Source organism: Xenia sp. Carnegie-2017, unplaced genomic scaffold (assembly GCF_021976095.1).
Source record: "Xenia sp. Carnegie-2017 unplaced genomic scaffold, XeniaSp_v1 HiC_scaffold_6, whole genome shotgun sequence".
NCBI lineage: Eukaryota > Metazoa > Cnidaria > Anthozoa > Malacalcyonacea > Xeniidae > Xenia > Xenia sp. Carnegie-2017.
In genome coordinates this window covers 21,227,269-21,364,476 of record NW_025813526.1, presented here as the reverse complement: position 1 = coordinate 21,364,476, position 137,208 = coordinate 21,227,269, and the positions used below count along the sequence as shown (strand labels likewise).

The window sequence follows — 137,208 nt, the reverse complement described above, 5'->3', positions numbered from 1 at the left end:
AACCCCACGTGACGCATTTCACGTCATTATTGAATAAACGAATCTAAGTACAAGCTAAGAAACACTTTTGGCTGTTATTTCTTATTTTGGTTGAATATTAGGTTTGCATTTTTTCAGATTGGCCAAATTCTTGGTACAACATTAATATTGATTCACGTGATAATACGTAATGATACGTCCTTGGGTAAAACTATTCTTAATGTCATCATTAATGAATCTACACTCATGTCGAGATCGGGGAAAGACAGTGTGTTGCTTCTAGGCGTGCAAAACCCACCCGTATTTCGTAAAGAAGGCGATAATTCCAAGCCTGTCAGTTTTTTAATCAGGGTAAAAAGTGCAGAAAATACCGAAGAACTTCTCACGAAAATGAAGCCGTTGTAAATTTGTGCTGATTACATAAATATGTGGTTGATCATGTCATCAAGTTCAGTAGAGAAGTACTTGACAGAGTAGTTGTGATGATTTTGTCGATTCTTAATGGAGGGATGATTAGAAAAGAAAGATTTGTAGCTACCTGGTAGCTACTTGTTGAAGTTTTGTAGAATACTAAGGCTTTTTAAAAGAGTGATAATATTTTAATGTAAGACTAAATGGCAACATCTCAAAAATGGAACCCTGAGTTGAACAAACAGAGTTTACAAAGTCTGGACGATCACAAATATGGAACTTTTGCTCACTTATATACTTCATATATATATATATATTGCTGAACTCTTGAAAAGCTTTTGTAGCTCTGTTTTACATACCTGTATTAAAACCTATGGTAAATATCCATTCATTCACACTGTGCTAGTGAATTTATTTTGTGACAGTTGTTGTGACTCGCGTTGCTGCTGAAAAAATTATTTATAACATTCAATGAAAACTTCTACATTGCAAGAATCTACAAAAATTACAAGTAAGCACATCCTGATACACGTAATTTACATATAAAGGACGCTACATGGTTGGTTGATAATAATCTATCATGAGATTAAGTTCACAATGGTAGCGTGACATTATTACACAAATTACTACACTTTCCTTGTTTCATTATATAGACGTGGCTTGGCAAACACTTTACATTACACTTATACATACGGCAGTGTCATTTTGGCTACATAGAAAAGGTTGAAAATGACCTAATTTAACTTTACTTGTTGTCTTTGTAAATATATTTACTAAGTTATCTTCGTTGGCAATTAATTAAGTTCCTTGTTCCACGCTACCTGCACTTTGCTTCTAATAGAATAATTTTTAATTTCTATGTGTTTAAACGTTGTTTTTTTTTTGAAAAGCTTGGTTCTTCCTGATATTAATGCTCCCTGGTTGTGTGCTTTGATTTTCGCGCCACTGTTCTTTTCCACTATGCTTAAATCACTGCACCCAAGCTAAAGTTGTACACTCTGTTTTACATGCAGAAAGTAAAACCATTTGCTTTTTCCTATTCTTTGAGGATATAAGAGATCCTTCTTTTGATATTTGAAAACCATTTCTAACACTACCCAATCTAAATGTTTACTCGTTATCTCCTTGTGAAATATTTGGTAAGTTGCCTTTGCTTGCAGAGTAACTTAAGCTCATTAAGCCGCGTCGTATTTCGCTTCTATTAAAAAGATATTTGATTTCCATGTGTGTTTAGACCTTTTTGTGAAAAGTTGCGTCCTTTAAATTGCTAATTTTATCGGTCCCTTGTTATTTGCATTGATTTTTGAGCTTCTGTTTCCTTCCACTATGCCTAAATTGCATCATAATTGTTATAAAAATTTCACTCTGCTTCACAAATAGAAAGTAAAACCATTTAATATTTCAACAAGGCTCCATCTACAAACATAAAGTATACGTAAGGGTCTGAGAGTGATTGCCTAAACCTTTCCACGGTCAAGTAATTATTTAATGTTTCATTCCAGTTTCAGCCGCTTTGTTTGAGACCACACAGGGGCTTACAAGGTATTTAATTTGTGAACAAACTTTTCTCCGTTCTTAATCATATAATATAAATAACCCTCAACTTGCTCAAAATAAACATCCCTGTCAATTAAATATGCCGATAGCAGTATAGATATCTTGACAGAAGGTCCACTCGTGTCGGAACCTTTAATGATCGTGTCCCTCACTTTTATGAAGCAATTTCTAAGAAGACACGCCTTCCAGAAAGATACTTCCGCTAGATCGAAATACAAAATATAGATGTTTTTACAAATATATTGATTTGCACTAAAAAAGCTTGGAACCTTATCTTATTCGAAAGATGATAACTCTTTGTAAACATTGATAACTTATGGTAATTACCAAGACTAACTCGGTTGATCCGCCTCTAAATAAGAATTTGCTACGTTATTTAATCTATAACGTTAATCAACTGCACGCTTACTGGTAATATCAGTTATGCTATGCTGGCTGGCTTATTTTCGACTTTAGATGGGTACCTTCCTGTGTTCTCAACTTGATCGTAAATTTTTCCCTCCAATTTTTTAGTTTCTTGCTCTGAATTGCAACAGGTTTAAAGTACAAAATGATGGACATATTTCATTATCCGTTTTACTTATGTCAATCACAAATTTATCGACTCCATCAAAAATTTTACCTTACTCGCTCTATTTTCGTGGTTTCTTAGTGATATACTAGGTAAGCTGGACTCCTCTTATCACATTCCGCAAAAATGCTTCTTTTACCTCTTGGCTCGAGCTTTCTGGGATTCTGTATCTATTAGCAAAAACACATTGAACCGAACCATGCATTTTAGTAAGAATAGACTTAAGTCTCGTTAAAGCCTCACTTGCAATTATTTCAATTCTATTATTGCTACACCTGTTTGCAATATATGCAGATGCCATTACTGCACAAGTTGACAACAACTTTGGTAATTTTAATTCTACTGGTAACCATCTGGCCATATTGAATAAATTTGACCAGTCTGTCTTTTCCCATTTTGGTAAGGCAAATAACTCTCAATAAACAATGTCTCTTGCATGATTAGACTATTACTTAAAAGAAATTTGAACTCATATCCTGCAAATTCTCCTAAATTATCACTTTTGATAAATTTTAGTTTTCCTTTGGATGCAATTTCAGCAAGAAATTCAATAAGCATTTCTTGACATCATATATTCGAACAAAAGAATATTTAGCTACATAACCCAAGGTTGTTAATTGTCCATTTCACAACTAAATCTGGCCTAGAACTCAAAAGGCCAAAACAAACTGCTATGAAATGAAAACATTGACACAATACAAAAATTACGAAATAATCCGATAAGACCTTCACAAATCAGCTCAAAAAATTAGACGAATCTGATTTTAATACATTACATTCATTTGATTATTTTCCTGTTCTTTTCCAAGTTAATCTTGATGATAAGTATTCAATAGAGGTTGAGAAGAGGCATTAACTTGAAGAAATCTTTTCTTAATGTTAAGACATATCAAAATGTAGATCCAGGTGGTAATGATGCTTCACTGTTTTCAAATAATACATGTCTCGGTACTTGTTGCAAAAAGATCAAAATGATTTGATTTCATAAGACATAAAACAAAACAAAACAAAAAATTTTCTGTGATGTATTTCAGAGTAAATTACACACAATAAAAATTCTCTTCTTTGCATATCCAACGTGTCACGTTGAAATATTTGACATTTTAATGCTTTTATCTCAGGTAACATAAATATTAGGGTATGGTATTTTGAAAAATGAGGTAGAGAATATTTGATTACAAAAACATTTATTTATTGTTTTTTTTGAAAATTTCTAAGATCCCATTTTAAACTTGTACGAAATTTTATCATCAACAAAACGTCACAAAAAGAAGCAAACATACATGTAAGTGCTCTTCCTCAATGTAAGAGAGAACGAAAAAAGATAGAAAAAGAGTTATTACAAATCGACGCAACTTATCATGTAACTTAATGTAGTTTTAGTACGTCCATCAAAAATATTACGGCGAAACAAATTTTGCACTTTGTTTTATTTGACTATTTTTTAGCCTGTGTTCAGGCATATACCATCTAACTCAATATAGGCAAGATAACACTTCCAGGAAGTTATGTAGCTATGTGTGTAACACACCGTCGTTGACGCTAGGTTGTTACTACTCAGCGACATGTTTGCCAGGTTACCAATGGTAGTCGTTATAACACATAGAACTAAAATACATGGAGCGCTACCTAAAGCTAATAATTGAAGCGAAAAGCCCAAATCTTACACCAGATAGGCGAGACTTTACCCCAGACACGCGTGCTTAGTGTTTTGAGACTCTCGCACGGAGTAATAATTGATTGACTTCACAAGCGTGTCTGGTGTAAAATCTCGCGTTTCTGGGGTAAAATCACGGCTTCAAAAAATTATTAAGGTTTTGTATTACAAGTAGCATTCCATGTATTTTAGTTAAATGTTATAACACCATCTGCAATCATGTCGCTATGTCGTTATGTTGTCGAGGTGTAAGGACCTAACGACGAAGATTACAAAGGTTTGATTAAATTATAAGTGTTCTTTCCTAAAAAAATGGGTAAAAAAAGTCGTTAAACTCTTTACTTAGGCATAATGAAATGAAAATGTCTCATGTTTTTGATCTAGGATAGTAAATGTAGTCTATTGTAAACAGATTCTGTGAAAATCATTGACGTTCTAGCATTTCGTAAATATTTACTCTAATAAAGCAAAGATGTTATTTACAAATGAAGTAATTCATAAACAAATTAATAAATAAAAGATGTTTACTACATGTGTTTGCACAGGCTTATGCAATCCGAGGATACCTTTTGTAGAACTCAAGAGCAGATCAGTGTAAGCCCGAGACCGAATGTCTAGGGTTGCACATGCTCAAGAATTTTACCCCAGACACACTTGCATAAGCCAGTGCAAACACAAAAATCATCTTTTATTTTTTTTAAAAAATAACAATAATGCGAAACAAAAAACCGTTATAATATTCTTTTAACATGTAGTCATGATTAATTTGCAAATTCTGTTTGATTGATTGAGTGATTTGATTGGTGGAGCTTAGATCTTTTTCGCAAACTCATGCAAACACAGGTCTAAACCAATCCGCGCACGTGCTTCGTTGTGTTTATTTTATAATATGAAATGATGTCAAGTTAACGATACTTTAACGTTACATAACAGTATATTTTCTGAATTACCAAAACTTTCTGAGAGATACCGTACTCATCTGGTTATGATTCTTCACTGATATATGTCATGAGAAAGATAAACACTTTATTTTAGCTGTAGTCTGTACTAAGAAAAAGTTCAAAAAAATGAAATGTTTTCACTAATAATTTATAATTTGCATTCATTGTACAATCATAAACATTGCAATTGAAGAAATGGTACTCTATGTTGTGCTTGATGTTTGATAAATCATAAATGATTAGAAACATAATAATTCATGAATGCAATATCTGACGTCATTTTCTAAAATCGTCATCCATTTTGAGTGAGACAAAATGATTCTTAATTTTTATTTCGATATCATATTCCAAACATTTCTGATTCCTACAATGCATCAATTTATTGGTAAATCAATCTAAAGGATTAACAAGTCCCAACGGAAAAACTAAATGTCGAGATTTACAATAGATTGATTTTAAGATTTCTTTTAATTACAAAGTCTGTCGAGGTTTGCCTCTCCTTTGGAAACACATCATAAACAGATTTTATTAATTTTATTTTCATGCAATCGCGGTCATCTCTGGTTGGTGGGCAGTACAAGTGGCATGGTAGGTAGCAATTGCCAGCATTGTATTGCGGAATCCACGCAATAACTTTATGTAACTTCAAAAGAAAATCTTACGGCTTGATTTGTCAATTGTCAAAGATAATGTAATTCAGTAAATCATTTGATTTGTCAATAATATTTTATTCTTAGCAGAAATTAAACTTCATCATTTTACATTTTTTTATAGATTATGATAATATGTACATTTACCTTATATGATAATATGGTTGATTACAATTTGTTTACATGTAGTTTTGTGTTACAGATACATTTCAACAATGGATAAAAATGTCAAACACACAGCATTTTCTACATAAACTTTCAAATTTTCCACGACACTTTTTACGATCTTCAATTAGAATTAGGTTTTTAGTGTATTTCTTTAAAATGATTCCCCATCACTAGGATCATTCCTTAGAGCCTATAAAATTTCATAAAATTTAATTCTTAGAAAAGCGCTTTCCTGCTTTCATTCTATATCAAGAAATATAGGAAAACCCTATCCATGATCTGAACGGAAAAAATTTTTGCAAATTTAGCCAGTTTTAAATTTTGTCCTTAAATACTACTTGTGTTTGCCAAGTCTTACCATGATTAAATCAAAACGTTTTATCCATTGGCATAATCATAGTATTTTTCCTTGGTAGCAATAGAAAGATGAAACACGTCATTTTTTGCAATGAAAAGTAAAAGAACAAAATATAATCTTTCTCCCTGAAGTGTTTATGAAGGAAAACTTAATAAACACTTCAGTAGCAAGTCCCAACAAGCTACTCTGGCTGATTTTGCTCGTTTTTCAATAACATCTGGCCATATTGATGTAATGATGAATGCGAAAATGAAGGAAATATTGATGCAAGAGAAAGCAGATGAAGAAAAGAACAAAGAAATTATGTTGATTCTTCTTGATGTGGCTCGCACTCAGGCAAGCAGTCGTTGGCATCCAGAGGAGGCGGCAATGACAAGGACGGAAAATTCATTCAGATTGTAAATCTTTTTCCAATACATTCTCCTGTTCTCAAGCTGTGGCTGGACGATCAGTGCCTAAGGCCATATAGTACAACATATACAAGGTCAGAGGCACAAAATGAGATGCATCATTTGCTGGCTCAATCTGTGAAGGATGAAATTTGTGCTGAATTAAGTCAGCCGGTGTATTTTCTGTGTCTGCAGACACAACACCTAATACTTTGAATCAAGACATGCTTATCGTCGCTGTAAAATATGTCAACCAGATGAGCATCCGATGCGAGAGACGGCTTGAAATGAAAGAGAGCCTTGATAAAACCGATGCTGGAGCGGCTAAAGATGTCATAAAATCTTTAATAGAAAATGAAATCGATATAGATATGCTTGCATTTCAAACATACGATTTCGCAACATCAATATCTGGATAACTAAATGATGCTCAAAAAGTGTTGCAAGAAATTTTAAAACGACAAGTGCCTTACATCCCTTGCCAGAGACATCGCTCTAATACATTCAACGAGCATTGTTGCAATTATAGCTCAATAAGTAGATTAACGTACGGCGCTCTAGATTACGTATATGTGCTCTTTAGCAAAAGCACAAAAAGAAATAAAATTGTAGAAGAAAGTTGCAAAGATGTTGAAAACAATTTAAAGTTTCGAAACTTGTCAAAGACAAGATGGGTTTATAATTCTGAGTCCATTGATGCTGTCTGGAGAAGTTATGAGGTAATACCAAATGCTATTGTGAAAGTTATTAATGCTCAAGAAATAGAATCAAAAGTAAAATCTAAAGGCGATGGAATAAAAAAGAAATTTCTTAGTTTCGACTTTCATTTTTCTCTTATTTTCATGCAAATCATAATGACAAAACCAAACTCCTAATCAAACAACAGCAGGAGGAGGAGCTAAATATAGTAGATGCACTTAACCTGATTGATGCTACAGTAAAAAACCTTAGACAAATTCGAAGTGACGATAACGGATTAGACTCAGAGATAGAGGCAATGGTTGCATTCGTTACCAAAGTAGGAATAGACGTAATGGCAGAATACACACGTCATCATCGATCAAGAAAGTCACCCAAACGAATTGCTGAGCATTCCGAAATAACAACAGAAAAACCTTTAAAGATTTGTACCAAAAGAAATGTACTTGGTTCTAGACTCACTTATTACCGAGTATACCAATATCATTAAAGTTTGCATCGACCAGATAAAACCTTTTGGAGAGAGCTTACAGCTGCCACTAGAAAGGCCGAAGGCTGAAACAGTTCATGAAAAGTGTAGTCTTTTTCCAGGGGCGGATCTAGAGTATGTCAAATCCGTCGCGCGACTGATGTTTGAAATTCAAAAATTACCTATTCATATTAATTAAAAATTCATTAATTATTCTTATTTTCTTATCGCATTTACTTCGTGATAAAAATCCCGCATTATTTATTATTGAAAACTAATGACTAATCCAATGAATATCTCGTTGGTAACCAGATCAGTTGAATTTTAATTGAACTGGAATAACCGACTGATAAGCGGGGTGGCTTGACTGGTTCGACGGATAAAGGAGTCTATGAACGTCAAAAACGCTTATTTTATTGGTCAATAGCCAGATCAGTGGACAGTCTGGAATGGTCTCGACTGATAATAAGGGTGGCCGGACGTATAAGGGAGTCCAATTGCTATCTTACAATTGGTTCATTTGAATTTTTGCTTTATTGTGATTGGTTTGACGGATTTCGACTGATAGCCAACTGAACTAACATAGTCAAGCTCACTGTCTGAATTGAATGTTTGATCGTTTTATAGTAATTTTTATAAGCATGATAGAAACTAAACTACAATCAGATGGAGTTTATGGAAATCTTTTACAAATTCATATATTGACATGAATGCTGCTGTCCAAAATGTGAATTTTTCAAGAGGGTGGAAATTTATGGATAAATTTTAAATGCTTGGCAAAGACAATCTCGCGAGCGACATTTCAGTCATTGATGTTCAAAAGAAAGCCAACATTGTTTTGAGTTTTATCAGCAGAAATTTACATCCAAAATCGTAAGTAAAGGACAAGTGAAGTGTATGCATGAATGTAATATATCAAAGTCAATTATGCGAGTGTGTGATGCGATTTATGTCAATATGGCGTATGGTAAGCAGATCGATGCTTCTAAAATTGTTGTTGACGAAGGACTTTTAGCTATGATTTCTTTAGTGCTTGGGGAATCGTGGCCGTTATACGGCAGCGAAATCCTACATTCCTGCAAATATATTTCAATGGACAAAAAATCTGTAGCCATAAGGCGCCATACTATTATTTACTTTATCATAAACAAATGTTTGGGGTTTTTCAGTTTATGATCATTGATCATTCAATCATTGGACAGTTATACTACATATTGTGTAAGATTTGAGAAAACTAACATTGATTACATGAGAAGCTATTTACTATAACCTGTGATTTTGAGTCTTCTGTTCCATGAAGCTTTTTATTTTGACAATTTGACTGGAATGGTATTAAACCTGAGTATTTCACATACATGAAATGTTGTCCTATGTCACATATTGTCCCCTTTTCTAACTGAACACCTCATGTAGAGATGTAAAGGTGTGTTAGACTACGGCTCATACCAGATTGTTTGCCATAAATTCCAAAGGGTTATTGATGTATGAAAAGCATTTTCTATAAAGTAAAAATGTCTTTCTATGTATGCAGATAAACCTTGAAATTTGGCAAAACAGCAAAGTATTTTTCATGATCACTAGGTAATTTTTCTGATGATCATTATAATTTCTAAACTAAATTATTTCTGATTTACATTTAAACAACTTTGATCATATGAAAAGATATTTATCATAACCAGTAAGCATGACACATGAACCAATTTTAACATTCATGTAATTATATAATTAAAGACATGTTGGTTACATTCTGTTTGTATTTGCAAACACAATGCTACTAGTGATTGCTATATAGCACACCTTGCATATACTTACAGGAGATAATAGTCTAGTGAAATGCCTAATAAACATTTATGGCATTAAACTGTCCTTAACTGCAAATTTTCACTCTGATAATTTTTGCTTAACCTTTGGCAGAAAAAAATTTTGAGTTTTTTCTCAAAAGGTGAATTTGCTGGCACTGATGTGGAGATGGGTAAAGGGTTACAATAAACTTGCATGGTTTGAAGTCTGAGCTTTTCTATATCTATGAACTGTCACTTGTAGTACCAAATTTCTAACTTAACTAAACTCATTACATAGAGGTTTGAATGGGGTCTCTAGGGGGTCTATGCCTGACAACTTGGTAGAAATTTTAAAGACTATATCTGTTTTGAATAGCATTATTGTAAAATAAATTTTACGTTCCTAGACATGCTAATGAGCCATATATTTGGCATGATAATGAGCCTAAATATTTGGCAAAACATTCAAGTATTGTTCACTTCATTTTTTTTTTTTTGAAAAAAACGTAAGCAAAATGTGTTGTTTTTACGCAAAAACGATGCCCACAAAATACATTTTGTATTGCTCTAAAACGCTGAAAATGGCATTTTCAAGGCTCTGAAATTCAAAATTTCTCAGGGGAGAATGCCTCAGACCCCCCCAGGTGCAGAGCGCCTTCGACGTTTTATGACTGATGTTTGAAAAATCCTAGATCCGCCCCTGTCTTTTTCCACCGGCGGTATAAGATGTTGATGCCGAATACTGCTGTCTGAGTTGGAAGTTTTCAATAATATTGTATCGTCACAACTTAAATGAGAACCCAAATCCCTTCAAGACGTTGCGTTATTTGCTTTCAATCAGAAAAACGTCTTTCCAATGGTGTGCAAGGCGTATCAACTATTGCTGACCGCTCCAGTGTCCGTTGCAAAAGATGAAAGGTGTTTCAGGAAGTATATGATTGTCAAACACTGCTTGAGATGCACAAAAATATAGAAACGCGATTAAATGACTTAATCATTCTTGCATGTGAAAAAGACCTTACGGACAATGTTGACTTAAATGTTATTTTAAAAAATTGGGCATCTGCAAGGATGCAAAAAATGACATTAAAGATTTAATAATACGCTAAAGTGCGTTCAGTCACAAGAATACAATATGTATTACAAAAATATATAGCGAAAATCTGTTCAATCATCACAATATTTTATTGTAGAATAAGTACTAATCTATATGATCTGCAGGGCATCTTGTGTCCTTGCAGTGCAATTTCACCCACATTAAAAAGGTGCTAGTTTAACCCCTGTGCATAAGTTCTTAACCGGTTAACTTGCGAACTTTCCCCATTGGTTTCCCATTCAATCATTTCATTTTATTGCAATATGGCAAAACTACCCCATAACTTGTTGATGCAGGCAAAAAAATAAAGAGAAAATAGTTCACTCATACTCTTCGTTTAAAACGTGGGAATCTTTATCGCATTTTTAAAATAACTGTCTTTTTAATTATTGAGAAATATGTTTCTGGTGCTCTCTAGGTATGGCTTTAGCTAAATCTTAACGGTCAGTTAGAAACGAATTTAAAAATGAATTCTTAAGATATACAGCACGCCATTACAAGACATAAAATTACACTGCAGTGTAAATTTGGAGATGCTCCTTATTAATGTGCAAAAAAATTTTAATGGAGCATCATAAGCTACAGCATACAGCTTTAAATAGCTATAATGAATGTAAACAATCGTAACAAAACTGATAATTTAAGGATTATCATATTCCTCCAAGGAAAAGTTGGCCAATGGACTGCCCATTTTCTCTGGTATTGTCGAATCTTTCTCTGGGCAATCATAAAATTGGTTATGTTTAATTATGTACTCGTGGAACGAGTTGTGTTTATTTAGTTAATTTACGTCCGAAGTTGTGTTTATACTTAAGGCATTTGTCAATATCTATTTCAGTATTATAAAATCATATTAAATGTTTCAATTAATCATTGAAGATCCCTCAAATAATTCAGTTTATCATCTTTGTATAAAAATGTAAATAATGTACATACAAACCTGAACATTGTACACCAGCATCTTTATAATCTTCACAATTATGCAATCCCCATTTTCTATGTGAACAACTCGAAATATTACTTTCATTTCCTACACATTGAACGTCGTCTAACCATATTCTTCCACTGTCATAAGGAACATAACTTCCTAGTAAAGCCCTGAAATAATAGTCATAACCAAGTTGTCGACACACAACTTTAGCATCATATCCCAGCTATCATCACAAATTGTTCCCCATTCTCCATTGTAAAATACTTCTACACGACCTTTGCCAATAGAAATTTCTGGTCCCCGAAGTCTAACAGAGTTGATAACTGATAAAAAAAGAAAATCAAGAGATAATGCAAAAGATAGAAGTCTCAACTCCGAAATATTCTAAGTTACATGTATACATATAAAGTATCCTAATATGTTAGATGCCATTGTAAAATCTTCTTAGGCGAAATTAATGAATTAAATTAGTAACAAAAAATTGATAAAAAAACTTACATGAGTACAATATCAAAACGTTTTAGACAAGTAGACACTATTTGACTTTCATGAGTCTAAATATTTTTTTATTTAGATCAGTCCTCATTTCTTATTGTAATATAAATATCTTATTAACACTTTAACTTGCGAATGTTCCCATTAGTTTTCCATTCAATCATTTGATTTTATTGCCATATGGCAACACTGCCCCATAACTTGTTGAAACAAGCAAAAAAATAAAAAGTAAATTGTTCACATAGACTCTTCGCTTACAACGTAGAAAACTATATCGTATTTTTAAAATAACTGTCTTTTTAATTATTCAGAAATACGTTTCTGGTGCTCTCTAGGCATGGCTTTAGCTGAACCTTAACGGTCAGTTAAAAACAAATTAAAAATGAATTCTTAAGATAGACAGCACGACAGTAAAAGACATAAAATTACATTCAGTGTTAATTTGGAGATACTTCTTTTAAATATGCAAAAAAATATTTAATGGACCTTTATAATCTACATAAGTATTGTTACCTTTCCTTTACCCATAAGTATTGTTAACCCGCCTCCTTTACCCATAAGTATTGTCAACTGTTAAGTAAAAGAAAATTAATAAAAGAGCAGTTGTACACATCTTCATGTAACGATGACAATGTTTAAAGTTAAAAAAACATGAAATTTTATGCACTAGAAAACAGCTGCATTGTGGGATATATAAGTCAGAGTCTCATAAATCATAAATACCATGACAATATAAAATACATGAAATGTATTGTGAGCTATACAATGATGTGACATGTACTTTTTTGTATCTTACCTTGTGAAACAGGAAGAGCAACTTGTGAAGATAGTCCAATATCTCGTCTTCGTTGTCTTTAATCTTCCCACATAGCAGTTATACATGGATTATGACCAATACAACCTTCATAAACATAATAAACTCATTAAAGATGTATAAACAGTAAAATGAAGACATAAAGATAAGTAAACTTTACTTTCAACATTTATTTGATTCAAGATGTCTTCAGCAATTACATCAACTTCAAGTCCACAACGACTGACTTTTTTCACAGAAGGATCCAGGCATAAATTTCTTAATAATGACAAATAACAAACATTAAAACGATGAATATCAACTGTAAAGATAGTTATCACAAAGAATCATTCCAAAGTTAAACTAATTTTTAAATGTAAATTCAGTCATCTGAATTGAGCATTGACTCTAAATAAAGTAAATGATTTGAGCCCGGTAGTATCGTTACTTGTTTGTAAATGTAGATCGTCCAGGTTGGTATAGTCCTGATAAGGACTGTTTTTGTTGTTGTTGACTGACGTTTCGACAACCTTAGCGGTAGTCATCTTCAGAGTTAAACAACAAAAACAGTCCTTCTCAGGACTATACGAACCTGGACGATCTACATTTACAAACATGTAATGAACAATATCTACATGAAAAATTTATTAGTGCTTAGTAAGTTTTCTAAACAGCTCAAACACTGGCTTTGCTGTGTAAATATACAAATTTCTGTTCACTGTTGACTGACGTTTCGACAACCTTTACGGTAGTCATCTTCAGAGTCTAATGAGACACCTATATATGCAAATGTCGCATCTTTGATGTCGGTACAAAAGTCAGCCCATTTTTTACTCCTATGTACAATACAAAGATTGCTTTAAACAATTACTTTGAAAAACAATGAATGGGAAAACAAACTTTGCAGGCCTTGCCCCCTAACTGGTGCACAGTTTACAAACTAACCACTCCAGTCTAGGTTAAAACAATCAAAGATGTGTTATTTCCTTATTAATAATAAAAAACAATAAGTACTTGTAGAATATAAGGAGCATGAGATTCGTGTTGTTGAAATGACTTGTTCAATATAGCTCCATTCTGAAGAAGATCAACAAGTCTGAGAAAAATGAAAAATTTTGATGTCGTTTTATGTTAGAACAACATGAAAAATATATCTTACTTGAGAATTATTCTTGGATTGTACAACTCCATCTTAAAAAACTCTTCTTCGTTCTCATGATAACCATAAAATGGTCTAAAAAATACAATCATTTTGAGTGAATAATATTGAAACGTTATTGGGTCGAAAATAGAAGATTTTGTATTGTGATGTAGAGAAGAGAGTCAAAAAGATTTAATAATAGTAAGCTTGGTCAACATGAGGAGAAAACAAGGAAAATAACTAACATTTTTTTAACAATTTCAGTTTTATAAACATATTTCATAGAAGATGATGTTCTACCAAACGCAACTTGAACAGCAAAGTCTACACTTGTCGTAAATTGTTTCAGATATTTATCTGTGGGTTTAGTTCCATCGTAAGGTATGTATAAGTAAGGAAATACTTCATGAATATGAACACAAGTTTTCTGTCCACCAGGAGTTGAGCCAAATATCCTCAAAACTGGAACACGGTTAACATTCGCCTCGCGAAATTTAGAAAACAAAATATCTAAGCCATCTATAAGTTTTCCCACGTAAAATTCTGCATCTACAATCCTAACAGAAAGCATTCTGTTGTTCCAAGTAAGAAAATATATCGTCAATTAAAATTTTTGAAAGACAAAAGACGAGAGTTGAATCCGCCATATTTGTTTTAGACTATAGATTAGCCAATCAAAGATTTTATGAGAAACCCTTAAACCAAATCATCGTAATCACCTTTTTTGGGATTAGATGGGATAAAAGCCTCCCTCTAATCTGTAAGTTAACACTGTCCTCAAACAAACGCTGCAATCAAAAGTCGAGGGGGGAGCTTACAAAGCTAAAGCATGTAGTCCCACAATCTGAACGGCCCACTTTTTGTAGTTATTGTAAAGAAAAATCCGACATTATAAGTGATAAAATTATGCTTTTGGTTAAAACCCAGTTGAACATTTTTTTATTGACATGTCACCAAGGAGAATTAATTTATCATGACAATATCACGACATCCTCACAATTTTGATAGAAGCACTGCTATTTAAGATACTAAATTAACCTCAGTAATGCTGTAATTACTTTGAAAGTCCTCCTTACAACACTAGGTGAAATTTTCTCACAAAGAAATTTTAAAATTAAATCCAAGGATTTGGGCAGTAGCTTTGTTCAAGTAAACAATGAAAATAATGTTTTTACTGTTGCGAATAAGTTTAAATCATTAATCACCGGAAATCGTTACTGAAGAACTCCAGATTTAGAGATTTTCCAAGTGTGAGCATGACTTTAGAGACCTCGTTAGAAAGGTTCACGCGTTTGGCGTTAGAAAATATGCTCCCCAGAAGTTCATGTCTTTCTTCATGTCTAACTACGACACTGCATGTAAAGGATTTCCGCTTTCGTCGAGCAAAATAGTGTCTGCATCTTGATGTTTTTGGTCCAGCACACCCATGTCAATACTGAAAATTAATAATAGTTAAATTTGTACAACATTTATAAGTTGACTGAGTTGAATTGAAATTGAATTTGCAATAAAATTTCTAAATCAATCCCTGTCGTGTGTATTTCAATTATAGCCAAAATATAAATTTGCTCATCTCATTTTATCGTCTCGCTGTTATGAGCAGAATTCAATATTTTACAATAAAAACAGCAGGTGATTAAAATCAAGCACTTATTGAACATTCCAATTTCTTTATTATCAAGAAAAAGCAAAGACATCATGTAGATGGTTGCGTCTCCATTAATCTTTTTAAATTTGTTAAGGTATGTTGATTATAAAGTTTACCTATCATAGTGTCATTGTTCTTATGTCCAGAATTTTGGTAGATTTGTCACAAAAAACCTGAATGTCATTTTCGTGATGGAATTCGCACTTCATATGTTTTATATTGATACATTTGTTGATTTAGGTGGGATTTTCCCAATAACACATTGGATAATTTATCATTTCAAAATACTGACCTTTCTTGCATTATCACCAACAATTAATTTCATTAGTCTTTTCAAATATCATTTGTACGGCAGGGCTAACAATCAACAAGATGAATCAAAGTTTTGACACGTCACAGAATTTATGTAATGGATATCATTATGTGTAATAATTTTAATTTTATCTAACATGACATTCTCAATAAAAATTTCTTTCCTTACTCGTATAGTCATCTATCTTTTATCTTATTCCTAACACAGATGATGACATAAAAACGTTTTGCTAGGTATGTCTTTAGAAATTGCGCCAACTTGGAGTAAAAAACTCATTTCTTCACGTGATAGTACACGTGATTTTTTTTGCTCTATAATTGATCAACTTGTAAGATAGAGTATTTAAAATATTTGTTTGCGACAAAAGCTCACAAAATGACAAAACTTTGCATGATGAACAGTCAAGTCCAAACGCTATCAATTTTGAAGTATCTCTGGTTACTGAGATGTAACAAAATTATTCAAAATTAGAGACTTCGAGAGTAATTACTTTAAAATTCCCTTTTTTAAATAAAGACTGCCCTAAAATCTTGAACCCTTCAACTTTTACTTGCTTCTCACGCTCCTGATCAAAGTATTTGTTTATCCAGATCAAAAGTTTATCAAATGACAAAACTTCATTGACCTCGTTTCAAGTTGGAACGCTGACAATTTCAGAGTAGCTCTATTTATCAATTTTCTAAACTTCCTAAATTATAAATCTTTAATTTTTGAGCTATCTTACTTGTAAAAGGCTGGCTGCTCCGTCTTCCTTTATGATTACTTCAGTTAGTTTGCATGTAAGTCAGGATGTTCAATATTTGAAATATATTGTAGTAAACTATGAAAGGTTTATTGGGATAAAGCTTCCAAGACAATACTTCTTTGTTTTTAATTCAGTAATAGCTAAAATAAGAAATTTGCATTTCATATTTAATTGGGTATGACCAGAACTCAATATTTTACAATAAAAACATCAGGTGATTAAAATCAAGCATTTATTTAACATTCCGATTTCTTTATTATCAAGCAAAAGCAAACACATCATGTAGTTGGTTGTGTCGTTTTTAATCTTTCTAAATTTGTTAAGGTATGTTGATTTTAAAGTTTACTCCCTTTATCTAATGGTGTATTTTAACCTTCTGATTTAATGTTTTGTGTCCATGTATCAATTTTTTTTGTTTTGATGTCACGAACATTGTAGTTAAATAAAACTTATAAGTTAGTGCCACGTATGTTTTATATGGATAAATTTTATTCATTTTGGTGGGATGTTAAAACAGAGATAAATTTTGGATACATTGCACGTGGAAAATACGACTTTTCTCACATCAATACAATTTATTCCAATCGTTTATTTTAAATTATATTAATACAGCAAAGTTAATAAATAAACGTGTTGAGTCAAAATAATGACACGTCAAAGAATGTTAGACATGCATGTCATTATCCGCAATAATTTTACTTTTTCTAACATGGCTTTTATCAAGAAGTGTACAGCATTTTATACAATATAGGAATGGAACATTCACATCGAAAGAAAGTATGAAATTTATTGTCTAAATGTTTATATTTCGCAAATTTTTCGTTAGATATCTATGGAACAATTAGTTGCTACAGATTTGCATGATCACTATTTTTGTATTGTTTCTGTCTCTTTGTTGAAAGGCATTTTTGATATGAATAACATTTGTTGATAATGATGGTTTTTTTTTAGACAATTACAAAGAAATTTTAGATAATTTAACGTTGGAAACACTGAACTTTCCAGCATCCTCGCTAGCAATACGATATAGTTAATCAAATATTCCAATGGTTCATTTCAAATATTATTCATACAACAGGTCTGAAAAATCAACAGGATGTGTCAAAATAATGACAGTCACAGAAGTTCACTTATGCATATCATTATGTGCAATATTTCAAATTTTATGTAACATGGATTTTATCAAGAAGAATTTTTTCCTCATTCATACAGTCATCTACATATTTATCTATTGCTAACACAGATGATGACATAAAAACGTTTTGCTAGGTATGTCTTTTGAAACTGCACCAACTTGGATTAAAAAGCTCATTTCTTCACGTGATAGTACAAGTGATTTTTTTGTGGTCTATAATTGTTCAACTTGTTGTAAGATAGACTATTTAAAATATTTGATCGCGTCAAAAGTTCACAAAATGACAAAACTTTGCATGATGAAGTCTCAAGTTAAAACGCTATCAATTTTGAAGTATCTCTGATTACTGAGATGTAACAAATTTATTCAAAACTAGACACTTCGAGAGTAATTACTTTGAAATTCCCTTTTTTAAGTAAAGAATGCCCCTAAAATCTTGAGCCCTCTAACTTTTACTTGCTTCTCACGCCCCTGATCAAAGTATTTGGTTATCCGGATCAAAAGTTTGCCAAATGACAAAACTTCATTGATCTCGTTTCAAAGTTGGAACGCTGACAATATCAGAGTAGCCCTGTTTATCGATTTTCTTAAATTCCTAAATTATAAATCTTTAATTTTTGAGCTATCTTACTTGTAAAAGGCTGGCTGCTCCGTCTTCCTTTATGATTACTTCAGTCAGTTTGCATGTAAGTCAGGACGCTCAATAATTGAAATATATTGTAGTAAACTATGAAAGGTTTATTGAGATAAAGCTTCCAAGACAAAACTTCTTTGTTTTTACTTCAGTAATAGCTAAAATAAGAAATTTGCATTTCATATTTAATTGGGTATGACCAGAATTCAATATTTTACAATAAAAACAGCAGGTGATTAAAATCAAGCATTTATTTAACATTCTGATTTCTTTATTATCAAGCAGAAGCAAACACATCATGTAGTTGGTTGCGTCGTTTTTAATCTTTCAGAATTTGTGCAGGTATGTTGATTTTAAAGTTTACTCTCTTTATGTAATGGTGTATTTTAACCTTCTGATTTAATGCTTTGTGTCCATGTATCAATTTTTTTGTTTTGAAGAAGTAATAAAACCGTTTTTATTCTTTTATTAGTTTTTATCTAAATCTCACACTTCACACATAACACTTCACACTTCAATCAAAGAGAGAGTCTCTCCTAACACGAGTATCAAATATCACATTCACCTGAACTTGTTATCAAAAAAAGTTAAAAATATATTGGCAAATATTCTTTGCGTTTGTAAGATTGTAAAGATTTAAATGAATCATTGACAGTTTGAGTTAATGTTAAAAAATTTTTTCAAGTCAAAGAAACGTGTTGTGTTTCTTAGTCGTGTACTTAGTTTTTACATGGTACTTAAAATTTTAGTGCACATATAAAATTTTTATTTTTTATACTAGTCTTTTCAATCATCATTGGTACGGCACGGCTAAAAAATCAACAAGATGAATCAAAATTATGAGTTTCAGTTGTGTATATCATCATGTGCAATATTTTTACTTTTTCTAACATGGCTTTTATCAAGACGTGTACAACATTTTACTTTTTTCATTAATTTGTTACGTCTTATACAATTTACAAATCTTTTGTTAAACATATTCTGAATCGTCAACCAAAAACAGTCAACAAGATTTTAAAGATCTTTGATCAATTTAGATTATATGTCAACGTACAACCATTAATAATATAGTGAATATAGGACCAGAATATTTACATTGAAAGAGAGTGTGAAGTTTAATATCTAGATCTTTATATTTTGCAAATTTCGCGTTAGATAACTATGGAACAATTTGTTGCTACGAATTTGCATGATCACTAATTTTGTGTTCTTTCTCTGTCTTTGTTGAAAGGCATTTTTGACAGGAATAACATTTGTTGATTTTGATGGGTTTTTTTAAACAATCACAAATAAATTTTAGATAATTTAACGTTGGGAAACACTGAATATTCCAGCATCATCGCTAGCAATACGATGTAATTAACCAAATATTCCGATGGTTCATTTCAATTATTATTCATACAACAGGTCTAAAAAATTAACAGGATGTGTCAAAATAATAACACGTCACAGAATTTCAGTTATGCATATCATAAATGCGGAATGATTTTAATTTTATCTTACATGGCTTTTATGAAGAAGGACAACATTTTTTTTACTTCTTATTTGAATCTCTTGCAGAGCATCTTATGCATGATCAACTGAAAACAATTAACTTTAATAAATTTTATTTGACGTCAACGTAAAATTCATAAGTATTGACACAAAATTGATGATTCTTAAGCAAAATTGGTCGTTGTCGTTCTTAGTTTAAGGAGTTTCTTTTTCTGTTTGGTTGGTGTGTGCATTTACACTCATGATTCATACATTATGGAAAGTCAAAAAAAATGTAAACTTAGGTAAAAATTGTTTGGGAAAAATTCTGCTGGGTTGTCATATAACACTACGTCACCAACGGTAAAAAGTTATCTTTGTCCACTAAAACAACAAATTAAGTGTTTGCTCGATGCATGATAAGCAATATCTGTGATACTGTGATCATTATAAATTCTTGGTTCAGTTGCATATTTGAAGGAAAAATTTCGTGTCTCTCATAACATTTTGTTTCCTGCTATTTGCCACACACTGTAAAAGTTTTTGTCGTTCTGACAACATTGAAGAGCAAAAAAGTTTCTGTGTGCTGTTTACAAGCACTGATAACATCCATACTGTTACTTTATAAATATGTATATTTATGATATTTCACAATTTTATTTTTAAAAAAACAAAGCAGAATCTAGTTATAAATTCGCTTGCGGTGATGTTTTTGGATCCTTATGTTTTGTTAATTAAACCAACGCTTTGTTAATAATCTTTACTTGTCGAGTAACTGCATTGATGGCTTTGTAACGACACAAACACCTGGTTCACATTAGGATTGAAGTGTGAGCTTTGGTTTGCTGTTACAAATTCCATCACCAAAAACGGTATGTGACTGGTTGCTTTCTTTAAAAAAAGTGTAAATAGATTGAAGTGTACTTTTTTGGAATGGTTCAACATCTGAGAGTGATTTGTCGATTGCTAAATTTAATCTGTGTGCACGGGAGTGTACGTAGATTAGAGGTGAGCTAACGTCCTTTACTTAAGTACGTAGATTGTAGGTGAGCTAACGTCCTTTACTTAAGTATGTAGATTGTAGGTGAGCTAACGTCCTTTACTTAAGTACGTAGATTGTAGGTGAGCTAACGTCCTTTACTTAAGTACGTAGATTGCAGGTGAGCTAACGTCCTTTACTTAAGTACGTAGATTGTAGGTGAGCTAACGTCCTTTACTTAAGTATGTAGATTGCAGGTGAGCTAACGTCCTTTACTTAAGTATGTAGATTGCAGGTGAGCTAACGTCCTTTACTTAAGTATGTAGATTGCAGGTGAGCTAACGTCCTTTACTTAAGCCTTTTCTTTCATGCTCCATCTCTCTCATATAACCTAATTTAGTAGACGTCTTTTTAGTTTTTATTGCCTCAGTAACAACTACGAGTGAACTTAATGATCGAACTGATTTTTGTTATTTTACAGAGCAGTATTTATAATCTTTATTACAAGTAACAAATATTATTATTGGTCAGTATAGTTCCTCTATTTAAGCTATACATTGTACATAAGGAAATTTAACTAACGTCAATAACTGTTCCTTGGCTCTTAGCCGTGTGGGAACGGATACATAGGTAAACCAAACTACGCACATACTATTTCTTTAACATGTTTCTGTGGTTTATGAGCATGACTCAACACCCCCACTTGCTCATTAACTAAATTAACAAATTAATACCTATTTACCAGTTGTAAATGTTTTGAATCTACTTAGTTTAATCTTACTTACAGCTTTCGTAAATATATCAGCCACATTTTCATGTGTTGCTACATACATAATTTCTTTTTTACCAGCCCTTATTTCACTTCTGATAAAGTTATATCTAATATCTATGTGTTTAGAACTTTTGTGGTACATAGGGTTCTTTGCTATGTTAATTGCGCCCTGATTGTCAACATTCAACAAAACACACTCGCCTTCCTTAGAAATACGCAAATCAACACACAACTGTTTCAAAAATTTTTCTTCCTGAATAGCTTCAGTCAATGCCATATACTTGGCCTTACAAGTTGACAAAGCAACTGTAGATTGCTTCTTACTCCTCCAAGAAACCAAACCACCGTTCTCACTCGACCTGAAACCGTAACCTGAAATACTACGCCTGTCACCCGCATCGCCAGCCCAATCAGAATCAGAAAAACCAAACAATTTTAAAACATTTTCACATTTTTTAAATGTAATTGTCTCATCTATTGTATCCTTTAAGTATCTAAGAACATGCTTTCTCTCAATTAGGTTTGCTTGTGTCGGTTTTGCCATCTTTTGAGACAGCTTTGTTACAATAAATCACAGATCAGGTCTAGTTCCTGTCACAACATGTATAAGACTACCGACAATTTGTCAGTAAAGACTCGGATCTTCTAACTAAGGCGATATATCATGCGACATTTTACTTGTATCGGAAGATGATGGAGTGAGTTTGGGTTTACACTCCGACATGCCAAATTTTGTTAGTAACTTAATAATATTTTGCCTTTGACTAATTGTTATTTAAGTTTCTGAGCATTTCAATTCAGTCCCTAAGAACCAGGACCATATTCCTAAATCCTTCATCTTAAAACGGTCGCTTAAGATTTCTTGACACTCTACATTGATGTGTCATTGTTAGCAACTATGATAATATCATCTACCCATACTATTAGAATAGTAACATCTTTTCCTTTAAATCTCGTGTAAACGCATGGGTCGACTAGTGATTGTTTGAAAGTTTTCCCGATTAAGTTTTCATGCAATACGTTATTCCAATTCCTGCCACTTTGTTTTAATCCATACAAAGATTTTTTCAACCTCTATACTAATTTTCTCCATTTTTATCTACTTCCTCATATACTTCGGGTTGATGCATAAAAATTTCGCAGTCTATAGGGGCGTTAAGATAAGCTGTTTTTACATCCATCTGATGCAATAACATGTTGTTTTGAACAGCGTGTTGAAGCATTAACGGATAGAACTCATTCCTGCAGTTGGCGAAAAGGTTTCGTTTTAGACAATACGGGGAGTCTGCGAGTATCGTTTTGCTACATAACGGGCTTTATGGGTCTCTTCTTCATGTTGCCCTATTTTTACGGTGTATACCCATTTCCCCCCACTATGTCTCTATTTGTTGAGGGTGGAACAAGTTCAAACGTATCATTGTCAATTAACGCTTTCATTTCATCATTCATGGCTTTTTGCCATTTTACTTTTTCATTGGAGCTTATTGCTTGGGAATATGTTGTTGGATGTTGGATACTCTATAGCAATAATCTACGGTATATGAGACAGTATCCTCCCCTGAAACTTCTTCTGTCACATACTCGTCAAGATATTTCGGCTTACGTTTTATCCTAGTGGGGTATTTTTGATTCTCTAGAGGTCTCTGGAGTACAAATGTCTTCGTTAGTTGTTTTGGGGTTTCTTTCATGCAATTTTGCTATCTGAGGTGCAAGTTGTTAATCGTCTAGTTCTGGCAGTTCCCTGCTACCCTCCCTGAAGAACTTAACGCACCTTACACGCTCTACCTTGGCAATGTAAGGGTAGCATAGTAGATATGCTGGACTATTTTTATCATACCCTACGAAAATACCTTCTTTCCTTCTAGAGTCTAACTTTTGGAATTTTGTGAATAACCATAACAAACACAATGAAAAACGTGCATTTTGTTCAAGTCTGGTTTTGAGCCTGTAAACGCTTTGAACGGAGTTTTGTTCAACCTCGAATTAAATGATCCTTATCCTTCACGTCTGCTTCAGCGCTCTTTTCTTCATCCTTTGACACGAATAAAAAGACGTGTTTCCGTTCACTGTCACAGCGCTTCTCGTCTTTAGCTGACTTGGACGTTTCTTTCGTCTTTCGGCAATCTTTCGTTTCGTGCTTGGCAGACCCTTTACAACCATTGCAATGAGTAGTGTATCACTTATTATCTCCACGGCTTCTCTTAAGGCTGTTGCCGATCGTTGCGCTCGCAATATATAATCTGTAACAGTCTCGTCGTCACTTTTCTTCCGTGAAGTGAGTTCCGTGTAGACAGCGACGATGCGAGGCTTTCCTCTGCCTTTGTAGTGAAGTCTGAGGATTTCTAAAGCTCTTCGTCCATTGTCTTTTGCCTCCCGAATCACAAAAGACAAACTACTGTCGTCCAAACATTGCACCAACTATGCAAAATCGATAGCCAGTTTTGAAGCTGCTGGTTCTTCTCTCTCACTTACTGATTCGATAAGTACGTTGTAAAATTTTTGAAGACGCATAAAGCCCAAGAATTTTACTTCCCATAACTCGTATTTGCTTTTACTTCCATCGAAAACCATATCCTGGGTCCATAACCTGTTGAGTTCGAGTTACTCGCCATATCTTTTTCGTAATATACTCTATACCTTCAGTAACAACCACGAGTGAACTTAATGATCGAACTGATTTTTATTATTTTACAGAGCAGTATTTATAGTCTTTATTACAAATAACAAATATTATTATTGGTCGGAATAGTTCCTCTATTTAAGCTATACATAGTACATAAGGAAATTTAACTAACGTCAATAACTGTTCCTTGGCTCTTAGCCGTGTGGGAACGGATACATTGGTAAACTAAACTACGCACATACTATTTCCTTAACATATTTCTGTGGCTCAACAAAATGTAAGACAAATTTTTTGAGCTTTTTTCTCATTTTCTAGAGTTTTCAAAACATTTCAAGTGTTAGGAATGTTTTAAGAAACTTTAAATGCATGCAAAGAAACACAATAAGTAAATTGTACATTTTATGGCATTTACATGAAACTTGCAGGTCGATTACATGCAGAATACTATATAAAATGGTAATACCAGAATTTACCACAATATTTTAGAGTGTGTAATTAATTTGTTTTGTAATGTTCGCCTCGACACAGTCTCAATCTGCATTCTACAAAACTAGAATGAATTTTTTTCTATAAAAAATGACTTACATGATTTGTCCTATACTTAACATGATTTTTTCATTTAAAAGGAAGAATACTTGAAAAATTTCTCATGATTCTCCTCACAATTAATTCTCATGGTTCTCTTCACAAAAAATGAGATCTTTTATTAGAAATAGGAATCTTTTTTAAATGCAAAGAACACTAAATTACGGAACACTCTGCTTCATATATATTTCTATTGTACAGCTGACTAAGTAGTCATTGTATTCAAGTAGACTGCCTGCAAAAACTTGGTGTGTCAGTTAGACAAATTGTTAAACACCTTCTTAAGTGATAATATAACTCAGTACCCCATTTATATTCCATTATGCAGTGGCGTCACTAAAGGAGGGTCTGGAAAGGGGCACTGGACAGGGGGCACGCACCCCTCTAAAAATCAGTTGTGCCCCTCTCCCACAAGTGCCCCCATTAGAATTTTAGATAATAGTCTTCATATGCATCATTCGAAATTAAAAAGAAGCACATGGCATTAATTTAGCTCTTAAGAAATTCGCACAACTTTACTTTAAAGGAAAGCATTCTATTAGCTGTGCAGAATAGTTTGCGTTGTATTTACCCTTTCTGGGTTGCTGGCCAAGTTGTGAAGATTTTAATTTCATAAAAAAAAAACAATAATTCTAGAATAATTCAAGTCTTTAGTAGACAATGAAGAACAAGTAATATTGTGATGCATGTCATGAACAACATTACACCATATCATAGAACTTGTATGAGATCGTGGACAAGTATACTCGTAGACTCAAACTTGTAGACACAAAAATACAAATATAGCAATGACTAAGAGGAAGACTCGTGAAAATATTGCAATTCTGGGAGTATTATAATATGAAAACATTTTATTAAAATCAATAATCAATCTACGTAACGTTATAACACGAAGAATGTACAAATCCGCCAAAGTTAAACTGGGAAGTTAAAAAATTGAAACCATTCATGTTGTGATAAACATTTCAAAAATTTTCTTGTGTAGAAGCAATTTTTAGGTCCATTTCGCCAGCGACGGACGTGGTACAAATTCCCCCCCCCCACTTGCAAAATCCTGGCGACGCCACTGCCAAAATGTAGCCAAATGTCTAAATGCAGGAAAACTAAAATATCCAATTGCGTTGTTTTCAGCAGCCATCCTCGATATTCATTCACACGAACAAGTAAAACTGTAACATTACGTAGCTATGTTTGATATAAACTCAAATTAAGGAACCAATTTCTGTTGATATTAATAATTTTATGACCTTTAGATGCAGTCAAGAGAAGAAATTAATAACTTTTACCTTGAGAAAATACTTACAGATGTTGCAAAGAAGCTTGTTCATTTATTTATCCAAGAATGGAACACTCATTACAAAGAATCTCTCGGAGAATGGGAAAATACAAACGTTAGTGGTCAGGAGTTGTTCAAAATTGAAATTTCAAAAAAGAGACCTCCTGAAAAACATATTCTGTCAAATTTTCAAAATGGCGACACTAGTAAGTGGGATTGTACGACGTTATTTGCAGCGATATTGCATTCCAAAGCAATTGGAACAAAAATTGATCCAAAACTTAGAGATTCTGTGAATGAACTTCGTCTTTTTAGAAACAAATTCATTCATGAAAATAAAGGAAAAGTTTCTGATGACAAATTTCATACAATGGTTTGTAATATTGAAAACACGTTTCAAGATCTAGGATTTTCATTTGATGAAATCAAAGAAATAAAAAGTGAACGAAACAGTTTTATATCTTTTCAAGTACTTCCTTGCAAACCGAATCACGATGTGGTTAAACGTACCGAGTTACTAAATCAAATCACAGCCGATCTCAATAACTTGCGCAGTACTAACAATAATGAACTAACATATTACTATATTTCTGGTAATCCTGGCAGTGGTAAATCTCAATTAGCCAGACAAGTTTGTGAAGAAATGTATAACTCGTTTAACTGGGAAAAGAATACAATATTTGTGATGACACTCGAAGGAAAAGATATCGACTCTCTTTTGAAAACTTATGCTGAACTTTGTCAAAGATTAAACAATGATAAAACTGTCATTGAAAATATTCGGAAAGAAGCAAAAAGCAGCGGAGACAAAATTAAAGATTTTCAATTATTGCTGACACAGCAACTGAAATCTTGGCAAACATGGTGGATTGTTGTAGATAACGTGGTTGAACTTCATAAAATTTATCCATTATTACCTCAAGTTGGTGATCATAATTGGAAAAATGGTCAAATTATAGTAACTGTTCAAAATACAGATGCTATACCACCAGATGGAAATCTAAATAAACACATTTCAGTTAGTCATGGTATGAACAATGAAGAATGTCGACAACTTCTATCTGTCTTTTCTGATATTCATAATAAAGATGAAAAATTTTTAAAGGATTTATCAGACAAATTAGATCGTCAACCGTTGTTCCTGGCAAATGCTGCTTCCTACGTAGGTAGAGTAAAAAGTGTAAATCCGACATTCACGTGGGAGAAATATTTTGATAAGTTGAATGAAAGAGAGCGACAGAACATGGATGCCAATTTTCAAAAAATAAACACATCTTACTTAGGAATGAAAACTGTTATGTTAGCAGTACAAAAAAATGCCAAAGAATCCATCTTGTTGGAACATGTTTTTAAATTTTTCTCAATAATATCTTTCGATCCATTACCACAAGATATTATAATACAATTTATTAAAAGCATTGATGCACAAAAATCTGCAGAAGATGTCTGTCTTCAATTAAAGCATTGTTCTTTATTCCTTCAAACGGAAAACAACGACATCCGCCTGCACAGCGTTGTACATGAAGCCATCGTAAATTATTCATCGCAGACCTTTGGCTGTAAACAAAACGAAAATAATTCTAAAAAGTCCGCAGCTGATCTTGCCTGTCAAGTTGCTTGGGCACTAAATCATTTTGAAGGCAAAGAAGATGAAATCAAAATAATTCCACATCTAAATAAATTCATAAAAAACTCATCATTTCAACATTTCCTAAATAAGTTGATCGATATAAAATCATCAAAACAAAAACTTGATGAAAACAATTGGAAATTCGCCAAATATTTTGTTAATGTTTTGGTAAGATTTTGCAACTATAAACTTGCAACTGAAGTTCTTTATGAAATAACAGAAATTCAAACTAAAGTGTTAGGTGTTAATCATATTGATGTTTCATATTCGTACAACGAGCTGGGTGAGTTGCTTCGGAAGAATGGAGAATATAAAAATGCTAAAGGTTTTCTCGAGCGAGCAATGGGTATTCAAGCAAAAACACTTGGACCTGACCATGTTAATATTGCGACAACGTACAACAATCTGGGTTCAGTTTACAGAGATATGGGAGAATACAGAAAAGCAAAAGATTTTTATGAACGAGCCAAAGAAATTCAAAGAATAGCATTTGGACCTGACCATGTTAATATTGCGACAACGTACAGCAATCTCGGTTCGGTTTACGAACATATGGGAAAGTACGCAACAGCAAAAGATTTTCATGAACGAGCGATAGAAATTCAAACAAAAGCATTTGGACCTGACCATGTCAATTTTGCGACAATGTACAACAATCTGGGTTTGGTTTACAGTAAAATGGGAGAGTACGAAAAAGCAAAAGACTTTTATGAACGAGCGATGAAAATAGAAACTAAAGCATTTGGACCTGATCATGTTAACATTGCGACAACGTACAACCATCTGGGTTCAATTTACAGAGATATGGGACCATACGAGAAAGCAAAAGATTTTCATGAACGAGCGATAGAAATTCAAACAAAAACATTTGGACCTGACCATGTTAATTTTGCGACAACATACAACTATCTCGGTTGTGTTTACACAGATATGGGAAAGCACGAAAAAGCCAAAGATTTTTATGAACGAGCGATAGAAATTGAAACGAAAGCATTTGGACCTGACCATGCTAATATTGCAATAAGGTACAGCAATCTGGGTACGGTTTACAGTAAAATGGGAGAGTACGAAAAAGCAAAAGATTTTTATGAACGAGCGATAGAAATTGAAACGAAAGCATTTGGACCTGACCATGTTAATATTGCAATAAGGTACAACAATCTGGGTTCGGTTTACAGTAAAATGGGAGAGTACGAAAAAGCAAAAGATTTTTATGAACGAGCGATAGAAATTGAAACGAAAGCATTTGGACCTGACCATGTTAATATTGCGATAAGGTACAGCAATCTGGGTTCGGTTTACAGTAAAATGGGAGAGTACGAAAAAGCAAAAGAATTTTATGAACGAGCTATAGAAATTCAAACAAAAGCATTTGGACCTGACCATGTTAATATTGCAATAAGGTACAACAATCTGGGTTCGTATTACAATAATATGGGAGAGTACGAAAAAGCAAAAGATTTTTATGAACGAGCGATAGAAATTCAAACGAAAACATTTGGACCTGACCATGTTAATATTGCGACAATGTACAACAATCTGGGTTCGGTTTACTATAGTATGGAAGAGTACGAAAAAGCAAAAGATTTTTATGAACGAGCGATAGAAATTGAAACGAAAACATTTGGACCTGACCATGTTACTATTGCGACAACGTACAACAATCTAGGTTCGGTTTACAATAACATGGGAGAGTACGAAAAAGCAAAAGATTTTTATGAACGAGCGATAGAAATTAAAACGAAAGCATATGGACCTGACCATGTTAATAATGCGACAATGTACAACAATCTGGGTTTGGTTTACGATAATATGAGAGAGTACGAAAAAGCAAAAGATTTTTATAAACGAGCGATAGAAATTAAAACAAAAGCATTTGGACTTGACCATGATAATTTTACGAGAAAGCAATCACGTTGTAATTTACTGTGATAGGAAAAACACGAAAAATCCACTTAATAAATTTTATAAAGAGCGATACAAATTGAAAGTGAAGCATTTGACCTCTATATTTATCCTTTATTTGCCAACAGCTAAAAGTCTTTCGTATTTGAGAAACGTTTCACGAGATAAAGGAAGAAAAAAACGACAAGTTGTGTTTTCAGTTTCTGTACACAAAGGTACAAAAAAGAACAGTTGTAACTAAAATGGTCATATTTAATATACTATTGACAATACATTTATAAGATTACTGTAATGAAAAATTAACAGTGTTTCAAGAATTGATTAAATCCACAACTTTAATCAGGAAGAAAATACAGATTGAAGTAACACTAACTGACCAACTGAACAAACTTCAATTCTTATATAAACTTATTCTTATAAAATAAAACACTTTACTCAGCGAATTCAGAGTTTTTTATGAATGCATCTAAGATAAGTATTTACTCAATTAAACACAACCCCAAAAAAAATAAATATCCTGATTGAACTATAAACTCATTAACACACTGTGGAAATTCCATACAAGTCTCTTAATAAGAATCACTGCCACAGTATTTAAATGATAGTTGAAAACTAGAAAATACAATTGTTTGTATGGAAATGGAATAACATATTTTACATTTATTATGTACAACAGTTTTTATTTGAACCTTTGAGGCTGTCATTGATATATGGAAGTCTATACTACTATTTATCATTATCCTTTAATTGGAGAGATAAGAAAAAAGATCATGGTGAAATTGCTTGAACTGTAATTTAAAGTAACAAATAGAAAGATGATGATGAATAAGATAAAGGCTTTCAATTATAAATGTACATCGAAATGATCATCAAATCATTTGTTAACTATCATATTTGTCATACAAAGAATATAAAATCAGGACAAACTTACTGCCAGCAATGTCATTGTGTATTTTTTCATTAAATTTTTTTATTTTTTTCATTTTCTTTAATATGTTCAAGGATTTTTTGAGCATGATGAAGACCACTAAAATAAGCACCGTGTACATAACCATTATATAACTCATCAGTAGCTTCTTCAGCGAAATACAAACGAGATACATTTGATTGTAGAACTTTGTAATCTTCATCACTAAATCCTATTGGATTATTTGAATAACAACCAGCAAACAAAGGATCAAATCTCCATCTGTAAAAATAAATATCAATAGGATCTGGGATGTCCAAACCATAAACACTATGTAATACAGCCATGATTTCTTCTTGTGTTTTCTGTTTACTTTGATATTGTATTCTTGTTGCCTCTTCACCAGTAACTGTGATAACAAGAATATTAATTCGTTGATCTTGCGCTCCTACATCAATCTCAAGATCCTGCCACATAGGATAATACCCTCGTCTATCACTTGCATAAAATATATATTGTTTTTCATCCCAAAATTTACGTAGAAACTTTAGGAATATTTTTATGTTATCAGCCATTCGATCTTGTACAGTTCGCGTACATATTTACTATTAGAACTAATTAATTACATACTAGATTGTTATTAGAAGGGGGTTATATAAAATTAGAAAAATAAACCCATCAGACTAATAATATTTATATATTATATAGAGTTAAGATTAGTTTAATGTGATATTATGGATACTGTCAGAGAAATTTTACAGCTATATAAGCAAGGTGTTATAAGTGGAAGAGCTTTGAATTTATTTCTTGAAGCTTTTCAACCACTTGCATCTACATCAAGAAAGCGTACTAATGTAGCTTCACCTACACCTCTTCCGGAACAGTGTAAGCGCAGACTTATTAGGCCTAATGATGTAGTCGAAATAAGACCACATGTTAAAACAAATTCTGTAGGTTGGGAAGCTGCGTATGCGACCCATCGTTAATAAACTACAACGCACATCGGTTTCTAAGTGCAGTAAATAAAATGTCTAAAACGTCTGAAAAAGATTCTAAAGAAGCTCCAACACCTTCAGAGGTTGGCTCACCCCCTTTGCCAAATGTGAAGAGTTCTTATTCGGTTCTAGATAATGAACAAAAAAGCGAAGGAAAGCCTTCGGAATCATCTAGCGCTTCCTGTAGCAAATCTTCATCAAACAACCATTGAATGTTCGGGTATTATACTTTCTATAGTGAGTGTGATAATTACTTTAGCAGTTCCCATCTGTTGAACAACTGATGTTGCATCCGCAGGTAAGTCTACATCTATAAAATCACTATAGCTACATTCAGAGTTAATATCATCAATACGATGTGTTTTTGTTTTACTTAAGACAAGTAATCTGCTAGGAGTTTGAAGTACTCGTAGCGCCCCTGCACTTGTAAAACATTTTCCACTTAATGATATTCGGTAGAATCCAGCGGTTTCGATGGTGATTGTAGAAGAATCTGCTTCACCTTTTTCACACATCGCGACATTGGTCAAATCTGAAACTCTTTTCCCAGTGACTGAAGTACCAACTTGAGTATACACATCCACTGGAATTTCTAGTCGTTTTTTTGTTTTTCACTTCCTCTATGATGTTTTACACTACGGGCGTGGTGCTTTTTTGCCGGATGTATTCAAAATTTTTCTCTCTATTTTGTCGTAAGTATACTTCTACTGCTCGGCGAAAGAGATCGTTTGTTGATTTAAATTCATGAACCGAAGTTTCAGCTGCGTTAGACATTTTAATGTTTGTGTGACAAGACACTTCATCCATCTTAAATTGAAGTTCAAGTATGTTCAGGTCAGTTGCATCTATGGAAGAGCGCGAAAAAGTAGTCCAAGAGCTTGTAAAAAACCGCGCGGAACTCAAGCGGCGCCAAGTTGATTTCAAAGTATCTCGACAGCACGAAGGAGAATTCTATGAAAGGGCGTCTGAACCAATTGTTAATGCTGAAAAATCTGTAGCAGAAGCTATTAACAAAAAACAAGACAAAGAAATTGAAGGGTTTCAAGAAGTCAGTCAAGCGGTTGAGGACACTCAACAGCAGCTTGCCCAACGGCTAAATGATCTATTCCTTTTAACAGAAGACAAACCATCTCGGAAGGCTATAGAGAATTCAAATACACTTGATCGGTTGGAGGCTGGTAGGTATATTATGAACGAGGTAGAATTTGAAAATCTTGGAAAATCTATCGGCCCGTCTACAAGAAAAACCGCTTCTCCAGCTAACCAAGAGCTACCGTCTACAAGAAAAACTGCTTCTCCAGCTAACCAAGAGCTACCGTCTACAAGAAAACCGCAAGACGTGATCCACCCTTTGTGCTCTAAGTAAATACTCCCACATCTAAATCTGAGATTACTGTTAAAGGTGATCTTGTAGTTTCCTTTGACACAGATAACAGCTTAGGCCCTATTTTGGGTTTGCTGTGGATGAAGGTGATATTACTAGAGGAAAGACTTTAAGTCAGAATCGAATTAACATTACAGATGTACAAAAGATCCATATTCACTGCTCGCTTATTAATTCAAGTTTAGTAAACGGGAATTCTAGTGATGTTATTAAATCATTTACTCCAAACCAAGGACCAGGACGTTTGTTGGAAATAAGTTCTAGTCCACCGACCTATTTAACAGTAGTAGAAACTAGCCTTATTACTCGAGTGCAAATGAACATCACTCATCAGTCTGGAAATGAGATTGATTTAAATGGTGAGCAAGTAACTTACACTTTAAACATCCGTCCGAAAATGTGATTATACACGCTCATAAGCGGATTCCGATTCAAAGCTGTTGTTATGACAACAGCTTATTTTCTGTGTATAATATACTTAATAATGATAATTGAAGCAAGTAGACGTGGTATAGTGCGTCGGAAATTCGTCGGGGGGGTCATTGATAGGAAATCTCGTGGGCCTTACTGGTAAAGCAAAGGGTGCGCTATTTAGTGCGGGGAAGTCCGCAGCTGCAGCCTTAGACTCTCGCGTAGGTAAGTTTGCTCCAAAAATCAAGAATGTGGCTGTGGCGGCTGGTAAAAAGGCAATTCGTGACACGGCTACAGCAGCCAAAGAGGCTGTTATATCGACTGCAAAAGAGCAGTTCTCGCCTGAAAACGTAAGCAGTCTTGTTGCCGATCTTGCCCGAGGGGACGTTATAGGAGTGGCTAGAAAATTACGTGGATCTGCGTGAAAATTACGTGAACGCTAAATCACAGTGGCAGTGGCTCGTGCTGGGGCTGGAGCTGGTATTAGTAGCGCAAAAAGGCGCGCAAAAAAAGTTCGCAGCGCCTTAACAAAAGAAGCTAGATCTAAACTTAATGAGCTGGTTGGGACTTCAGAAGCTAGAAAAGCGCTAGTATCGCGCGCTGAAAGTCTTTCTAAGCAACAGCTGACTTCTCGAGACTTAGGTATTCTAAGAAACTTAGTTTCTGGTAATGGTATGATGTACGCTTAAAAATGTCTGCTGAATTGATTATTTATGATATAATAGCAGACAAAAAATTTTTGATATATGTATACTGTACGAAGTACAAAACTATAGCAATGAGTACGGACATCATATCTCCTGCACTTCGACTCTTTGACGAGCCTGTTGTCGATCACTCTATTGAGCGTCTTCAGTACGCAAAAATTGCTCCCCGTGATCAAGATTACGACAAGAAACATGTTAATATAAATACCGAAGAGAATGACATGCTTCTGTGGTTTCACAGAGCCGTCCTTGAGGTTAGGGGTCGTGTAGTAACAAACGCTGGCGCTGATTATAATAACGACGACAACGTCGCTCTAGCAAATGGTGGCGGGAGCCTGTTTCAAACGGTTCAGCTCCAAGTTAACAAAAAGACTGTTGAAGAGGTAAATCAGTTTGCTCCAATTGCCAACACTATCATGCAGCTTGTGACTGTATCGGACGATTCTTCCAGGAGCACTGCTGCAAGAATTTTCTGGTACCGCGACACTGGGACTGGTGCAGCTAATCCTAATAAGTTTGTGAACAGAACCAACGCTCAGCTGCTTCCAGCTGCTGGTGTGCCTAATGCTACTGGTGTGACTGGCGCCCTCTATCGCCAACACTTTCACTTAGATCTTAACGCAACAGAAAACGCTAACTTCAACATTATGTTTGCTGCTCGCCGCCAGCTTTGCGCCGGTGCTAAAGACGTCACCATGATGCTTCCTCTTGCCGACATCTTGGGCTTCGTCAAAGATATTGACTCGGCTTTCTTAGGTGTAAAGTTTACTTTGAACCTTACTTGCGACACTGCTGAAAACACACTTCATAGAGCAAATGGGGTTGGGGCTGGAAAATTTACGATAAATCATCTTTCGCTTTGGGTTCCTTACATCAGGCCTTCAATCGAAGTGCAGACTATGATAGAAAGCAGGTTGGTCGCTGGATACACACGTGTGCTGTATTTCGAGCAAAGTCGTATAACCAAAAACGATTTGGCCCTTATAAGGTCATTGCATCGTGGCTTGTAACAACAAACAGTAGTGAAGAGCTACCAAGTCACATCTTTGTGGCTTTCCATGACGCTGGACGCTTTAACAATCAAGAACAAACTATACATGTCTTTGAGCATGCTAATTTAAGTCGAATTTATGTTGAGATCAATAACACTCAAAAGTATCCTGAAAAAGAGCTTGATGTTAGTTACACAGCTGCTAACAGCAATTACAGCAGAGCCTACATGATGTTTCAAGACGCTGCAATGAAGTACAGCGATCCAGATACAGGCTCTCAAGTAAGCTTAGGACACTTCGCAAGCCTGTTTCCTATTTACCATTTCGATGTAAGTCATCATGCGGATGTTTTGAGAAAAAAAAGAGGCAAACATTAGAATTCGTTGGACCTTGAAGCAAGCTTTTCGTAGCGCAATGCTGGTGGCAGCAATGCGTATAACATGTTCTGCTTGGTGCTTAACGAACGATTTATTCGAATTAATGGGATAAACGGTAAAATGGACATAATCGTTTAGACTGTTTGTCTGATGTGATATGTTATTATTTAAAAATAATTTATAAGATTAAAAAAACAAAAAAATTTTCGACTGTTTATATACGCAAATTGTTTTGCATGTGCACAAAAATGTCGGACATTAATAACGCAATATTTGTTGAAGCTCTCAGACCCGCCATGGAGCGAGGAATCACTCAAGAATTTAAAGGCGCTGGTATTTATCTTCCTGGGTAAAGAGTATAGAAGGAAGTAGCTTTATTGGAAATCCTATTGGAAAACTCATACCTACGGTCACTAAACTCATACCAAAAGTGTTACAGTCCCTAGGCCTAGCAGCTATATCAGGTGCTATCACCGGCAGCACGCAAAAAGCAGTTGCTGGTAGTGGTGTAGTTAGGAAAAGTGGCGCAGCTGCTAAAGGTGGTGGACGTAATAACTACACAGTTCACGGTGTTACACTTTCAACGGCTCAGAAAAATAACCTGGCAAAGGCAGTCAGAGAAGGAACCGCACTGACTATACGACTTACCAAAAAAGACCTTGACGGCCCTGACATGCTTATGCTTACTAAGACGCAAATTAAGCGCATAATGGATCTGGGTTGGATTTAAAATTGTCTAAGAGTCAGATTTCAGCCATGGTTTCATTTTATAAAGTACTAGCAATTTTTTCTCGCAATAGTCACCATCTTCTGTAATAAAAATAATCACTATGTGTACTTTACCTTGACAAAATACTAATGTCACTTAAGTTAGGTTCCTTCTCTTTGAGCAAATAATAATGTTCACTATCCTTAGCAACAATTTCTTTTGCAGAATCTAAAGAGAAACAAACAAACCTCAATTTATCATCTTACTAGAGAGGTTACTAAAAATTGACCTCTTTGTTTTTAGAATTAAAATCAATCTATTCAAAAAAATCCTACCAATTTGAGGCTTTTTTGCAATGGGTTGATTTCTTAGATAGCAACTTCTGGTTTGATGTCATTCAGCAAGGCTAAGTGCAACATTAGTGAAGTTTCTAAGGTATGAAGCCAATCTTTTAAAGTAACTGTGCTTTGCTTCATATCGCATGCACCAGCTCCGAATCATTGGCCCAAATTTGAAAAAATCAAGGACTCGTGTTAGCTAGAGGGAAACCTATGATGTAATTTTTACATGCATTTTGAGTTACATACCATATTTTTATTTATAAACTAAGATACAAACCAGCAAAATCATACCTGTAATATGAGCTGGGTAATGAACCAAGTAATGGATCTTGGGTATAATTGAAAGCCCAGGATAAAGCTGGGTGAATTTCCACAAAAATTCCTTCAGGTATCCTTCCAGGATGGCAAGTTCATCAGTGTTTGTGATTGGTGAAAAAACAATGTCAACAATTTTAAGGAGCAACAGAAAATGCATCCACTTTTCTTCATCCTGAGAAATGGCACTGCCGAGAGCTAAAAGAAGGAATTTTCAAAGGCACCACATTTGTCTTGCTATAAAAAGAAAAACCAATCATTTAAATCAAGGGTGATGGTATTAATGCTCGTGACAATCACTACACCCTACCTTTTTGCTTTAAACTATTGTTTTCACTCCTCAAAGTTGTCCGGGTGATTGGTGATGGCTTGTTTTTATCATTAAAATATCCATAATGAAGAATTAATTCTTTCATTAAGTTGCTCCACTGTTAAAAATTTTTCTTTAAATATGAAGTCCTTCAGCAATTCTTTACATACATACTGAAGTACTCCTTCTAGTATATCATGCATTGCATCACCTGGCATGCCATCTGCTACATGAAAATACCTAGAGTTGTGAAGAATTGATCTTCTGCAAAGCCCATATTCTTTACTCAGTTCTGGGTTTTCTTCAATCATTTCATGTTGGCGGTCATGACCAGCACAAGTTCGAAGTGTAAAATGTTTGTCTAAAAACTGAAAGACTTACTTTAAAGTGTATGTTCCTGGTCTGCTAAAAAACATAATAAAACATTTAATCTATGTTGATACAGGTTAATAATGTATTATCATAAACATACATACCTTCTGCTTTATTTGTTCAGTGGTCCCCATGCATTGCCGGCATTTCAAATGTGCACCTGGACCTTCTTTGAATCGACCCATGAGTTGTGATCCAAGATTGTCTCCAGAAACCAACACAATAGTCCCAGAAAATGACATAGGTTCACCTATAACAATGAACTGGTGACCACCATCCTCAAAAAAGAAGTGTGACAGTTAACTTTAAGCAATTTCTATCAAACTACTTACTCTGCACAATTATCAATAACAGGTAATAAGCTAAGAAACAATAAATAGGATCACTTACTTGTTCAAGGTATTCAAGGTCAGTCATGAAAGGCTCCAAAAGAATGTCAATGCCATATTTCTTGATAATTGGAACTGTAGCCATAATGAGTAGGTGAATGTTATCACACTGGGATCGATATCGAGGATCAATATTTCCAGTTGTGTAGTAAACAACTCCTGTCATACAGAAATAATGGCATATGATGTAATAAAAGCTTCTTACAGCCTTTCATTGCTCATACACTTTTTTACATTTGAGTGACTGATTTAGTCACTATGATGTCATTAAACTATTACCTAACTTATGCTTTCCAGTTTTACTACCAAGGGCATTTGCAATTTCCAACTCATCATAGTAAAGCATGATTTGTAAAGCAGTTGAGTCCTTGGAAAACAGAGGATGGGTTTTGAAATACTGGCCATCGCAAACATCCTCAATCACATCATCATGTTTATGTTGCCGAAGATGACCATGGTTTAGCTGAAATTGAAATCGAAGAATGAAAATATTAAATTTATTAATAAATTAAATTTATTATTAACCAGCAATGGAATAGTCTGGTGGTAAGATGGGTGCCTTCCTACCATCAGACATTTCAAATTAAAATCAGGCTATTTTCATATTTTCATGAAATAATTGGAATATATTTTTGGAAATGTGCTTTAATAAATGCATGTCATCATTGTTTTTGCTTTCATGGAAACTAACACAGTAAAACACACATAAAGTTCCTTTGATGGTTATACATAGAACATGTATTAATATTTTGCAACCCTGTTATTGATATGGGTACTTGCAAAGATGTAGTTGTCATAGTTTGATAAACTTGCCAACAAAAAAAACACAACCATGCTATTAACAATCTGACCTGTTCAAGTACTCCTTTTACATTGAGCATTTTTTCCAAGGATTTAAGCAGTGGTATGTACATGATTTCATTATCTTTAATAACCTCTTTGTACACAGTCCTTGAACGTCTTTTCACAACTCTGTGTCCAAGTTTAATTCGTCTGAGTTGCTACAATTAAAATAATGATTATGCATAACAAGCACTAAAGAGCAGCTGGCTCAAATCTGTTAAAAATCTTAAAAAACTTTATCCAAAAACTCTTAACATTCTAAAAACAGTCAAAAACATAGAAATAAAAGTTACAACTAAGCCAAAATGCTCCTCAAAATAAGCATTCTGTTTATACATTGTAGAAATATGTTTGAATGGATTTGAGATAGCATGTCCTTCATCAAATAATTCATCAAGACCTGACACATCATTATAATTTAATCCAGCTTTCTCTAAGCAATTTTGCAAACCTTGTTTAATTGCTTTGACTGTTCCTTGGACAAGTTCAGTGGATTCTTCTACAATGTTATCCACACATTTTTGTGTGAGCAGATTGATTTCTTTTGTTTTTAGAAGAAATTGGGCCTTTTTGTGTTCCATTGCTTGAACAGAGTCATCAAGTTCATTTTCCCTGTTGAATTCATCAATTAAGAGTTCAAGTCCATCCTCATCAGGACAAAAATTGTTGTGAGTGCTACTCGCTGATTCAACGCAACACAGATCACGTAAGTTTAAGTCAACATTGGCGTGCTTTCTTCTAAGATGACTTTTGTAAGAGTTAAACTAAACAACAAATCCGTGAACGCACTGAATAAGTAAATATTTTTAATAAATAACAAACAATGCAGTGTCGTATCAAGAATCAAAAGCTTACCTTAGCGAAGGTTGAATTACATTCCGGCACTTCGCAGAAATATGCAATCTGGCATCGTGTTTATGAACAGCGACCAAATGATGCAACATTCCAGCGACAGACGTTGAAAAAACGTTGCACATACCTGACAACACAATCGTGGCATAATTAATTGAACTTTTACGAATATTCTCGCGTCACTAGTCAAGTGACAACACCGTTACCGTTTGTTAGAGCAATGAATGAGTAAAATCAGATCAATATTAAGTGTCATTAAGTGCATTTCTTTGTCCAATTAGTTGCGAACTTGCGGCGATTGGTCGATTTGGCCACTTGACATCCCATTACGCAAAGCGGCACGTGCCTGACTGCCTGTTGCCGATGTATGTAGTCGCGTGGCGTGTTTCTAAACTTCTTGTGCTTTGTTGAAGTGCATTTAAGCGTTTAAACTCTTGTATTGTGGGCAAAATGGAAATCAACAAACAATCATCCGTCGCTGGCATTATTCTTTTTTTGAAAAACAACAAATTGGATGAAATTGTCGAAGATTTTAAAGGTATTGTCTCATCCTGAAATGTAGGTCGCATGTGTGAGGGTTGTTGTCTCGTGCATAAATCTAGTGTAGAAAATAATTCAAAATTAGATTTATAGATGACTTGCCTTGTTTACGTTTTGCTAGCAGGCAGATTTTGTCGAGCGCTTTTAGAGAATACCAACAGCAATAACGTAATTTCATTGACGTTTTGCTTCTTATATTTTTAAAGCTAATCAAGTCGACGGCGAGGATTTTTTCAATTTAGAACCAAATGATATATATCAGATGATTCCTCGAATAAAACTTCACAAGAAGTTTACGTGTATTTGGAATGACGTCACTCAAAAGGTAAATTGAAGCCTTACAGGTTTTCTACATAAAATATTTCAAAATACTTGGTTTGTTATTGGTTTGTTGATTATATTTTTTACTGCCATGTGCTTTGATTGTGTCGTTATAAAATCACCAGAAGTAAAATTTCAGGCTTCATCTATTAACAGGGGTCATAAGCTTCAACAACACACTCTTGTGTCACTTCCAACAACATCAGAACTATCAACAAGGATGTGAATCCAGACATTCCAAGTAATTCAGCTGATCATCAAGAAAATCATGATGAGGTATCAAGCAACCCAGCTTGACTTGTTTGTCTTGTAATTGTGTGGATCCAGATGAACCATTGCTCCCATTTTGCATGAAATAGCTTAAAAGCATTTAGTCTGCTTGCTATATATTGTTTTGTTTGTTTATGCTTTAGTTATGTTGTATTATGTTTGATGAAGAGTCACTGTATGTAGAATTTATGATTCAATCCTCTATTAACAGGGCTTGTCAGAATCAGCTTGAACAGTGCACTCCCACATCTATTCAAGGCACATAAGAACCATCAACTTGGATGTAAATGAAGACATTGTTCTTAGTACTTCAGCTGATCATCAAAATGATGAAGTATGAAGGCTGAAGCCATTATTTGTATACAATATTTGTTCTAATGCTAGTTCATAAATATACAATGTATGTAAGTTCATAAATATTTTGCTGCGTTATTTCTTTACTTCTTTATGTTGTATGTTAAGGTTGAATTTTACTATTTTTTAAGAGCATTCGACCAGAGAGACATGGCAAGGACAATGTTCCAAGGAGTCCCTTGACAGCTAATGTGAACAATTCCAATTGGTTGTCCAAGTTTTGTTTGCCAACAAGAGTAAGTAGCATTAAAACTTAGTTTTTTACACACTACAAGCTTAATATATGTTAATAAAGATTGCCATATCATATTAAACCATGCTGTTTGTGTGTAGTGGGAACCAGCAGTGGAGGAGGCATTAAAAAGGCAGGAACTAAATCCAAATGAAAAAAATGCATTAAACAGGCAATTAACTTCTTCAATTTTGGCACATACTGAATCGCCAACTGTTCATGAAAGAAAACACATTGCTCTTATGTTAATTCAAAAGTATCCATTCTTAAAGGGATCATTTGGTTCTGGTCATGTAGGTTAAAAAAATCAATTATATTGCTGCATAATTCAGTTTCATAAAGTACTGTCATTGTTTTGTTTTTCCAGCAACTATGGGCAAACAAAATAGCAGACCGAGTCCTTAATATGCAAAGAAGAGCATCCCGAGCTCAAAAGCAAAGTATGCGGTGGCCCAAAGGGAAAACCGGGTAGGAAAAGTAAGAAATCAGCTTGCAATTCTCTTCCAGAAGGTGAAACAGAAGCAGCTATTGTAATTCAACAAAAGCAGTTGGTTGAAATGTTTAATATTGGCTCGCAAGACATGAGCAAGATCAATGTGTTGATGAACAATACCTTTGCTCATCGGCGTAGAGACATTTTGGTGAACAATACAAGGGCTTGGAAGCTTCTGCATGACTACCCTTTTTTCAAACACACCAAGGGAGTTGAAGTAAGGTTTCATTTCTTTTTCTGATTTTTGGCTCAATTGCCAACTTTTGTCGATCATTTTATTTCTTCTATAAAGTAGAAAACTTTTGTAGTGTTAATTAATGGTATGTAGTAGAGATTTTAAGTATTCTGTGTTTGCAAAAAATGTGCTATTTCTAATTGTGTGATTGATTTTCTTTAGCTTAGTTAAAAGGATCCTCTATATTGGTCAAATGGTCATGGATATGCACCTGAAAAAAATGCTTGTTTAATGGTAAAAACAACCAAATAAAATTGGTCAAATAAATTGGTAAATTTAACCATTTTTGTTTTTTGGTATTTTTGACCAATTTAGGAATTGGTTGTTTTGACCTATAAAAATTGTTCTTCTCAGGTGCATTCAAATGACCAATTTTTTTTTGTCATTTTGACCAATCTATTTTTCCACGTATACACGTATCTATTTTTACACTGTATACACGTATATTGAGCTATGGTTAGGCAGTTGGCTCTTTTCTTTTTCGGTGCGATTATGAGCTTCCTATAATGTTGCATTAAATTTTGTAGAATGCAAAAGTGGAAATAAGGAATATTTCAAAACGTATCTTGGTCGTGCAGAACTTCTCGCTGGCTGGCAGGGAAGGTAGGATTCGAAGTTAGATGCACCTGTTGTATATTTTCCCTTTCTAAGGTTTTGACAAATCGGGTCAATTTATTCTTTCCCCATTTGTTGTTATCGTCGTGTATTTAGTATTGTCGTAAATACACAACAAAGATTGCCGAAGGTAGCGAGAATTAACTTTGCCGTTTTTCCGGTTTATGGGTGATTGTTCGTAGCTAAGTAGCTATAATTGTTAAAACATGGTTTGAACATGTTCTGATTTGAAATTTCGATGAAGTATTTGTATTTCAAATATTTCCAAGCTAGATTCTAAGAAACAAAAGTTTGTTTTTTGTGTGCAATATTTATGCATGCTTATTAAATTAAAAATCACTCCAACAACGGTTGGTGATCGGCTCTTTTTTGAGTTTCAATCAAAAGTTCATCGTCAGAATCGTTCACTGCATAAGGGAATAGACCGAAATTGAATTCGACAAAAAAAAATACGTTTACAACAGTAGAGCTCTAACGTCGGTGTTTCAATTCACGATCCAAGCTGTAGATTTAAATAATAAAAGCAAAGCTTGCGGACCAACTGAAAGTGCTGAAGTGATAAGACTATTTTAATATGTCTGTCTTCTTATAAACTGCTTATCTCTCAAAGATGACGATGTGCGCTCCGATTAGCGAAACTCGTTCCTCAACACTTTAATTTGAGTTTTTGTTTCTTTATCTTCCTTTGTATTGGTAAACGTTGGTATTTTTCTTAGAATTGCAATTAATACTTCAAACTTTATTTTTGAATCGTATACAAAGAAATCCAGCTTGTAGAGCTAAAACTTGTCATTTACATCAACAGTTATCAATTGTTTTTGATGAGACATATTAGAAAACCGTGACTCGTCATTAGCCATAAAACACTTTCGTCGCTTTTCCCGTCATATCTTAGCATAATCTGGAGCAAAGTGGGACACTTTTTCATTCATTGCAATGTAGCTGCACAACGAAGAACATTGTTAAGACCAAATTTGGCCAAAACAATCCTTGTCATCTGACAATTATTTGGTAGTAATTTTAAAAACAGAGTCCATCTTAAGGTCATGCTATGATCAAACTTTGCTGTATTAATCATTTCTCACATTCAAGTGTGTGATCCTTAGGTGTCTCACTTTGTTAAAAATTGGAAATTAAACGAGACTTACCTTAAATCGAAGTTTAAATAAAATTCTATTAGTCATTAGCGAGGAGTGCAGGAACTGTAGGAGAGAGAGTACTGCACATGAATTGACCAGTATTTAGAGCACGAGTATTGGTACAAAGGCTAGAGTGGAGGAGAAGGGATGGGGAAAAATATGGGTGGGCCTACACGTCGACGCTTGTATGACAGCTCTAAAATTTACATGCACTAATAAGGTAACGGCATCAAAGAGCGTAGTCGTAATGGCGCGAAAGTCCGGCAAGACTTTGTCTCTCAGCATTTTAATTGGTCATCGACAGTAACTGAAAGAGAACTTGCGACACACACACTAGAATCTTGTAGAACTGCGGTGCGCAAATCTCGCTGACGATGGAAAATTTTTAAGGCTTGACCATATAAGCTCATTGAGTTTGGGCACAGTAAGTTTGTCGCAATTTTGCGGTGGCTTTTCAATTATTTTTCTGCGCTCCTCAAGCCCAATATTTGAAGAAATTTTTTCATTTGTAATCTAAGCTATTTTGGAATGAATCGCTGAGCATCGTGCATCAGAAGGTCTTAACTAACGTCAATTTCTTGCAAAAAATGAACAAACTTAAAAAACGAGTCGTTCAACTTTTGTAAATGTTTATTAATACTTTTACATTCAAATCTGAGCATCTTTACTGTCAATGTTGTGCATCAAACATGACGCCATCGGTACATTGTGATTTGCTGTGCATGTCAGTTCCAGGCTGTAAGTAGTAGATGTTTACGACGAAGAGGTGCGCTTTAACCACAGCTCTAATAATACACTAGATAGTGCAACTGACATAAAAGTTGAAGCCGGGCAAATTTACTCCCGGAGCCCCAAAGTAGTGAGAATCAATATGGCGTTGTATTAGAAAATATGTGGTCCAAGTTAATATCTCGCAATTATTAGCAAATTATGAATACTTGAATTTTCGCATTTCACTTACCTTAGGTATTGGCTTCTTAATCTCATATTGTACTTTATTCAATTTGCAAATAAATCATTATCAGCTGTACCAGAGAACGTTAAAATACACATGCGCGTCTTATTTTAGAAAATATTTTCCAAGAGTCTACTTTTTTGATACACCTGGAATATAGCACGTTGGTTGTTGGCGTCCTAGTGTTTTTTTTTTGACGCAACAGTTTTAAAGATCTTGCGCTGGCCAGCGCTTGCCCTCAAATTGCTTGCAATTAAGATAGCTTGCACAACCTCCTCCATATTTTGACTCAGGATAATTAAATTTTCTTTTAAATGAAAATTTTTCGTGCGCCAGGCCTGTTTTGTAGGACTTTTACAAGCAGATATTTCACTGCTATAACATTTTGCATTTTTTGAAACTTTCTTTTCCAGCTGTACCCCTGTACCGCGCGCGTCTTGTTACAAAGAACTTTTTACCATAATATACTTTTTTGATACATTCTTACTATACACACAATATATAAGCAATACACGTTATATAGGCTATGCACTCTATACACACTATATACACTGTATACACTATATAGGCTATATACACTCTATACACTATATATCCAACACATTGCATGATGAGGTAGTAAAGAAGTTCATTGAAAAACCACTGTGACTTGCTTTCTTATACAAATAGGTATTCATATATGGCTGATAGCAAGCTGATGATAATGCGAAAGGTTTTTCGCGAAAAAAGTGATCTGGAAACTAGAAAAAAATGATTCAAAAGAAAGGATTCCTTTTTTTCTAATTCTTTTGCCATTACACACTTTTCAAGCACAACTGGAAACTAAAACAACAGCAACCCGATCAACAGTTCTTTTTTCTTTGCAATATGTTTTTAGCATTATGAACATAGCTGAACATTGAAAAAACGCAAAAAAGTAAACTTGAAAAACTTAGTTACCGTTTGTAGAGGCAAAGACACTTGATTGCGCAATAGTTGACAATGTTGTCGGTGAGAGGGCCTCAATGGAACCTAGTATAAAAAAATTTGCCTTCATAATATTCATTCTAGAATTATTCTAATTCAGGGGCTGGTTTACGAAGCCTGCATAGCGTTATTCATTGGATAGCGAAAATTTTCAAACTTGTAGAAATGGTGTTTGTATTTTTGTTGCGACAAAAAATTTGGTAATCTTCGAAACAATATTTTATTTAAAGGACATGGGACATATATTTTTTCATGTCGCGATATCATTCATTGCAGTTTAGTATTCCGTAAAACATTATTTTTCCGGTTTGAAAATATATATTTAAAGCGCAATTTAGAATGAAAGTTTGCTTATTTCAAGGGCTGTCCGCCATCTTGAAATGAGCAGCCAAAATAATTAGATTTCATATGTGACGTCACAACAGGGAGACTTTGTCGCTGATGAATATTGTTTATATTGCAAATTGACAAGCATTCTCATTTATTACGCAAAGTTTGGGACTTTACACTGCTGTTACAGCACTCAAAATGGAAAATATTAACAAAGATGCTATGGTTCAGTCATATATGTTTGAGCCAATGCCAGATAAATTTGTAGAGAGTGAGAATTCTGACTCAGAAAGTTCTTCGTCGAGCGAAGTAGATGATCAGATAGACGAGGAGTTTGAAGCTATGTATAGTTGGCGTAAAACTTCACTCAGTTGCTGTAAATGCGGCCATTGTGAGTTTATGGCAAAAACGATTGAATGCTTTTGCTTTCATGAAAAAGCGGTTGAATATGACGAATATGATGGCAAACTTAAATCGGCACAGGATGCAGGCTTGTCTTGCGTGACTGAACTTGCTTTCTTCAATCAAAACATATCGGCAAACGTCCTTGAAATAGATACTTGGCAGTATATTGAAGAAAACAGTCCGTTAAGTGATGACGAACTTGCAGTCATACACAAAATATACCGTCATGTTGCGTATCGAAGATGTTCGAGATGGATTTTCCATATTCTTGGCAAGAAATGTCGAAGGCCATTTCCATCTTGCATGTACAAATGCATACGAGGGAAGTATTGGTCATCTGATGCACTTTACACTCATTTCAAATATGCCAAGTAAATTGAAATTGGATTTGAGGTATTTGAGATTTCAAGGCTTTTAAATCCGAGTCATATTCCCTTTTCCGTTATATCTTATAATCTATAATATGACACAGTCACACACTACACAACATAACATTACAATTTACAACAAAATCTGCTGTCTACAAAAATACAATTCTTAAAACTTTCTTCTATTTGTAATCATCTCTCAGACTTTGGCGAATATGTTTCATGAAGCTTTAGCTGTCATATTTGTTGATGTTTTTCATCGTCTACGATTTCCTACGAGTGGAAATGAACATGGACACGAACAAGCTCCGATACAACCATACAAAATGTATACTGAATATATCAATATATAACTTATTTTTCTTTATTTATTTCATTATGTATATTGCATGTACATGATGTAAAAAAAGTGTGAAAAAACGTTTTTTTAAGAATAATTCACACTGACTTCATCAAAACACATATAAAAGTATATTGTGTTACCAGATATGCCTCCCAGTTGTGACGTCATTGCATAAATCTGCATATCACATTATATTCAAAACAAATCAAAATGGCCGCGGAACTTTTAAATTGGAGTCAGAAAAACCTTTGTTACATGAAGAAAAAAACTTTGGTTGAACTAACAAAGGTATATTATAAGTCTATGCGATATTTCCCGTTAATTAAGCCTAACTTAAAATATACGTCCAATGTCCTTTAAGTGATTGAACAGTTAAAATCGTATAATTTTCTTTCATAAGAGATTTTTTGAAAGTTTAAAAAAATTTGCTATCTAATGCAAAGCTATTCGGCCTTTGTGCAACCGGCCTCTGTTGTTTGCATAATACATCATGATTGCCTTCAAATGAACATCATATTTTTGTTAACTTTAACTTATTAAAAATTTGAATTAGCTTATGCTCTCCTCTTTTAGATTGAAATGATTTATTTTTAATAAGCAACTTTTATAACATCATGTAATGTAGCTACGTTTTAAATATCAGAAAAACCAAACGGACTACGGAAGCAAGCCATTGTTGCCGATATTCTGATTTGGTAAAAATTCTTTAGAAAATGTTCTAGAAAACTTTAAGGTGCGCTTTAACCACAGCTCTAATAATACACTAGATAGTGCAACTGACATAAAAGTTGAAGCCGGGCAAATTTACTCCCGGAGCCCCAAAGTAGTGAGAATCAATATGGCGTTGTATTAGAAAATATGTGATCCAAGTTAATATCTCGCAATTATTAGCAAATTATGAATACTTGAATTTTCGCATTTCACTTACCTTAGGAATTGGCTTCTTAATCTCATATTGTACTTTATTCAATTTGCAAATAAATCATTATCAGCTGTACCAGTGAACGTTAAAATACACATGCGCGTCTTATTTTAGAAAATATTTTCCAAGAGTCTACTTTTTTGATACACCTGGAATATAGCACGTTGGTTGTTGGCGTCCTAGTGTTTTTTTTTTGACGCAACAGTTTTAAAGATCTTGCGCTGGCCAGCGCTTGCCCTCAAATTGCTTGCAATTAAGATAGCTTGCACAACCTCCTCCATATTTTGACTCAGGATAATTAAATTTTCTTTTAAATGAAAATTTTTCGTGCGCCAGGCCTGTTTTGAAGGACTTTTACAAGCAGATATTTCACTGCTATAACATTTTGCATTTTTTGAAACTTTCTTTTCCAGCTGTACCCCTGTACCGCGCGTGTCTTGTTACGAAGAACTTTTTACCATAATATACTTTTTTGATACATTCTTACTATACACACGATATATAAGCAATACACGTTATATAGGCTATTCACACTATACACACTATATACGCTGTATAGGTTATACACACTCTATACACTATATAGCCAACACATTGCATGATGAGGTAGTAAAGAAGTTCATTGAAAAACCACTATGACTTGCTTTCTTATACAATTAGGTATTCATATATGGCTGATAGCAAGCTGATAATGCGAAAGGTTTTTCGCGAAAAAAGTGATCTGGAAACTAGAAAAAAATGATTCAAAAGAAAAAATTCCTTTTTTTCCGAATTCTTTTGCCATTACACTCTTCAAGCACAACTGGAAACTAAAACAACAGCAACTCGATCAACAGTTCTTTTTTCTTCGCAATATGTTTTTAGCATTATGAACATAGCTGAACATTGGAAAAACGCAAAAAAGTAAACTTGAAAAACTTAAAAGTACTGTAGAACAATATCAGTAAGAGTAAGATAATCTATCTGAGTTTAGTGCGTAGGTATAATGTAGGTTTTTATTCTTGAAGAGTTTATAATCGGATTAGGCCAGTGGCTCTCTCAAAGTGGTGTACAGAAGTTACTGCTTGGCCAGATTTATGTTAAAGACTGATCATCTATTTGGACAAACTTGAGCGAGCAAAACATAGTTCGTTTTCAAGTTCGTCTTTGTGTATATACGGGCAAACTGACAGATCATCCGTCAAGATGTGTACGAATTATTTGAATAGTTTGTTTATTTAGACGAATTTGCATGGGTATTTTGACTTGACGCATCATTCTTCAGTGAAAATAAATGTGGAATGAGGACAAACTACGGAAAAAATAATACTTCGTAGTTCATAACTCGCTCCAAAATCTTTCAAAGGCAAAATTGGACTTTGTGTGGTTTATTAATAGAAAGTTCGTCTTGTGTTTATACTTTGACGTATGATCTGTTAGACGGATCATTAGTCCAAACGGATGGATTATTCGCCGTTTAATCACGTAAGGCTTTAGGTGATTATTCTGACATTATTTGCGACAAAATTAAACCAAATAAGATAGAAAGTATATACAATATTTATGAATTGCGACAGCAACTGCAATAAAATGTTACAAGAAATTAAGATGCGTTTTATTATGTCAATGTTTACCTAAATATTAGAGGGGCTATAAAGGCGTATAAAACAGGATGGTGGGGTGGTGAGGTGGTGGAGCTGCTGCGAGGCCTAGAATCATCTTGCTGTCATGTTAAATGCCCACAAATTGTGGGTATGGTACAGGCCATTAAAGTCAGATCGATCGTGTTAAGCTCTTTGTTTTTTTGTTTTTTGTAAAAAATTATCTTGATTGCACTATATATGCTGTTCCATTTTGTTCTCCTTTGCGTGTTAACACAAAGCAGTTATGCGTTTGGCGATTCGTTTTTGGGACTGTATGCTATCCGATTTGTATGTGCAGTCGACACACAATTTGCAATTTTGCTTATAACTCTTCCGATATAACTATTCTACATCACAGATAAACATTTCAAGCTTTTACATTCAAAGCCAGTGACGGAAGATGCCTGACTTTTAACATGTGACAACTAATAAAATTTTTCATAAGTTCATGTTTCCGTTCTTTCATAAGTTTACAGTCTCGAATTACAATTACCCATTATTTTATTATATAAGTTCCGACACTTGCTTGTTGCATTAATTATAGTATGAGTTGTAATGAAGTACAACTAAACAATAAAGATCACTTCTTAACTTGCTACAAGTGCTGCGTTTGTACAGAGTTCAAGAATATTTGAAGACGAAAGAGGCCATCTTATCAAGTCAGCCACTTAATTCATTTTCACCCCTCCAAAATTTGAATCTGTTCCTATAGGCCTATGTTTACGTGTAAGTTTATTTTGCATTTGTGCAGATATTTAGATAATAAAGTAATACTAATGTAAGAGTATCCTCAAGTTCTAATTATTCAGGGTAAGAGTTCCTGCATTTCAAAAATATTACTAATACTATTTGTATCAAAATGCGTCTCTACGTATTATCAATAGATTCTAACAGCTATACGGGTTAATAAATTGCCTAAAGGACTTATCAAACGCCGAGAAATCATTTAACTTAAATTCCTGATAAGGCTAAAGGCTAATTTATACTTCATGCGACAAGTGTCGCGCGCCATGTCGCATGAGGAATATGACGTCATTTCACCAAAACGGAAGTAACATTTGACGTAATTTCACCGTATTGTCGCACACGTGCACCTCGCAAAAAGTTGTAACGTCGCAGACATTTTGTCGGATTGTCGCGCAAGATAATTGGCTATCTAATAACACGTGGTTAGTTATTTGTGTTTGTCTCAGCATATGTTTATCACAAATATGAAAAAATATTAAATCATGGATGGATTCGAAGAAAGATTAGCGGAAGAAGTTAGGAAATACCCTCATATATAAGACTTGTCTAGAAGGGATTGAAAAAACCTACAAAAAACTACAAATTCATGGAAGAAAATCACCGAAAAGCTCGAAACAAATTATGCTGTTTGCAGACAAAAATGGAATAAAATACGGGACCGATTTACGAAAGCCAAAAAGCGTTTGAAATCGAAGAGTGGTAATCATGGAGGAAAAATTATACCTGCTATTGTCATTAGCCTGTCGTGGTTGTCTAGCATTTTAGCAGAAATGAATTCATTTGATTCACAAAGAATATTAACAGTGCTGCCAATGCATTAATTGATGTAAATGTCAACATAATTTTAAATTTGTATGCAGATTTCGCGCGGTTGTCGCATGGGTTGTCGCGTTTACTATAAATGCTTTATTTGACTGTCGGATGGCGCGTGCCCATAGATTGCACAAGCCAGAGTGTCGCGCGACACATGTCGTAAGAAGTATAAATTGGCCTTAACTTACCTAAAGGAAATATCGTCACGCGATTCGAAATCGGTGTGTTTGGAGCCAAAAACAATTGTAGAATTACATGCGTTTTTGTTGATGTTGAACATTTTGATGTGATGTTCAACAAGACATCATTCTTTCCTTGTATTTTTTGGAAAGTTTTTACTGTTTCTACTTTTTTATTGGAGACAGTTGCTATGACTACCGCAGGTCTCTCTTCTCCTGTGTAGAGAACAATCCAAGTTAGAATTGCAGGACTTTTGGATTCTTTACTTGGTCTAGATTTCAATATTATCTTTGAATCTAAAAAATTTCAATTTCAACTTAAATCAATGTGTGTGGTGCATACAAAAATAGGTTTTTTTACAAATGACTAACTTCCATCATATTTAAAGCCTTGCAATGAATGTTATTAAAATAATTAATTGCAACCCACACCTCACATTCTACCGTGGCAACTACTCGTGCAAGCATAGTCACCTATGTAGTTGATATGGGGGGATATTTCAAATTGTTATTTTCCGTGCTCTCGCCTACCGCACATTAACAGAATGAACAAGCTAATGCTGCTTTGATAGAAAAACTCTAATGAATAAAATTTTCTAATAATGCTATCCGATTTGTATGTGCAGTCGACACACACATTTCAATTTTGCTTATAACTCTTCCGATGAAACTATTCTACATCACAGATAAACATTTCAAGGTTTTACATTCAAAGCCAGTGACAAAAGATGGGTGTAGATAAAAAGCGGGCGCGGACGACGGACGCGGACGCAGACGACGAACGCGGTTGGCGGACGCAGATGTAAGACGAACGTCTGTTTGTACGACAAACGTTTGTACGTCTGTTTGTCTGTTTGTTTTTTTTTGTTTTTTTTTATCTACCTGTTTGTTGTGGGCGGGAATTGCAAATGATTTATTGTAGGAGTTTGACAGTAATTTAAAGGGTGTAGATAAAAAGCGGACGCGGACGCAAAACGCGCCAACAAACAGTGCAAACAGCTTTGTTTTTAATGATTGTACGATGATATTTACAGCTAAATTTTGACAGACTTAATTATGCAGAGAAATGAACAGGCAATGAACCCGAAATATGTGAAGAGTTTGAAATTGTATATTTCATGTTATACGTTCATCTTCTTCGACATAATTTACTTGAAACTTAATTTTGAGGTGACCTTTTTGCTTGCACTGCATTTAAGTTAAAATTAAAAAAAAGAGATCAGCAGAATAAATAATTTTTGTTAATACCTAAAGTATATGACAACACCAAAATAGGTTCTCTTGTCTACAAAATTATGCCGAATTCCCGAAGGAATATCTCATGCTCATTCTTCAATCTACATTTAATACTATAAGGCACATGCACAAGTGTTGCCGCAAAATGGGATTGTTTACTTCTTATGCAGCCTGTGTTGACATGGTAATAGACGTTTCCTGGACGTTGTTTTAGCGTTCCTTCGTTATCATAATATCCTCTCAATGTGTTTGATACAATTACTAAATCATAAGGAGAATTTCTTATGAAACCACCTGGTTTAAGTTGCTTACTGCATCCATAGCATGTTTTCACTTGAGGTGGACAATACTGCAGTAAATACAGTAGATACGACCCATAAATTGGGTTAGGATATCCAGGAGAAATGCAGATATCTTCAGATAATGGAAAAGGGTTAATCTGTTGGGAGGGTTGCGATATGAGAGGATGTGTGTTTTCACGTACTAATTGACCTGTTATGTTGAGCCGATCGTAATGCCTGTATGGTGTGGATTCTTGTGGATTGCATAGTTGTTGTGCATGTTCTTGCAAATTTTGATGATGGTGATGGAGATGTTGTAAGTTCTGTGAATGTTTTTGTTGTACTTGCTGTTTTGGCTGCTCGATTTGTGTTTACTGCTGTTGAAAATAATATTGCCCTATAGTTTGTGGCTTATGAAGAAGAACCTGATGTTGCTGTGATTGCAAATTAGTCTGATTTATTCGATCCACAATCATTATCGAATCATTGTCTTTCTTTTTTCTACCTCCCTTTCTTCGCTTGGTAGCTGGCTTATTTCCCTTTTTTCCAACACCTTTACTAGAGTCGAAGGTGACAAGAGTTGTAACGTTAGTGGGATTTTTTGTACGTTCCAGCCATGCAACATATTCTTTTAGGCTGTTTGTTTTTTCTGCTATTGCCACAGCATGTTTGCAAAAGTGTGCAGAGGCCCATCCAGGGCAGTTTTCACACGTAACTTTCCCACTATTTTCAATGAATACATAGTGAGGTCTTCGCGATGTTTTGCTTAAAACGAGAAAAGATTTACTGTTTCCTCCTGGGGCTGAAACTATAGCTCCATCCTGCATTAACAGTTTCTGAGCTTTTCTGAAAACTCTTTCCACGGTTTGGACTGGTACACTCGATAGGTTAGCGTCCTCGGGTGTCATTGATAAGAATAGAGAAAGACATTCGTCTTCTTTAGTTTGCTCATCCTCTACGCAAAAGGTCTGGTCCAGTTTTCTTTCGTGAGCTTTACGTTGGGCAGCGCTCTTAGCAAACCATTGTTGTTTTGTGAGTTGAAGATGAGAATACTTCTCGATTAGCCTGTAGGGACCGCTATTAAGTAAAGCACCTCTTACATCTTCACGTTGTTGCTTGATTAGTTGTCCCATTTTCATCGCAAATGTTGACATCTCATTTTCTTGAAAGTTCACTGCTCTTTTTATGATAGCATTGGCAGATTCAGGTACATTTGTGTAGAATGGTGTGGGTGGGTCTCCCATTCCACAATTCTTTCGAACTTCTGTCAGCATACTTTCTGCGATCATTTGCGTCTATTAGAAAATTTATTTAGATACATTTAGTTGAAATGTAAATTTAACAAGAATAAACATTTCAATCACTATAGACACAAAGGTTTCTTGAAAAGGAAACTTATGGAATATATTGTACAAAATTATATTTTTTAGGATACAGCTACCTTTTCATATATAAATTTGAAGAAAGATGGCTCTTGATTTGCACCCAAAAAAGAACGTTCTCTTTTATCCCATATCTCTTTCAGCGCATTGAGATTGGAGAAAAATTCACTTTCATCGATGGAGTCTAGTAAGCCTAAAAGATAACGTAAAATGCGCAATGTTGTAACAAATGGCTGTTTACTAATAGGTTTTTGCAAGCATACCCTTCTCATAAATTTCCCCTGATTTTTTTCCAAATACGTCATCAAGAAAAGTATTTTGTGCTGTATCCGACACATTTGATTTTCTCAGTTGTAATTTACAGTTTTCGCGGAAGTGCCCAAAGCATCGTAAGTGAATTGCATAGCACATACTGTTCTTCATCGCGCTGATCAAAGCCTCTTCCCCATCTGTCCCAATGGCAAGAACGTTTTTTATGTTTCTATTAAGGGAAGTCAATTTCCCAAAGAAGTAATCATACGATTCGGTTGTTTTGGTTTGGCTAATTAGAAGAGGTCCAATTATTAAAGGATGATGACCTTCTCTTCTTGTTACAACTTTCAAATTGCGATACGTCGTAACAGTTAAATTGTAGTTTCCTAGATTGAATGTGGGATCTGCAGAAAATATTACAAAGTTTTGAGGATCAGTGCAGAATTGCTCGATCTCATTAAGTTGCCAATCGCAACACAGAACACATCTGAGTTCAGGAGCAGCTGATACGTCACGAATAAAGGGATCTTTCCCTTGGCTTAATTGCTGCCTCTTGCACTCCTGGAGAAGAACAGCAAGAGAGTCAACTTTTTTAATACTCGTGATTTGCTTTGTTTTGGCTCGGCAATTTTTGGCTTGCGTTCTGTTTCTGGGAAGATCACTTGCAGCACTGGCACCTAAGTAACCACCACTTTCTTCGCTCACACGATGAAAGATTCCTCTAGGTCCAGATGTTTCAGCAACTTCTTTTACTCTTTTTAATATGCTTGGTTTTGTGCGAATATATCCACCTGCTTGTTTCTGCCGTGAGTTACCATGAGGACTGGGCGTAATTTCGTGTTCTTCTCCATCGAAGATATACTGAACCATTAATAATGCTTTATTTTCTATATGTGGGTTGCAACAAAGGAAGTGAGCATTTACAAGCAACATAAATATAAAATCACAATCTAAGTTCTGTCTTCAATGAAGAATTAAAATTGGTCATCGTCAAAAATCAATGCCAGTAAAATGATTGTGTCCAAAACGTTTAAAAATGCCTGTACCTTCTAGATATGCCACGTACTTCTTGATGTCAGGAGATGTCTTGCTTTTGTAATACATTCTCACCAATGTATAGAAACCTTCATTTTTCTTGGTTTTACATTGACCTACTTCGCTTATCCTTCCCTCAGAAAGACAAAATCGAGTCTTTTTCACCCCATTGTTTTTCCAAGCACCCATATCGTCACATTTCCAATCATCCCATTCTTTAAATTCAGAGGCGTCAATCAAGAATGTAACGTTATTTGATACATTGGTGGGTGTAATCTTACATACTCGCTCAGGAGGATGGGGTACAAGTAAAACTTTGACTCTCTCTTCTGGCGAGAGGACTTCTTTACCACTCTTAAATTGCGAAAGTGATAGATTTTCCTTGTAGTATCCATCAAAAACTCTATACAAATAGTAGGGAAAAAAGCGTAAGAGCATTGAGAAACGTAGGTATTCAAGCAGTATCATTCACACCCTTCATCACTTTCGCTCATTGAACTTCTGTCACTGAAATCTTCGTCATGGACACAAATGACAGCCTCTTCGGAAACGTCCTGTTTAAAATGTAAAAAATATCAAATTTCAGTTTGTACAGCTACGAGTCATAAAAGGCAACAATACATGAAAAGACACGATCATGAGTCAGGAAAGGACAATTTTTCTTGTCAAACGCTACCATGTACGTAGCTTATAAATTTTGCTTTTCCAATTTTAAAAAAAGTCAATCTTATATGACTCAAATCATACGATAAAGAAAATATGTATTAATTGAAACCATAAGTAAGTAAAAGCTTTGCATGCACTTATGCAAAGAATGTCCTACAGGTAATTTCCTTTTTAAAGATAAGATAAGAATATTTGTTGAGGTCCCACTCTCTGGTGGTCCACATTTCTTTAACACAATTCGTTTTAACTTTAATTCACTGAGTTAATTCTATGTGCTAGAAATAGTTACTTGCATCCTTTGATACGAACGGTAGTTATACTGCAAAACATGAGTGAATCCTTCTTTTATAGATGAATCACTAGCGTTATAGTTTCTCACGCATTGCAAAAAGAAAGATTCAATCAAATAAACAAAGATCTTGTATTTAGCTCTTTAGAAATAGTAACGGAAAACTAACCTAGCGACGATATTTCTATTGCTATGACTGAAAGAATGCAGTGTAACAGAATTTTAAATTTGACACGGAAATTACGACGGAAAATATCATAAAGGCTTTTTGAATGCATTTGGCTAATATTCATCAAAATTTGGCATATTGCTACAGCAAACATGAAAAACACATCGTCTGCTCTCGGAAAATACTCAAACTACCATATTTGAAAAACATGCTTTTCGTCATTTAAAGTTGTTGTGCTTCTTACCTCAGTTTTGACTTGTCGGCTAGAACTTGCGTCAGATTTCTGCCGTTTGTCAATATGTTCTTGTATTCGGCTCATGTCAACCGAAGTCTGTATTAAAAACGAAAAGAAATTGAAAAAAAATGAAAATTAGATAGCAGTCGTAGAAGCTAAGACAATGATCTTTCACATTTTGATCCACCTGAAATAGACTGTCGTCACTATCATCGCTCAAAATCACAATTTCTTCCTTTGGATGATTCCTTTCAGCTAATTCTTTATATTTCACTTTAGTCTATAAATATGTCACAAAATATACACAGACTGAAATTTCAGAACAGGTTTGTGAAACGCACTGTTCTTAAATACCTCGGAATCAATTGACATAAATAAAAAGTCAATATGCGTCTATTTGACTTTATATGCTCTATAACAGTTATTATATGCTATACAACAAATTGTATAGTATTACGACAGAATTTCGTAAATGCACTATTGCCAATGCATTATGACAGAAGTAACGCTCGTATGAAAATAAACGAAATCGCTTCAAGGACCATTTTAAGGTAGCGAAGACTTTTTCTACGGCTGCAAGAAAGATTGCTTGACTTTAGCTGCTTTCTGTCTTCATCTGTGGTAGCATTGTTGCTGTCCTAGTATAATATGTTATTATTACTAATTCTTTTTATTACTCTGCCGAAGAAAATTTCGAAATATTTTTTTCAGAAGTAAATGAATTAGTCTATTAAATGCTCTCACTCAACATACATCGCTTTGGCTGGAAATGTTCAAATCTTGCATCATAGATGGACTTTGTTTGTCTGACACATTGCTTTTACAAGGTTTGTTCTTTAAAATGAAAAAAATACAAATAAAAATCTTTTAATGTATTTTCTTACTAAATATCGTTGCTCCTATATTAAATTTAGTTACCTGTGCACGACATCCTATTTCATCTTCGCTGGAATCAGTCGATTCGTAACCAATTTTTACAATGTCCGAGTACAAACGTTTGGACATGATGTACAATCGATATGATTAAAGTATACTTTCAAGCTGTAACTGACGCACTGACTAATTTGCAACTGCTTCTAACCTCAGCTTTCAAAAGGAAGTTCAAGTTGAAAACTGCAATATACGTACTGCTTGCCAAATGACAAGTTGACGGAAATCATTATCAGTGCAGTAAATATGCAAGGCTCACCCACGTAAGGCCAACATGAGTGAAATGCCATTAACAAAACACGAAAAAAATACAATTGCGTTACACTCTATATGACTGACTGAAAATTGAAATATGCATGTTTAATTGCTTTGAATAATGAGGTCAAAAAATATATCCTGAAAGATAAAGCTCGTTTAAATTACTGTCAAACTCCTACAATAAATCATTTGCAATTCCCGCCCGCAAAAAACAGACGTTCGTCTTACATCTGCGTCCGCCATCCGCGTCCGTCGTCTGCGTCCACCGTCCGCGTCCGTCGTCCGCGCCCGCTTTTTATCTACACCCATTCCAATTTCTTTATTATCAAGAAAAAGCAAACACATCATATAGTTGGTTGCGTCGTCCTTAATCTTTCTAAATTTGTAAAGGTATGTTGATTATATAAAGTTCACTTGACATAGTATCATTGTTTGTTCTTATGTCTAGAATTTTGTTATATTTGTCATAAAAAACCTGAATGTCATTTTCGTGGAGGAATTCGCGCTTCATATGTTTTATATTGATACGTCTGTTGACTTAGGCGTGATTTTCTCAATAACACATTGGATAATTATCTTTTCAAAATGCTGACCTTCCTAGCTTTATCACCAACAATTAATTTCACTAGTCTTTTCAAATATCATTGTTACGACAAGGATAAAAATCAACAAGATGAATCAAAGTTATGACACGTCACATTTCAGTCATGCATATCATTATGTCCAATAATTTTAATGTTATCTAACATGGCTTTTATCAAGAAGAGTTTCTTCCTCATTCATACAGTCATCTATCTATTTATCGTATTCCTAACACAGATGTCATAAAAACGTTCCTCTAGGTATGTCTTTAGAAATTGCACCTACTTAGAGTGAAAAGCTCCTTTTTTCACGTGATAGTACACGTAATTTTTTTCTGGTCTATAATTTTAAACTGCTGTAAGATAGACTATTTAAAATATTTGTTTGCGTCAGAAGTTCGCAAAATGACAAAACTTTGCATGATGAACTGTCAAGTCCAAACGCTATCAATTTTGTAGTATCTCTGATTACTGAGATGTGACAAAATTATTCAAAATTAGAGACTTCGAGATTAATTACTTTGAAATTCGAACTTCAATTTTTAAATAAAGACTGCCCCTAAAATCTTGAGCCCCCCAACATTTACTTTCTTTTCACGCCACTGAAATAAATAATAGTAAACTGTGAAAGGTTTATTGGCATAAAGCTTCCAAGTCAAAACGTCTTTGTGTTTACTTCAGTAATAGCTAAAATAAAAAATTTGCATTTCATATTTAATTGGGTATGACCAGAATTCAATATTTTACAATAAAAACAGCAGGTGATTAATATCAAGCATTTATTCAATATTCCTATTTCTTTATTATCAAGCAAAAGCAAACACATGTAATTGGTTGCGTCGTTTTTAATCTTTCTGAATTTGTGAGGTATGTTGATTTTAAAGTTTACTCGCCTTTATGTAATAGTGCATTTTAACCTTCTGATTTAATGTTTCGTGTACATGTATCAATTGTTTTGTTTTGATGTCACGAATATTGTAGTTAAATATAACTTAGAAATTTTTTCCGCGCTACATATGTTTTATATGGATAACATTTCTTAAGTTTTGTGGGATTTTCAAACACAGATAACTTTTGAATGATTTACACTGTGAAAATACCGACCTTTCCCACGTTATTACCAATTAAACAAGATATGTTTACAACATTAATGTTTAGTGCAAATGTTATCGATGTATTTTTGCTTTATATAATTATGGAATGATCAATTGTTAAAGATTTTCATGATAATTTTATGTGCACTCTGCATAGAAATTTCAATTTAACCGAAGATGACTTTCATTCAAAAACTGTAGTTAATCACTCTGCTGTATTTTTGGCAAACAAATTATGCAGTTATTCAAATTGAATAACAACTATCGTTCTTGTCTGTTTAAATGACACGTCGACGCTTGATGGTAAAATTATAAAAGAGGGTCCATCCTATATGTAAAAATTATATTTAAAACTAACAACTTGCACTCCCACTGTCTACAAGACCATGTGCTCTCTAAAATATGTATTAATTTACATATATGAATGACGTATAAACTGAACTATATATATATCTTTCAACTATTGAATATATCTTCTCGCAAACTATCATAATTCTAACACTCCTGCTTAATGGTTGTGCGTGAAATTTCGTCTTTAAACTAAATAAACATTTAATAGATTTCTAAACTTTTTAAATGTTGGCTTGGGCAATGCCTTTGTCATTATGTCAGCAATCATCCTTTCGGTTGGACAATATTGCACTTTAATTTCCTTTGACGAAATCCTTTCACGAATAAACTGATGGCATATATTTATGTGTTTAGTACGGCTGGGGTGGCTTGGGTTTTTGGTTAACTCTAGCGCACCTTGGTTATCTTCAAAAATAATGATGGGCGTCTTCGTGTTTAATCCCAAATCCCTCAATAACATTCTCGACCAAATCGCTTCTTGCGTTGCTATAAACAATGCGAAATATTCCGCCTCATTAAAAGATTTGGCAACAGTAGCTTGCTGCTTACTTGACCAACTCACTGTGTTTCCTCCAAGTTTAAAAACGTAATCTGATGTAGATCTTCTCTAATCTGTATCTCCCGCCCATTCAGAATCTTCAGAATCTGAAAATCCACCTAATTTGGGGTCATCATCAGCGGTATACTTCAGTCCATAATTTAACGTTCCTTTTAGATAACAAAGAGCACGCTTCACCCCGATCCAATGATCATTGCTTGGTTTTGCCATGTATTTAGATAGGACATTTACAGCTGCTACGATATCGGGACGGGTAATTGCTGATAAATATGTTAAGCATCCTGAAGCTTGTTGATATGTCTGCACATCAACAAACCTTTTCGTTTTCTTGCACTACATGAAATTTCTTGCCATTTTTCATCGGTGTGGACATCGGTTTGTACGATTCCATACCAAATCTTGTCAATATCTTTTTCATATAATTTCGTTGATTTATTGTTATTGTCTTCGCCTTGCGATCACGATTGATCAGCATTTCCAATAAGAAGTGAACTTCTCCATGATCATCCATCCTGAATTTTTGGCATAGTGCTTGTTTTTCTGCATTAAGCATCTCGACATCGTCGGACACCGGAAATGTATCGTCGACGTATACTCCTAGAATCACAAAACTAATGTGCCCATTGTCCTTCTTTACTGATTTAACATATATATATTCGTCTGCATCATTCTTTCGATAGCTAATCGATAATAGATATTTATCAAGCATATCATACCAACATCGAGTCGATTGCTGGAGGCCATAAATGCTTTTATTTAATCTGTATACGTGATTAGGTTTCCGTGGATCAACGAATTCATCTTGTTGAGACATAAATTTCGTAATCTATATTGTCGTTTAGAAACGCTGTTTTGACATCCATCTGGTGGATTTCAAAATTCTGAGCATTTCCCATAGATACCAGAGATCTGATTGACGTGTATTTGGCCACAGGAGAAAATATGTCTTCGTAATCTGTTCCTTTCGATTGTGAGTATCCTTGTGTAACCAGTCTGGCTTTACATCTGTCAACGAATAGATTTTCATTCCTTTTTACCTTGAAAACCCATTTGGAACCGATGATGTTCTTCTATTTCGATGGTGCAACCAATTCCCAAGTGTTATTGTACAAAAGAGATGAGTATTCTTCTGTCATGGCATTCTTCCATAATTCTGCATGCTTTCCATTCATTGCTTCATTAAGGCTTTTAGGATCATCTATGTCTGAAATCAGCGATTCAGCAACTTGATATGCGTCTACCGAAATCGATGAGGGATTTTTCTTTCTCTTGTTTGTCCTAAATTTCTTACATCTTCCATAAATGAATCTTCGTATGTCTTACGAATTGGTTGTTCTACATGTTCTCCCACTTGCTCAGTATTTTCTCTGCTTGAGCGTTGTTCATTATTTATAGTCATGTCAACTGTGTCGCTTGCTCTTCTGAATGAGTTGTATCAGCATTTTCGTTGGTTCCTTCATTCTGTTTTTCTTCTGTTGTTACATCTTCTTCGTCCATATGAACGACGGTGTCGCTTAACATATTGACATTCCTCTGATGTGATTGTTCAGCAAAGGAAATTTGTTTTCAAGAAATACTACGTCTCTACTGATTGTAAAACGGTTTTGGTTTAAGTTGAATACCTTGTATCCCTTAGTGCCCGTGGGATAGCCGACAAAGATTGCTTTGTTTGATTTTTGATCAAGTTTCTGACGATTACAGCTTGGGACATGTACAAAACATTTGCATCAAAACACCTTTAGGTTTTAAAGATCAGGCTTCTCACCAAATAAGCATTCAAATGGTGTTTTGTTCTTTAATATAGCTGTGGCACTTTCGTTATGAAGATAAATGGTGGTATTACAAGCTTCTGCCCAAAAGTTCAATGGCAATGCAGCTGTATATATCATTGACCTGGCAGATTCCAGCGTTGTATGGTTGAGACGCGCTGCCATTCCGTTCTCTTCTGGGCAATATGAGCTTGTAAATTCTTGATTTATTCCTTCCTTAGCGCAATAATTGGTGAAATTGTTTGATGTGTATTCCCCACCATTAACACTGCTTAAGATCTTCACATGTCGTTTGTTTGAACTCTGGTTTTTCATATTATTAACAATTCTTTAAACTTTGCGAGTACTTCACTTTTGCGCTTGATGAAATATGCAACTGAAAACCATGAATAGTCGTCAAGAAATGTTACCATATGTCGACTCAACTTGATTCAACTTGCATTAGGCTACATATATCACTGTGGACAACTTCATATGCTTTAGTAGCTCTGTGTTGACTTGCTTTAGGAGAAGGAGTTCTGTGCATCTTTCCGCCGATGCATTATTCACAATTATTTGTAGCTTTCTCGTTTCTTCCATTATCCGTTTCTTTCACCATATTTTTCTTCATCATTTTCTTCATGTAATCATGATTGAGATGGCCTAACCTTTGATGCCATATTTGAGGAGATGTATCAATTGACGATTGAGAATATTCAGCATCCTTCACAGTATTTAACATACCATCTGTTAACTCGCCAATAACATAATCTTTATTATTCTTTGATACGATACAACCATTTTCATCAAATTGGACTTTAGTTTCCATGGCAATCAATGCTGGTATGGAGAGTAGATTCTTTGCAAGCTTTGGCACATACAACACGTTGTCCAAATCAACATTGTATAATAACTTTACCAGAACTTCACCAAGAGCATGTATCACAGTGTTGTCTCCCAAATATATTTCTGTTTGTGTTTGATATTCAACATAGTCCACAAACAAATCCTTGTTGTGTGTCATATGTTTTGTTGCAGCGGAATCGATGAATCATTCATCAGAGGTTTTAATATTATGAATAAGAGCAACATCACTGCCTTCAATAACACATGAACTTCCTTCTTTCTTATTGGTTGTATTAACGGACAATTTCTTGATATGTGTCCCGCCTGGTTACATCTGAAACAGGTAACATTTCTTCCCTTATTGGAATCACACCTTCTTTCATCTTTTTCTATGTTCCATCCTGATTTGCTGTGTTGTGAAATTTCTCCTCTAGGCCTTTCATTGACTTTTCCAAAGTCATACCTTTTTCCTCGATTGTAGTTTTCCTTTTTTCTCATGTATAATAAATTGTTTTCTTTCTTATCTTCTTTTTTCTCTTTATGTTTAAGATGTTCCTCAACGATCCTCTGGTAGACTACCTAAAAGCACCATTGCCAATTTCTTTGACGAAATTTCATCATTCGTTTCACGCAGTTGTTCTGCTAATGTGGTCATATATGTGATATGCTTCAGCAAATCTCCCTTTCTTCCATGCTCTCAGCGTAAAATTTCCGATTCAATCTTACTATTTGTGTGACCGAGATAAATTCCAAGTGATCTTTTAAGTTTTTACATGCGATGAGCGGATCTGTGGTTCCAGAAATATGTATTTGTAAATGTTTTTCTACTTTTAGAGATATAAGAGAGTAGGCCTTATCCGACCTTAATTGAAATGGATTCTCCGTCGCAATCGTCGCCGTATCAAGAAGAGGAATTTCTTTTTCTTCTTGTGTAAAACTCCATAATTCTTTTTCCATTAGAACTAACTTAACATTGTATTTCCAAGTTTGGTATTTCTTTCCTGACAATTTATTAATTTTTGTTATTTCCGCCATGATTGCTTCGTTACATATGACAACACAATTTCTCGTTATGTTAACAAGACAAAATTTTTATCTTCTATATCATTAAATTACTTCCACGTCCTGGGTCCATAACCTGTTTAAATAACACGTCGACGCTTGCTAGTAGAATTATAAAAGAGTATACTTAAAACTAACAACTTGCACTCCTTATGTCTACAAGACCATGTGCTCTCTAAAATATGTATTAATTTACATATATGAATGACGTAATACACTGAACTATATACATATCTTTTAACTATTGAATATCTCTTCTCACAAACTATCATAATTCTGACATTATCAAATATAAACTTATGAAATTTCCTTCTGGATATTTTGAAAAAGTAAAACCCTATTTTTGGGCCTACACCAGCAAGGAGATACAATTTTTTGCATAAATGCTGGGCGTTAGCAAGCATTTTCGAAAGCGACAAAACATCTTTGAATAGCAGCTCGTTGCAGGTGGCAAAGCATTGAATATAAAGTGCATGTTTGCAAACTTCATCTTTTATTAGCACTGTCAAACTTTCATTGCTGAAGCTTCATCAAATGCCATATCAGCCATTCTTTGAGGATTTAAATTACAATGCATCAATGTGTCTTTAACATATTTTAAAAAGGCTTCAGATGATAAGCCCTCGTTACATGGCATGACGCCACTGAAATCTTCTAAAACGTTGCAGTTTTCAGTACGATGGCAAAGAGAAATAGATAATTGTTCAGTTTCAAAATGTCACTTGATTCATCGCAAATGATGGCATAAAATTTACTACTATTTACTTCATTAAATAGACTTCTTCTAGCACTCAGCACCAATCTTTCTTCTTGTTCAACTAAAAAATCGTAAGACATGAATTGATTTTCTTTTAAAAGAAGATTTAATCCCTCTTGATCGATGGCTTTGTCTTTGTTAAATAGAATGATGTTCGAATCTTATTTTGTATGACTCCGACTTCCTACACCCTGTGTAAGAAATGTTTTTGATGTATTAAAATGGGCTACGAAGCCTTGTCGCCTCAGACGTTGCTGCTGTTTTACATGGTTACTTATCTGCAAAATCAACTGTAGGTTGAGTATTTCTTTTCTGTTTAGTAGCATTCTTGTGATTTTCACTTTGGTCGTGATCTGTTAGACGTTCTACGCCCTTCTTCCAGTTACAGAAACCTGTGCCAGGTGGAGTGAAGATGAATGCTGAATATTGTATGCTTGCCTGTATTCTGTACACGTTTCACAAAATGCTGCTTGCTTCTCGTGGTAATATGAGCACCGTTCGCATTTTATTGAGCCGTTTGGACTGGAAAAACCCTCTTTTGATTTTACCTGGAAGCTTCTTGCCATCGTTGAGTCCCTCATACCTTTGATCCATGGACCAACATTCGCCGTTGATGTTTCACGACCCAGGTTACAGTCAGTACTGATAGTTGATGAAGTAGCATCTTCCCTTTTTAATTTCGTTATCGTGTGTTAATTTTACACCAATTTCTTGAGAATGAAAAAATGATGCTATTTTGGTTTGACCACTCGCATCAGCAATTGTCTTGTTCTTTTTATTTCATCTTTCTTTGCTCGTAAATCACGTGGTATTGCTCCAAATTTCTACTTATTGAACGAGCTAATTTTATTGTTTTACAGAGCAATATTTATATAGTTTTCATTACAAATAACAAATATCATCACTTGTCAAATAATTGCTCTATCTAATATCTAATCTATATATGGACGTCATATATGACGTCAATAAGTGTTTCTTCGGAGTTAACCGTATGGGAACGGATACACTTGTAAACCCAACTATGTACATTCTATTTTCCTAAACGTATTTTTGTTCTTTATGAGCATGACTCAATACAAGCGATAAAATTCTGCCAGCAAAATTTGACTGTGTAGGTGCCGTTCCCACAAACGCGAAGTTTTATGTTCTACATAACAAAAACGTTATTAATTTAAAATGTAAATTTTTCAAAGTAAACAGTATTTACACATTACATTCTCTGCCTTCAAAATTAATGTTTATTTCTTCCTTAGAAATTAATCAAAATGTTTTATAAAAAACGCGCTAAATTACAGCTGAATTAAAGACACACTATCTAACAAGACTTCGAATCAGATAAAAGTTGAAGAATCTGTAAGTGGGGAACTTGCATATCGGGAATAAGATATACGTCTCTTATTTGTTCAAAATATGAAAAGGGGCAACCATCTGCTCCCGTGGCTCTGGTGCCTCTGGTAAAGTTCGTTTCCAAAAAATTTCTTTGCAAACGTACGTACGCCAGGAAATGACGTTCACCAAAAAGCATTAAACATTTAGACAAATCTCAAGGTAAAACGTTTTTCTATTTTTCTTCTGGGCCTTCTTCACTAATTTTTTGTTTTTTGATATATTTAAACGTCTTACGATGTCATAGTGTATGTCTGTTGGAAATAAAGCTAAAATAACAATTTTTATGAAAAGGAGGCTCAAAGGCCCTAAATTGCCCGTATGACATCGTTTTTTGAAATCAACGCCCCAATATTGACAAAAAGTCTATTCAAGTAAACTCCCGCGTTGGGGGACGATAACCTTTCTCCACCTGGTCTATTTTTGTATACGCAGGTGTTACCTAGGTTTTAAACTTATATAAACTAAAACTTATAAACTAAACTTGCTTCACTTTTCTTGACGACACGATAGAATGAGCATGGAGGCATACAAGTTATAACTTTTTATGAAGGATTTTAAAAACTTGTCTAACTTCCACAGAAATGCCTAAATGCAGGAAAACTTTAAACACATAGGGTTTGTTTTTAGCTACCACCTTCCTTAACCACTTTCATATACAACTGAAAATTTTCAAAATGATAATATTCAACAAATTTCAGTCTTTTATAATCCGTAGATGGAGTCAAGAGAAGAATGGAATAACTACTACATTCAGAAAATACTTACAGATGTTGTTACGAAGAAACTTGTTGATTTATTTATCCAAGAGTGGAACAATAATTACAAAAAATCCCACGGAGAATGGGAAAATACAAACGTTAGTGGTCAGAAGTTGTTCAATATTGAAAGAACAAAAAAGAAACGTTTAGACAACCATATTTTGTCAAAGTTTCAAGTGGGTGACACCAGTAAGTGGGATTGTACGACACTATTTGCAGCAATACTGTATTCCAACTCAATTGGAACAAAGGTTAACCTAAAAGTTAGATCTGCAGTTGATGCACTTCGTATTGTTAGAAACAAATTAATTCATGACAATCCTGGAAGAGTATCTGATACCGAATTTGACAAAATGTTTTGTGATATTGAAAAGTCATTTAAAGATCTAGCATTTTCATTCATTGAAATTATTGAACTTAAATGTCAACGTAACAGATTTAATTCTTTTCAAGTACTTCCTTGCAAAGCAAATCACGATGTAGTTAAACGTACAGAATTACTTAATCAAATCACAGCAGATCTCAATAACTTACGCAGTACTAACAATAATGAACTAACATATTACTATATTTCTGGTAATCCTGGCAGTGGTAAATCTCAATTAGCCAGACAAATTTGCGAAGAAATGTATAACTCGTTTGACTGGGAAAATCAAACGACGTTTGTTATGACACTCGAAGGAAAAGATGCTGACTCTCTTTTGAAAACTTATGTTGAACTTTGTAAACGATTAATCGATGATAAAACTGTCATTGAAAATATCTCAAAAGAAGCAAAATGCAGCGAAGACAAAATCAAAGATTTTCAATTATTGCTGACACAAAAACTGAAATCATGGCAAACATGGTGGATTGTTGTAGATAACGTGGTTGAACTTCATAAAATTTATCCATTATTACCTCAAGTTGGTGATCATAGCTGGAAAAATGGTCAAATTATAGTAACTGTCCAAAATACAGATGCTATACCACCAGATGGAAATCTAAATAAACACATTTCAGTTAGTCATGGTATGAACAATGAAGAATGTCGAGAACTTCTATCTGTCTTTTCTGATATTTATGATAAAGATGAAAAATTTTTAAAGGATTTATCAGACAAATTAAATCGTCAACCGTTGTTCCTGGCAAATGTTGCTTCCTACGTAGGTAGAGTAAAAAGTGTAAATCCGACATTCACGTGGGAGCAATATTTTGAAAAGTTGAATGAAGAAGAGCGACAGAACATAGATGCTAATTTTCAAAAAATAAACACAGTTTACTTAGGAATGAAAACTGTTATGTTAGCAGTACAAAAAAATGCTGAAGAATCCACCTTGTTAAAACATGTTTTTAAACTTTTCTCAATAATATCTTTCGATCCTTTACCACAAGATGTTATAATACAATTTATTAAAAGCATTGATCCAAAAATATCTGAAGAAGATGTCTGTCTTCAACTAAAGCATTGTTCTTTATTCCTTCAAACGGAAAACAACGACATCCGCCTTCACAGCGTTGTACACGAAGCCATCATAAATTATTCATCGCAGACCTTTGGCTGTAAACAAAACAAAAACAATTCTAAAAAGTCTGGAGCTGATTTTGCCTGTCAAGTTGCTTGGGCACTAAATCATTTTAAAGACAGAGAAGATGAAATCAAAATAATTCCACATCTAAGTAAATTCATACCAAATTCATCATTTCAACATTTCCTAAATAAGTTGATCGATAAAAAATCATTCTGGTTTTTCATTAGAAAACAAAAACTTGATGAAAGAAATTGGGATATTGTCAAATATTTTGTAGATGTTTTGAAAAGATTTTGCAACTATAAACTTGCAACTAAAGTACTTTATGAAATAACAGAAATTCAAACTAAAGTGTTAGGTGTTGATCATATTGATGTTTCATATTCGTACAACCAGTTGGGTTCATTGCTTTTGAAGAATGGAGAATATGCAAATGCTAAAGATTTTCTCGAGCGAGCAATTGAAATTCAAGCAAAAACATTTGGACCTGACCATGTTAATATTGCGTCAACGTACAACAATCTGGGTTCACTTTACAGAGATATGGGAGAGTACGAAAAAGCAAAAGATTTTTATAAACGAGTAATAGAAATTGAAACGAAAGCATTTGGACCTGATCATGTTAATATTGCGACAATGTACAACAATCTCGGTTCAGTTTACAGAGATATGGGAGAGTTTGAAAAAGCAAAAAATTTTTGTGAACGAGCGATGGAAATTGAAACGAAAGCATTTGGACTGGACCATTTTAATATTGCGATAATATACAACAATCTGGGTTGGGATTACAGACATATGGGAGAGTACGAAAAAGCAAAAGATTTTTATGAACGAGCGATAGAAATTCAAACGAAAACATTTGGACTCGAACATGTTAATATTGCGACAGTGTACAGCAATTTGGGTTTGGTTTACGAAGATATGGGAGAGTACGAAAAAGCAAAAGATTTTTATGAACGAGCGAGAGAAATTCAAACGAAAACATTTGGACCTGACCATGTTAATATTGCGACAACGTACAACAATCTGGGTTCAGTTTACGAAAATATGGGAAAATACGAAAAAGCCAAAGAATTTTATGAACGAGTGACAAAAATTCAAACAAAAGCATTTGGACCTAAACATGTTAATATTGCGGCAATGTACAACAATCTGGGTTCGGTTTACAGTAAAATGGGAGAGTACGAAAAATCAAAAGATTTTTATGAACGAGCTATAGAAATTGAAACGAAAACATTTGGACCTGACCATGTTAATGTTGCTACAGCGTACAGCAATTTGTGTTTGGTTTACAGTAAAATGGGAGAGTATGAAAAAGCAAAAAAAATTTGTAAACGAGCGATAGAAATTCAAACAAAAACATTTGGACCAGACCATGTTAATATTGCGACAACGTACAGCAATTTGGGTTTGGTTTACGAAGATATGGGAGAGTACGGAATAGCCAAAGATTTTTATGAACGAGTGATAAAAATTCAAGAAAAAGCATTTGGACCTAAACATGTTAATATTGCGGCAATGTACAACAATCTGGGTTCGGTTTACAGTAAAATGGGAAAGTACGAAAAAGCAAAAGAGTTTTATGAACGAGCGATCGATATTGAAACGAAAGCATTTGGACCTGACCATGTTAATATTGCGACAGCGTACAGCAATCTGGGTTTGGTTCACAATACAATGGGAGAGTACGAAAAAGCAAAAGATTTTTATGAACGAGCGATAGAAATTCAAGAAAAAACATTTGGACCTGACCATGTTAATATTGTGGCAGTGTACAACAATCTGGGTTCGGTTTACAGTAAAATGGGAAAGTACGAAAAAGCAAAAGAGTTTTATGAACGAGCGATCGATATTGAAACGAAAGCATTTGGACCTGACCATGTTAATATTGCGACAGCGTACAGCAATCTGGGTTTGGTTCACAATACAATGGGAGAGTACGAAAAAGCAAAAGATTTTTATGAACGAGCGATAGAAATTCAAGAAAAAACATTTGGACCTGACCATGTTAATATTGCGATAACGTACAGCAATCTGGGTTCGGTTTACATTAATATGGGAGAGTACGAAAAAGCAAAAGATTTTTATGAACGAGCGATGGAAATTCAAACAAAAGCATTTGAACCTGACCATGTTAATATTGCGATAACGTACAGCAATCTGGGTTCAATTTACAGTAAAATGGGAGAGTACGAAAAAGCAAAAGTTTGTTATGAACGAGCGATAGAAATTCAAGCAAAAACATTTGGAACTGACCATGTTAATATTGCGGCAATGTACAACAATCTGGGTTGCGTTTACTTTAATAGGGAAGAATACGGAAAAGCAAAAGATTTTTATCAACAAGCGATAAAAATTCAAACAAAAGCACTTGGACCTGACCATGTTAATATTGCGACAAAGTACAACAATCTGGGTTCGGTTTACAGTAAAATGGGAGAGTACAAAAAAGCAAAAGATTTTTATGAACGAGCGATGAAAATTGAAACGAAAACTTTTGGACCTGACCATGTTAATATTGCGACAACGTACTTTAATTTGGGTTTGGTTTACAATGATATGGGAGAGTACGAAAAAGCAAAAGATTTTTATGAAAGAGTGATGAAAATTGACACAAAAACATTTGGACATAACCATGTTAATATTGCGGCAACGTACATCAATCTGGGTTTGATTTATAATAAAATGGGAGATTACGAAAAAGCAAAAGATTTTTATGATCGAGCGATGGAAATTGAAACAAAAGCATTTGGATCTGAACATGTACTGCAATAATATGCAACAATGGTGATTTGGTTATAAACAAACTATAGATATTGAAACTGAAGCATTTGGACTTCCATTTATCTTTTATTTACTAGAAGCTAAGATACTCTTGTCTTTGAGAAAACTTACAAGGAGATAGAAGAAGAGGAAATGAATTTGTAGCTCATTTTTAATGAAGAAGAACATCAATTTCACTTTTCATTTTAAGTATCTCTTCTTTATAGTAAAGATGATTAGAAACAGTTGTATTTTAGATTTCTTTTAACAAAGGTTCAAATAACAACAGTTGTATATTTATAAAAGGTATAAATATGTTATGACAATATTCAAACATTTGTATTTTCAAGTTTTCAACTGTTATTTGTTTACTGGAGCAGTTTTTATTAAAAAACTTGTATGAATCTATCAACAGGGGCGAAACTAGCACCTTTTTAATGGGGGACTGGGGATGAAATTGCCCTGCAAGGACATAAGATGCCCTGCAGATCATATGGAACAGTACTTACACTATATATTTTTGTAATACATGTTGTATTTTTGCGGTTAATTGCAGTTTTCGCTTCTTTGCAGTTGCCCAATTTCTTTAAATAATATTTAAGTCAACAATGTCCGTAAGATCTTTTTCACATGCAAGAACGATTAAGTCGTTTAATCGCGTATCTTTCATTGTGAATCTCAGGCAGTTTTTGACAACCTTAAGCTTGCTGAAACACCTTTCATCTTTTTCTACGGACACTGGAGCGGTCAGTAATAGTTGATACGCCTTGCACACCGTTGGAAAGACTTTTTTGTGTTTGAAAGCAAATAACGCAACGTCTTGAAGGCATTTGGGTTCTGATTTAAGTTGTGATGACACAATAATATTGAAAATTTCCAACTCAGAGAGCAGTATTTCTGCATCAACATCTTTTACCGCCGGTGGAAAAAGACTACACATTTCATTAACTGTTTCAGCCATCGGCCTTTCTAGCGGCAGCTGTAAGCTCTCTCCAAGAGGTTTCATTTTGTCGATGCAATCTTTAATGTGTTATCAATATACTCGGTAATAAGTGAGTCTAGAACCAACTACATTTCCTTTCGGTAGAAATCTTTAAATGGTATTTCTGTTGCTATTTCGGAATGCTCGCCAATTCGTTTGGGTGGCTTTCTTGATCGATGATGACGAGTGTATTCTGCCATTAGGTCTATTCCTACTTTGGTTCCAAATGCAACAATTGCCTCTATCTCCGAGTCTAATCCGTTCTCGTCACTTCGAATTTGTCTAAGGTTTTTTACTGTAGCATCAATCAGGTTAAGTGCATATATTATATTTAGCTCCTCCTCCTGCTGTTGTTTGGTTAGGATTTTAGATTTTGTCATTACGATTCGCATGAACATAAGAGCAAAAAGAAAGTGGAAACTAAGAAATTTCTTTTTTATTCCATCGCCTTTAGCTTTTACTTTTAATTCTACATCTCGAGCATTAATAATTTTCACAATAGCAGTTGGTATTACCTCATAACTTCTCCAGACAGTATCAATGGATTCAGAATTGTAAACCCATCTCGTCTTTGACAAGTTTTGAAACTTTAAATAGTTTTCAACATCTTTGCAACTTTCTTCTGTAATTTTATTTTTTTTTGTGCTTTTGCTAAAAAACACATATACGTCTTCTAGAGCGTCGTACATTGATGTAATAATTGAGCTATAATTGCAACAATGCTCGTTGAATGTATTAGACCGATGTTTTTGGTAAGGGATGTAAGGCACTTGTCGTTTTCAAATTTCTTGCAACACTTTTTGAGCACCATTTAGTTATCCAGATATTGATGTTGTGAAATCGTATGTTTGTAATGCAAGCATATCTATATCGATTTCATTTTCCATTAAGGATTTAATGACATCTTTAGCCGTTCCACCACCAGTTTTCTCAAGGGTCTCTTTCATTTCAACCAGTCTCTCGCATGGGATGCCAATCTGGTTGACATATCTTACAGCAACGATAAGCTTGTCTTGATTCGATGTATCAGGTGTAGTGTCAGCAGACACAGAAAATACACCGGCTGACTTCAGCACAAATTTCATCCCTCACAGATTGAGCCAGCAAATGATGCATCTCATTTTGTGCCTCTGTCCTTGTATATGTTGTACTATATGGCCTTAGGCGCTGATCGTCCAGCCACAGCTGGAGAACAGGACAATGTCTTGAGAGAAGATTTACAATCTGAATGAATTTTCCGTCCTTGTCATCGCCTCCTCCTCTGAATGCCAATGACTGCCTTGCCAAAGTGCGAGCCACATCAAGTAGAATGAACATAATTTCCTTGTTCTTTTCTTCACCTGCTTTCTCTTGCATCAATATTTCCTTCATTTTCGCATTCATCATCACATCAATATGGACAGATGTTATTGAGAAACGAGCAAAGTCAGCCAGAGCAACTTGATGGGACTTGCTACTGAAGTGTTTATGAAGTTTTCCTTTCTTGTTTGCACCAACGCTCCTCATTTTCTTCCATGATCGTACACCATTTATCTATGCTGGATCACTTTTTTCTCGACCTGGCCCACTTGGAAATAATGAGCATACAAAGCAATATGCTTTATATTCCTTCTGACTGTACTAAAGATGAGGGAAAGAGTCGTACCAGGATGCATTAAATTTGTTAGGTTTATTTTTGGCTTTTGTTTCATTTACAGGAAAAGACTTCAACCTAGGTTGACAGGGTCCTTGTTGCATGAGAAACTTTCTTTGATCGTCATTCATGTCTCGTGGCCTTTCGCTTGGATCACGAGAAGTAATTTTAGGGCTTTCCTCTAAAACTGGGCAACCAATTTCAATTTCATCTCGCTGTGCTTTGTTGATGACAATTGAACAATTTTTTAACAGTTTCACGGACAAATCTTGTATTTTTTTTGCTATGTGCTTCACTTTTTCTGAAAAGCGCTTCGCGTTTACGTGTATCATTATCTATTATCGCTTCATTAAGAATATTCTGACACTGATGAAAAAGTTGTGATAGAACTCTTAACTGTCCTGCACAAGTGATCCATGTAATATCTTCTTGGTTATCTGAATCACAGTTTGATGAGTTTTCACTTTGTGCAGCCTAAACGGATAAAGACATTGTAAAAAAGACACATCCAGTAAATTAAATAGAAAAATCTGTTTTTATCAGATGAATGAATGACAATTGAAAGATTCGCATTAAAAAAGATTCGTATTTTTTATTCTGAACAATCAAAAGACTAATGAAATAAGTATTACATGATTTAATCTTAACGTCTACCTCTTCATTTGAACTATCATCACTCAGCAAACAACTATTTTCTACTGCTCCAAATCTCGCTACGTGACTGTTAACAGAAGTGTCGTCGTCAACAAATAATAGGGAGTTTTAGCAGAGCCTACGAGTACGACTACGAGTACGATTTACGTCATTTTGGCGCGAAAACATCGTTGCGACAACAAAAACACGCAGCCGTCATCAATCTGAGTACGATGCTTTGTAAAAAATTCGTAGTCGCGACTACGATGTCTTTTTTAGCAAAGAAACTAGGTATATGTCTTCATTCTGTAAGAAATTAGTTTATTTCGCACAATCTGCGCGAAGTGCTGGTTCACTGCTCTCGAAACTTCACTCGAACGATGGGACTGTATTTTGACAATTGTATTTAACACTTGATAGGATATTTACAGTGGTTTGTGCACGATTTATGATACGGAGTTCCAAACGTTGGTTCTTTGCGACACAAATATGTTATTGAAACGTTGAGATTACGGCAAACCGTCAATCTTTAAACTTGAAACTTATTCAAACGCTATCGCCTCCTGCGATACGATTTCCAACTTATCACTTTTGTACGTCTAACAACGTCTGTTTTTCCGAATGCCGAACCAACGCTTGCAAGCTCTTATTTATATTATAATTATTAGGATATGATTTTTGGGCGTTTGCATGACTTGCAACACGCCATTCCGTTCATAGAGTACCGTCATTACCTACATCCTACCGCAATGCCACATTGGGTAGAGAAAGTGTTCCTAAGTATTTTAAATTTACGTACAGGATTTCCACTGAAACCACAGTTTAGTAACTATATACGTATTTTCCTATTTGTCTAGTAATATATGACTTAACATTTTACATAAACATAATATCCGTTATATCTTAGTATCAAAAATATGACACAGTCACACTCTACATAACATAACATGACAATTTACAACACACTCCCCACCTTGATTAGTCCCACTAATCAAGCATATTCTGTGTCTTCCAGACAGAATCAAGAGCAGCAGCTCTTTGGGTCTGCCCGTATTTTCTACCTTCCTTCCTTTCAGTCCTTTCTCTCTCTCTCGCTCATTCTCGCCTTCGTCGTGCTTCAACTCGGTAGGAAAGAGTTTTGGACGGGACGATTAAGGTGAACGACTTTACCGTTCCTAACTAACCGAACCTTAGCGCCTCTAACCACACCATCTTTTCCTACAAATAACTCCTCTATTACACCTGTTTTCCAATTTCCCCTTTTCACATTATCCTCATAAACAGTCACGACATCTCCCCTTTGCACTACCCTATTTGTATTGTCTTTGTCCTGCTTATGAAACTCTCTTAAATCAACTAAATACTCCTTTCGCCACCTATTCCAGAAATGTATTTTTTTCTTACTCAAATACTGATACCGTTTTTTACAGTAACCCTCATCAGACTACTCTTCACCAGACACATCGTCTGGCATGGACAACAACCTTCTTCCCGTCACCAAATGCGACGGAGTTAGTGGTTCACTACCCACCTCGTCGTACGTGTAAGTCAATGGCCTAGAATTTAATGTTGCCTCAACTTCTACCAATACTGTCAGTAGTTCGTCAAATGTCAACCTAGCATTTCCTAAGACCTTCTTCAAGCACCTCTTCACTGACCTAACCATCCTTTCAAAAAATCCACCCCACCAGGGAGCTCTTTCTAGATTGAATTTCCACTCTATTCTATTGTTTCCCAAATACCCTTGCATACTTGCATTATTATAGAGGTTTTCTAAAGTCTTGACTGTTGCTTTGCTAGGTCTAATGTATGATTTACCCTCTAATTTCTTGCACACGATGCATTTGTTGAGAATCGATTTTACCCTTTGTCTTCCTTGGGGAATCCAAAATCTAGACCTTATCTCAGCTAAAGTAGCCCTTACCCCACTATGATGTACCTTCCTGTGGCTGTGCTCAACTATTAATTCTGTCAATCGACCTTCCTTTGGTAGTAAAGTAGGAAATTTTGTTTCCTCTTCCAAATCTGACTCTGCTAGCCTACCCTGACATTTTAACAACCCATCCTTTTCTACTACGTTGAGCTGTACCTCTAACTGCTTAAACTTATCTTCCTTCTTTAACCTGTCCTGTGAAGCCTTTATCCAAAGTCTTTCTGCTTTCTGTAACTCTTGACTCCCTAACTCCGTGAAAGTCAAATCCTCATGCTTCCCTTTGATCCTAGCAATCAAATTCCTGACAAACCGTGCAACCCATGCCGTTACACGAAATAACCTTTCCACCCTACTGTACCTATCTATACAGATAATCTGGTCTATACCAAATTTCTCACTAGCGTCTACTACTAACACAGCCACCTTTCTTTCTTCCTGAACACTCTCCTCGGTCTTACTCACTACAGACTGAGGCCATTCCTGCTCTAGACTGCTCAACCAATTTGGTCCATTCCACCAAATTGAATCCTCTTCTAACTTTGACGCAAACACCCCGCGACTACCTAAGTCTGCAGGATTTTCTACCCCTGGACAATGCCCCCAGCTATCCTTACTCGTCAATGATAGTATCTCATTCACTCTATGTCTCACAAACTGCTTCCATTCACCTCTATTCTGAATCCAATACAAAGCAGTGATGCTATCTAACCAATATCTTGACTTCAATTTTCCTACCTGCCCTTCTAAAGCTTTCCCTACTGACTCTACCAATTTAGCTAACATAAGCGCAGACATAAGCTCTAAACGTGGAATCGTCAGTTTCTTAAGGGGTGCAACTCTAGTTTTCGCTGCCAATAATTTTACATGAATGGTAGAGCTTGTGCGACAAACAAAATACACTACTGCGCAATAAGCCTTCTCACTTGCGTCGCCAAATCCATGGAGTTCGCACGACTCGACCCTTTCGATTACCTCACTGTAAACGCATCTATTAATTTTAATTCTTTGAACCCTAACTAAATCCTCAATCCACTCTAAGTATATCTTTGCGTGCTTACCCTCTATTTTGTCATCCCAATCAACCTTATCAACACACAATTGTTGAAACAAAATCTTCATCAAAATAATAACGGCACTAATTAAACCCAACGGATCAAATATCTTTGCTAATGCGCTTAGCAGGCTTCTCTTTGTTAGTTTCGTCTTATCACCTAAGTCTTCTACAAACTTTCGTAAATCAAACGTAAACAGATCATTGTCACAATCCCAGCCTATACCTAAAACCTTTGCGCAGTCATTGTTATTTAGAGCCCCCAAACTCCACTGTGTGAATGTCTCGTCGTCTGAATCTGTAGTCGTCGTCACTTTGTTTCCGCATTCACGTTGCTCTATAGGCGCTTGCACGTTTCCATCATTCGTAAGCCATTTTCTTAACTTAAATCCGCCTTGGGACATCCTAAATTTCGCTTTCTCGTACAACTCGATTGTTTCCTGTGCTCTTGCCCCCGAAACTAGATCATCCACGTAAAACCCCTCATTCAATTTCTGAGCAAGCACTGGATCTGATTCTGCAAATTGCGCAATGTGATGTCTAAGCGTGGCGTTAAGCAAGAAGGGCGATGCATTTAGTCTAAACACTACTCTACAAAACCTATACGCTACAACCTCTAAATTACCATTAGTCGCATATCTCACCCACAAAAATCTCAAATAGTTCCTGTCTGCTTCGTCTACTTCTACGTTCAAAAAGGCTTTCTCTATGTCTCCTACCAAGGCCAGTCTGCTCTCCCTAAATCTAATTAATATGTCAAACAGCAACGGCGTTAGTGGTGGTCCTACACGAAGACAGTCATTCAAAGAAGTCCCTTTCTTACCCTCTTTTGACGATGCGTCATAAACAATTCTCAATTTGGTTGTTTTGGCCTCTTTACGTATTACGGCTTGATGGGGAAGGTAATGAACATTTATCCCAGGTTCAGACTCATCTACCCTTTCTATAACACCCGTTTCTAGCTGTTCCTTTATAATATTATCATATTCTTTCAACAATGATGGCTCACTTGACAACCTCTTTATCTGCCCTTTCATGCGTGCTAAACTATTTGAATAATTTGACGGTAAGTGCTCATGACCCTGTTTCCATGGCAATTTTACTACATATTTTGACCCATTGAACTCTATTTTGTCAAGCAATGCTTCATGCACGTCATTAGTCTCTCTTACTCCAAGCGTTTCTAAATCCCACAATTTACTCACATCCCCATTAATGCTGTCTGCGTTTTGTGTTGCAATCTGTGAAACTAAATTAACGTGTGTTTTTCAAGTTCGAGCTCCCTTTCAGTGGACCGCTTATTACCCAACCTAAACAAGTATTGATGGCAACGGGTTCGTCATCCTTGCCCCTAATTATCTCACCTTGTTGAAATGCCCAAAGGTTATCCGCACCTATCAAAACATCAAAATCTAACGTGTCCTGCTTCAAATTAACGTCTGACAACCACAAATCCTTCAAATGCGAATACTTGTTCTTATCTACCTCAAGATGCTCATTTTTGATCGTGCAAATATGAGGAACTACTAAAGCCTCTACGCGTATTTTACGACCTCCTCGAACTGCCGATACCTCGCACTGAACAACCTCTGTCATTCTACCCTTGTTACTTCCACCACCGAATGTATTAACTTCCAACCATTCTCGCCTAGCAACGTTGCTTGGCACACCTCTTCGCGTCACACGTCACAAAGAATTTCTGACTTCCCGAGTCGAAAAGCACTCGCACTCTTGTCTTACCCTTTCCTATAAGTACTCCCTGCGCAGTTTGAAGAGCCACTCTACTTCTAGTACTAACGTGGACATTAGCTACACTAACCTGTCCACTTTCTTCCCGACTATTTCTTTCATCCTTCTCGTTATTATTACTCTTATCACATATGGAAACATGATGACCCTCCCCACATACGCTACATTTAATACGTGCACGACAATCTTTAGCTACATGTCCCTTATTTAAACAATTGAAACATCGTTTGAACTTACGAAGAAGTTGCATCCGTTCTTGCCGCCCCGTTACTTTGGTACATTCTTCATGCTTGTGCTCTCCACAGCAGAAAGCACAAAACAATCGGTTGTTGCGGCTGGCAAACAACCCGTTAGCTGTTCCTGGTTCCCGTCGTCTTCTTCGTTGATCTTCTTCTTTCTCTCCGACCGCTAATTTGTGGCATTCCCGCAGCTCCACTTCGGCTTGTAATGCGTCGACAAAATCTTTCATGCCCCACTCTAAGTAGTCTCTTCCCCTGGTAATTGTCAGTTTTAATGAGTTCGGTATCTTTGTTAGAAGATTGGGCATGACTATCTCGCAGTACGTTTCCTCCTTTACACCGAGCGCCTCGAGTCCTCGGTAATTTGTTTCGACCGCGTCGAAGAACTTGCGCAGCCTCGTCGTGTCACTCTCGTTGTACACGGGCTTTAAGTTCATCAAATCATTTACGTGTGCCCTTTGCACCATCACTTTGCTCCCGTATCTCCGTTCTAACACCTTCAGTGCTTCTGCATAGTTAACCGAAGTCAGAGCAAATCCCGAAATTGCTGACTTGGCCGGCTCCTCCACCAATCCCCTCAGATAGGTGAATTTGTCTACCTCAGACAGTCCGTCATTGTTGTGAATGGAACTTTCGAAAGAGTCCCAGAATTCACGCCAATCTTGTATCCTGCCCGAGAACTTTTTCACCTCTAGTTTAGGCAGCTTCACTCTACAGCGTGCCCCACTGGATACTGTACTTGTCGATGTGTTGGCGAGTTCCTCGTTTCGTTTGTTCGTCTCTATCGTGCTCAGCGCTTCGTTAATTTCGGCCAACGCACCCAGAACTTCGCAGCCGTATTCCGATGAGCTGTCGATATCTGCTGCAATATCGTCATCCTTTTCCAACAAGCTCTGAATCTCATCGTCTAACTTCGAAATTGTATCCAATTTCTGTACGAGTACAAGCCGCATTTGTTCCAATTCGACTTTCCTTAGTGGCGCATTATCGTTTACCATACTTCTCACCTTGTTCACAACTTTGTGGCGTACGATTTATGCCCACTCGACTGTCGCTTTCTTGTCAGCTCTGACATCGTGAACAACCCTTTTTTATCCTATCCATGTGTTCTCGAATTCTGCTACTCTATCCGGCTCGAAGGACCACGTTTCGCACAATCTGCGCGAAGTGCTGGTTCACTGCTCTCGAAACTTCACTCGAACGATGGGACTGTATTTTGACAATTGTATTTAACACTTGATAGGATATTTACAGTGGTTTGTGCACGATTTATGATACGGAGTTCCAAACGTTGGTTCTTTGCGACACAAATATGTTATTGAAACGTTGAGATTACGGCCAACCGTCAATCTTTAAACTTGAAACTTATTCAAACGCTATCGCCTCCTGCGATACGATTTCCAACTTATCACTTTTGTACGTCTAACAACGTCTGTTTTTCCGAATGCCGAACCAACGCTTGCAAGCTCTTATTTATATTATAATTATTAGGATATGATTTTTGGGCGTTTGCATGACTTGCAACACGCCATTCCGTTTATAGAGTACCGTCATTACCTACATCCTACCGCAATGCCACATTGGGTAGAAAAAGTGTTCCTAAGTATTTTAAATTTACGTACAGGATTTCCACTGAAACCACAGTTTAGTAACTATATACGTATTTTCCTATTTGTCTAGTAATATATGACTTAACATTTTACATAAACATAATATCCGTTATATCTTAGTATCAAAAATATGACACAGTCACACTCTACATAACATAACATGACAATTTACAACAGTTTACAGTACTATTTTCGAGCATCCAGGCTTTAATTTAGAACCCTTTTAGAGCGCAGATGTACATTAAAAAGGAAAATATGACCTGCAAAACTTTCATGTATTTCGTACGCAAAGTGAAAGGTAAACTAACAATAAAATAGTACAAATATATCGTACATAAAACTTAAAATAGTGAAGATTTTTCAGTCTAAAGAGTCCTATATTCTTGTAAAACCAGTATTATCGATTATTTGATACCATTATTGAAAAATAGAGCCGTAGCTGCTTCGCAAACGTCGGTGTTTTACACAATAAAAAGGCTCGTTCTATTGTTTACAACTAAAGCAAAATTTTGACCAAGCGACAACGACAACAAACTTCCTCGTGCCATTCTCTTACACGGTCAAATTTTGTACTCGTAGTCGTAGTCGTACTCTTGCTAAAACTCCCTAATGGCTCTTCAATAGCCACACAAAGTTCCACTTCTTCGTTTATATTATCATCTACCATTGCCTCAAATTCTGCTATTTCATGTGTACCAGACGTGTTGTCTTCAATAGTAAACGGATTTTCTGAAACAGCACATGACTCCAACTCCTCTTTGTTTTTTTCTTCATACACAACGACAGCTGTTTCATTTATCTCGTTAAGGCTGGTGCTGCTTGACTCTAAAGACGTCGTACTTTTCTAAACCTTAGTTTAAAACAGACTTTATAAAACAAGTCCTTTGTTACAGGGGCGGATCTAGGATTTTGGATACCATAGGCAAAACATTATGACGTCATACTTTGCAAAACATACTACACTATTTATGCTTTCGATAAATTGTTTAAATCAAACAGTCTAATCATTCAGCTATGCAGAATCTTGTAGATCTCAATCGTATAAATACATAAAAACATTGTATATTTATACTTACATATCACAAGGTCGTTGATTTTCACTATTCAGAATATTGAATGCACACAAGACTGTTTCGCCCCATATCAGGGCTCATCAGCATGCCTAGGAACACTTTAACGCAAAACAAAAAATCGTGATCCGGCATGGACAGCCCTGTGAGAGCCGAATTAAGCAGACTGGTTATGGCGCCAGAAGTTCGCCTACACACCTTTGAAAAGGAGTTTGGTTAGAAATGGGTGACTATATGGGATATTTCATGGATGTGATATTGCTCAATTTTTCACACCATCCCAGTCAATTCCAACCCTTTACCCCCCACCTAAAAATGAGCACTCTGGTTTTTGAAGGCGCCAGAAACTCGCCTTTCACACCTTTAGCAAATAGCAAAAGGAGTTTGGTTAGAAATGGGTGACTATGTGGGACATTTCATGGATGTAAGATTGCTCAGTTTCTTACACCATCCCAGTCAATTCCAACCCTTTACCCCCCACCTAAAATGTGCACTCTCATTTGCCAACAAATGAGCAGAATGTAAATGTAATGTAATAGTCAAAATAGAGCTTTGTATAAAGAGTCTTTGTGAAGACTAAAATTTGGTGTAAGGAAAAATTATTCTATTTATGCTTAACAATTTTGTGAAAGTAAATTTATGTCGACAACGGCCGAGTACCATACACGTACTCAGCAGTTTTAAGATTGGAATGTATATAGGAAAAAACCTTTATCGGGCGAGCTATTAGTTTGATGCAAATTCTATTGACGTTACTATTGTGTACAACGCACAATAAATGGTTAACATATGGACATTTCAACAAAATAAAAAACTAGGATATGAATAAATTCATGCAAATTTTAGCCTTGTATTTCCAACAGCAAAAGTATTAATAACCTCACCAATATCTGGTACAATTTCCTGATGAATTTGCATCAAGGCCAAACCATTTAAGCGTTCCCCAACCATGGTACTTCGCTGATAGTTTTTAAGTGTCCTAAGGGAAGAAATAGATCGTTCACATTCACAAGAGGTAATGGGGAGCGTTCCTAAAATACGTAGTAAAATTTTAATGTTTTCAAATCCGGCGAAATGAACAGATTTTAAAGTCTGGGCAATGTTATCAGGAAGGAGGCCGCAGTGGGTCTCCCAATAAGTGTACCACAACCTAAGTTCAGCATCTAAGGCCAAAGGATTTGGCAAATCATCATAATAAAAGTTAGCCACAGTTTTGAATGGCTCTTTCCAATCCACCCCATCTCTTGTCATGGACATCATTTTCGTCGGTACAATGCTAAGGCCTTTCACACTCTCAAGGTCGAATCGTGATTCTAAAGAAGATTGCAAATGATCTAGTAGAGGAAGAGTAATTGCACGTTTATAATACTCAGAAATGGTTGTGTGGGAAATATTTTCCCTGGTCGTTTGTTTTCGCACTGTTCTTGGTTTCCATTCTTCAATGCCAACTTTTGCTGCCAGTTCAAGCGCTTCGTCATACCACGTGTCATGATAAAAATCAGAGGAATTCCTCATGTTCACCACCTCAGTTTTCAAAGTTGAAATTAAATGAATACCATCCATTATATCGATACTCTTACCCTGTAATAATTGTGTTACTGGAAGAGTTTAATCAAGAATATTTCTCGTGATAACTAAAGCAACGACGAAATCAAACCTGTCAATAAGTTGAAACAAAGATGAGGCATCAGACTGAAGCGACGGTTTGAACTCACCATCTAGATTTTCAGACATATCGTTAAGGGTGGTGTATACAGGTACAAAAGCTCTTGGAATGTATCTAAACCTTCGATACGTTCTACCCATCTAGTTTTGCAAACGTCTGTTAATCTAGTCTTTTCGAGTTTGTTTCTGAATTACGTATATGTTTTCAAAGGGAATATTGCGAGTTTGGGAAATTTTAATAAAATTAGTGGCATTGTTAACATGTTTCAACATATCATTGACAACACATATACTCAAAGAATCGCAAATGGATAAGTTTAACCTATGACTATAGCAGTGTGTATAAAGAGCCTTTGGGTTAAGTTTTAAAATTTGAGATGCTAGACCATTAGTGCAACCAGCAACTGAACCAGCCCCATCATAACCTTGCCCCCTACAATCATCTATTGATAAAGTCAGTTCCTTTAGAGCCTCTAAAAGTAGCTTGGCAAGTTGAGCACCACTTAGTCCCCACTTACAAAAAAGAAATGAAATGAATTCTTCCCTGATATTCATATCGGTATCAACAAAGCGCAAAACAAGAGACATTTGTTCTTTATGTGAAGAATCAGATGCTTCATCAGCAATAACAGAAAAAACTTACTTTTTGATATCAGAAATAATCTGATTACTGATTACCTGGCCACAACATTTAATGATTTTATTTTGACTTGTTTTAGAAATATAACTTCTATTCTTACCACAATTCTTTAAATGATTTTCTAAAACTTTATCCCCTCTCCTAACTCCATAATTGAGTGTTTCAATGAAATTACCAACCCCTCCAGATGAATAACAACCAACAGTAGGGTGATACTTGGAATCATCACGATGCCCACGAAGAGGTAAACCTAGACGTCCACAAAAAATGACAGAATCAATAATTGGAGATAGTATTTCCCTATTCTGTTCTATTTCTTTCTTGATACCAGCATCCATGATCATCTCGATAGGCTGCAGAGTACCTGATATTTGGGAACGCAAAGCATCAAAATTGGTGATGTGGATGCATGCAAACCGACTTCCTCCCTTTACTTTTTCCAGCATGTTGAGTGAAAGAGCATTTAGCATTCTTCCAATCTTGAAGAGGTTCAGTAAACAACTTTTTTACTTTACTGGCCTTGCCTGGGAATCTATTGCCAAACAACACACACGATAGACAATACGCACCATTTTGTGAAGGTGAATAGCAAAGCCATTCATGCTGGTCTAGCCAATCATGCCTAAATGATCTGCCATTAGATTTAGGAAAATGATACTTTTTATCTGGTTTATATACATTTTTTATCAAATGACATATTTCAGAATTATCCATACCCTTAACTTTCTCCCTATACAAGGAAACATCAAAATTATGGGTTAAAACAGCAGGTTGCATATCACCAGAAGTTGGAATACCAGGCAATAGTTCCTGGGATGATGTGTGAAGCAAAAGACTATTGGCTTTATTTAATGTCTGAGCAAGAGCTGCAGCAGAAGAAAAACTCTCATTGGGCATCCTTTTAAAAGTTGGTTGGGCAGCAGGCCTATTAGTTGAAGTAAAAAAATTTGAAATGTCAACTGTTTTTGGTGCAATATTTGGAAAAATTTTGACAAATTTTCGTTTCTCTGTTGTTGAGCTGCTAGAATTAGACTGTGTACAGGAATTAGACAATTTTCGCTTCAACCTGTGGGCATGGAAAATGAGAGGCACAAAATGATTAGACTGAAAAGTCTCACCTGGTTGTACAGATCCTTCATGACAAAACAAAATATTAATAGCATCCAAACCTCTTTGGCTTAATAACCGGGGCTGAACAATACGATTAAATAACAATTTATATCTACTTTCACCAGAATCAGGATAAAAGTATGAATTTTTCTACCTAAAACAGAAGATAGGCCCAAAATACAAAGAAAAGATGACCATTTCTGGTCATTACAATTTAAAATAGCCTCCTGTTTTACCAGTTCATCTGTTGTATATCCAGTGTCTAAACATTCTTTAGACACTGACAAAGGCAAAAGATTGTTTAAGCTTTGGGCAAAGTAATCACTGTGCTCACTTATAACAGACAAAAAGCATGGGTGTTGAGCATAAAAGCAGCATGAATAAATAGCTCAAGCGATGTTAAAATTCGCAAAGTAGGGACCAATGCATTGTTACCTACCAGAACTAGGGAAGCTGAACTGTAGAGGCAATTGCCAGAAGCTTCAGATCTTAAAAAATATTCAAGAAAAGAAATTAATATTTTGTTTGGTAGATTGATTGCATTGTATGAATGAATTGCTGACTGTAGACAAAGATATAGCCTAGCGAAATTGAGATTTAACCATTTTACACGTATATATAAATACTACAATACGATATATATAATTATAATATATTTACCTTATTGCAGTACAAGTCTTTCCGTCATGAGCGTGCTTTGGCACATATATTTCAGCTCCAAAATTTCGACACAGAGTATGGTCGGGGTCATAAATTCTATCTAACAGCTGCTCGTTAGTAAACATAGGTCGAACGTCGACCAATAAACGAGAATAAAGCTCATTAAGGCATTTTAAATCGTTTTTGGCCAACGCAGACTGAGCAGTCTCGTATAAATTACCACAACACAATGAAGACATTATAAAATATCACAAAACCGTAAACTGAGCACAGAGGCTGTTCAGAAACAATACGAGTGTATGTTAATTTTCAATTGCCTAATTTGCCTAGCTCAACTATGCTTATCAACAGCAATGATTGGTTGGAATTGCTCAAGTTAGGCAAAAAAAAATTGACCAATGAAAGCATACGGTTGCAAAAAAATTGCCCAATCAGAATACCTATACACGATGTCAAGTTAGGCAAATTCATCTTGTTTAGGCAAATTGCTAACAACCAATCAAATGGCTAGATCGCCTTCTTGACTTAGGCAAAATGGCTGCTTTGCCTAACGATACGGAGCTTTATAGATAATCATACGCATCTGGACTACGATTCATATCAAAACTACGTCATTTAATTGCACAACATTTCTAAACAAAAGTCAGATGATTTGACTGCGATAAAGTGCTATTCATAGTTTCATAATTCGATAAATTCGTATCGAATCTAAGTCGAAGTATATTTTGGTAATTTCACCATAGGCACTTGCCTATGGTGCCTACCCCTAGATCCGCCCCTGCTTTGTTAGTGCACTTTTATGAACTTCAAAACAAATTTTAACTTACATTGCACGACGCAAATGAGAGTCTTTTTTGTGACGGATCAACGATATTAATAATTTTGCCCTTTCCTTTGTGAGTGGAATTATTATGTTTAGAAAAATTATCATTGAACATTTCTTTATTACATGCAGAACACTTAATTTTTTGCCGATACGGCCGTTTTCTCTTGTTCTTGATAACTTTGGAATTTTCTGTTTTATTCTCAATAAATACCAATCACATTTACACATTTGTTGGTTTCGGGTTTTTTGTTTAAATAATTGCTATTACTTACCATTCATCCTTGACTTTCCTTGTTCGTAAAATAAACTATACAAACACTAGCTACTAAAAAGCTTCAATCAATTTAAATCAACAAAATTTATCTTAGTGTTTGTGTTTACTGATGTAAAAATATAGTAGGTGTTTCCACTTAACATATAAAAACTTCAAAAATATTACATATGAAAACTTCAATGATGATGCATATCTGCTTTTAAAATGTCCGCGAAAACAAGAGGAAATTTATAAACGGAAAGTTTCCTTGATGCGTACCGTTTACCGTTTTACCATGAAGTGCAAATCCAGCTTAAATTAAAAATGAACTATATTTTCAAATTATGTGGATAACTGTTTGCACGTATCCTAGTGTTTTGTTTTGTAATTAGCCCTGCAAATTCAATCGTTGCCCTGCAACGTGACATTTTGGGGGGTTATTTCATCCCCCCCACCATACCCCCCCCTTAAATTTCGCCCATGACTGTAGGAGAGAGAGTACTGCGCAAGAATTAACCAGTATTTAGAGCACGAGTATTCGTACAATGGCTAGAGTGGAGGAGAGTGGATGGTAGAATAAATGGGAGGGCCTACACGTCAACGCTTGTATGACAGCTCTAAAATTTACATGCACTAATAAGGTAACGGCATCAAAGAGCGTAGTCGTAATGGCGCGAAAGTCCGGTAACACTTTGTCTCTCAGCATTTTAATTGGTCATCGACAGTAACTGAGAGAGAACTTGCGACACACACCCTAGAATCTTGTAGAACTGCGGTGCGCAAATCTTGCTGACGATGGAAATTTTTAAGGCTTGACCATATAAGATCATTGAGTTTAGGCACAGTAAGTTTGTCGCAATTTTGCGGTGGCTTAGATTTTTCAATTATTTTTCTGCGCTCTTCAAGCCCAATCTTTGAAGAAAATTTTCGCACAACCTGTACGAAGTGCTGGTTCACTGCTCTCGAGACTTCACTCGAACGATGGGACTGTATTTTGACAATTGTATTTAACACTTGATAGGATATTTACAGTGGTTTGTGCACGATTTGTGATACGCAGTTCCAAACGTTGGCTCTTTGCGACACCAATATGTTATTGAAACGTTGAGATTACGGCCAACGGTCAATCTTAAACTTGAAACTTATTCAAACGCCTCCTGTGATACGACTTCTAACTTATCACTTTTGTACGTCTAACAACGTCTGTTTTTCCGAATGTCGAACCAACGCTTGCAAGCTCTTATTTATATTATAATGTCTAGTAATATATGACTAACATTTTACAATTTATCATACGGTATATTCACACACTACATAACATAACATGACAATTTACAACACACACCCACCTTGATTAATCCCACTAATCAAGCATATTCTGTGTCTTCCAGACAGAATAAAGAGCAGCAGCTCTTTTGGGTCTGCCCGTATTCTTTACCTTCCTTCCTTTCAGTCCTTTCTCTCTCTCTCTCCTCGCTCATACTCGCCTTCGTCGTGCTTCAACTCGGTAGGAAAGAGAATATGGATGTTAAAGCAATAAAGTTTACTGAAACGCAAGGTCAAAGCTTATCTGATACTATAAAAATAGAAACGCACACCATGCATGTGGGTAGCCACAAAATAGACGGCAAATAATTTATCTACAATAAAAAAATCGTTATTTAAAAAATATTCGAGATCAGACTGCAAAAATGTGCTATAAACTCAATCTTCAGTCAAATGACCGACCTAAAGAAGCCTTTCCAAATAAGTAAAGTACATACCAAATAAATTTGTGATTTGCTGTGCATGTCTGTTCCAGGCTGTAAGTAGTAGATTGTTAACATATTTGTTAACATACGCTACGCGTATCATACGAGAACGATACGCGTATGATACGAAAAGAATACGCGTATGATGAGCGTATAATGCGTGAACGATAAGCGTACGTATGATACGAGGATGAAACGCTGTGATACTTGATAGAACTTTGTTCATCGTAATGAGCGGCACTATGGTGCCATATAGATGTCATCAATTTACACTTAAGAAATTTTCACCATGAAGGAGTTAAAAGGAACAATAAAGCAATTGGGTTTTTATAAATGATACCATTCAAGTTCATGTATGTTATGCATTCATGTATGTTAGGGTGAATGAACAGAATTCATTACGAAATTTAAATATACGTAAATGTAAATAAGTATGCCCATTATTTAAGGAGCCTTTGCATTGAACCCCAGCAGTGTTGTGTAAAACATCCTTAGGTTAGTACATGGAAGATATAATAAATATTTAATAAAACTTTTACAACATGCACATAAGTATCTCTTAAAATAATCATTTAGTTACACTTGACTTAATTATTTACTAATGACAGGAAGAATGTGAGAGGATATCTTAACACACCCACTTGCTCTTATGTTCTAAGCATCCTACATTTTTATTTTTATCTTTTTTTTATTATTATTATTATTCCTAAACTGATACTTACCTTTGGCCTTACTTATGCGCACTTTAGAATTTCTACCGTACGTTTCCTAATATTGTCTGCCTAAATTTTTCTAATTTGTTTTTGCTTGTTGGTTTTGTGAAAATATCTGCTACGTTGTCTTCACTAGGTACATATTTTAAGCAAACTCTTCCTTGCTGAATTTCTGATCTGATAAAGTGGTATCTAATGTCAATATGTTTTCATCTTTGATGATGAACTGGGTTTTTAGCTAGATTCATTGCTCTTTGGTTATCCATTAAAAGAAAAGACCTACCTTCCATTATACTTACCTTCATATCTAAAAAAATTTGCATTAAATACTTCGCTTCTTGAATTGCATTTGCTAAGGCAATATATTCTGCTTCACACGTTGATAGTGCTACAGTTGGTTGTTTTCGGCTCTTCCATGATATGAGAGGACCTTCTTGTGAAAGCTGAAAATTATAACCTGTAATACTTCGTCTATCTTTTATAGACGCTCCCCAATCTGAGTCACAGAAACTTGTAAGTTTAAGTTGTGAATCTTATTTTTGAAAGACTAATCCAACCTCTTGTGTCCCTTTTATATATCTTAAAACATGTTTGGCAGTGGATAAATCTGCTTGTGTGGGTTCAGACATTTTCTGAGATAGTTTTGTAACAATATAACATAAATCTGGTCTAGTTCCAGTCATCACATATATTAAGCTTCCTACGAACATAAAACGTTTCGATCATATCGAGCACTTCAATATTTGTTCCGTGTTACGTAAAAATGAAGAATTTGATTAATATATAATTTTTACCATTTCAATTCGTCATGTCCATGTCCATCACATGGCGCATATTATTTGTGGCCTGTTACGTAAAAAATATAAAAATAATTAATGCATCAATTTTTGCAATAATACTTAAAACTATGCTCGTTTAACTTCAATAATAAGAAAATTAGTAGATACATTTGGTCTTGCGAGATCGATTATGAACAAACAAAAAATTAAAAGATCTATTGCACGAACGATTTTTTGTTGATCCTGTAAAGATATAGTAAACTACGCGCACAATAATAATTTCATGACACTTTTTGCAAATATTTTCCACTTATTATTTTATAAACAGATCTGTGTGTAAAAGTTTTACATTTTTTGCTTTTATCATATAGTGGAATGTTTTCTTTTTGCAACAACATACAAAGTTTATGATGATATTATACATGAAACTTTTATATCAGTTTATGGAAGAAAATGACTGATTCGTATACCAACATAGAAAAGACTTGTGATATATATATACGTATATAAATTAAATCATAACAAGACCTACATTATTGCAAAAGTTAAATTGAGCGATTGAAAATTTAAATCGTCTTAAATTTCTCTACTACAGAAAGCAGGCTGCTTTGATAAATCAGTAATAATAAATTACCTCCTCTTCATCACCTCCTCCTCCTTCTTCTGAATTATGATTGAAAGTAATAGGTTATATGCATTGAACAAAATAGTCACTGGAGATTGAGAGAAATCATTGGATGAACTATGATTGTAATTATCTTTATTTCTTTCCTAACCACATTAACTGTGTTCTCCACCGGGGCAATTATGATGCTGTGGATTCTCATCAGTTCAAGCAACATGATAAAGTGATGCTTCTATGGCCTTAACCATTTCATTGTTATCAAGAAGGTTTTCCCTCACTGAAAGCCCATAGTATTTTGCGAAGTATCTAGTTTGCTTTTACCTTTCATTTATCATCTTTTTCATGTTTCTTGAATAACCCTGTTGAAAGAATGCAGTGTTAGTCAGGACGAAAAATATTTCAAAATATTTCTTAACTTTTAAACAATAAACATACCAAATTGACATCGAAAGTTCTTATATCAATTATTTTGAAAAAACTATCACCAGGCAGATTTTGTTTATTCGTTTTTTTTTCACCCAGCGCGTAAGGCAATCGTTAAACTACTTTTCTTACATTAGCAGTTACCAGTGAAATTAATTGGCGTTCTTGAGATTGGTTTCTTTACGCATTAAGTACTGAATTTAGTACTTTTATTTTATGCTTGTACTGTTTTTATTTTTCCATAAAGGTTTAACACACATATGATTTGGTGTATGTAAACTGTAAGAATGATTTCATAAGAAAAATATTGATTACGTTCCATTTCACACACAGCGATCTTGTACATTGTTTTATCCCTGGTTAAATGTTTTAAATGTAAATGAATGTAAAATTTTAAAGCGACTATGAGGAAAAACATTTTAAATTGTACAAGAAATTTGCTTTAGTTAACAAAGTAGGTATCGTCTTCTGTCTTCAGCACTTTACGTCGATCCCGAACGTTCAGCTTTATCGTCTTCTGTCTTCAGCACTTTCTGTCGATCCCGAACGTTTAGCTTTATCGTCTTCTGTCTTCAGCACTTTACGTCGATCCCGAACGTTCAGCTTTATCGTCTTCTGTCTTCAGCACTTTCCGTCGATCCCGAACGTTCAGCTTTATCGTCTTCTGTCTTCAGCACTTTCCGTCGATCCCGAACGTTTAGCTTTATCGTCTTCTGTCTTCAGCACTTTCTGTCGATCCCGAACGTTTAGCTTTATCGTCTTCTGTCTTCAGCACTTTCTGTCGATCCTGAACGTTTAGCTTTATCGTCTTCTGTCTTCAGCACTTTCCGTCGATCCCGAACGTTTAGCTTTATCGTCTTCTGTCTTCAGCACTTTCTGTCGATCCCGAACGTTTAGCTTTATCGTCTTCTGTCTTCAGCACTTTCTGTCGATCCCGAACGTTTAGCTTTATCGTCTTCTGTCTTCAGCACTTTCCGTCCATCCCGAACGTTTAGCTTTATCGTCTTCTGTCTTCAGCACTTTACGTCGATCCCGAACGTTTAGCTTTATCGTTAAATGCTAAAGCCTACATCAACGTGCCATTATCCATGTGAAAAAATTTCATAAATTGAAGATTCTCATAATGTTATCACACCCATACTCAAAGGAAATCGAAAAACTAATTCTTGCTACATACCCGGCAATTTTTGTGTTGTTTTTTGATGATACTATGATAAGTAGCGCAGCAACGTAGCTAAGTTCTGAAAAAATAATATGACCCGATTTTGCCAAAACTTAAAAAAATAATTTGTGCATTTACTTTCGAATCTTACCCTGCTTCAATCCAGCAGGTTACCTAAGGACCGAAATACTTTTCGAACATTTGCGTTAAATTTTGTGAAATGTTATAGAAATGTCTTGTTCGAAGATCACACTGTAAGAGATCTGAAAACAATGTTGCATAATTAGTTACAGCTACTTCCACATCAATTTTAAGTTTCTTGACAGCTTTTAAAGCTCTCGTACAGTTTGGTAAAGTTGTGGATATTAAAACACAACAACAAAACAATATAGGCATGTGCATGAAAAATGTACGTAAATTTTGTTTAGTGTATAGTTATATTTATAGTTAACCGCTGGCCGTTACGAAGGACAGGTGTGCGGGCGCAGGACACACTCAAGTAATATTTTCGGCTAAATAAGGCTTGTTTAAACATGTACGTAAGCGTGAAAAAAAAACTAAATCTTATTTGTGTTGAATAACCATGTGGGTGTAGTTCCTTTCAGAAGACCACGCCGTATAACCACACCCATTTTCGAAAAATTTGATTTTCAACTCTTCGACACGGCCTTTGGTTAAGTCATACTCAAGCTTTCGTATTTCATAATTAATCTAAACTTTGTTTTCTCACTCCCAGGCGAAAACAAAATGCCTTTTTTTTTTCTTTCGCTTATTTCTTATTTGAAATCAGAGTTATTACTGTTTAGTTTAAGTGTGTTTTTTTAATCTAAGAAAGTTTTATTGTTTTTATTTCGTTTTGAAATTTCATGTTTTATATAAGTAATATGTGTTTGTCTATAGTGTTGAAGATATATTGAATGTAAATGTCATCATCTCTTACTTACACTTGTATTGAAAGTTTCCAATAATAGAAAAGTGTAAATTTTCAATCTTTATTTTGTCTTCATTTTTTTGTGCAAGCGTGGATTCGATAAGCTGCGTGATTTTACTTCTTTCGGCATTTGCTTTGTTGTGTACGACTTTGATAAAGTAGGTTAGGTTAATATATTTGTCAAGCAAAGTAATCAGTTTAATGGACGGTTAACCCCTTCAAAAAATAAAAATGTTTTAGACTTTTGATACCGAAGCGAATCCACGTTTGAAGTCCAGCATTGTAAGACTGTAGATAAAGTACTGTTTTCAAAAAATATATGATGACAAAAATACATTTAATTGCTTGACTTGGATCGTGATCCAGCACTCTTTTCCTTAACATTTTGTCTTATGATGATTTTGGTCTTACACATGCAACAACTAGGTATTGTTCGGAATTTGACAAGAATTTTTTTCTGTTGTCATTGGATTACGCTCTCACACAACAATAACGAGCTACATACGATGGCCTTATTCATCTATAGAATGCATGGCACTATTTGTCACTATCACGACATACAACGATCCTTTTCATGCTATCGTATAGTACAAACAACGGCCTATATATGACTAGGCATCGACTTGATGTATTAAATCGGTGTAACGGTGGGATAGTTGTTCAAATGTGTTCAATTTTCTTGAACAAATTCATGTTCATGAATACTGGAAAATTAGCCAAGAGCCAGAAAAAGCGAAAAAATGATAAGAACAATAACATCATTTACAACTTTGGAAACAAAAGCAAGTAATGCACTGTCCCAAACTAAAAATACAATGTTTGTCAATTTATTTCATTGTGCTCATAAACAATACTGCAAAACATTAAGTTTCAAAAACGCAAGTTAAGCCATATTATAATATCAGTGGGAATAGCATGTATATATATATATATATATATATACATATAGATTGATCATTATGAACGAACATTAAATCCTCAATGCTTTTTTGTAAGTGATATATCATGATTATAATTTTATCGATATGTTGAGGCTGTCTTTCATGAAAGTATAAAAATAAAGATTTTAGACCACATCATATTTAGTAATGCCCTTATGATTTCTTTTGAAAATGATTGGGCTTTGACAAAATAACTGCTCATAGTCTTCTCAATTCTGTATACCATGCTTTGAATAGCGAATACCATACTTTGAATAGCAATGAAAAGAGTACCGAATCCAGTTGTCTCTTCTCATTTACATTCAAGGAAGTTTCAGAAAATGTTGTGCTTGGTCAACTTGGTCGTCTTTATACTATAGTAAGGCAATAGCATATAATGATGTTCCACCTCTGCATAAAAAATGCCGAAACTTCTTTCAGTTTATGTTTCCATCTACCAATCTCTTTTTATCTATAACCAAATTTATGACCTAAAATTGATGTTTTATAATGGCAAAAATGTGTGGCCACTACATAGAAAAATGTTAAAAGAGATTTAAATCATTTTGACAATGCTATTGGCCGATGGAACATACAGGCGTGTATAGAATTTTACGTCTGTTGTGGGAAGGGTCTGAAATTTCAGATGGAATTAGGAGAGACACTTCTCATTTCTCATTCACAATTTACAGTTTCCTATTTCAATGGAATTAGGAGAGACACTTCCTCCATCTGTAAATTGTAATATTAGAATGGTTCAATAAGTCAACGGTAGGGATGAAAAATTTATATTTTATAACACAAGAGAAAATAATTTAATAACTGGAGCGGCTATCTCAAGCGCCGCCTTAGATATCTGATAACGCCAAAAAAATGGGGGATCTCGTCCTTTGCCGCTGAGATTTACCGAAATTGACCGCTTTTCTGAAAATTTCACAATTTCCCACTTCCTCCTGAAGAAAGAAAGAGGAAAATGTATGTGTGTATTTGGGATTCGGCAAGCAATTTTTTGATGAAAATCAAGATAAAAACCTTAAATTCATAACAGCGAGTCAACTGTGGTTGTCAGTTATCTGCTTCTACGAGGATGCATTTATAGGTATCGACGAAGGAGCTATATGTCGGCTACAAATGTATGAATGCAGATGTGCGTCGTTTTTGTGTGTCGTCAAACTTGTTTGATCGATTAAACTCTTTAGTTTATACAAAAAAGTATATCACAACCGTTCATCTGCACGGTTCACGAGAGAGAAGTTAGCTTATTTGTTATCATTGCTATTTTCCTTCTTTTCATGCAATGGGAAATGGCTTTTTTCGCCACAATTGTAGGATTTTTACTTGTTTCTTTAAAAAAGTACATATTAAATCTCTGGATATTTACAGATTTTCTGTAATTGAGTTTCATATGAAATTTCAAAAAGACTCAAGTTTGCATAAGTTTGGTAAATGAAATCAAACAATATTGTATAGAAATTACTTTAAGTAACCTTTTTGTGATGTTCTGAAGTGCAACTGCATCAAATGCTTGTAAAGTTGTAGCACATCTTGATTTTGTTGTATTGTTATATGAATTGGGAAAAATGCAAATAATCATCAAAACACTTATGCTTCCAATGGTGTTTATAATTCATTTGTAGTTTTAATACTTCTACCTTTCTTTTTCACTTTGTTTTGTTTTTCCTATATTTGCAATAAAAGTGCACTATAATTTGAATGATTAACACAGTTTTCACCTCAATAATAAATTTCATAAGCAGTTGGTAGTGCATTTTGTTCTCTGAGTATCCACATCTGGTGTTTTGTTCATACAAGAATGATGAAGTGCAAGTAGATATGTCATAGCAAGGCAATAAAACCAAATGAATTACATACCTATAGTGTACTTTTATGCTAGAAGCTTAAAAGCTTTTTAGAAATTAGAAAGTTATTGGATTATATCACCTTTATATCATCAATCTCATGAAAAGAAATGTAGAAAAGCTTTGAAAAGTGAAAAAAATTTCTTTAAAAAAGGCAGCAATAATGCAAAAGATAAATCTCCATTCTGTACTCCATAGGTAAATAGGCCGTATTCTATGGTGGATTATTGTTGAGGTTGAGATGCAGAAATTCATGACTAAGTAAAAACAACATAGATGTACTGATATGTACTCACTTAATATAAATCTGCCTGTTTACATCCCGAAAACTTGCAATCAAGAGAGCTAGAGCCATCAAAAATTCGACATTTATTTTCTATATCCGCCATATTGTTTTGCGTGAAATTCGCTAAATTTGCTGGCTTATATTCAAAAGAACGGTGCTAAATAATGATTAAGGATCAATCTTTCTAAGTTAATTTGAAATGTCCTTCATCTTTTTGTGTAAATAATATAACGATAATAAATTGGCACACGAGATTGCGTACTCGGAATCCTTTGGTCGCCATCTAGCTCCTGCTGTACACACTGCTGAGCAGTGCATTCTTAATAGAACATTTCATTGAAATCGTTTATGAAGTTTTCATGTGTATCGTCGGCATCATCGTAATCGCTACCATCCCACTCATCCGGCTCTTTCATTGGGCCGTCATCTTCAGAGGCGTAGTTACTGCGTCAGAACAACCGCAAATGTCAGTACATTGCAAACCAGACTTCACGCACGAGCATCGAAGATTCTTGCAACCAGCTTTACACTTGCATGTCACGCACTCACTAAGTGTATCTGGAGCAGATGGTCCAGTCATCCAAAGAATCTCTAACTGACCATTTTTCATGTGCCATCCATGGCTCACAGGAGGTTGAACATTAATGTGCGATTGCAAACTATTCTTCCAGATGGCTGCTTGGTAGTTGGCTCTCTTAATGTGCAAAAGCATGCTATCTGCTTTCGGGGGAAGGCATTCGTCCAAACACTTGCCAGATGCGAAGAGAGTGTACCTAGGACCGAAAGAAATACAAAGCAAATGCAAAAAAGACAATAGTAGCAAAAATATATTTTATATTTACCTTGAAGCATTAACTATCGCTGAACTCTTGTCAATAAATAAAGATCTTTACCAAATTGTAGAAAAATTGGACATTCCTCACCATCAGTAAGACAACAAAAGTAAAATCATATTGTAGGTAGATTAAGTACAGAACATTATGATGTTACAAAACTGGTATTGGAATACCTGTAACATATTGCTTTATTTGTTACATTGTTTACCAATTGAGGGACGAAGGACTTTTCTTGCTTGCATATTAGACATATTGATGGTAAAACTGCTTTAGTTCTTATCGGAGGTTTAGAACTGTCATGACAAAACGAGGATGATCGTAGCAGTTTCGCGTGAGGCTCATTTACATCTGTCGACTTATTTTCTTGTATATAGTTTTCATTGACAGTGGCTGCTGAAGCTTCAAACTTTTTGCTCATTCCTTTTTCAGCCCGTCTAATCAGGCCGACATTGGTGAACTTTGCCTAGCAATTTCTATGGTACTTTAACTCTCCACGGTACTCAGCCAAAGGATTTTTCATGGACTGAATTTTTTTCATTAAGTTTTTGTTCTTTTCAGCGATGTCTTTCTGCTCACCATTGTATAGTAACCAAAGCTCGTGACAATGTAAAACTTTTTTCAAAGATGTCTCGGTAAAATCAGTCAATGGCCCATTTTTCACCTTTAAAATGGATTACACATCCCCGCAAGCTCGCCTTTTTGTTGTTTTGATCATTGTGCAAGTTACGTGCGTGGTCCCGAAAGAATAAGTATTAATTTTGGTTCTATTTCCACACGCAACAAAGATAGTGTGAACCAGTTATATTTCTCAAACAGTTTATTAACCAACGCGTAAATATTAAAGTAGATAAGTATCTTAATTATAATATCAATAAGTATGAATAAAACTTATCTCCTCTGTCTGAGTACAACCGTGAGTCTTGACCTACATCCCATACGCAATACAGTATGTTACAGCAAGATATAGTTAACCACAATAACAACAAATGCGGTTGCGGTTTCAAAATATGTTTACGCATGTAAGCAAGCTTCTAGCGCATGCAAGCAAGCTTCTACATTATGTCCTAATTAGTAATGACATTGCAAAATGGATTTTAAAGTTACAATATAAAAATATGGAATGCTTAGTAATATAATATAATATAATAGTAGTTTATAAATGATATTACATGATAGTAGTTGCTATCATGTAACAGTGCACCCGCAATTTTTGCTATATTGTCATCAGTTTCACAAATAAAACAAGATGGCGACAGGTAAAACTTTAAACGAATATTATGAAACTTTGGACTACTGAAACTCCAAAGATTGCAATTTCAAGAGATGCAAATAACTTAAATCATATTCAGTCAGTAAAAATAAGTAGTTTTCTATGATTTTTATGTAGTCATGAATTTCGGCATTTAGAAATCATTTTTTAGCACATTTTCTTGATACAGAATACGGCCTATTAAGTTTATGGAGAAAATAACTAATTTATACATCAACAGTTATGCGTCGGAGTTGTACAAAAGCGCATGCGTTAGATGTGAACAACACAGGACATGTTCATGCACGTTCCTATCATGTTCAAAGCTAAGCCGCATATTCACGTGTGTTTTTAAAAGTTAACTATGCTACATAGGATAGTAACTTTAACTACCTTTTAACTGCAGTTAGCGCTAATTACTTTTTTTATACAACCGGCTTAACCGCATGGTTTAATTTAACTACTTTTTCACAGCAAAAAGTGTCGTTAAAAAGTAAGTTAATAGCTGAATACCACAGGCACCTGATAATTAGACGGGCATGTTATCTTTTAGCAGTTAAGCCTAAATTGAGATTTTATGCATAAAGGTAGTCGACGATTCCTTTTTGGCTTCAAGTGGTAAATAAAGCTCCAATATTCAAAAGCAATTGTTCTTTTTCCATTGTACATTAATCTCTCGTTCTGCTCTATGTGAATATTTACTTTGACTTAGTATTGAATAATTAAAATCATTATTGTATATAAAGCATCGATTAATCAGTATTCATTTCATTTTTCGATGCTTTTCCTTGTGTCCTTTAGTTCCTACTCAGCTATTCTATTTCTCCTCGCAGAGCACTACTGTCTTTTTGTTGCTTGTTTCTTTGGCATTTAGTTTTCTTGTTGGGATAAAATACCTCTTATATCTGTCTCAGCTTTGATTGTTAGTATCTCTGGAACGGCTTCTCATGTTGTATTGCTATTTCGCTTCATTATTCTTATTTTTTTGTCTTGCTTCTTAGACTTTGAGTTATCTTTGTGCTGGGATTTATGTATCATTATATATATTTTACAATTGGGTGATTCAAAGGCTTCTTAAAGCGTGTTTCGTCGATACTATGTATTCTTGTATGTTTTGTTTGGTTGCTTTGCGTTCTGTTTCTTTTGTTTTGTTTTGTAGGCCAATTTGGGTTTCGTTATTTTGGCCATTTTGGTTATATATGTTCTTAAATTTAGAGTGGCACATATGTGTTATTGATTTTTCTTTGAGAGTATTCCTTTATCTGCAGGTTGTTGGGACAAACTTAGATTTCCCATTTTTAGTTTGCACTTTGCAATAATTATTTTTAAGATTTGTTCGCCTGTACTTTTCCATCTTTCCTTGTAATACAGTACACATATTAGTGTTGTTTATTTATGTTCAACCTTGTGCACTGATGCTTATGTAAGTTTTGGGAAAACATAGAAAAAGAAAACGTAATGCATTAAAGATTATTTCTTTAACGGTGATTTGCTTTTTGATTTCATTTGTCTGATCTAAATTTATCAAGATTGTGGAAAGAAGATCTTGGTGTAGCCTAAGAAACCGATTTAATAATTATTTAAAACAAAGACAAAACAGTAAGTAAATTACTACGCACATGTTTGCGTTCATTAAGTAAATGTCAAAAGAGATTTAATAATTACAAGTGAATAAGATTAATTTATGTTTTCTATAGATTGTTGAAGTATAAGTTTGATTTTGATATTAGAAAACGTACATTTATGCTTGCTTTTTTGTCCATTTCTTGATTACAGATAACACAAATAGAAAAAAAAGAACTTTATGCTCAGTTGAAGATAACATTGCTCGGAGAGCCATCATGTATGTTTTTTATGGTTTTTAGGGGACGATTGCATGGATCAATTTTAGCCCGGGCTTAGATTTAATCTTGTTGATGGGGCTAAAATCAGCAAGGGCCTGTTATAATATCCCATCAAACTAACGTACGCGATTACACAAGCAAATTTCTAGCCCTTGCTGAAATTTCAGCATGCTTAATTGCGTACCTTTTGTTTATGTTGACGACAACAAATTAACGACACAACTGGCAATTATTCTTCGGACGAGCTTCAAGACAAATTTTTTTACCATTTAACATTTATATTTAGAATTCATTCAATGTATATGTTAAAATAAAAAATTGTCTCCGTTTTTTTAATTGCCTCTTTAGTTAAACATTTTTATTCGGAGTGTGTTTCATATTATTCTACTTAAAATTGCTGACTGGTGATTGATTTTGGTATTATATACGTAGCAGCCTTTCTATAGTCTTGGCTTTCCTGCTTATTTGTAGCAAAGATTCTAGCTGTAAAGATTGCTTTGTGGGAGGTTTAGTAACGAACCGATTGCCTAATGCCAACATTTTTAATGTACAAATATGTTGAATCTTATGTCAAGCTGCAATGCTTTTTTTTTTAGCAAAATGTCTTAGCACCTTTAAAAGTTGTGAAAGTTACTCAAAATCCATACGATGAGAAGAAAAAATCTGTTAACAATGCCATTTGGAAGACAATCGCCGATTACGTAGTTTAATAACTGTGATGAATATGCATTTAAATTTAACAAAAGTTCTGAGAGTAACAATTCTGAGAGCTGTTTTAATAAAACGTTGAAAAAAGAAAAAAGGTGCGGAAGAAAAAGCTTCGGTTGTCAATACTGGACCATGATGTTTTACAAGAAAGCTAATTGGATTAGAGTGCTTTTTAATCGCGCCTCAAAAGTTTGCAGCATTCAATACTTTTTATATGGCTATACCTATATTATTTTCTCACATCTTTTATTCACTGACCTAAGATTTGTCGATATAATCAGCAAAGACAATTTCTTACCAAAGTGACGGCAACACGAAATTGACCCTAAGGGGAAAAGGGCTAAAGGACCAATTACATTGACAAGCAGCAGCCCGTGATGAAATTCTACATGCTTTGCAAGAATGAAAATTAACCCCGGACGTTGTGTCATTTCTTTGTGAAGACTTTTACGATTGCATGGAACACAAAGTTAACTCAATCAATGCATATTTTAATACATCTATACTTTTCGATATTTATTCACTTTGAATGATCATTTATTCACTCGACTCTTTGGTGTTAAGTAACCATTTAAACATTCAATTATTAAGGAAATTATTACGATCATAAACTGCGTCAAAAATTAATTTATTTTTTTAAGATTATACACAGCTGAGGAGGATGAAAAGGTTCTCAGGTTCACAGAAGAAAATAAAAGAAAAGTTTATTCCAACGAGTTTTAGGAAAATATTGAAAAAGAAAACGTAATGCATTTTCACTTCGACTTCTTACACAGGAATTAAACAATTTTACTAAAGAATCTATCTTCATCTTTTTTGTTTAGCTCTTAAAGCTCGTACCAACTCCCCAAGAAAAAAATCTGCTCAATGATCATAGTAAGGAGAAAGATAATTTTGCCAAAGCAGACAGATTTTTATACGAAATGTTCAAGTCGTATATGTGAAATAACTGCTTTAATTTCGTGTACCAAACGTACAAATCTCTTTTTTTGCTTTTAGAATCAACCGTTACGAACAACGATTGGCAACTTTGTTTTACGTCAAGCGTTTCCCAGGGCGAATGGGCGATATAAAAGCAAATGTTAAAGGTAAAAGATCATAGAATTTCTGGGAGGAATTCCAATCTCTATACTTACATAAATAATAGCAAACGCAATTAGGATTTGTTTTAGATGCAGCACACTTTCAAAAAAATTATCGCCAATTATGAGATAAGAGTACTATAATTAAACAATTTAAATCCGACATGTCACGCTGATATCCTCAAAGTACTTTTTGAAATCTTATCCGAACGATAGCAAGCCCGTGCACTCACACCCTAAAAAGTAATTCTGAATCCATTTTTTTAAAAGATGTCATTTTATTGCTTGAAGTAAATGTCTGTTGTACATGACTACAATACATTTTTATTTCAACAGCTTTGATAGAAGCATCTAAGCAAAAGTTTCGCAGCAGAAAATTCCGTGATTTACTTGAAGTTATCTTGGCCTTTTGGAAATTATATGAGTCGTGGAGCAAGAAAAAACGCTTCAGTGTTTAAAGTTGCCAGTATCAATAACACCATATTCAAAAATCCAGTGTATAGCATGTTATTGATAATGGCGATTATAAACTACATTGTCATTCTTTTGGAGCAAAAGATTTGTGTGGAAGTATTTATAGATTCATTTTTTAAAATTAAATTTGATGGTCTCGTCTTGGGTTCTTGCAGTTTCCGGCCATACTGCAGCTTGAGGAGGAAATAGATGATGTTAGGACAGCTGCTAAAGTCAGGTGAGGATAGAATGGGATCATAAATTATGGATTTTTATCATTGATAGGAAAGATTGATTGCTCTAACGAAATTTTTTTCCAGTCTTGTAGAGTTTGAAAAAGACGTAAAGAATTTAAAAACCGAACACAAAACAGTTGAAAAGGTTTGTGATTCGTCCTTAGAAAAAGAGATAGGTCTTTAACTTACAACTGCTTCAACTTTTCTTACAGGAGTATGAGTATCAGTGTAAAAAGAAGGATAAATTATCTGGTGATATTTTCGTTCAAGACACTGGAGCTTTTCTCGCAGCTGCAGAAGTGTCGTTCAATGAGCTTGATGATTCCTGGAAGGAGATGAAAACAAGAGTGAGAATTTTTTTATTTTTATCTTCAGCCATGAAAAAGGACACATTAAATATGTTTCTACTTTTAGTACGAGAAATCTGTTTCGGCGTTTGGTGAACAATTAAAAACCAGACTCCCATGCACCCGTAAGAACAATTAAGGTACGCAATCGCCCTTGTCCTTTCGTTACCAGAGATATTAAACAACTCATAGATAACAGAAACAGCCTCCATCGTCGATTTCTCCAGACGCGTGACGCGCTGGATTGGAAAAAATATAAAGCCTCACGAAACACCGTCAAACGGGTTCTTACTGAAGCAGAGAGAAGTTACGAGATATATGAGATGTATGCGCCATGATGGCAGCTTATCACACAAAGTGGCTCTACAAAATTTTATTCGTATGCTATTTTATAAACTTAATGTGGATTTATAATGATGTTTAACTACTATCAAGACTTCTTTTGGTACAACAAAACTGGTCTTCCTCAACAAACACGCCGCCAAAGGAGATATTTTACACAAATTTATGCTGCGACATTCAAGACAGCAATCAAGCATTTAAAAGGAGAATACAGCTTCGCATTGGTTCTACCTTGTCTGACCCGCTAACCATTAGTCACGGAGTCCCCCAAGGAGCCATCCTTTCACCATTACTGTTTTGCATCTATACTAACAACCTTCCAAACACATCTTTAACTTGCGAAATCGAATCCTACGTAGACGACTCGAAAATTATCAGATCTTTCCACATTCCAGTGTCCGAAAACAGCAATGCTGGAAATAGAGGAAGATCTCCACAGAGTCGCAATTTGGTGCTGTGAAAACCACCTCCTTATCAATCCAGAAAAAACAAAATTTCTTTTGCTTGGCACGCGACAACTTATAAATAGACTGCCGGCGCAGCCATCCCTGTCCTTCCTAGGTAGAATCCTGACTCCTGTGAGCTCAGCCAAAGACTTAGGTTTGACGTTGGATTCTCATCTATTGTATGATGGTGACATCTCTAAGGTAGCGTCTTCATGTCTGTCCAAGTTAATGCAAATAAACCGTGTAAGACAAAGTTTTGACCAAACCACACTTCTGAAAATCATGTCTGCCTTAGTTTTCAGCAAAATGTTTTATTGCTCATCCGTGTGGTCGAATACCACCAACAAAAATATAACAAAACTTCAACTGCTGCAGAACTTTGCCTGTAAAATCGTTACGGGCACCAGGAAATATGACCATGTTTTGCCACTCTTGCCCCAATTAAACTGGAAGCCTGTTCAACAGTGTCTAGACTATCGGGACTTAGTCTTGACGTACAAATGTGTAAATAACCTTGCCCCCGAATATCTCTGCAAAAAGTTCCATAAGAGTCCTCACGATCGGGCCACCCGTAATAGAGACCTATTTCAAATTCCGATGTTCAAAACATCATCGGGCCAACGCACATTTTCATATTGGGCAGTCAAATTGTGGAACAGTAAGAAAGCTTTAAAAGATCTTTTGTAGTTCCATCTTGTAATGTTACTTTTATCTTTAAAATCCTTTTAATAATAATCTTTTTTACATACATTTATAAGACAAATATGTATATGTATTCAATTTTGTAAATAGCTACTGAAAAGCCCTATAGGGAGTACCTATTGTTAGTCATTAAAGTTCATTAAAGTTCATTAAAGACCATTACCTCGGAATTGTTCTTTGGCATTTTTAACACATTTTTAGTATTTTTTGCCGTAAGTCTCTTTTTGTTGTTTTAGTTCTGTTTAACGCATGCGCAGTATATATAAAATAACAATAAATTGAGTGAACTGAGTCTTTGTTTCAGGAGGTGAAGAATGAGAATGAAAAACGTAAGAAAAAAAAACTAGAGGAAGAAAAAAGAGCGAAAGATCAAGCTGAGGTTAGAAACAATGAAAGTGTCCTTTTATACCTTGTAGAGCGAGCTATCACAACGATGTCAGTGTAGGCATGGGCGTCAATCCTGCGATAATTGGGGGGGGGGACCATATTCATATATTCTGTAACGCCAGGCTGATTTCTTATGAAAGTGATATTGTTTTGAAAAGAAATTAGCCAGGCATAGCAGCATATATGAATATGGTCCCCCTGATTAAGACAGGATTGACGCCCGTGAGTATGTTTGATGATTTCGTCATGTGTTTTCAAGCTATAATCGCTTAGGTCTGACATACTGTATTTTGTGGCTTACATTGACGAGTTAGTTTGATTTAACAATTAGGAATGTTAACGAACATTTTTAACTTTACTTAACTTTTAAAAACAGTTCGCGCCAATTAGTTTTTTATACAACGGACTTAACCGCGTGGTTAAATTTAACTACCTTTTAACTGCAAATAGTGTAGTCAACAAATAGTTAAGAGCTTTATACAACAGGCACCTGATAATTAAGGCGAGCATGTTATCCTTTACCAGTTAAGCCTAGATTGAGATTTTATGCATAAAGGTAGTCGACGATTCTTTTCTGGCTTCAAGTTTTAAATAAAGCTCCAAAATACAAAAGCAATTGTTCTTGTTCAATTGTACTTTGATCTTTCGTTATGCTCTATGTGATTATTTACTTTGACTTATCTTGAATAATTAAAATCATTATTGTATATAATGCATCTATTAATCAATATTCGTTTAATTTCTCGATGATTCTCCTTGAGTACTTTAGTTCCAAACTATCTACAATTAACTACAAATTTTGACGGTAAGTTTGTAGATTAATGGCATACATGCGTAGCACATTTGTTGTTCCAATCAATGTAAAAATCTGACACAAAACTTAAATCTTTTATAGTACAATGGATAAACAATTAAAAAGAGACGGTAAGCATTCAGTTATTATTGAAACCACGTCCATAGATATAGAAAGACTAACTGTGCGATTGCTGATAAGCCGTCATATTGCGTAGCAAGTGCCATTTCGGAACTCGCAAAATTATTGTTACTCATTTACTGTTAGTGATAAAATACAGACAATAGGTTTTCCGTCTTTTGCTTCGTTTCATTGCCTTATAACTCTTCAGGCCGACAACATTTGTAATCGAATCGTCATTACAAGTATCTAAAGTAATTAAATTAATCTTAATGCTACATTTTATATAATTCTGATGAAAATATCATTTGCTAAATTTTATGTTAAGTGAAAACTTGGTAATTTTGGTGCGTATGCCCCCCAAATTGATGATTTTATTGGCATTTATCAATCATGAAGCATATTACTGTAATGGATAAAGCATTTACAAAAAGATGGAGATATATTACATAAAAACTTAGTACTTCCTACAATGCCCATACTTTTTATAAAACCTAAAATGTCAAATTGACATTGTAGTTAAGAATGCAATCACTAATTTCTGGTAAAAGATATAATATACTTTTCAATATATGGCATGTAATTATAATGTTGAGTTTAATTGTGAAGCTTAAGTACATTATAAGTAAAAGTTGACATTGATACATGCATTGATGTAGAAAAGGGTAGTTAATTCTTCATGGTTTACTAACAACTAATCAAGGAAGAGACAATGCTGCAGGTTTGGCTAATGATATTTCTTTATTTTTTACTGATACCACTATCAGTGGCTTATCTAGCAAATATTTTTTGGTCAGGTATTGCATACAAAGCCCCATGCCATACAAAATCATGATTTTCAATCATACGTAAAGTAAGACATAAGTACTTTATTGAAGTTTAATTTACAAATTTTAAATTAGAAACAAAAATTATAAAGGTTTCTAAGAAGTCAAAATAAGAATTACTGTCTTAGTTTTAGATATCAACTTTATAATAAAACCGTAACTTAGTAATACAACAACAAATATTCAGACATGCATGTACTGGTAAAGATTAAAAGAGAATTCAATTTTTGAAGAGTAGCAATATTTCATCATCCCATCCTTGATGTAATTTAAAATTAAAACATTTATAATTCTTGAAACATTTGCAAACCTTTCAAAAAGTACAAATAACTTACAAAAAATCTTGAAAGGAGAACTCAGCTTAAAATATTCACATATGCGTAATTTCCTACCTATTGTTTATGATGACGACAACAAATTAACGACAACTGTTCAAGTCAATTATTAACAAACTTTAACACAAATACAATCGAACTAGTTCATCCAATGATTTCTCTCAATCTCCAACCATCAACCAAAACGTATCCAAATTTTGGATACCTTATAAAGGCTTACAAGGAACAAAAATTATTTATAAATTTCTTAAAAAAACTTTGTAAATATCTCATCAAACCAGTTTAATTTATTATTATTTTTGAAACAAAAAAGTCGCTTTTTTTACTTCCAACGAAGACAAAATCTCACCCTTGTCACGTTTCAATGTCGTATGACAAATTACTTCCCAGGTTGTAACAAATCTTACATTGCTAAAACTAAGAGATGACATAAAACCCGACTTTATGAGCATACCACACAACATGAAACAAACGCTATTGTACAAAAGTTCTTAGAAAACCAAAAAGCACAGAACATTACATATCACAACAACAGCACACTTGATCATAAAACACTTTTTGAAAAACCTAATTCAAACATTACCTAACTCGTACTTAACAACTATAAAATATTTTCTTCGTTACTTTCTTAAACAGAAACCAACTCTTACTAACGGAAGCACTCTATTAAATCACACAAAGCAAAACTTAATAATGGAATTAAAGCCAGCAAGGAACTGTCGCTATTTGCTTTCACTGCCTCAATCAACTAATCATTCCCATCCAACACACATCCTGCACTTTCGCTAAAATGACTTAACCAACATATAAGTAGAGCTTCTGTTGGCTTGTAAATATAGTCTGAATTTGTAACAATATCGAAATATTACTTTTCACATAAAATCCCTTTTTTCTTTCTCAAATATTAAGTTAAGCATGAGTCTTTTATTCCGAGTATGGCTCATATTATATTACCCAATCTTAAAACGTAATTAACTTTCATCACTGACCATTATATCTAATGCTTACATTGTATTACTTTCAGTTTCAACTGCATTCAGCAGTACAAGAAATGATGTATTGGAAGAGGTAATTATTTATTATATGATTTATCAATATAGAATGATTTCTGCAATGTTGTACGTCTTGATAAATTTGTATATGCAAACTTTACGACATCACACACATTATTAGTGTTTTTTGTCTGCTGCTTTTTGCAACTTGACTTTCGCATTTTGTCATAAAATTTTCGTAAAATAACTAAAAAGATCTTCTGCTTGAGTTTCAAATTAGCTACGAGACTGGGAATTTAACAGTTTTACATGTATTGCGGCTATTGCCTGTGATAAATCACCATTGAGCGTCTGGACACAGCGAATGATGTTAGGAATTCATTGTAATCGAGGGAGCAAAGTCGATTTGGTTTTGTTTCTAAACAAGTTCTGTGGTTTTGGTTTCCCAATTGTAGAATTGTTCTCTAAACACAAAAAAATCAAATGAATTGACTCAATGACTGGAGTTATTTTTTACTTGTGCATGTTCAATATTGCCTGTTATGTTTGTATAAATTATTTCCCAGTACAGCACTGATTCGTTATAAGTACCGCGCTATATTCGTTATATATAACCGTACGTCTTGTTTCCCAAGTGCAGGAGTCACCATTGCACTGTGGTGATAGCCGGGAGGGCACATTGTATATACACTTTGTATATATATATAGAGAAGTGTATAAAAAATTTTGTCTTTGCTGTGCCAAGCTTGCTTAAATTCGCGTGTATGTTTAGTCTGTGCACGTCCGATTACTTCAGTTTCTGTCCAGTGAAATGTGCGGTTGTTTCCGTGGGTATGTTCTGCCGGTAGTGAGTTCGGACCTCGTCGTTTTATGGCGTTTTTGTGTGCTGTGAGTCTTTTTTTGATTTTCTTTAATGTTTGTCCTATGTATTGTTTTGAGCTGTCTTTACATGGTGTCATGTAGATCACGTCGATTGTATTATGGATTGTTACAAGTATTAAATTTCAACAGCAATCATCCAACACAACACAAAATAAGCTGCGTTCGAACAATTTTTAACACGATAAACAGTCATTGTAACACCGAAGAAGCCAAGAAATCCGAACGCACCCACTTACACTCCACATTTATTAAAAATATTTACGCTAGAAACTTTATAAACAAAACTATAAGCAAACTACAAGACAAAACACAAACCGACAAAAGCAACAAGAACACGGACGAAACAGTAAAAATCGTCACATTACCATACATAAACAGAACATCAAAATGACTGCCAGACTTCTTCGACCAATTATTATTAAATATGCCCTCAAACCTACACAAAAACTTAAATCATGTTTTACCAAACATAAAGACAAAACAACAATTCGTTATACAACTGACGCGATCTACATGATACCATGTAAGACGGTTCAAAGCAATACATAGGACAAACCTCTAAGAAAATTGAAACAAGACTCACAGAACAGAATAACGTCATAAAACGACGAGATCCAAACTAACTACCGGCAGAACATACCTATTTAAACAACCACACATTTCACTGGACAGTAACTGAAGTACTCGGACGCGCACGAACTAAACATGCACGCGAATTTAAAGAAGCTTGGTACACTAAAGACAACGACACAATAAACAGACATATCGACAAACACATCGTATACTCACAACTAAAGAATGGATTAATTTTAAAACTTATATATATATATATATCTATATAGGAAGTTTTGTTTATTTGAATCTCCGTTATTACAGTGCTCGATGCTTAGAGCAGAACATAAATATTGATAGAAGAAGAAAAAACACAAAAACTACAATTTCATCCCAACAAGCCTGTTTCGTGATTTCTCACTCTTCAGATGATAATATTAAATAAATACAAAAGCACGTGCCAACTATATGTACAAGAGGAAGTTAGGATTAAAATTAAGGTAGAATTACATAAAAAGCCAGGTGTACGATTACAAATTAGATAAAAGTGCCTTGTGTCCATGGCAACAAGAGGAGACAAGTTTGTTACGTTTGTTGAGTATATATATGTATAAATATCCAAGGATTGCCTGTTAGACGGCATGACTGTTAGTGGAGCATTAATTTAATGGGGGACTCATGTATTCAGATGTGTTTGATTGATTTCTTTTAAAACTAAATTTCTTTAAAACAATCGGTTGCATGCAACAGAATATATGGGTAAACACCCAATACCCAAATTAGCGTTAAATAATGCGTCTATAAACAACTAGTCCATGATGTCATGCTAATTTTTCATTTGGATGTAAATTTTTATTTAAAAAGCAAACTATGTTTCAATGATTTTGTTAAAGCGAGGGTAGATATCAATTTTTTAAAATCATTTCTGAAAAAAAGATTTGCATATACAGTGCATAGTCACATAAGTTAAGTAAGTCTGCCTCCCGTCATAGACCTTATCCCTTCCGTCGGGGAATTCTTGTCGCCAGACTGGTAGTATGGTAAAAATTATATTTTAATAATTTTCTTCATTTTTACGTAACAGGAAACAAAAATGGAAGTAGTTGATATGACCGAAACATATTGTGAATACGGTAAGTATAGCAGAAATGTTTACTTTATAGTTTTATATAAGGAAGTGTTGTTAGAGAGTAAGACTAGGGCATTTCTAGTATGTGCTAATTAAAGTCTTACTGCTTTTTTCTGTTTCATTTGAACATCTGTTGTAATAAATTAAAATATGATAACATATTCCCTCATAAACTGTCCAAATCAAGTGTGCTTTAAATATTCGTTTATCTTTATTCTCAAGTCAACGTGTATGAGTTATTTGTATATTTTTTCAGTGTTTTAGCTAACCAAGAAATTTTATCCTGCAATATAAATTGTTTTGTGTTCACTCAGTGCAGTAAGAAAAATCTACTAAACAAACAAAGAAATAAAAATGTTCTAAAATTTACATACCAGTACGGCAGTTCTAAAATTTGCCAGACTGAGCAGGCCACAGCTTTTTCGTGCTCACGCTTAGCGACTTTAAGGATTGAAAGTAATCAAGTTTTGTGAAAAATAAAAATCTAGAGTGCTCTAAAAGCATCTAATCATTCTATGTTAATGCTGACTTTTAATCCATCAGGATTCATTGTTTTATGCATTATGTGACTAAAATATTTTATTTAGGGCCCATTCACACTAACACTTTAAATCGATTCGAAATCAATTCGAGTCCGTATGAGGGCTAAAGTGAACACTTGTAAGTGATGCGGAAACAAATTCGATCCGAACTATTTTGGGCCACTTGAGAAGGTGGTCTCCAATCGGATTAGTTTAGTCTGCATGATAATGTGAACATGCAACACGAAAAGAATCGGATCAATCTTGATCATTTACGTGTTTTTAGCTTTGTGACCAGACTTTTCATGCGATCTCATGCTTTTCTTTCTGCTGTGTTTGCTTGCAGCAATATTTTACAATTCAAGAAGTAACACGATGCGACGCTTTGCATTCTTTTGTAAGTATTGCAGCATTTTTTGTATTATACTAGATCTTTTCGCTGATTTTTTACGTTCTTTTGGCATTCCCGTAAAAGTATGCCCATTGCAGTAATCTCCGCCTTTTGTATTCGTGTTAAATATTGTTATTATCAAAGATTCAAAGATGGTTTTGGAAAGGCGCCAAAATTTAATGTCGATCATGTGAAGCAAATGCAAATAGTAATTTTACAAGAAATATAGTTGCTAAAGTATGTACCAACAATACCCTATAATTTCACTAAAATACCTACTAATCCATATCTGTCCTTTTAAGTTTCTTATGATACTATGTGATCAAGCAAAAAATAATGCGGATAAAACTTTAACTGTGAACACTCGTGTTTTTTCATTTTAAAAAGAATCGAATTCGAATCAACTAATTCGATTAGCAAACTAATTAAGTGCGAATTGCCATTAGTCCTAGGATGTGGGTTACTAAAAATATGTTTTTTGTATATATCATTGAACTAAAGTACATGGAACGCAACCTCAAGCAAATAATTAAAGACAAATCTTACGCCAGACACGCGAGATTTTACCCCAGACACGCGTGTTTTGTGTTTCGAGATTCTCTCGCGGAGTATTACATGATTGACTACACACGTGTTTGGAGTAAAATCCACGGCATGAAAAAATTATAATGGTTTTGCATTACAGGTAGTGCTCCCTGTATTTTAGTTCAATGGGATATATTAATGTTGTTACCAGGTTTTTGTGATATTTTTTACATGTTTAATCTTTTTATTGTGTAACCAACATATAAATTTTTGCGACAAATATTTGAATAAGGTAAATTACGGTAATCATACGTAGTTCACAACAATTTTGATTAATGTGAAAAATTACCAAAGATCAGTCAATAACAGTAACAGTTTAACTAAGAATTAGTGTAATGTCCTAGATAAATGCTAGTCAAATAAAAGGACTTCATACAGCAAAAACATGGAATGTGTCACACGAACGTATGATGTAAAGAGACATTGTTATGTATAGTAATATAAAAAATGTCGTGTGATGTTCTGATTTAACATGTTACTCTTTGTTACCTAATCTTAAAAAAAAATTAGTGACTATTTTGTTTAATGCGTATAACTCATTACTTTCTATCATAATTCAGGAGGAAGCATTCAAATGGGAGGAGATGAAGAGGAGGTAATTTTTCTACTACTGATTTACCAAGGCAGCCTGCTTTCTATAGTAGAGAAATATAAGACGATTTAAATTTTTCAATCGCTTGATTTAACTTTTGCGATGATGTAGTTCTTGTTATGATTTAATTTATATACGTATATATATCACAAGTCTTTTCTATGTTGGTATACGAATCAGTCATTTTCTTCCATAAACTGATATAAAAGTTTCCTGTATAATATCGTCATAAACTTTGTATGTGGTTGCAAAGAGAAAACATTCCACTATACGATAAAAGCAAAAAAGGTAGAACTTTTACAAACAAATCTGTTTATAAAATAATAAGTGGAAAATATTTGCAAAAAGTGTCATGAAATTATTATTGTGCGCGTAGTTTACTATATCCTTACAGTATCAACAAAAAATCGTTCTTGCAATAGATAATGTTTTAATTTTTTGTTTGCTCATAATCGTGTCTACCTATTTTTTTAATATTGAAGTGAAACGTGAATAGTTTTATGTAGATTTGCACATGTTGTTGCATTAATTAAATTCCTTCTTTACGCTACAGGACATGGACCTTGACATGGACGATGACATGGACATTACAAAATGGGATTGCGGTAAGTATTGTAAATATGTTCACTTTATAGTTGTAATAAGCAGAGTTGTATTGTAGAGTATTTTATTTATATTCAACGTTATAGTAATGTCATGTTTTCAACGTATATATCGTTTCTAGTAATATGTTATAGTTTTACCTTTTTTTCTCCATATAAGTTAATCACTCATTGTAGTGAATTCGAATATATTGATATATTCAGTATTAAAATGTTTTATCAATTGTAATTTTTGGAATATACATTTATGTTAACTCTCATGACTACGTCTCTGAGTTATTTGTACTCCTTTTAGTGTTGTAGCCACTGATCTGATAATAGATTTTATATAGCTTCCATATGTACCAAAAGTAAAGCCTAATTATGTATGCGGCGTTCGTTTCAGTTTACCCACTTGAGATACAATTACTATAGAAATATATGGCTGATAACGTTTACAAACAATTATTTTAAAATATTCAAGACATTTCGCGACCTTGTTCTTATGTCAAATATACGTCACAGATGAGACAAGTCATTTATATCAATTTGACATCAAAATATTCCCGATATGTGAGAAATACTTGCGTTCGTATTCATTTGAAAATTGCTCGTCCAGGAAGACATGAATTTGACCCATCGTTGCCAAGGTATGACAATTCACAGCTTGGTTGCTAAATTCAGAGGCAGTTATGATCTAGAATAATATTCAATGCTTAAAAATTGCAGTAAGAACATCTATTGTGCTGTAAGAAACATGTTTACCAAGCTTTTTTCCTTATCTTGTTTAGTTTTCAATTCTGTTTTTATATTATAAAGATAATTTTATCACCACACCTTGCTTTAAAATTTGGGTATGGCATTTATCAATGTGTAAATATGATAGTTATTGTAATAACATGTGCATAAATCGCCTTTTTTTAAAAGATTTTCGCAACAGAAATTGCATTCGGTCGTAATAAACTGCTATCTGAAGTTGAAAACACTTTTCTATTTCATTTCATATATACACAACAAAACTGTTTGTATGAAAAAAATAATTCGGTTGAAAGATATATTACAAATATGAAGCAAGATGAAATTGTAAATGCACACAGCCTTTACACAGTTTCTAAATTTTAATGCGATAGCAATACCATACATGCAAGCCTAACTACGTTGCCAGAAGCTGCAAAAGAAAACAACCTGTCATTCTTGTTGATAAGGTTTTGGTTCAAAAAATTACGAAAGTGAAACTACTTTTGTGTCTTTAATTAAAAGACAGATTACTTTGGTTTAAACAAACGGCTATTCATATAAATGTATGCAATAGAACAGAAAGGTTTTTTTGAATTCTGATTGCAGTTCACCACATGGAAATACTATTCCTGACGCTACAGCTTTGAATAGATTGCAACTGATACATGTTAGATATTTCGTCATTAACAACCATATATATTCGTTGATTAATACCTTATCTAAATACTATGCTGCTCATAAAATCACGGCAAAAGTAACATAACACAATCTCTAGATTATAAAGAATGTTAAAAAAATGAACTTACCGCAATTATTGAGCATTGAAACTTATCCCAGATCATAACTGCCTTTGAAATTGGTTACCTAGCTGTGAAGTATCTTGCCTTGGCAACGGTGGGGCAAATTCTATTCTTGTACAAGCAATTTACCTTTGAACATAAATGCGGTATTTTACAGATATTCAGATAAATTTGTTGTCAAATTGATTTACATAACTTTTTTCACCAATGACGTATGTTTAAGATGACAGAAAAGGTCGCCAAATGCCTTAAATATTTGAAAATCCTTGTTTATAAACGTTATCCGCCATGCATTTGTATACATATATATTTTAAGCACAGAATTGTGACGTATGGAATGCGCTGTTGGTACTGTGAATTATCCAAGATGATACAGATACAGAGATTATATTACAAAAATGAGATTATTTTCTATTGAACTATATAATACATGAAAGGCAGCCTGTAATATGAAAGCCTAATAATTTATTGACTTGAAGCCAAATATGACCAACAGAAAAGCGTATCTGGAGGTCAAAGAACGTATATCACTCGCGCAAAAATAGACCGTAGAAGAGACTTACTAGTAATTAAGTTTATGCCGAATTATTTCTATGATTAAATTGATTTTGTTTAGAGAAAGAATTATAGTAGAAAAGTATTTTGGCATTAAACGTAACGGGGCTTGATCTTTATTCAGTCTATATGAAGCTTACTATTGAATACGTTTTTTGAAATGGAAAATATTAACCATGAATACGGTAAAAAAGAGCAACATCATTCATTTGTTTGTATCTGAAACATTGCAGCAAGTACCAGTTTATTTGTTGCTCAAAAAAATTCAGTTAGATGTATTCAATAATTTACATGAGTTTCTCCTTGGAACATTTTAGGCTTTGTACGTAAACCTTTTAACAGAATCTATTAGATTTTGCACAAAATTGATATTCGAAATAGGGTTGAAGGTATGTGTAATTTCAACAACGGTAATTTATCTGGAAATCATGAAAGGTTAAAAAAAATTTAGATGAAAACTTAAAAAATTAAACGCTTTGAAAGAATGTCCTTTGCTGCTTCATCAATTTATATAACATGTGAAGGGTATTATTTTATTTATCATGTAAAACAAAGTTTTGTGTAAGTTTGTAGCCACTGAAAATTGTGTTTTTCTGAAAGTAAATTTGTACGTTCACGGAAACAACTAATAATAATTTAATAGTAAATCATTTTTAAAATTTGTTTATGCCAAATAGAAACAAAAAAGTATTTGTGTTTTGGTTTCGAAGCTTTGCAGTTTATAGCTACAAGCTATTTTTTTGTACATTTCTATTGGACGTATGTTAACATTGCGTGGAAAGACTGAGCTCTAATGGCATCAAAATATCTGCTGGCGTAGCCTTCCATCTATTTAGTTTAACGGTTTGAATTTATCCGATCAAGTTTTATAAAAAAGAGAAACAAACAGCAATCAAATTGAGCATATATTTGAGTGATATAGATGAGGAATCACGAATTTATTCACCGATAATTGTTTTCGCAAAATGTTCACTTCGTTTATTCATACGTTTTATTGCTAGAGATATTGTGCTATTTTCATATTTGCTTCTCGAATGGTTTACTATATCTGAACAAAGCATCCTACGGGCTGCTGAAATGTAGCGTTAAGAAAAAATTGAAGTAATTACATTTCCATTGTTGATTCATCTATATCATGCAGTAAACAATATTAGTAATAAACTGTGTGTTTTTTAGTGTCCATTGCATAACTATTTTTTTGAATTTGTTGGTAATGGATAATAAAATTTAGGGTTTAAATTGATAGTTAAAGTGTTATGTCATGTGATGGGTATTGTCTGTGTATGAGGGCTCAATGCGGATGTTTTTAATAATCATTAATTCAATAGAAATTTGATGAATATATATTTGACATTTTATATGATGACTGCATTTTGGAACATAATGGAAGTAAAAGTAAAAAAATCTCATATTCATGCACATTATACTACTTAAAAAACCACTTTACTGCCTATTAAATAGTTCATGCATTATCATAATATGATACACAAAATGAAGTTGATCCAGCTAGATGTTAACATAACAGATAATTTTTAGCAATGAGATGATGAATTTGAACAAGTGACTATTTCACACAAATTCCCGTCATGTCAACGAATTCACACAAATTTATGCTAAAAATTATTGCTGTATGTTTCTTTTTCTAACAAAAAAATGATTGGATAGATTTTGAAACAGTCAGTTTGCAAACACTACAAAAAATTCATTTTCATAACATAATTTAATATATATATCTTTTACCCTCTTATTTCGCTACTCATAGATGTATATACGTATGTTTAATACGTTTATATTTCTGAAGTAATTTTTATATCTCGTGGGTAACCATTAAGGAATTTTGCATATATAATAAACTATATCAAGTCTCTTTTCAGATTCGTAGTTGTAGCTAGGGCAGCCCATTTGAAAAGCTGTTGTAATGAATTAAAATTATATTAACATATTCCCTCTTTAACTGTTCATATGAAGTGCGATTTGAATATACATTTATCTTTACACTCACGTCAATGTTTCTGAGTTATTCAGAGGCCGCGCAAGCTCTGCCTCTGCTATTTGTGTATATTTTCAGTGTTTTAGCTATTTAATCAGTTTTATCCTGCAACATAAATTGTTTTGTATTCACTAGTAAAAAAGAACAATTTACCATATACTAACAAACAATGAAAACATAAAATTTACATATCAGAACGACAGTACTAAAACTTGCACTCTGACTAAGCCACAGAAACTAATCAAATTTTTTCAAATATGAAAAACTATAGTGTTCTTAAAGCACTTAAACATTCTGTGTTTTATGGATGTGTTTGCTTGTTGCTTGCGGTGAAAGCGCAAAAAATATTTGTTGATATACAAGCAATTTAAAAATAGAAATGTGCATGTTTTTTGTTTATTGTAGCAAATTACCAAAGATCTTTCTTTAAAAAATAATAGTTTGACTAAGAATTAGTGTATTGTCCTTGTTAAATGTTATTCAAATTAAAGGGTATTAATTCATACAGCGACGGAATGGAATATGTCACACGAGCGTATGATGTAGAGAAACCATGTTTTGTATAGTAAAATATAACATTTCGTATGATGTAGAGATAAAACATTTCCAGCTGATGTTCTGATTTAACAAGTTACTGTTTGCTGCCTAATCTTAAAACATAATCACTGACGATTTTGTTCAATGCGTATAACTTATTACTTTCATTTTTAATTCAGGAGAAAGCAGTAATGTCAATAAACAAGATAGAGAGGAGGAGGTAGTTATTTTAATTATGATTTATCAAAGCAGTTTTCTTTCCTTAATACAGAAATATCAGACGATGTAATGGGGGAGGTAAGTTTGTCTTAAAGTATCTTTACTATCGTCGAAATGAACCACTACTATAAACATCACTTGTTAAGTGAGTTTGTATGGTAAAATGTTGTAAGTTACTATTGCAAAAGTAACTAGTTTCAAAAGCATTTTACGTACCTATACAAGTTCCGTTAACGGTAACTCGTAATATGTTTCTTAAACGTGTAACATTTACAGTAACTATTTACAGGTAATCATATTATTTCCAATATACGGTCAACAGTAATTCATTTTTGAGTTGAATATTTCGACAGTTAAATTAAAGCTTTGTTAAGGCGTATTGTCTGGGCGAAAGCGAGGTTTCATATATTATCATACATACCTTTGCTTTTATCAAGTTAACGATATAATAATTGAACGTTTCTGTTTTAGCAAACGATTGACTTGCAAAGTTGTTCGGAAATGACGGAGATGATCAAACGCAAGATCGTCAATACGGAGGCATTTCCTCATTTCCGATCTATTCTTCAACATTTTCTTCGTTTTCCAAGTATGTTGTCTATTTCATGTGGATCTTTTCGTAGTGGTGTAGCGTATGTTAAGTTTTGTTGACTTCAAGTGCCCCATTTTTTCTCCGCTACACCACTGACCTTTTGTTGAATATTTTAACAAGAAGACAGGTGATAATTTGTTATATCTATCTGCCTTTGATGGTTTAGTAAGTGAAACGAGCCTTTTTGAATTTTAAAGTTTACCTTAAACACTATAAACTATATATTTAGACGAAAATAGGGAAGCAAGAAAAATTTGGTCTCTGGTGGATGGAGTAATCCAAAAAATGACATTTAAAAGCGAAGATGGCGAAGGTTTGAGAAATTGAAATGAAGATTTTCATTTTAATGGTAATCTTCGGTGCTAATGTGTCATGTATTTTAGATGTGGAAGAATTGCGAAAGAGGCTAGCTAAGCTTTACATAACAATTGACTAGCAACACAAGAAAAGGTCTCATTTTTATTTTTAATTTTTTATTTTACGCTATCTTGGTATGATTCCCATTAAACGTCTTGTTTTTTATGTTAAAGGACGGAGTAAAGGAAAGATGGAAACAAAAAATATTGAATTAGAACGCGAGACTGCGGAGAAGAAGAGGCATTTAAAAGAATGCAGGAGCTTGACAGCAAAGTTAACAGTGCTGCCATTCTTGTAAAGCAATTATCAATGTTTTATGATATCATATTTTTGTTTCATGTGAAGATTTTTTTATTTCCTAGCTTGAAGCTCACAAAAAAGTCTTGGAAAAACTTAAAGAGATTGTCGAAAAATCTGGTGGGAAAATTCCTGAAGATTGCAACGTTGAGCATTTTGTCAAGAATAGTACTGGTGCCCCACTGAAAATTCCTAATCTTGAAGAACATGCTGATCCACCTCCCCCTTCTCCGTTAGCTGGATTACTTCTGGTGTCACCATCACTTACACCTTTCGGGGATGCAATACCAGGTGACATTTTTATTTGCGTACAATAAATTTGATTATTGTGATGTTCTGAACTGAACATCCATCATTTACTCTCTCTTGTTATTCAAGGTTTATCACTTCCCTCTGGACCCTTATAAGCCCCTGGCATGCCAGGCGCATTAAAAAAGGAAAGGCAAATGTATGAAAGCCTTCGCAAGATTTGAAAGCATTTAATTGGTCGAAACTGACTCATGTAATTGAAGTGTTATGTTATGTATTGACATTGTGAGCGAGGTCATTCATTAAAATTTAATATTGTCATGCATGTCTCTTTATGTACAGAAATTTTCTTTTCTTGACCAAAATAGAAGGAACAGTTTGGACGGAAATCGACGACTCGAAGGTACCGATTTTTTGTTTAGTTTCGAATGTTTTTTAAAGCAGTACTTTCTTGAAGGTGTTTCATTCAATTTATTTACTTTTTGCTTGATCAGATTCATGAAATCATGGATTTTAACGACTTTGATCGCATGTTCTCATCATATTAAAAATCTAAGAATGACCAGGTACATTTTGTGTTCGTTTTACACTTTTTTCAATGGTCTATATTCTTTGTTGAGAGCAATTTTGATTGTTCATTTCAGAAAGACGGTGGTGCAGAAGCTTGTTTGGCTCCGGAACAAAGGCAAAGAATTGTCATTCATAGATAGTAGGAAAGCCCAGGTTCGGTGATGCTATCAAATATGTTGAGTTGAGAAGTGGTTGTTGTATTAAAATTTGCATCGAGATCTTGTTTTTGTTTAGAACTGTCAAATTTTGTTATCAAAACTGAAAACTTCTAACGAACAGTTAGCGCGAGCTGTTCTCACCATAGATAGGGATGGCGAATTATCTGTAGAAATGCTCGACACAGGTAAAATTTCACTTCGAATTCTTACATGGGAATTAAACATTTTTACTAACGAATCTATCTTCATCCTTTTTGTTTAGCTCTTAAAGCTCGTACCCCCTACCAAAGGAAAAAATCTGCTCGATGATCATAGTTAGAAGAAAGAACAGTTTGCCAAAGCAGACAGATTTTTATACGAAATGTCCAAGTATGTCGTATATGTGAAGTGACTGCTTTAATTTCGTGTACCAAACGTACAAATCTTTTTTTTGCTTTTAGAATCAACCGTTACGCAAAATGATTGGCAACTTTGTTTTACGTCAAACGTTTCCCAGAACGAATGGGCGATATAAAAGCAAAATTTAAACGTAAAAGATCATAGATTTTCTGGGAGGAATTCCAATCTCCATACTTACATAAATAATAGCAAACGCAATTAGGATTTGTTTTAGACCCAGCACACTTTCCAAAAAATTATCTCCAATTATGAGATAAGAGTAATATAATTAAAAAAAATAAATCCGACATGTCACGCGGACATCCTCAAAGTACTTTTTGAAATCTTATCCGAACGTAACAAGCCGTGCCTAAATAGTAATTCGGACTCCATTGTTTTAAAAGATGTCATTTTATTGTTCGAAGTAACTGTCTGTTGTACGTGACTACAATACCTTTATTTCAACAGCTGTGGTAGAAACATATAAGCAAGTGTTCCACAGTAGAAAATTTAGTGATTTACTTGAAGTTATCTTGGCCTTTGGAAATTATATGAATCGTACAGAAAGAGGAAACGCTTCAGGGTTTAAAATTGCCTGTATCAATAACTTCCTATTCACAAAATCGAGTTCGAACAGCAAAATTAATCTTTAGATTACTTGGTCATGCTTTTGGAGCAAAAGGTTTATGTGGAAGTATTTATAGATTCACTTTTAAAAATGAACTTTTATGGTCTCCCTTGGGTTCTTGCAGTTTCCGGCCATACTGCAACTTGAGGAAGAAATGGGAGATGTTAGGACAGCTGCTAAAATCACGTAAGGATAGAATGGGATCATAAATTATGGATTTTTATCATTGATAGGAAAGATCGCTTGCTCCATCGAAACTGAACTCAAAACAGTTGAAAAGGTTTATGATTTGTCCTTAAAAAAAGGGAAAGGTCTTTAACTTTCAACTGCTTCATTATTTCTTACAGGAGTCTGATTATCAGTGTAAAAAGAAGGGTAAATGATCTGGTGATGATTTCCTTCAAGAAACTGTGGCTTTTCTCACAGCTGCACGAGCGTCGTTCAATGAACTTGATGATTCCTGGAAGAACATGAAAACAAGAGTGAGAATTTTGATTCATTTTTATCTTCGGCCATGAAAAAGGACTCATTAAATATGTCTCTACTTTTAGTAAGAGAAATCTGTCCCGGCGTTTGATGAACAACCGAAGACCATTACCTCGGAAAACTTCTTTGGCATTTTATACACATTTTTAGTATCTTTTGCCGTAAGTCTCTTTTTGTAGATTTAGTTCTTTTCAACGCATGCGCAGTAGATATAAATTAACAGTAAATTGACAGAACTGAAACTTCGTTTCAGGAGGCGAACAATGAGAATGAAAAACAAAAAAGAAGAAACTAGAGAAGAAAAAGAAACTAGATGAAGCTCAGGTTAAAATCAATGTAATTGTCCTTTTATACATTGAAGAAGTAGCTATCATAACGATGTCAGGATAAACATGGGCTTCATTCCTGCGATGAAAGAGAGGAACCATATTCATGTATTCTGTTATGCCACGCTGAGTTGTATTGAAAAGAACTTAGACAAGCATAGCAGAATAGATGAATATGGTCCACCCTTCAATTAAGGAAAGAATTGACGCCTATGAGAGTGGATGATTTTTTCATGTGTTTTCAAGCTATTGTCCCTTGCCATAGATCTGACATACTGTATTTTGTTGTTTACAACCGACTAGTTGGTTTGATTCAATAATTACAAATGTTATAGAATAACTTTGAAAACATCGCATCTTTATTACATGTTAGTAGACGTTGTGTTTGTACATGCAGATTTGTGCAGTCCTAAAAAAGACTGTTAATGTTGGTATTGACTTCCGTTTCAATATCTTAGTGTTAAACACCGCTGGTCATTTTGACTCTGAAAGACTGCACTAACTACACTAACTATATCTACAAATACATAACGGTACTCACGAGCTTAAACAATATGTTTCAATATTTTCATAAAAATATCGATTTTCTTTTTTCCAGCAAAAGGAACGAAATCGCCAAAAGAAGGTGGCAAAGAAAGTAGCGAGTGGCAAAAACTAGAACCGTACAAACGATGGCGAATCAAACAGGAGGGAGTTCAATGACTTGATATCTGCATTAAAATCTGGTGACGTATTTAGTGACGACGTCAAGAAATACGGGGGGCGTCGTAAGGTAAAGCAAGTAGAGAAGTTTGCCGTAACATTTTGAATTATCATGTATAGTATTATTGCACATTACAGAGTAATCTTTAATTATTAATGCTGTGGAGAATAATACAGCATTCACATTTTTACAGATTTTAATAGTAAAAAGGTTGTGTTTTAAATATTCCAATAGATTAATGTTTCACTTAATCAGATTCGTGAGAGATTTCAGTCTTATTATTAAAATCCACGTGTCAGCAGATTTCAAATTTTAGATGTGTATATTGTTTAAGCTCTTGTGAAAAACAATGTCTGTCAATTACACCTTTAATACAACCAATCACAGACAAACAGCCAGCTTGCACAATGAGTTATTTTTATTTCATCGACTTCCTTCATCGAAAATGGCCATTAACTTAGATTTAAGAAATTGAACACATCTAGTTGAGGGTTGAAGTTAACCATGGTTATACCGATGGTTATGGGATAAACACTAACATGGTTTAAAGTAACTCTAATTAAGCATGGATTAAATTTAACAAAGAGTTTGGCAACTTATAGGTCAATCAGTTCCAGTGGTTCCAGTACTTTGGAAAGAAGTCAAAAGAAGCTTTGTAAAATAACGGCTCTTAAAAATGGACTGAAAAACTTTAAGCTTTTAAGATAAACAAGACAATAAAAGGAAAATTTGCCATTCCTACATATACATCGACGCTTTCATGCCATGGCAGTGCAATATGTGAAGATTTTTCTGCTGAACATCGCAGTCAATTGATAAACCACATTGGAAAGTGTCACAGGAATGATCCAAATTTCCATTGTTTGTTTGGCATAAGTGGCTGTACAAGAACATTTAAAAGTTATTGTACTTGGTGAAACCATGTAAAAAAAGAGCATTCGTCGCAGCCAAATAATGTTGAAGAGCATACAAATGTAAGAAATAATAATGAAAATGATGAAAACGGAGGCCTAGTATTGGAAGAAAATATCGATACCATAGAAAACACCAGATTATCTGAATTATATATTCTCAAGATACAAGAAGAGTTCTCGGTGCTGCAGACTACTGTTACAATTATTATAGAAAACGCAAAATCACTCATTCAAGACACATTAAAAACGGTGGAAAATAAAGTAAAAAGGCGATTTGGTAATGAAAATATTTCGTGTCAAAATGTGCCTGGGATGCAAGAGATTTTTAAAGAGAACAACGCAATAGCCAATCCATTCAAAAACTTGGAAACTGAAGCACAACAATGACGTTTTTACAATAACTATTTTGGATTAAAGGTATTACATGTAATTAACAAGAACGCATAAACATATGGTAAAACAATGAAAAAGCCGTCTATTACTAGACGTCTTTCCTTTTTTTAAACAGGAACCACCTAGAATTATTCTGGGTCAAAGAAAGTCTTCGAAAGAAGAAATGGTGTGGTCGGACTACTACAAAGGCTTTGACTTTCGTTTCCATGTGATTGGTTAGACTTACTTAACTTTAAGCGGGTGGAAAGGTGGAAAGTCTCATGAAACACGTGTAACATGACAAATTCATTTTAAATGGGACAATTATTTAGACTGCGCATAAGAATGTAAACGTTCGGAATGCGATGAAAAACAATAGTACGGTGAATGTGAGGATTCTTCATTCATTTCTAATCAAGCAATATTCTGATACTTGCTCAGAAAGCCAAGGTTTATATCATTGCTTTTTGATGGCAACGATAATAAACGGATCATGTCAGCCGAGATATGACCGCTAAAAGTTATATACTTGCCTGTTATCGTTATAATAATTCACGGCTTTGAGGTACGAATTTTATTATTTTAGTTACAAATTTCCAGATGAAGCATTGCTTTTTCCACATTTCTTGTGATTACTTTATGTTGTTCTTTGTACGTAAATGTCGATCATTATTTTTTTTAGTGCTCCCTCCATGGGCACAAGATAGTTTTTAGAAGTTTGCATTCTTTCAATGTTTCATAAAACTACGGAACTCATATGTGCCATAGCTCTAGCCTCCAACGTGCATAGGTTTTGCTGCGCATTAAGGTTTTAGGTTGTTGAAGTGACAGAAATTTGTTCATATTAATCAAATATAATCTGAAATATAAAGATTAAATAAATTACAATTATTAGAAAGTCGCTACTCAGAGTTTTATGCCAAAGTTGTTATGTTTTTCTTTTACTTCTCTTCGCATCACATGAAAGTGTAGATTCAGGATTGACTGGGAAAGATTTGGTTAAAATGAACAAATTTTAAATTGCTTTGAGAACAACTAGTGTATGTGTATTATAGCTGTTTCTTCAGTTATTGGAAGAAATATGGCTGCTATTTCCTCAGACTGTGCAGAAATGTGTAATAACTTCCCTGGTTCGTTTATAAACAAATTTGAATAATCCAACAGTTGATCTTCATATTTTGTTGTGTAATGACAGGTGCAATGAAAAGAATAACTTTAGGTACATCCCACTCATTAGTTTCTTAAAAAGCAAAGTTTATTTTCTTTATCAAAACCTGAAGGAGTTTGTATGATTTCCTTATTTTCTGTAAAAGAGGAAAAACCATTTACCAAAACTCAATTTAGACATTCTCTTTGAATTATAACAGTTTTTGTGTGCCTGATGTTTCTCTTGCATCCATTTTAAAATGTGCTTGTGCAACGTCTATTGAGTCTCTTAGAAGTTCTGAAGGGGTTTCAACCAAAGTTAATATTCAAGTTAGTCTGTGCATTTTAGGTATACTACCAATCAATTTATGTGAATGTATGAGATCAATTTCAGTGCTGAGGAATCTTAAAACATACCTATAGACCAACACTATTGTAGAAGAAGGATAAAGTGGCTTAGCTTTTTTCAAATTCATTCAGAAATTACTCCTGACAAAGAACGAGTTATTGATAAGTTTGCTAAGATAATATCTGTTAAAAATTTGATCTATGTTTTATTGATACGTTACATTAAATGTATCAGACAACGCAACTGCCTACTGTAATGCTTTATTGTTGAAAATATGTCAGACAACGTTACTTTCCATGCCCTTAATAACATTATTGCTTTACACTATGAATACTGAAGAGCCTTGACATTTGGTGTGTTTGGAAAAAAACTACAAAATGACGACTTTATTTAATTTGTAAACCTGTAAAAATTCGCTTTGAAGGTGTTCCAAAACGCTGGAAATTGCAATTTGTACGGCGTCTGCCTTTTTATGACTAAAGTTTGAAGCATTCACGCATTGCCGTGTGGTAAATAATTAAATAATTTACACAGTTTAAAAATTTATATTTAAGTATATACTGTATATATATCCCATATTTTTCATATTTTTACAAAAAGATTAGAATTCACGCGTTTTTTCTCATTTTTATGCAAAAATGTAATTTTCACATCTTTACATATTTTCCCAAAAGACTATAAATTCACGCGTTTTATCACATTTTCGCGCAAGAAATATAATTTTTACATTTTATCAAATTTTAGTTATGACTTTATGACTTTTATTAAATTTGGTGATAAAATGAAAAAAATGTGAAATTTATATTTTTTGCGTGAAAATGTGTAAAAAATGCACGAATTATAGTCTTTTAGGGAAATTATGAAAAATTGTGTTAATTATATTCTTGCTTAAAGTGTGTGAATGAAAGTCTTTGCATGATGAAAAATGTGTAAATTATATTTTTTGTGTGAAAATTTGTGAAAATGCATGAATTATAGTCTGATTAAGAAAGGAGTTGACTGTAGTTATCTTGAAACTTACCAAAAAAAACACAGAATAAAAGGATTTTATAAGTACAAAAAACATTGGACTCATTATTAATGATAAGAAATAAACTATTAAATACATCAAGAATTAATTATTACACAAAAAATGATAATAATTGTCTCTACATAGTTCATCATATAAAATATAAAATGTGATTGTAAAACTTTCTGGTTATTTGATGTTTTTCGTTGAAGGGGAAGTATTGTTCATTGGTTACAAAATCGGAAAGAATAACTCAACGCAATCAAGCATTACTACGTGAAAGTGATTATATTCGTGTTTGCAGTCGTTTACCTTTTGATTTTTTTAAGAGTAAAGTGATCTGTATTCCTGATTATCGTTACTGATGGTCATATGACGTCAAAGAAACTATTAAATACATCAAGACACAATTTATATGCAAGAAATGATAACAGTTCACACTACATGGTTAACTATTGTGAAGCTCATTTTAGGAAATTTCATAAAGGAAAATGTGATTGTAAACAATTTTTGGTTGTACGATAATTTTCGTTAGAGTGGACACATTGTTCATTGATTGCAAAACCGAAAAGAAATAACTGAAAGCAATCAACTGTTATTACGCAAAGCTGAATATAATTCTTTTTTTCTTCCTTTTAATTGATGTTGATGCTTCTTATAAGAGTAGATTCAATTGGATTCCTACTTAGGAGTCACTAATAGGAGTCACCTTTTTCTATTATCTTTTATATTGAAGGTGTCATTAGTTTGCCGAAAACGTTTGTCGTGTTGCTATGCAATGATGAAATTAATATCATCGTCGTCAAGGCTTCACGCGTGAGTAAAAGCATCGCACATATTTTTATTCCAAGCAAGTTATGAAAGATGCAGCACTTCACAAAAATTTCCTAATTATATCAACATATATGAAGCATATCACTCATATAACAATAATAAACGCCGATAAGGTATCAAAAATAAATGGTGTTGATGTGCCATGTTGACAAAAATCAAGCGCTACTTGCCACATTGCATCTTAAACGTTGCAATATCATCATAAGTTTAATGCCAATATAGCTCATTTTTGTCTACTGTTTTAGGGAATTAAGAAAATGTTTACGCTCTTACATACGATCAACGTCCAACGATTACGTCATACATTTTTCTAATGTTAAAGTGTATTAGCGTTACGCATATGAAATAAGTTGAAATTGTTTGAAAATTGGTGAAATGCGTAAATTAAAGACTTTAGTTTGAAAATTGGTCATATGTGTGAATTATAATCTTTGGTTTCAAAGTTGGTGATATGCATGAATTATAGACTTTGGTGTCAAAATAGGTGAAATCCGTGAATAATAGTCTATTTTTTGAAAATTGATTATAAAAGTGAATTATAGTCTATGGTTTAAAAATTGGTGATATGCGTGAATAATAGTGTTTAATGTAAATTAGATAGTACAAGGTTGATTTTGTTTGGTATTTGTCATTTGTATGTTATCATGAATAATAAGAATAATAAACAGAACAAACACTGTCGTTACTTTAACTAAAATATAGTTAAACAATGACAGGAATGTAATGATAAAATACCGAAATATCTTTCATTTAATGTTTGGTATGTGTTGTTTTTTAGCATTGTATTCAGGGAAACAACCACATTTAATGCACTCTTGATTCGTCTGGACTGTTGTTATACTGTGAATCATCCCAATAGGCGCTTGTAGCACGATGGGTATGGACCTATAGCACTGTACAAGTCAGAGATAGGTATGTACTTTGTATGAATAATGTAAGGTATCAATAATCAAAATAAAATAAAATCTTGACATTTAAGCCCCCAGAAGGAAAACATCACCCTATTTTACAGGGAAACTTTTATTGTATGATGTGTAATTTTGTAATTTTGCAAAAAGACTACATTGATACTCAAAACAATGAATTTAAAAGATCAAACATGGAAAATCATTTTTTGCATTTAAAATCTATTAATCTTCTGGGTTAAAAAGCGACTTCTATCATTACTCTAGAGTATTATCTCCTTTTAGAATTGGTGGCATGGACGTGGAAGAATTTAGGCATGCCTAGGGTGGCGAAGACTGGGACTTAGTAGATAAAATTTTGGCAGCCGGCCTGAAAATCGAACGCTTGAAGGTGCTTAAATTTTTTCATTTTTATCACTCAAAAAAGGGAATGTGGAAAGATTCGGAACAAAAAATGCCATGAAAATTTATTGTCGCATGGAGATTGAAAATTCTTTAAAGGGACAACATCTAATGCCGGCTGATAGTTGAATAATAAAATAAAAAAATACATTGTAATAATATTTTTTCACCGGTTAATTCCTTTGATGTGTGCAAAACTAGTTGGTCAGCCTTCATTTACCATTGAAGACCTTTGTATAATTTCAATGTCTGTCACTACGCCAAGCCCACAGGTGCATGGAACATTGTTAGCTACGTTGATGCAAGCACGAAAGATTTTCTTCCATTGAAAATGTAATGCACTAGTGAGGTTAGCACAGTGATTGGGTTTCGAAATTTTACAGTAGTTTCATTGCCAAACGTCGTTTTTATGTAGAATGCTAATTAAAGACATCAAATGTTAATGCTAATAAATAAAATAAGAAAATGAGATGAAATTAACAATCTAGAGGGTTTATCAAATCATTTTTGACATCAGTGGACCCTTAGAATTTGCATGATTCAGCTGTAGTTGTTCCCCAAGGAGACTTAAATGTTTAGGATTTGCTTTTTGCTGTAGCTGAAGTATACGTTTTTATTTATATTGCATTAAATTCCATTTACCGCTCTATGGGATTAATTACTTCTAAGTGATGAATCATACAAATTCTAAATTTCACAATGTACAATTGACGACACACCTAGTAAATGACCAATCAGAACACAACACGTTTACAACACACCTAGTCACTGACCAATCAGAATACAACACGTTCGTGAAACTTGGGCCATAGTCTAAGACTAAGAACGTGCCATTTGAACGTGAAAGTCTGTAGCTGCACGAAGAATAGTTAGCCGAAGTCGAAATTATTCCAAGGTGAAATATCTCTTGGAGTGCTTTGAAAAATTGTTGAGGTAAATGTCTTGTTTTATGTTCTTTTGCAATGAGTAAACATTGAATTGGGACACTACATGTGATGTTCATTAATGCAAAGTGCAGTGTGGCCTTCCCTTAAAGTTTTCGTCTTAGTAACTTTTGTTTCCTCTATGCTTGATTTTAGACATGGACATTCTTCTCATAAACGACAATTAGTCATCAAATAAGATTGAGAAACAACGAACAAATGTTGGTGTATTCACCATGATTGTAGACTCATTAATTAAAGAAAGTGGTTATTGTTCACAGCGGTTGAAGAGAATTGTGGCTGTTGTCGACCAGTTCTTTGACGCTTATCTAAACATAAGAACAAAATACAATTCTGTAATTTGGTTGAAATTCTTCTTCATTTGAACTACATTACTAGTGAATAAAATTCTCAATGTAAGTATGTTATCAATGTTTTTCATTTATGGAAGTATAGTAGTGTGAACTGACATTGGCTTCACTTGTCCTATGTAGAAACCTTCTGATGAAGAATGGACAATATACGTACTTTAATGAAATCCTATGAACAATGATTAAGAATGAACAGCATACTTTAATGAATTCCTCCGAAGAATGCTCAAGAATGAACAGCATACTTTAACGATTTCTCTGAAGAATGCTCAAGAATTAACAATTTACTTTAATGAAGACCTCTGAACGGTGATCAAGAATGGGCAGTGTACTTTGATGAAATCCTCTGAACAATGATCAAGAATGAACAGCATACTTTAATGAAGTCCTCTGAAGAATGCTCAAGAATGAACAATTTACTTTAATGAAGACCTCTAAACAATGATCAAAAATGGGCAATATACTTTAACGAACTCTTCTGAACAATGATCAAGAATGAACAATATACTTTGATAAAATTGAAAAATACGTGACTTCTAATGCCCTAAAGACCATCTCTACAAAGAATGCAAACGCTAAACACTCTTCTCGAGCAATGCATCCATCAGCCTAACGCCTGTTTCCATGGAAAAGTCAATATTATGACCTTTTCTAAAACATTTTCCTGGGAGTTTTCCTGCTAACATCACGACTGGTCAATCAATCGCAATGATGGATAAAACCACGTCGCTATCAAATGCCCAAATTTCAACATTATTTAATTGAAAATTTTTATAACAAAAACATGGAATTTCTTTAACATGAAAATAAAAAACCTAAAAATCCTAATTTTCCGACTGGCTGTCGATATTTCCGATTTAATGCCGTAGACGACATGCACAGTTGCAAGAAATGGCTAATCTTGTTTCCGTGCTTGCCGTCGTCGACATAAAAGCGGTGATGTTTGTTAGGTAGCCTGAAAATTGGATACGATGGTTTCACTATCAACGTTCTGAATTTTTCAAAAAATTATTTTGGGCTTTTTTTGTGGCTGTCCTTGCTCAACATCCGATCGTTTCATCTTCACAATTGGCATGAGGTTTGTCATTCATCGTAGTCTGTCGTCGAACTGCCAAGGATTCGTCGAAAACCGTAAGTGTAATAATAATAAACCTTTTATTTAGTTAGGCCTGTTAACAGGTCAAATCTCTAATATAATTCTGGCAATAGCCACAACAAATCCTGGTGTCAGTATATTCCTCTGTAAGGCCTGTTTTCCACTAGCCACGTATCGTAACGTATCCTAGCAAAACTTAACATGGCGCATGCGTGATTGTGTCTATTGACCATCAAATTCACAAGCACGCATGCGCCATGTTACGTTTTGCTACGATATGTCACGATACGATACGTGGCTAGTGGAAAGAAGGCTTAAGACTATTTTTTAATGCAGGAATGCAAATAAATATATTTAAAGAAATTTACATCTGCATTTTCAAAAATAGTCTTGATTAAGAGGTAATAAAAGTGTGCATGAATGGATATGCTTCCACTTTAAAATTATTGTTATTTAATATCCGAATTATGAAAATTCCTTGAAAAACAACAATGTTGCATTTCTTAAAAATATTCTTGTGTATAGGTACATGATAGGATACATTTTGTAAAAAGTTTAAGCAAGTTCAAGTCCATCTGTATCATTCATTATCCACACGTAACCACATTTAGAACAATTCCGAAGTTTCTTAAAAGCACGATGGATATCAGACATTTTAAATGAACGACGAGTTTTTTTATCGTAAACATGTTTCGGCATGCTTATGCCATCTTCAGTACATCGAATGAAGGTGATTAGCTATTTACAGGATATATATATATATATGTATGTGACTATCGTTAAGAGTATTAAATTACAAAATTAGTGTTAGATATTATTTTACAGGTTAAATATTGTATTAATGTGATATATTTGTTTGTTGAGGTCTGGTTTGAGTTTTTGAATGTATAGCGCTTCTTTCAGTTTAAGAGAAAGAGGAGAGTTGGCGGTGTCTAAGATGCGAAAACATGAATGGTTGTATTTTGATTTGCAATGTGGTGAAGTGTGAAGGTGTTTATAAATATGTGAGTTTTTGTCGGAATGTGTGTGTTCTTTGATGCGAGTGGAGAGATGGCGAGTTGTCTCACTAACGTAACGGGAATTACATCCCGCACATGAAAATTCATAAACCACGCAAGACTTTAGTAGAGATGGAATACTGTTTTTAAAACTAAAAAGATTTTTTATTTTGTGGGATGAGAAGACCAATTTGATTTTTAAGTCAACACAGAAGCGTTTTGATAACTTCCGTAGTTTTTGTTGAATGGTGTGTGAGTATGAGCCAATATAAGGAAGTTTGAAATAGTATATGTTTGGTTTGTTTTGGTTAGGTTCATCTGATGCTTAGGTTCATCTGATGCTTGTGTATCAGACGAACCTAACCAAAACAAACCAAACATATACTATATCAAACTTCCTTACATTGGCTCATACTCACACACCATTCAACAAAAACTACGGAAGTTATCAAAACGCTTCTGTGTTGACTTAAAAATCAAATTGGTCTTCTCATCCCACAAAATAAAAAATCTTTTTAGTTTTAAAAACAATATTCCATCTCTACTAAAATCTTGCGTGGTTTATGAATTTTCATGTGCGGGATGTAATTCCCGTTACGTTAGTGAGACAACTCGCCATCTCTCCACACGCATCAAAGAACACGCACATTCCGACAAAAACTCACATATTTATAAACACCTTCACACTTCACCACATTGCAAATCAAAACACAACCATTCATGTTTTCGCATCTTAGACACCGCCAACTCTCCTCTTTCTATTAAACTAAAAGAAGCGCAATACATTCAAAAACTCAAACCAGACCTCAACAAACAAATATATCACATTAAGACAATATTTAACCTGTAATATAATATCTAACACTAATTTTGTAATTTAATACACTTAACGATAGTCACATACATATATATATATCCTGTAAATAGCTAATCACCTTCATTCTATGTACTGAAGATGGCATAAGCATGCCGAAACATGTTTACGATAAAAAACTCGTCGTTCATTTAAAATGTCTGAATTCCGAAGTATTATTTTCAACAAGATCATTCTCTGATTCTTTAGATGCATTTGAGTTCTGTAGTTCAAGAATCTTATTAAAAATTTTCTGTTCAGTTTCACCTTCCTGGCGTAAAAATCCAAAATATATAATGCAAAAAAGCATGCCAAATGTTATCACCAATCCTGTAAAGGAGCTTCGTCGACCACTATCATATTATAAAGTGTCATTTACTGTATGATTTTTCGCAGCAGACTTTGAAAATGCTATTGGTTCTTCTTTTGAAATTTCTTCACTTGATGATGAAGAGTAATGCTTTTTATAATAAATGTGTAGATGCATGAGTGGAGAAACAGTTCTGAAAAAGAAAAATTAGTTGAACGTTGAGTCTGCTAATCTAGCGAGTCCAAAAGATCCACAAGAATTCAAAAGATTGCATAAGCAGTACAACAGTTGCACATTTGCTACTTATCGACATCTTACCTACACATATAAAATCTGCATTTAAGGACATATAGCACCCCAATAATTTATCTTTTACAATTACAAATCGACATGTGCTTAGTTGCTTTGAAAAATGACGTTGTTAGCATATATCTCGATGGCAATTTCAAATGCACTTTCATCGCTCCAACGAAAGTCGCCATATTGTTAACTCATTTTAGAGCGCTTCCGTTTTCATATTTTACATTTCTTCAATAAAATTTCCCAATAATCAATCGCGTGACCGCGGTGCACGCTGGTATTAGCACGTGTCTTTTTATTCCTTCTTTCTTTTTTCGACGCCATCTTGAAGTGGTCAAGATGCCTAAACCAGTTTGTTCGAAGACTTTCACGACTCCTCGTCGGCCTTTTGAGGAAGAACGCTTGGATCAAGAATTGAAGATAATTGGGGAGTATTGGTTAAGAAGGGCATGGTACGTCGATATGTTAATCTAAACAATTTTTGGCGTTCAGGTAATTGAAGTGTGTCTGTACAAAAAAAATATGAAACCTCCAAACTAAACATTCTTGTAACTTAAAGAGAGTTGTTAACATAATTCCTTAACCTCTTTGTTTGTTTAACTAATTTTCAAACTATATATGGAGAAAAATTTTTATTTTTATCAAAACTCGTATAATTAATCATACATGATGGGCTCCAGTGTTGCTATTTTAGCATTTTCTTATGTCGTTTGTTACGTAAGAAATTTGCCAAGTATTGATAGCAATTGATAAAAATCCACACCTCTAGTCAAGCCCTTACAAAAAATTACAGAAATTTCAATGTCAGCCATGCGACCTTCTGCACAGATGGGTTAACTTAACCCACTTTGAAAAGTTCAAGTAAGCATGTTATTGTACTTTATAAATTTCAATACAATTGTATTGAAACATCTCATCGTAATATGGCGGTATTGAAAACCACCTTGTCGTAAAAACTTGCGTTCAACTCGGCAATTCTCTTGCTATGCTTTTTAAGAGAGCAGATCAAAATTTCAATCTTCATGTTTAATAATCCAACTTTGAGACAACGATAACGTTTTTGCAAAAACAGTACTTTGTCTAACGCGTATTTTCCTTATTGTCCTTATACACAATACCAAGATTGTTTAAACACCAAGCGACATCAACATGATTTGGACCTTACGATTGTTTTTTAATTTCCAGAGCTTTTTCATGAAATTCTATAGCTTTGATGTTGTTTCCAGTTTTATTATACACATTACCAAGATTGTTTAAAGACCTAGCGACATAAACATGATTTGGACCTAACCATTGTTTTTGAATTTCCAGAGCTTTTTCGTAAAACTCTATAGCTTTGTCGTAGTTTTCAGTTTTTTTAAACAATAAACCTAGATTGTTAAAAGACGCAGCGACATCAACATGATTTGGACCTAACGATTCTTTTTGAATTTCCAGAGCTTTTTCATAATACTCTATAGCTTTGTCGAAGTTTCCAGTTTCATTAAACACATTACCAAGATTGTTTAAAGACGTAGCGACATCAACATGATTTGGACCTAACGATTGTTTTCGAATTTCCAGAGCTTTTCATGAAATTCTATAGCTTTGTGTAGTTTCCAGTTTTATTATACACATTACCAAGATTGTTTAAAGACGCAGCGACATCAACATGATTTGGACCTAACGATTGTTTTGAATTTCCAGAGCTTTTCATGAAATTCTATAGCTTTGTCGTAGTTTCCAGTTTTATTATACACATTACCAAGATTGTTTAAAGACCTAGCGACATCAACATGATTTGGACCTAACGATTGTTTTTGAATTTCCAGAGCTTTTTCAGAAAACTGTATAGCTTCGTCGTAGTTTTCAGTTTTTTTAAACAATAAAGCGAGATTGTTTAAAGATGCAGCGACGTCAACATGATTTGGACCTAACGACTGTTTTCGAATTTCCAGAGCTTTTCGTAAAACTCTATAGCTTTGTCGTAGTTTCCAGTTTTTTAAACAATAAACCAAGATTGTTTAAAGACGCAGCGACATCAACATGATTTGGACCTAACGATTGTTTTTGAATTTCCAGAGCTTTTTCATAAACTCTATAGCTTTGTCGTAGTTTCCAGTTTTATTAAACACATTACCAAGATTGTTTAAAGACGTAGCGACATCAACATGATTTGGACCTAACGATTGTTTTCGAATTTCCAGAGCTTTTTCATGAAATTCTATAGCTTTGTCGTAGTTTCCAGTTTTATTATACACATTACCAAGATTGTTTAAAGACGCAGCAACATCAACATGATTTGGACCTAACGATTGTTTTCGAATTTCCAGAGCTTTTTCATGAAATTCTATAGCTTTGTCGTAGTTTCCAGTTTTGTGTAACACCGCACCAAGATTGTTTAAAGACGTAGCAACATCAACATGATTTGGACCTAACGATTGTTTTTGAATTTCCAGAGCTTTTTCTTGAAGCTCTATAGCTTTGTCGTAGTTTCCAGTGTCATGTAACACCGTACTAAGATTTTGTAAAGACATAGCGACATCAACATGATTTGGACCTAACGATTGTTTTTAATTTCCAGAGCTTTTCATGAAATTCTATAGCTTTGTCGTAGTTTCCAGTTTTAACAACATTACCAAGATTGTTTAAAGACACAGCGACATCAACATGATTTGGACCTAACGATTGTTTTGAATTTCCAGAGCTTTTCGTGAAAC

At 34.3% G+C, this 137,208-nt stretch overlaps 7 protein-coding genes and 8 long non-coding RNA genes across 25 annotated transcripts; 5 read left to right on the top strand and 10 right to left on the bottom strand.

The window, feature by feature from the left end:
• Positions 1-11,269: 11,269 nt before the first annotated feature.
• On the bottom strand, positions 11,270-11,773 carry LOC124457579. Its single transcript, XR_006952668.1, has 2 exons — positions 11,667-11,773; positions 11,270-11,443 (listed from the first exon to the last, which is right to left on the bottom strand). It is a non-coding gene; the product is annotated as an uncharacterized LOC124457579 (long non-coding RNA).
• Positions 11,774-20,845: 9,072 nt separating this feature from the next.
• Positions 20,846-22,388, top strand: LOC124458071. The gene is made up of 2 exons (XR_006952984.1): positions 20,846-20,906; positions 22,306-22,388. It is a non-coding gene; the product is annotated as an uncharacterized LOC124458071 (long non-coding RNA).
• A 3,421-nt stretch (positions 22,389-25,809) lies between these two features.
• LOC124458073 lies at positions 25,810-26,191 on the bottom strand. The gene is made up of 2 exons (XR_006952986.1): positions 26,155-26,191; positions 25,810-26,081 (listed from the first exon to the last, which is right to left on the bottom strand). It is a non-coding gene; the product is annotated as an uncharacterized LOC124458073 (long non-coding RNA).
• Positions 26,192-28,552: 2,361 nt separating this feature from the next.
• Positions 28,553-31,918, top strand: LOC124457324 (kinesin light chain 1-like). Its single transcript, XM_047007596.1, has 3 exons — positions 28,553-28,672; positions 28,925-29,233; positions 31,666-31,918. The coding sequence occupies exons 1-3, from the start codon at positions 28,578-28,580 to the stop codon at positions 31,916-31,918; spliced, it is 657 nt and encodes a 218-aa protein (XP_046863552.1). The 5' UTR covers positions 28,553-28,577.
• A 3,872-nt stretch (positions 31,919-35,790) lies between these two features.
• Positions 35,791-36,823, bottom strand: LOC124458070. The gene is made up of 2 exons (XR_006952983.1): positions 36,622-36,823; positions 35,791-36,514 (listed from the first exon to the last, which is right to left on the bottom strand). It is a non-coding gene; the product is annotated as an uncharacterized LOC124458070 (long non-coding RNA).
• A 121-nt stretch (positions 36,824-36,944) lies between these two features.
• Positions 36,945-37,903, bottom strand: LOC124458068. 2 transcript variants are annotated; one of them, XR_006952979.1, is made up of 4 exons: positions 37,729-37,903; positions 37,634-37,657; positions 37,253-37,492; positions 36,945-37,179 (listed from the first exon to the last, which is right to left on the bottom strand). It is a non-coding gene; the product is annotated as an uncharacterized LOC124458068 (long non-coding RNA). The 2 variants fall into 2 exon arrangements; XR_006952980.1 differs by having other exon boundaries at positions 37,634-37,654.
• Positions 37,904-37,948: 45 nt separating this feature from the next.
• LOC124457322 lies at positions 37,949-39,194 on the bottom strand. Its single transcript, XM_047007595.1, has 5 exons — positions 39,150-39,194; positions 38,865-39,014; positions 38,293-38,476; positions 38,015-38,172; positions 37,949-37,957 (listed from the first exon to the last, which is right to left on the bottom strand). Exons 1-5 carry the CDS (start codon positions 39,192-39,194, stop codon positions 37,949-37,951), a joined length of 546 nt encoding a protein of 181 aa, XP_046863551.1.
• A 200-nt stretch (positions 39,195-39,394) lies between these two features.
• LOC124458067 lies at positions 39,395-40,063 on the bottom strand. The gene is made up of 2 exons (XR_006952978.1): positions 39,712-40,063; positions 39,395-39,620 (listed from the first exon to the last, which is right to left on the bottom strand). It is a non-coding gene; the product is annotated as an uncharacterized LOC124458067 (long non-coding RNA).
• LOC124458064 lies at positions 40,038-101,796 on the top strand. Of its 3 annotated transcripts, XR_006952976.1 has the most exons (13): positions 40,038-40,246; positions 40,455-40,573; positions 40,726-40,845; positions 41,051-41,173; positions 41,327-41,429; positions 41,527-41,718; positions 41,793-41,865; positions 41,933-42,135; positions 42,681-42,756; positions 59,683-59,738; positions 100,827-100,896; positions 101,074-101,140; positions 101,738-101,796. XR_006952976.1 is itself a non-coding variant. In XM_047008169.1 (10 exons), exons 3-9 carry the CDS (start codon positions 41,127-41,129, stop codon positions 59,718-59,720), a joined length of 732 nt encoding a protein of 243 aa, XP_046864125.1. In that variant the 5' UTR covers positions 40,038-40,573; positions 40,726-40,845; positions 41,051-41,126; the 3' UTR covers positions 59,721-59,738; positions 62,680-64,772. The 3 variants fall into 3 exon arrangements, 2 of the variants coding, with proteins under 2 accessions (XP_046864125.1, XP_046864126.1); XM_047008169.1 differs by lacking the exons at positions 100,827-100,896; positions 101,074-101,140; positions 101,738-101,796 and adding an exon at positions 62,680-64,772 and having other exon boundaries at positions 40,038-40,573; XM_047008170.1 differs by lacking the exons at positions 59,683-59,738; positions 100,827-100,896; positions 101,074-101,140; positions 101,738-101,796 and adding an exon at positions 45,532-45,686 and having other exon boundaries at positions 40,038-40,573.
• LOC124458063 lies at positions 52,555-56,297 on the bottom strand. The gene is made up of 4 exons (XM_047008168.1): positions 55,755-56,297; positions 54,720-55,595; positions 54,516-54,649; positions 52,555-54,369 (listed from the first exon to the last, which is right to left on the bottom strand). The coding sequence occupies exons 1-4, from the start codon at positions 56,209-56,211 to the stop codon at positions 53,446-53,448; spliced, it is 2,391 nt and encodes a 796-aa protein (XP_046864124.1). The 5' UTR covers positions 56,212-56,297; the 3' UTR covers positions 52,555-53,445.
• On the bottom strand, positions 79,590-80,927 carry LOC124457321. The gene has a single exon (XM_047007594.1). It carries the CDS (start codon positions 80,925-80,927, stop codon positions 79,590-79,592), a length of 1,338 nt encoding a protein of 445 aa, XP_046863550.1.
• On the bottom strand, positions 81,598-87,892 carry LOC124457320. Its single transcript, XM_047007593.1, has 4 exons — positions 87,783-87,892; positions 87,512-87,699; positions 82,131-82,383; positions 81,598-81,605 (listed from the first exon to the last, which is right to left on the bottom strand). Exons 1-4 carry the CDS (start codon positions 87,787-87,789, stop codon positions 81,598-81,600), a joined length of 456 nt encoding a protein of 151 aa, XP_046863549.1. The 5' UTR covers positions 87,790-87,892.
• On the bottom strand, positions 82,477-87,057 carry LOC124458065 (52 kDa repressor of the inhibitor of the protein kinase-like). Of its 7 annotated transcripts, none has more exons than XM_047008173.1 (3): positions 86,685-87,057; positions 83,494-83,588; positions 82,477-82,710 (listed from the first exon to the last, which is right to left on the bottom strand). In XM_047008173.1, the coding sequence occupies exons 1-3, from the start codon at positions 86,921-86,923 to the stop codon at positions 82,640-82,642; spliced, it is 405 nt and encodes a 134-aa protein (XP_046864129.1). In that variant the 5' UTR covers positions 86,924-87,057; the 3' UTR covers positions 82,477-82,639. The 7 variants fall into 7 exon arrangements, 6 of the variants coding, with proteins under 6 accessions (XP_046864129.1, XP_046864130.1, XP_046864127.1 ...); XM_047008176.1 differs by lacking the exon at positions 82,477-82,710 and adding an exon at positions 86,464-86,512 and having other exon boundaries at positions 83,336-83,588; XM_047008172.1 differs by lacking the exons at positions 82,477-82,710; positions 83,494-83,588 and adding exons at positions 84,918-85,164; positions 86,464-86,512.
• A 1,590-nt stretch (positions 101,797-103,386) lies between the features above and the next one.
• On the top strand, positions 103,387-122,968 carry LOC124458069. Of its 2 annotated transcripts, XR_006952982.1 has the most exons (4): positions 103,387-103,622; positions 103,705-103,765; positions 122,560-122,694; positions 122,764-122,968. It is a non-coding gene; the product is annotated as an uncharacterized LOC124458069 (long non-coding RNA). The 2 variants fall into 2 exon arrangements; XR_006952981.1 differs by lacking the exons at positions 103,387-103,622; positions 103,705-103,765 and adding an exon at positions 122,435-122,492.
• LOC124458072 lies at positions 119,459-120,026 on the top strand. Its single transcript, XR_006952985.1, has 2 exons — positions 119,459-119,888; positions 119,959-120,026. It is a non-coding gene; the product is annotated as an uncharacterized LOC124458072 (long non-coding RNA).
• Positions 122,969-137,208: the final 14,240 nt, after the last annotated feature.

Excerpts from the sequence above, each read along its gene's own strand:
- LOC124457324 (XM_047007596.1), top strand. The coding sequence starts at position 28,578 with ATGGGAGAGTACGAAAAAGCAAAAGACTTTTATGAACGAGCGATGAAA. Across the intron at positions 28,673-28,924 it reads CATGTTAACATTGCGACAAC|GTACAGCAATCTGGGTACGG; the intron begins GTACAACCATCT and ends TATTGCAATAAG. Across the intron at positions 29,234-31,665 it reads GAGTACGAAAAAGCAAAAGA|GTTGGGAAGCTGCGTATGCG; the intron begins ATTTTATGAACG and ends CAAATTCTGTAG.
- LOC124457322 (XM_047007595.1), bottom strand. The coding sequence starts at position 39,194 with ATGTATAAACAGAATGCTTATTTTGAGGAGCATTTTGGCTTAGTT. Across the intron at positions 39,015-39,149 it reads AGGAGCATTTTGGCTTAGTT|CAACTCAGACGAATTAAACT; the intron begins GTAACTTTTATT and ends TTTTAATTGTAG. Across the intron at positions 38,477-38,864 it reads TAAAAGGAGTACTTGAACAG|CTAAACCATGGTCATCTTCG; the intron begins GTCAGATTGTTA and ends TTTCAATTTCAG.
- LOC124458064 (XM_047008169.1), top strand. The coding sequence starts at position 41,127 with ATGAAGACATTGTTCTTAGTACTTCAGCTGATCATCAAAATGATGAA. Across the intron at positions 41,430-41,526 it reads AGTTTTGTTTGCCAACAAGA|TGGGAACCAGCAGTGGAGGA; the intron begins GTAAGTAGCATT and ends GTTTGTGTGTAG. Across the intron at positions 41,866-41,932 it reads ATCCCGAGCTCAAAAGCAAA|AAGGTGAAACAGAAGCAGCT; the intron begins GTATGCGGTGGC and ends ATTCTCTTCCAG.
- LOC124458063 (XM_047008168.1), bottom strand. The coding sequence starts at position 56,211 with ATGATACTGCTTGAATACCTACGTTTCTCAATGCTCTTACGCTTTTTT. Across the intron at positions 55,596-55,754 it reads GTACGTGGCATATCTAGAAG|AAAATAAAGCATTATTAATG; the intron begins GTACAGGCATTT and ends ACCCACATATAG. Across the intron at positions 54,370-54,515 it reads TCAAATTTATATATGAAAAG|ACGCAAATGATCGCAGAAAG; the intron begins GTAGCTGTATCC and ends ATTTTCTAATAG.
- LOC124457321 (XM_047007594.1), bottom strand. The coding sequence starts at position 80,927 with ATGGTAAACGATAATGCGCCACTAAGGAAAGTCGAATTGGAACAAATG.
- LOC124458065 (XM_047008171.1), bottom strand. The coding sequence starts at position 83,869 with ATGATGTCCATGACAAGAGATGGGGTGGATTGGAAAGAGCCATTCAAA. Across the intron at positions 82,711-83,493 it reads GGAAATTGTACCAGATATTG|TGTTCCTAGGCATGCTGATG; the intron begins GTGAGGTTATTA and ends TTTGCGTTAAAG.
- LOC124457320 (XM_047007593.1), bottom strand. Across the intron at positions 82,384-87,511 it reads TCTCATTTGCGTCGTGCAAT|AAAAGTACGACGTCTTTAGA; the intron begins GTAAGTTAAAAT and ends ACTAAGGTTTAG.